A 124,284-nucleotide genomic window follows, 5' to 3' on the forward strand; every position below is an offset into this window, starting at 1 on the left:
ATTTTGTCTTTAAAAAATTAATATTCTGAAATAAAACTATTAGCATAATCATGATCTAGCATCCCATAATGATGTAGCAATATTGTTGCGAATCTCCTTCATCTCAGTAGAGGTCTGGCTTAAATTTTCGTTGATGGAGATATTACTACTTGAATCTTGAAGTTCATCGGGCGGTATGTAATCTGGATGCTGCTCAAACACATTAAACATCATGTCATCTTGTGAATTCTTCCGAATATAATTATGGAGTGCAAAGGTGGCCATAATAACATCAATTTGGGTCTCCACACTAAATTGTGGCATATTAGCAAGTATCTTCCATCTCTTCTTTAATACTCCAAACGACCTCTCAATACAACTTCGAAGAGAAGAATGTGCACGATTGAATGCTTCTTGAGCATTTGTTGGCGGCTCATGTTCAAATTGAGATTGATGATATCTTATTCTTGGATACGGTACCAAATATCCTTGTTTATCTGGATATCCTTTATCCACCAAATAATATCTTCCTAAAAAAAATATAACACTAAACTTTTATAATGGATAAAATTATATGATTTTAGAGTTAAAAAATACGAATATGATACCTTGTGGCGGCTTGGGAAAGTTCATTGATGGTGTATTAATTGCATGAAGAAATACACGTGTATCATGTGCTGATCCTTCCCATCCAACAGATATAAAAGTGAAACACATATCAAAGTTACACGCTGCCATAACATTGAAAGTAGGAATTCCTTTTCTCCCTCTATATCGCAATTGATCAACCTCAGGGATGCACGCTGCTATATGAGTACCATCAATACATCCAATACAATCCTATTCATCATATATATTAGATAATCAATCTTAAAATAATAATAATAATAATAATAATAATAATAATAATAATAATAATAATAAAAGTGAAATCATTAAATGGTCACATTTTACCTTGAAATATGGCATGTATCGTGCATCATTAGTAATGTAAGACGGTATAGATTGAAATGTAGGATCATCTGGTCTTATGATATCATGTGCAAGGCCTTTGTATCCGCTATTCCGACCACTAATTGCTTCCAAAACCTCATGAAATGCTCTACTTATTGTTTCACCGGAACGTTGAAATCGTTCACCAACATCTCTATTTGAAGCACCCATAGCAAGTGTGTATATAAATATACCAACTTTCTCCACATATGACATATTCCTAGTAGATTGTAATCCATATTTTGAATATAAGTCTTCACATAATTGCTTAAACAAATCGGAGTCCATTCTAAATGCATTTACACATCGAATAGGATGTCCATTCAACACTTCTTTCATCCATTCTTGTCCTCTAAAAAGTGAAGTCATACAAGGTTCTTTATAAATATATTTATAGTAATATGTTTTGGTTAAAGCAATTGTGGCATACGATGTTATAATTGCACAAAGTGCTTGCTTCCTTTTTTTTCTTTTCCGCTCCAACTCCATGATGTACCTAATAAATATAAAATAATGAAACCAATATATTTTAATAAAATATAAAGTAAGAACATATATTTCAATATATATAAAGTAAAACAAAATGAGCATTGAAATTATATATATAAAGTAGTACAAGTTTTAATGTTCAAACACATAAATGTCAAATTGAAATTACAACCAAACATATTGAATAAAATGAGTATTCACTTGTTTGTATCATGCATATACTTCAACCAAGCTTTCCTAGAGGAGTCATCCTTAATATTGAAAAAAATTTCCCGATTCAAATCATCCTTAAGCAAGGTAAGAGAAAAACACCACAAATCTCCACCCTTTTCCATAATACCATCACTAACCATGCGGTTAACAACACTTATTGCTGCAGCAAGACTAAAACTTGTACTACTTTGAGTATTCATAGTACTATCAGATTGTAAAATGTCCAATGCTCGATTTGAATTTGAAATCAAACTCTCTAATTGATTAGAAAGTTTAGCTGCTCCTCCTTATTGTCTCCTCTTACGTTTCATTTGAGTGGGTTTAACACCAAATATTTTGAGTGGGGTTATTACCTTGAGATTGTCTAGGTACTTGACTGCCACTAACATCATGCTGACTACCACTAGAACGGTTCACCTCACTCATAAAATTATTCCAAAATGAAGACTCATCAACCTCCAAATCCCGCAATTGAGAAGAATGTTGGTTATCCTGAGAATATAACACATCTTCAAATCCTTGCCTAGTCCTATTCTCTTCTTCACTTTCTATATTTTCTTCCTCAATATCCACTGGTTGCACTAATTGAGGATCCATAGTGGGTGCAACACAACCTTCACCATTTGCATAGCTATCTTCAAATAACTTAGACCACAAATCTTCCATTGCAGTATCAATGGATTTATTACGAAATTTTTTATAGTCTGAGTTCTCCTACAAAAGAAATCAAAAAAGAATAAGTTTACAATCAACACCAAAATATTAGTATGTTTTAATCTTAAAAATCTATAATACAAACCTTGATTTTTTTCTCCCACCACTCATCGGAGCCACTAATCTTATTTGTACTAGGATCCCACCCTAAACCGGTTTCACCACGTTTCAGATGCTTCCAAGTTCTCCATTCTTTTTTCATAGCATCCAACTTATTCTTTAAACTTCGATGTGCAATTTTCCGTTTGGCGGTAGCTTCAAATTCTTCTTTAATCTCCTTCCATTTCATTAACCCACGTCCATGCTTTCGAATATATTTGATACAAATCTCACAAAAAAGCATCACGTTCTCGTTGGTCCACTTAAAATTCTCTCCATCCAAGTTGTCATTGGTTGAAGCCATATTGCTAATTTAGAAAGAACAACAACAACAACAATAATAATAATAATAATAATAATAATAATAATAATAATAATAATAATAATAATAAGCTAAAGTAGTAATTTAATGATCCTAAACAAATCAAAATGAATGTGCAAAATGAACACTGTAATTGGCAATTAAAATCAAATAATACTACTTAATATGTTTTTACTCCCAATACTACTTGAGCTTGGGTTTAAAATGAACACTGTAATTGGCAGTAATGCTAATAGGATACCATGATCAGTGTAATCAAACATTGAGCTTCTTTAATGATCATGTTTTTACATGGTATGCTAATAGGATACCATGCTAATAATAAAATCAAATAATAGGGAGTTGCAGAGAACATAATTTTTGAGAAATCAACCCTCCATATAGGCATCCACAAAGAATTAGTTTTTGACACTTTATTCCGACTAGGCACATTGGCCGAAACATGATCATTAGACCCCTTTGAGATACCAACATTAGAAGCAGCCAAATGAACTGATGCACTATTCACATGGACAGTAACACTTAGGCATCTAAGGTTTAAATTAATCCCAGAATTATGCAAACTTAAAAGAAGTAGCACCACAACTAGCATTATTAAAAGCATTGTGCACATTCAAAGAAGTAGAAATATTATTTACTCTCTATGCATTAGAACCATGAATACCGTTAGTTCAGACAATAACACAAATAGCTAGCAGACCTATGGCTTTGCATCATGCCGTTAGTTCAGACAATAACACTAAACAGTTTTATGGTCAAACAGTCCATCCACTTAAGAAGAACAAGACACACAAAATCATTATTTAGGATGTCCAGCCAAACATATACATACCTGCGGATTGATGCTATGGCTAATGGACTATTGCGGACTGCGGAGTGCGATGGATGATGCTCCTGCGGAGTGAAAATGGGGGATGGCGATGGATGATTCTTCTGCGGAGTGCAAATGGGGGATGGCGATGCTTCTGCGGAAGGCAAATGGGGGATGGCGAACCTTATGCGGAATGCAAATGGGGAGATGGACGAGGCTTATGCGAATTGTCGTGAAAGTTGCTAAGAGACGAGAAATGGTTTTAATTCAGAAGAGTAAAACATGTCATTACTTTAAAATAATAAGGGCAAATATGAAAAAAAAAGTTAGGAAGCTCCTAGCTTATTTTGAAACGCTACCTAAAATAGCGTTCCAAAATAAGCTCTTATTTTAAGCTAGGAGCTTATTTTGGAACATTACCAAACAGAGCTTATAGCTTATTAGTAGCTTAAAATAAGCTATAAGCTCCTAGCTTATCTCTGCCAAACAGAGCCAAAGAATTTTTATATTGAAGAAAAATAAAGACAATATAACTAATACAATTATTTCTCTTATTTAATTTATTGATAATGAATAATTTTTTTTTTTTTGAATAAAGGCATTGTGGACACATAATTCTAAATTAAAGAAATGCATATGTATTATTTTTTGTTGTAACTACTAAATTATTATTTATATATAATTTAATAAGAGTAAAATAGAGTACTAATTATGTCAACTTTGATTTGGATGAGGTTCGAACCTAAAACCTTTTTTTATTGAAATCAATGAGTAAGTTAACAGTGAACTAACGGCAATTCTTAAAATTTTAACGGAATTAGTAACGGTGTGTGGGTATTTTAGGAAATTTTAGTGTAAAATTTAAACCTGATCAATCTTTTAATCAATCTGAGCCATTCATTTGATTAAAATCTATGACCGCCATTTTTATTTAAATCTGATCAATCTTTTAATCAATCTGAGTCATTCATTTGATTAAAATCTGTGACCGCCATTTTTTCTACCCATTATAGGCCTAACTCTTTTGGGCTCTTATTAGTATAGTAGAAATTGCACTTTTGGTTCTGTGACTATTAAAGGGCGTTTGGTTGGAGGGATTTTAAATTCTCTTCCCACTTAATTCCCACCTAATTCCAAAGGCCATTAAATTCCGTAGTTTGGTTGGAGGGAATTGCAATTCCATGGAATTGCAATTCCCCCATTTTCATGGAATTAAAATCCCATGTCCCCCCTGGTATTTTAATTCCTGGGAAAAAAAGATAGTGATGAGTCAAAATTACCCCTTCCTTTTTTACCTAAAATTAATGTCTAACAACAATAATGGACATTTTTGACTTTATACTACTTATTCCTTTTTCAATTCCCATGTATACCAAACATTGGAATTGAAATTCCCAGTAATTCTATTCTTGTCAACCAAACACTGGAATTTAAATTCCCACTTTATTCTCAATAATTCAACTCCCATGGAATTACAATTCTTTTCCCACATAATTCCCCCCCTCCAACCAAACGCCCTGTTAGGGTACTGATAATTTGAGTACGTAACTTTTAAAACTCTCAATTTAAACCTTTAACTATGCAATTATTAGCAGATTTGGTCTTGCCGGCCAAATTGCCGGTCAATTTTGGCCGAAAAAACATAAATTGGTTCGAATTTATTTGTAATGAGGGCAAAACCGTCATTGCAAGTGAATTTAATTGGGGGGAAAATCCCATCAGCGGAGCACCACGACGGCAACTGCCGCGACAATAGAAAGAAGAGGGTTTGGATGGACTGCGTTTTACAACTCAACCAGACTCTTGACGGCGTTAAAGATAACACCACTTCCTGCGCCGACGTCGACGCCCAGACGTGGATGAGCACCGCCCTGACCAACATCGAGACATGCCGCTCCAGCGCCGTCGAGCTCAACATTTCGAGCGTCGTTGAACCCATCGTCTCCAGCAACGTCTCCGAGCTCATCAGCAACTGCTTGGCCGTCAATGGAGTTTCGGTGGACGCACACAACTCCACCGCCGTAGAGGATGACCGTCAATGGAATGATTCACTGTGTTGTTTCCTCTTCCTCTTTGACTGGCCTGTCAATGGACCAGTAATATGAATTTCTTATTTTTATTTTTATTTTCTTTAATACCTATTCATTTTAATGTTTTTTTTGGTGACCAAAAAACCAACAACTGCAACAATGAAGAAGAAAAGAACGAAGAAGGGGAGAATGAAGAAGAAGAGAGTGAAATGACAATTTACCCTCGTCAAAAAACAGTTTGAACCAATTTATGTTTTTCCGACTAAAATTGGCAATTTATGTTTTTCCGACTAAAATTGGCCGGCAGAAGGTTTAAATTGAGAGTTTTGAAAGCTACGTACTCAAATTATCAGTACTCTAATAGTCACAGGACCAAAAGTACAATTTGTCCCTTTTATATATATATATATGGTAAAAGCAAATGATAAGGGTTTATGATTTTATTTTTTTTTAACAAAGGGTTTATAACTTTTTGTGTGTATTCATAATTTCGGGCAAGAAAATAAAAATAGACTTTAAAATGACGAGAAAAGTGTGCTAACGTTTTTTTTTTTAATTAAAACCACAACCAATTGAAGTCTCGTAATACATTTCAAATTAAATATTAAAATCGCTAAGTAACATAAACCCAATGTGGAAGCCATTTTCCTCCGACGACCAATGATTAGATGTAATGTAATACACACAACAAATATAAAGTAATTCAGTTTTTATCTCAACTCTGTGCAACACTTGTGTGCCCATATCTTTGCATGACTCTTTTAGTTGCCAATGCCGCAGCCTCACTTGCACGCAATGTCCCGGTTGCCATAATTGCAGCAAACTCTCTAGTGATCTCCCCTTGTATCTTGCTCCGGGCGTCTCCCAAAGGATCCACAGGATTGACTGCACCTGCAACTTCATCGCTCTTTCCATTTTTCACTCCCGATCCCGAATCAACACCCTCTTTTATTGTGTCTTCCGATACACTCTTGTTGCTTCCCGAATGGGAAGCAAGAGGAGCTGTTGTTGAAGGTTTGAAGACAGGAGCTTGAGGAACTGCACCAACCCTTAATGTAGCCTCCATCTGTTGTATCATTGGCACTGCATTTTAAGTCACATAAATTTCACACTCAAATTAAATAACCAAGCCTAGGCCTTCAACCTTATGGTGCAAAGCATAGCATTGAGCTCGAATACATCACATAACATAATATAACAAACCAATTAGAAATGTGTACTTCAAAATGAACAAATGCAAAGTGGAAAATAACTTACACATGAGAGCACCCATTGGGCTGCTCATGACCTCATTAGGAAGGTTCAGAATATATTCTGGAATGGTTGCACCCACCAAAAACTGAGCGACCTCATTGCTGAAATTATTGCAGTTATGGGTCAGTAAACTATAGGTCTCTGCAGTGTAACGGGGGCTAATCTCCTGCAAATATGATTCAAAAACATCCTTTGGAAGATGTGTGACACCGAGTTCCACAACTCGAATAGGAGTCCCATAGGGTGTAGTACCCACAGGAGCATGTTGTATCCCGCCGCCAAAATAATATTCATTACCATAAACAACTACTCCAGTGTGCCTGCAGAATAAGAATTTTCCTAGAGGTCAGTTACACTAGTTACAATAATATGTTTGGCTACTCTACTCCTATTCCTACTTTCTCAGTTACTGTTATCCCTAATTCCTAAATCCTCAGTTTTATACTTTTATTGGTACAAAATTTAATAATTGTTAGATGTCCAAGGTATGCCCCTATATATAACTCACCATATGCCTTCAATGGTTTTGCCCAAGAATGCAGCAGACATCTGGCGAGCTAATCCTTGGCTTAAGTCATACACATTCAACAAGACCGTGTGTCCCTCCTGCCACAATCCAAGATTAGATGATTTCAATAAATAGCAGCTCAAAAGCATGAAGTCCTTCCAAACCAGATGAGCATATACTGTACCTCAGCCATCTCCGACACTCCGATATAAAAGAATTTCTTGAAATCAGGTCAGTTAGCAGGAAAAACACTGTAAAAGGAGCTGATGGATGGGCTGGCAGAATGAACTGCAACAACTTTATGAGTGAACAAAGACAAAATCAGCACCAATGGAGAAGGTAAAAAACTAGAAACAAACAGAAAAAAGTCTTGACCCAAAGCAAAACAATAGAAGCAATCATTCATCAACCAAAGCCAATCAAGCAATTAAACAGTAACATGGAATAGAACAAACATGATCCCCAAAAAACTTGGCATAATGAAAAAATAAAATACAGAAAAATAAACTTACACAATAAGTAGTGACCCATTTGATTTTACCTAAACTACATTCAAAAGCAGTTTACACTTTACAAGCATAAAGGAAGAATCTACTCAGAAGAACCTAGATGGCTAGATCCCCCGTCTTTTTTGAGATTATGCAAACCAACATTGCTATGAACCATGCATAAAAACCATTCATAGATATGCATTTAAAAAATACATCATGAATTGGTTGGATTTTAGCCTATTTTATGGTCAATAGCAGTGTAAAGAAACAGTGTTTTTAACCACATACTAATCAAGGAAAGAAACATCATGCTAATTAATGTTTACAAATCTCCCTTTGGAGTTAGATCAATATTTCATAGTGATTCAACTTTACACCTACCATGTGAAGAAAAAAGCATACCCGCATATCACCATTACATGAATTAATTATATTAGTTGCCAAAAAAAAGGGTGGGAATATTAACAAATTTTACAGAAGTATGTTTTTGCAGCAAGCAGATATATGTTTTTCTTCCAACTGAAATATAGGCTAGAAAACCCCTAATTTTTTCATATATTGGTTAGGATTTATTAGGGTTTATAGGCCACAATAAACAAACTGAAAAGTGAAAACCCAAGTTTATTGTTAGCTAAATTTTTACTAGCTAAACATGGTCACCATATATTAGCAGAACATCATTGATTTGTCAGATTGAAGTTAATTAGCAAGTTATATACGGAGTAATTAACAATCTAAACATTGTCACTGTGAGCATAGCATCATCCTGACACCCAAAAAAAGAAAAAAGAAAATTGATTTGTCAATTAGCAATAGCATTTTGCAGCTTGAACAGCGAGTCGGCAGCAGATAACAGAGCAATAATTCAAAAGAAGGATGAAGATAAGAAGATAATAGAATGTTCCATCGGCAGATATAAATAAATTCACGACCTGTGAAGAAAAATAGGAGAAAGCACGAAGAAATCGAAAGAAGCAGAATAATTCAAACACACAAATCGAAGAACACAACAAATTTAGCTTAGTTCAGTAGGAAAAAAAACACCGCACCTATGAAGACCTTCAAGCGATTGATCGAGCCGAAGAAGGATGAAGAGTTATAGGAGAAGGAAATTCTAAAAGAGTTATAGGTGAAGGAAATCCTGAAATCGAAAGTTCGCGAATGGGTGAAGAAGCTGCGACGAAGTATAAGATCTGCTGATTTGTTTTGAATTCATAATAGGTTTAATATTGAAAATTAATCTCAGAACATTCGAGAAGAGTTTGGTAACACGGAGTAATATTACTTTGAATTTTACGTGGCAGATATATAATATTATTTGTAGTGGCATTTGGTTTACGAAATGTTTGATTACCTTAGAAACAAGGTCGGTCGCATTTTGATAAATAAATGAGGCTTTACCAAAAGGCAAGAACTCAAATTTATGACCTTCAAGATGAAACATTATATATACACGTTTTTACCACGAGTCTTCTAAGATTAATTGTAATTTTATTTTGTTTTAATGTCTTAACTAGCTAGGTAAAAATTAAATATTGAGCCCTCTCAAATCCAAATACATTGTGCTCGGATGGCTTGTAGTGACTTTTTCCATGTAAGAGGTCATAAGATTGAGTCTTTGTGGAGGTGTTACCAACTGGAACTTTACTTATATGACAATATGACATCTTATGTGGAATTCTACTTAAAATAAAATACAATATATTGTTTCCTACTTTCCTATTCTACATTAAAATTCTTATTCTAATATTATAAAATAGTGTTGTACATTAAAATTCTTATCGTAATACAATACAACAATATTAAATTCATATTTCTATTCAACAATATTATATTATTTCTTATCCCGTTAAAAATTATATTCTCCATTATTAGTTTTATAATTCTCTGTTTTCAAAGTTCAAACTCCCATTAAAACTCAAATGTATAGCTGAATTATTAAGATTTAAATAAAAAATACTTTAAAACATGCATGCTTAATTCCTCGCCATGTATCTTCCGGCAATCACATAGAAGAAGCCTAATCTCATACAACACTGATAAACTCAGTTAAAATCAAACTCAATCTCATACTTCACGTTGTACTCAAACACTCCTAAAGCACCTATAAATATGGCACAAAACCTAGCACTCCATCACCAAGACTGAAACAGAAGATTTAGGAAGAGCAATTTGGAGCTTGGCTTTTCAATCAAGTAAAAATTATATTCTCACGTTTTTCTTTATCATACAAGCCTTTATCTGCAGGGGTAAGAAAAAGATTTGCAAAGAACAATACAACTGCAACGAATAAAAAAAAAAGTTGTCTGGTTCGTTAGACTGGTATTTTCATTGTCCATTGGAAATCAATCATTCATAAAGATTAATACTCCATCTAGAAATCATACTAGCGATAGCTTTATATCGTCAATTGTTGCCGGAGATTGACCATCCCTTCACTATTCTCACTGTATTTACGTAAATTAAAATAGAAAAGACAAAAATGAATGTTCACTGTAGATGATTCAATGGATTAAATCCTTGTTGCATGCAGTGTATGGTTGCATGTCCACCACATGGTTAATTGCGCACTACCCACAACAAACATATATAGAAAAAGAAAAATTATGATTTCATAACTCACCAATCCATTGTATTTATAGGTAGAAAATATGAGAATTATAAACTTGTATAATTTTTTAAAAAGGAAAGGTGTAATTATGTAATATTATCAATTAATAAATTTTAATTAATTTTCATTTTACATTTGCTTACCAAATAGGTTTTATTACAAAAGTTTGAGCGGAAAAATGAAATAGGAGGATTTTGTTTATATATATATATATATATATATATATATATATATATATATATATATATATATATATATATATATATATATATATATATATATATGTAAATATAGATATAGATTATAATTAATTCATTCATATATAGATGAGGAGGAAAAAAGTAAAGGCCATATGGTGAAAAGAAATATACTTAATGTATAAAAGTATAATTGCACAGATATTAGTATAATTGACTAATAATTATTATGATAATTAAGCTAAATATGGATCGTTGAATTTATTTTTATAATAATTACAATTAAATTATTTATCCTTTTTTCTCCTATTTATTTTAGTAATAATATAAACATAAATAATATTACATATTGATTTTTTTAAGATAATTGCAGACAAACAAGTAATATATTATTCAATTAATTGAGTGATACTTTTACACTAATCTTATAATGAAATAAATGTACATTTTCAAATATTAGAATTGTTTATAATTTCATCTTTAATTTTTATTATCTAAATATATAACAAAAATTAGGAAAACGTCACTTTTTCCCCTGAGTTATACACACATTCACATTTGCCCCCTCAATTATTATAAAAGTGACGATCCTCCCCCCCCCCCTCCCCCCCCCCCCCGATATATTAAATGGACATTTCTACCATTAAAATCAATATTTTATTTATTTCTTTTATTCAACAAATTATTGCTTATACGTAGGATGACCACGATTTGGTTCGAGCTGAACCGAACACTATAGCAATCAAATCAAATTTTTGTTGTTATGATTCAGAACCAGAACCCAATATTTGGGTTTCCGTTTATTAAAATCGTGAACTGAAAAAGATAGATCCTGAACCGTGAACCATAGGTTCAAATCGAAACAACTATTAGCATTATTAGTTTAAAATTAGAATTATAATATTTGCAAGTAGTGTATATTCTTTTTCGCATTTATTCTAATTCTCACATAAAAGTATATATAAACGCGATTTGGTTTTGATTTTGAACCGTCAATTCACGATTTCAGATCCAATTTGAACTGCTGGTTCAAACTTTCTTTTATTTTTTTAAATATTCTAAATTCAACAACTAATGTACTTTATTTTTTCAATTCAGAACATGAACTGACAGTTTCGGTTCGCGATTTTAATAAACTCTAAATATCGGGTTCCGGTTCTAAATTCTGATCATAACCTTTGTGTTTGGTTGCTATAGTGTATATTCGGTTTGAACCAAATCGTGGTTATAATTTGTTGGAGAAGAAAAATAAATGAAATATTTATTTTAAGGGTAAATATGTCCATTTAACATATTAGGGGAAAAACTGTCACTTAAATAATTCAGGGGAAAAAATGCTATAAGTATATAACACAGGGGGAAAAAGTGTCATTTTCCCATAAAAATTTTATCGTGCATCGCATGGGTAATTGAGAAATTATTTGCTTGGATTAAAGCAAGGATAACATCAAAAAACATAACACAGCGGGCGGCTCGGGTTGGTTGGCCTGGTCTGGTTCGGGCAGAACTGGCTAAGCCGGCGCGAGCTAGTTAGGCCGAATAGAAGTAGGAGCCGTGGGGCGAGGCTGAAGGATGGATTCAGCCCACGGCTGATTTTGTTTAGCTAATGGTGCCTGCAAAATATTTTTAGTAGCGAAGGGAAAAATCCCTTCATCAAACCGAACATGCCGACACACATAAACTTTGTTAGTCTGTAAGTCTATGCACCTATAACCCCGGAAAGACTCTGGATAACCTAAGAAGACAGAAGGAGAAGACATGTAGGACATTTTATGACTATTGTAAGGTCTTAAATGGGGATAACATAGACATCCAAAGTCACGAAGAAAAGAGTAAGACGGGGGGGGGGGGGGGGGGGGGCGGGGGGGGAGGGGGTGATGTATGTAGCATAAGGTGGGGACTGGAGTTATTTAACACAAGTTACACAACATAAGTCATTCTAATTATTAAATAAAAAAGGCAGTCTCAAAAGCAAAATCCCAGAATTTGTTTGGAACAAAGGCATGAGCCAAGAGAGTCAAGCCAGTTTCAACAATATGTCTATGTTTCCTTTCGACACGACCATTATGTTCATGAGTGTAAGCACATGATTGTCTATGATTAAACCATAGCTGAACAAATGAAGAGTGTAATTTTTTGTACTCAGCTCCTAAATTAGATTGAATGAACTTAATGTTGCGATTAAACGACCTTTCAACCAGGACACGAAATTTATCAAAGATAACATAGATGTCATATTTTAGTTTCATAGGATAATACCATGTGAATCGATAGCGATCATCCACAAAGATAACAAAGTAACGATATCCTTCAACAGACAACAAGGGAGATAGACCCCAAATGTCATTTTATATTAAATCAAGAATATTCAAACTAGAAGACTCAACACGAGACAAAGGAAAATGGGCAGATTTTCCTAATTGACATGCACTGCACAAACTAGAATCACAACGAATAGTACTACTAGACCCACTAACCAAACAAGACTGAAGAACACGACTAAGGACACGTTGATGTGGATGACCCAATCGACTATGCCAAATTGAAGCAGAGGCATGAGCGGAAAGAAACAAACTTGTTACTGGCAGGCTATATAGCCCCCAGAGCTACTGCCCCGTAGAATAATTTCCTTTGTATTGATATCCTTCACAACAAAAAAAGAGGGGTGAAACAAAAAAAACACTTTATTATCTGAAGCAAATTTTTGAACAGACAACAAAGAAGTAGACAATGTAGGAACATGAAGAATATTTGACAATTGAAACGACCTAGAAGGAGTATTAAAGGAAGTATGACCAACATGACTAATAGATAAATTCGTACCATCACCGACACGCAAAGTGTTATTACCATTGTACTCCTACGAGGTAGAAAGAGCGGTTATATCTGGAGTAGCATGATTGGTTACACCTGTGTCTGGAAACCAAGTATGAGCACCCTGAGTGGAGTATGAAGGAGAGTCCTAATATAATATATGAGCATGGGGATCTTTAGTATACCGAAGATGACACGTAACCGCAGTATGACTAAGTACCCCACACAATTGGCATTTAGGGGGCCAGTTTCCATTCCTGCCGCCACCACGTCATCCGCCACCACAGTTCCGGCCACCGCCGCGAGACTGTCCGGCCTTATAGCCGGAGTTGCGTCCTCCTCCTCCACACGATTGGCCGCCTCTACCACGTTGTTGTCCGCCCCGCTGCGCTATAAAAGCAGTCGGCGAACCACCGCCTGGACCACCACTCGAGAGAAACTCCTCCGCGCCAAGGAGGTCAGCAAGCTCATGGAGCGTCACCGGCTGTCCGTGTACATTAAGAGAGGATGCTAGAGAGCGAAATTCCGACCGTAAACCCTTGAAAACATAGATGTTCTGCTCTTCAAGAGTAATCGACCGGCTGGCGAGAGTGAGGTCTTCCACCAAGACCCGTGCCTTGCCTACGTAGTCTGCAACTGAACTGTTTCCTTGTCGAAGGGACTAAAGTTGCCCTAGAAGATTCAAGGACCGAGACCTGGACGACGAAGCCAGCGCATTGACGACCGCCTCCCAAACAGTCCGACTAGTGTAGTGTCCGATGGCCAGTGGCATTACCTCGTCGGACAACGAGGACATGATCATGGACAAGAGAGCCTGATCTTGTCGAACCCAAACTCTATGAGCGGGATCTGGCTGCGCTGGCGCACCTTCTACGGCAGGGAGATAAGCCGGCGGACACGGGTTCGTACCATCAATGAACCCCATCAAATCATGACCATGAAGAAAATAAACAACCTGAGCTCTCCAAAATAGGAAGTTCTTGTAGGTCAGTTTGATACTGATAAAGTGATGAGCGGTGGACAAGGAATTCACGATCGATGTGACCAAAGAGATACCAACATTCGAGACGATCCGTTCCGAGGAGTTAGCAGACCCGTCAGCCATAGGAAAGAAACCCTAGTTTAACTGATACCATATAAGGATTGATAGAATTGTATTGAATGAATGTAATTACAAAGGTACAGATCATAGGTATATATACAATGAGAAACATATGGAGACTAGGATATGGAGTCATGGACTAACTCAAATACATAGAGTCCTAATAATAGTTTCCTATTCTTCAAGGCTAACCCTTTTGAAGCGAATAACATTAAGAATCTTCTGCTTGATTATGAGAAGGCTCTGGGGAAGTGCATCAACTTGGTCAAATCATCTTTGGATTTTAGCAGCAATGTTAAGATTGATGTTAGATCTACTGTGGGGAATATTATGGGTATCCAGAGCGGAAGGGGTGCTGGAAACTATCTAGGTTTGCCTATGATAATAGGAAGAATCAGGAGGGAGATTCTTGGGTTTATCAAGCAGAGAATTTTGAACCGTATTTAGTCATAGGTTTCTATCCAGAGCTGGTAGGGAAATTCTTCTAAAGACTATGTTCCAAGCTATTCCTACTTATGCAATGATAGTCTTCCTTTTGCACAAGAGATTAATCAAGGATATTGAGACAACTATGAACTCTTATTGGTGGGGAAGGAGAGATACTACAAACAGAGGCATTAACTGGAAATCCTGGAGTTACCTTTGATTGCCTAAAAAATGGGGTGGTATGGGTTTCAGAAATCTCAGTGACTTCAACTTGGCCCTTATATGTAAACAGGCTTGGAACTTGCTTCGTAGACCAAACTCTCTAGTTTCTAAGATCTATAAAGGTTAGGTACTACCTTAATACTTCCTACCTTGATGCAAAAACTGGGTATTTGGAGTAGCATGATTTCAGCTCAAAATATCATTGGAAGGATAACTAGCTCCCGAATAATTCCAACAATAAAGTATCTTCTTACCCTTATCCTCTTATGGAGAATGCAAGAGTTACTAGTCTTACTAATCCAAATGGTCATATCTGGGATGAGGAAACTATCAAGATCATGTTCAATCAAAGGGATGCAGACTTAATAATGAAAATTCCCCTCCCTAAGCAGCAAGTTCACGACAAGATCATCTGGAGATCGGAGGAAGATGGTGTCTTTACATTCAAGAGTTGTTACAAATCACTACAAAGTGTCTTACGATATGAGGACATCCATGAGTGGAGCAAATTATGGAAATGTAAGGTCGCACCCAAGTTTAAGACCTTCTTGTGGCAATCATGTACCTCGACCTTACCAACCAGAGATCTTTTGAGAAGAAAATATGTAATCTGTGAGGAGAAATGCCTTCTGTGCAATGCTGGGATTGAGTCCATTTTCCACATTTTCGTTGAGTGTGACTATGCTAAATCATGTTGGAACCAGTTGAGGATTGCTTCATCACTTGGGACTTTGTCATGCTTTTAGGATTGGGTTAATCTCATGATATCCTCTCTGTCTAGCAACCAATCAGACTTGGTTTTCATGGGTTGTTGGACCATATGGTCCCTGAGGAACAATGTATTGTGGAACGACCACGCAATCGACTCAGCAGAGTTCACGGTCAGAAGAACACATGAATGCTACAGAAATTGGTCGGAGGCTAATAAGGATCAACAACCGATTTTACATGGAAGTCGGTCTGGGCACATTCACTGGACAAACCCAACCCAGGTTACTTCAAATTAAATGTTGATGCAACCATTGACACACAAAGAGGATGCATGGGTTTTGGATGTATTATCAAAAACGACCAAGGTCAGTTCGTGGCAGCAAAAGGATCTCAATGGCAGGGCACCTTCAGTTCCAGAGAGCCTGAGGCAGTTGCAATTAGAGAATCTCTCAGTTGGCTCAAACATCATAATTTCGACAAGGTGTTGATAGAGACAGATTCGCTCCAAGTCGTTCATGGCATCAATTTTTCTAGCGGTGATTCTTCATTTCATGTAATGCTATGCGATGTTAAAACTTTAATGAGTCATTTTATTCATGTTAGTTTAGCGTTTGTTAGACGATTTGCGAACCAGGACTGCACACTTGTTTGCTAGGCAGTCTATTTCTTTGTCTGATTGTTCGGAGTGGTTCTCAAACCCTCCCCTAATGTGTTAACTTATGATCTTATCTAATATATCTACTTTAAAAAAAAAAAATCGGTAAATAATTTTAAAAATAAAGAGCTTTCTAAATTCAAAGGAAAACATAATGGATTTGGTACCAAGTTGACCAAATGTGAAGAAGAGCATAGGGGCATGAATGCAGTACGGCCACTCATAGGAGTCATAGCCCACTGGGCTCACTTCAACTACTTTTCCCATAATGACCTCAACACCCGAGCCTATAAAAGGTCCAACACGTTGCCTCGCACTCCCATTCCACGTCACCCTCGCACAGCATCACTATCCTGCCGTTACACTCCCGCACCGCTTTGGCTCTCCCCAACGCCGTAACGGAACCTTCCGAACCCAGCTCCAAACCCAACTTTTTGCTCAATAAAGGGTCGTGGTATGGCCTGCCGAACCTGCGGTTCGTGTCCTTTTGGTGACAACCTGTCATCAGTGTTAACTATTTTTCGGCTTTCTTCTCTCTCTTCGATATTTTTCTCCTGTCCGCCTGTCTGTGCGTCTCTCTCTCTCTCTCTCTCTCTCTCTGACTTCAACTTCAGCTTCACTGAGAATCTCCGACTTTCTTTTTCGCGAGAAAAATCTGAAAACCCCTCCCTAAAAACGGTAAGGAATTAAGTTATTGTTGAGCGATTCATTTCTATTTAAGAAAACAAGAACTAAGATAAATTAATCCAATATTGCGATCGCCGTACGGATTCTAATACGAGAATCGATTTGCTTTGAGTTTTAAGGCTGTCCAATTTTGTTAATTGTTCGGTGATTTTGAAGTGAACTGAATTGGAGCGGGTAGAAGTGTAAAATTTCAAGATCTTCCACTCGAGAGAGTTTTAATTGATGAAGATCTTAGTTTCATTGCTTAATTGTGTTAATTTTTCGTATTTTTGGTTGCGGTGTAGCATTAACTAGGACTTGGTTCCGGGAGATCTTACTCTGTTGGGAAATGCACCGTTTGATCTCTGAATTAGGAATGAGTTTGAGGCTTTCATGAATAGAACGGTATGAATTACTTTTCCTTTTTTTTTTTTTTTTTTGGTCTGTTTGTCGCCTGTTTATGCTTTTTAATTAAGCTTTGCTGAGTTTCTCTATGTCTTTATTCTAGGGCTGAGACTGCAGTGAGAAAGTGTTCTTTTACTGCTTGATTGTGGAATTGGAGTGAACTCATGGCTCAGAGTAATTGGGAAGCAGATAAGATGTATGCAGTTCTTTCGGCAGAACTACTTTGATAGTTTTACAATTTTTGGGTTATTTTTAACCTGAATGCTTTCTAATGAAATCTAGGAAAATTGTTAGTTCTCATAGAAATTATAACTAGGAATGTCTGTTGGTTTCAGTCAGAAACAAGTGAAAATGGGAAAATCTTGTAGCTCACTCATCATTAAAGGAAAAGTTGTTATGTTTTCAATTTTTGCTCCTTTCTGATTGTTGAAATTGTGACCTTCATGCTAGGCTTGATGTTTACATTCATGATTACTTGTTGAAAAGAAAACTGCACAATTCAGCAAAAGCTTTCATGACAGAAGGGAAGGTAGCGACGGATCCTGTAGGTAATAGTTTGGATGATTATTCGCTGTGGCTCGATTTTAAGTGATACATATAGCTGATCAGTTTTACTTTCACTGCCCTTCACTTTATTTGATTGGTTTCTACAATCTACATTCCCCCAATTCTAATTTATTTATTAATCTTTTTGGGCATTTATCTTTGTCCTTTTTTTTTTTGCAGCTATTGATGCACCTGGAGGGTTTCTTTTTGAATGGTGGTCTGTGTTTTGGGACATCTTCATAGCAAGGACTAATGAGAAGCATTCAGAGGCAGCTGCTGCTTACATAGAGGTTTAATGAACTTTCGATTATTCCTTTCTACTTTTTTTCTTGCACAAGGGAAAAACAGAAAAAAAGATAGGTGCTTCTTCAGACAGGATACATTTATAGTGAAATGATTTTAATCTGTTCACTTGAATTGGAATTCAGACACAACAAATGAAAGCAAGGGAACATCAACAGCAGCTGCAAATGCAGCAATTGCAACTCATGCAGCAGCGAAATGTCCAGTTACGTAGGGATCCTAATCATCCTCCACTAGGAAGTCCTATTAATGCTATTAATTCTGAAGGCATGGTGGGGCAGCCATCTGCCAGTGTATTAGCTATGAAAATATTCGAGGAACGAGCTAAGCACCCTCATTCCATGGACTCCGAGTCATCCTCAGCACTAATTGATCCCAATAGGATGGCCCTTCTGAAGTCTGCTACCAATCAAGGGTATGAATGATGCAACCTTTTTCTCAATCAAATTCCCTTTGTCCTTCTATTTAAACCAAGTTTGAAATTTCCATGAGATAATTGCTTCATATTTTTCCATTCTTGTGGTTGATTCAGTCAGTTGGTTCAAGGTACTTCGGGGAGTGTGTCAGCAGCTTTGCAGCAGATGCAAGGACGGCCTCAACTGGCAACTGTAAACACTTGGACTTTTAATTCTTTCCTTGCCCTTCAGAATTGGCACTTTGCTTTGGTTGGATCCAGTAAGCTGATATCTTTTGGGATGTGTAGGACATAAAAGCAGAAGTAAACTTGGGTGCAACTCAAAAATCTTTGCCAATGGATCCTTCATCCATATATGGCCAAGCAATTCTTCAGTCGAAATCTGGACTTGGCGGTGCAGGTAACATCATTAATAATGTTTGTAAGAATTGTACATGGATATAATATGTGAAAGATGTGTTATTAGAATAAAGATCGTTTCTTTTTCCTTACCAGAAACAATAATGTGTATGGTAATATAAGTTTATAATTTAGAAATGCTTTAATTACTTTTGAGAATTCTACCAAATCTCTTACAAGTAATTCATGATTATAAGAGCTTCACATTTCAAAAGAAATCTTTGTTACCTGGAGTTAGGTGTACACATCGGTTGCTGTTATGAGCTCAGCGTATGTGTGCCTAGCTTTTAATAAGTTTTTAATGCATTTTGGATAATCCATACGAAGTCCATGCTCAGGGATCAATACATGGGGGGCAAAGGAAAGAAATGATGTACTTCTACTTCCTTGTATCACAGATGTAATAAATACAGTAAAAAAAGTTCCTACTGAAAGAAAGAGTTGAAGTGGTGTATCTTGATATCTTCCCCTTCTTTTCGTCCTTGGCTTCTATAACTTCCTGTTTGCGTATGGATTATTTTCTCTTCTTTGAAGTGGTTTTTATTTATAACTGTTAAATCTCTTTGCTGATTGAATATGATCCTGCGTGGTTTATTTATCATTGTAGCAGCACAAGTGGTTTGGTTTTCAAGTATTGTGTAAGGTACTCATTTTCAGGATTAACAAACGTTAGAAGCGGTTTCTTTAAATTTAAGTAAATGTACTCACAAGAATAATTGAAGTATGAAAGTTTGAAAACTATATATTGTTACCTGATTCATGGATGGTGTTGCTATGAGTTCAGGGTAGTGTGTGTGTGTGCTTGTGTTTTTTTAATGTATTTTTAGAATTGAATTTTTTGTTTGTTTTTTGTTTTGTTTTTGTTTTTGTTTTTGTTTTTTGTTTGTGTGTGTGTGTGTGTGTGATTATGAAAAAACATTCAATATATTTGTTGAGCAAGTTATGAAGTATGGTTTTCTGTTGTTTAGAACTGTTTACTTTTCATTACTTTGCAGGGTTAAATCAAGGTGTCACTGGTCTTCCATTAAAGGGTTGGCCCCTTACTGTAAGTTACTAGTGGCTCATGCTATGCCCCATTCTCTTTTGATGTATTCTTGTCGGAGAAATATGGATGCTTGATTGCTGAAGCTTTCTGTATTGTGCAGGGAATTGATCAATTAAGACCAAGTATGGGTTTACAAGTGCCAAAGTCCAATTTACAGACCCAAAATCAGTTTCTTTTGACATCCCAACAACAGCAGGCCCTAGCACAAGCCCAAACACAAAACAACCTTGGGAACTCGCCTAATTATGGTTTTGGTGGATTACCAAGGGGTAACTTTAATCCAAAAGATGGTCAACCCCCAAGAAATGATGGATCTATATGTTCTCCTGTGCAATCAAATTCCCCGAAGGTTGTGCATATTTACCCTGAATAAAAATTTTAAAAAAATATTGCTACTGCTGGTAACACCAGTGCTTTTCATAGACAATAATTTCCCAAAATGATTAGTATACAGCTGCTGCCCATTGCATTTAAACTTCTGTGGTTTTTTTTTTTTTTTTTTTTTTTTTTTTTTTTTTCTGTCTCTTATGAACATGATGAGCAACATCCTACTTTTGTTTGATTGCCAACATGATATACCTTCTATTTTTAAAGCTGTGTTCCAAGAGATCATCATAGTTCTTGTTGGAGAGTTGGAACAAGAATTTTTCAAGTTAGGCAGTTTGTGGTGTAAACTTTTAAGCATGGAATTCTTGTTGGAAGAGGAGAGATTGATTCTCGAAGTTATGGCCAGATCCCTTCCATGCATATCTGGAGACCCTATCAGAGGGGGTGTGCCTTGCTGTTGATAGAAATCAGAGAACAGAAGTCTCAAAAGACTTTATCCATAGTGTGATTTTTTCTTATAAGAATGCTAACATAGTTTCCTAAGGTCAACTAACTGCACTGGCAAGTTACAGCAACAGGATATTGAGAAAAGTGCTGTCTCATGATGCGTGAGGGAGTGCAAAGTTCCCTCTGTCAAAAGCAAAGTGTTAAACTTCCTAAACTATGACCCTTAGTGAACTATGGAGGTTTGTTTTAATTCACAATTTTGTGGGTTGGTTGGTGATTATTGGCAATAACTATTTGGAAAGAGATGGAAAATTTCTGGTGGATCAATGTGAGTTGTTTTTAAGGGGGGTGGGGGGTGTCATTTTCTCGCATGTCGGTCTGTATACCACAATGTATTTCTTTGGCTGGTTAAAATGGTGTTGGCTTGTTACCGAGAACTCCTGTCTTGCAGATGAAGATGCCCCAAATGCAGCAATCTTCCTCTCAACAACAGGACCAACTGCAACAGCAACAGCAATTGCAGCAGGTTAATTCCTCTTTCCTTATTTTTTGTTGTAATAAACTTGCATGGAATTGAGTCTATAGTCAATAACTAGGAGCATCATCATGTTCTATAGAACTAAATATAGTAGAAACCAGGAAAACTATAATTGCATTAGTGGGTTATGGATATCTTTAAACTGTCACAAATATATGGTTCCTGTAAGTCACTACTCACTAGACTATTCCTTCCATAACATCTTTCTTAACTCAAATATCTTTTCATATTTCTTTTATCCATTCATCCTTTATGCTCCTGATTCCTGTCTTAACTACTTTGTTGGTTGTTCCTCTCGTGGTAAATTAGAAATTATTTATATAGGATTTTTATCTGAGTACAGACTAACAGGAAAAGGAAGCAGCATTCCTCGTCTGGACCTGCCAATAGTACAGGCACTGGGAATACAGTTGGTCCTTCTCCAAATTCACCACCATCGACACACACACCTGGTGATGCAATGGGCACTGCTAGTAGCATGCAACATGTCAACAGTGTTTCAAAGAGCTTGATCATGTATGGTGCTGAGGGAACTGGTGGTATTGCATCATCTACGAATCAGCTGGTATACCTTGCTTTTGTTTGTGCACAGTGGACTAACTTTGCTCACGCCTCACGCTGCTTTGTTATTTTCATGTTTGCATCAGCAAGCATCTTGTTTATTAATTATTGAACAGCGCTTATGTTGATGCCAGTATGGTTTTCTTCTGTCCGTAAAGGATTTAATTGCTATAACTTTTATTACAGGATGACTTGGAGAATTTTGGAGACATTGGTTCTCTGGAAGATAATGTGGAATCTTTTTTGTCACATGATGGGGGAGATGGAAATATATATGGCACACTGAAACAATCTCTCACTGAGCACAAACCAGAGCCTAAAGGTAACTATCAAGCATTCTACTTATTTACATGATTGATTGTTTGTATGGTCACCTACTTACCTTGAGAATTCGTCTCAGGGTTTTCCTTTGGGGAAGTTGGTTGTATTCGAACAAGAAATAAAGTAACTTGCTGTCATTTTTCTTCGGATGGGAAGTTGTTAGCCAGTGCTGGACATGACAAGAAGGTAGGTGTCTGTTTGGCAGAATGCTTCCAGAAAGGGGAATTCATCATTTTTTTTTCCTGTATTTATTGTTTTTAGATCACTATACACCCATTCTGCACTGTTTGAATCTATCTTTTTGGTTCACTATAAATGTTATGTTGCTCAGTGTATGTTAAATGTGGAACATTGCTCTTGTATGCTTCAGGCTGTAATTTGGAACATGGACACTTTGCAAACAGAGATGACCCCAGAAGAGCATCAATACTTAATAACTGATGTCCGGTTCCGGCCGAATTCAACTCAGCTTGCAACAGCTTCATTTGACAAGTCCGTGAGGCTGTGGGATGCTGCTGATGTAAAACTCTGCCTGGGAATTGTTTTTTCTTTTAGTGTTTATAATGTTGAATCCTAAATCTTTAGATTATATGTATAAAGTGTGATATTATTAATGTTACATGTCATACTTATATAATTACTGTTGTTATTCCCTATTTAACCACCAAATCATTATTTCTTTTTGTAGGCAGGCTATTGTTTGAATGCCTATACTGGGCATAGTTCGCATGTTATGTCCCTGGATTTTCATCCAAAAAAGAACGATATCTTCTGTTTCTGTGACAGCAATAATGAAGTTCGTTACTGGAGTATTTCTCCATTCTCATTAACTAGGGTGTCAAAGGTGGGCCTTTTCGTTATTTTCTTGCATCTCAAGAATCATTTCCTCTGCAATTTTTGCTACTTGTTTCTTATCCCTATCGAGCTATCTTAATTTCCAATTATTGGTCTCTCATGATAGCAAGGGGGCAGTGCTCAAGTAAGGTTTCAACCTATAACTGGACATCTTCTGGCAGCTGCATCAGATAAGGTGGTATCCATCTTTGATGTTGAAACTGACCGGCAAGTCCATTCATTCCAGGTTTGTAAATGCATGATGCATATAAGTTAGAGGCATCATGGTGCAACTTAGTAACTGATCAGGTTTCCTAAGATTCTTTTGGATGTTATCACATTTTTACTCCATATTCTCACATTAAACTCGTATATCTGTTGCTTAGGGACATTCTGGAGTTGTAAACTACCTTTGTTGGGATCTAAATGGTGAATTGTTGGCATCAGTGAGTGAGGACTGTGTCAAAGTTTGGTCATTGTCCACTGGTGATGCTATTCACGAGTTTACTGCCAATGGAAACCAATTTCATTCGTGTGTTTTCCATCCAAGTTATTCAGCTCTCTTGGTGATTGGAGGAAAGCGGGTACTTACTAACTTTATATTTCCAGCGTCATACTAAGGGTCCCTACAAATTTTACTTGTTTCTTTTCGTTTTTGGTCATTCAACCAATCATAATTAGGGAGAGTATGAAAATGAGTAGAACTTGTCGGAATCTCTAATATTTTTCATATTTCTATAATAATTTTATCACTGATATTTTCATTCTAAATTGACATTTTTAGTCTTTGGAGTTGTGGAACATGGTTGAGAACAAAAGTATGACGGTTCCAGCCCACGAGAACATAATCGCAGCGCTGGCACAGTCACCTCTTACAGGAATGGTTGCATCTGCTAGTCATGACAGCTCCGTCAAGTTATGGAAATAAGTAGGAATGATCATCAAACGTGCTATTTTTTTTTTTATTATGGGAATCAATCAACCGCATATTGCCCCCTCTTAATTTGTTATGATGGATAAATTTAGAAGTTGTACAAGGAATATGGTTGTTGTAATTGTTAATGTGAGCTTTCGGCTTTTAATTTGGCCCAGAAGCAGTGTTATTATATTTGCCAGTTGTAGCTTAAACTGAGACGACGGTAGTACATTAAGTAAGTTTGGTGGGAAGTGAAACAATTGATATATATATATATATAGCCTGATTTATTAACCAGCAATAATATCTATCATTGCATTGAGACCATAGTGTTTGGTGGTATAATTAATTGAATGTATGTGTATCCAAAAATATATCAGATTGTGTGTGTAGCTATTGAAGAATCCAATAAAGTCATTTAGTTGAGTGTTGATCAACTCGGGCATTTTGCATTAAAAATGTTATTGATTGCTGCCGAGCTATTATTGTTGTGTTTGTGTGTAGAGCGTAGGCTGAAATCTTGAAGTAATTCGTGGGAATGAAATGTAGGTGAACAAATTTAGTGGGAGAACGTCTGTTCAGAATATACGCAGACTGAATTATTTACCGCCCAGTGTCTGCCTTTTCTACCTAATGATAATAATGCAAATATTTATTTCTTGTAGGTAAATTGTACTTTGTATCTTTAAAATGAGTATCTATCTATCTATTGCTTTCAACAAAAAAATGAGTAACTATCATTCTATTGCTTTCAACAAAAAAATGAGTATCTATTTTAGCCTCGCCTCTCTTATCATTTTTCCAAAAGGTTGAACCTCAACTCTAAGGGGCCCCACACCCTGACCTGACATCGCCTCTTATCATAATTGACAGGGCAGTAGTTGTTGGTTTTCACACGAATAAAAAGCTATATTATGGACGTCAAATGAGTTTTATATATATATATATATATATATATATATATATATATATATATATATATTGTTTAATAATTAATTATGAAGAGTCCAGAGGAAGGGTGCAGAATTAGGTGCCCTAACCCTCCGGACGGAAGCTAGGAGTGGTTTAGTATTATCGTCGGCAAAATACCTGCCGGAGTTGAAGGAGCTTATGCTGTGCACACGGTTGCAAAAACGACATCGTTTTGACGTCCGTCTTTAAAAAAAAAAATTTAGTTTCGATTGCCGTTAACGATGTTATGTTGTGCATAATTTGAACTATATAGTTCATTCATTCTTGATATATATTTCATTCATTCTGGATATAGAGTTCATTCATTTTGGGTATATATAGTTCATTCATTCTAGGTATATATAGTTCATTCATTCAGGATATATAATCCAAACTATGCACAACATAACGCCGTTAATGACAATCGAAATTGATTTTATTTATTTTTTATTCGGACGCGCGTTTTTAATCAAAACAACGCCGTTTTTGCAACTGCGTGCACCATGCATGATGCACACAGTTGCACGGCATAATTTGCGGGAGTTGAATGCTTTGGCCATCCAATTTCGGCGGCCCAAGTTTCCTTGTTTTTTTTTCTTCCAAAAACTTATAAAATCAAACAGTTATTGCATGTCACTAACAGGTATTTGAGTTTTGATGCACTAAATCAACATGTTTATGTACTTAATTCATTGATTGTAACTTTACTTTAAAATGAAAGTGTATTTCACCACCTTCCCTTTTAAATATAAAGCTCCTTCCTTTTTTTTTTTTTTTTCCTTAAAAAAAAAAAAAAAAAAAAAAAAAACACACACACGAGAGAGACGGGAGGACGTAAAAATAAAATAAAAAGTATGGTTAAATATGTGGGTGCGTCCGTGAACGTGTACGTGGAGATTTGAGCCGAAAGCGCAGGGCCATTATTGGGTGATGCCGAGTGACCTCGGCATTTGTACGGCTACAAGCAGCTACACTGCACAGTAAAAAAATTTTAACAAGTCAAAATCTGAATAATAAACCCCATACAAATTAACACCGCAGAATTTACAGTAGATTTGGTATTTACGAGGTAAATATTTTGGTTAGTTTAAGTTGGGGTTTGTGTGACAGGAGGCATAAGCATTTACGTCACAGTTAACTGTGTTGAGAAATTTGAGAGTGGTAGTAGTAAAACGAGGGACTCCATAATGACTGACTGGCAAGGCATGGGTGAACTTCAAGGTAAAAATTTTTCAGGAGATTCCACCTTGAAACTTTAACTACCCATTATCTATGTTTATCTTCTTCTTCTTCATCCAATATCTAATTAATTTCCTAAAGGGAAAATCCCACTTTAATTTTGTCATTACATTTTTTATAATATTCATTTAGTTTTTGAATTGTTCTTATAATCACTTTTTACATTTCATAATTGGTGACACTTTTCACCTATAAGTAAATAAAATCGTTAAAAACTCAACAAAAATTTTGAATTCTTTTTTAAAAATAACGTCAGTGGTCAATTATTTCAAGCACCCACGGCAGACTTTCGAAAATGTTGATGCATTGAGAATGCTTGACTTGAATTCGTATGAACCTCAGACACGCGCACGTGCTGTGCATATGCATCCTGTGCACAGACCTAATGCTCAAGCAGTTTATGATTGGATTGCTAGATCTGGACATTCTGACATGTATAACCCTACTTTTGCTAAATGTGTACCCTAAGTTATGCACATTATGGTGTTTCACATTGTTTATGTGTTTTTTATATAGGGATGGTGAGTTGTTTCATTATTGTGGTCGTTTTGCACAGCGGGAAGAATTTATCTCTCTGTTGGAAGGTAATGAAGTGCTAATTGGCATATTGAATGCCTGGACATATGTTTTGACTTTTAGGGAAAGGATGAAGGCTGTTGGTTCACCGTCCAGATTCTTCGTGTCAACAACGACTACGTTTCTTTTCTATTCCTCAATATTATGTTTTATTTCACATGCTTTGGGTCTTATTTGGTGTTTCGTTTGTAATTATGGTATAGTTGTACACCGTGGTTGATGTTTCGGCGCCACGTGCACGTCGGTTACAGTGGTTTACAGATAGTATGGATGAGGAGTTGAACTTCTCTCCCTATAATTCATGGGATGAACTTGACATGGTTAGTGTCATGTGTATGCATTTGATATACTGCGCATCTGCCACCGCCCATTTTTTATATTTTAGTTTGTATTTTTTTTGTTGCAGTTTCTTTTTCCTATACTTCAAGCGGATCACTACTACGTTTCAGACGCATGCGTTTTGATGTGATTGATAATTCCTCTGTGGGTGATCTGTCGCTCGAGAAATGGGCACAACTCTACGGTGTTGGTATGTGTGGTGGCTGCATGTGCTTTTCAATTGTTATCCTGAATCAATTTTGGGTTAATATTTAAGGATCCAGCTCTGTTGTGTATGCTTGTTTAACTTAATGTCATTTTTTGTAACATGATCTGCTCTCCGTTTTCTTTGAGATGTTGGGGTAACTGCATTATTTTTGAAGGTCACAAAATTGATTCCTCGTAGGGTTCGATTTCCATGGCGTGATGCAAAGAACAAACTTGATTGTGGCGTGTTTGCGATGCGTCACATAGAGTGTTATGTTGGCCAGTCCTACGCTTCATGGGACTGTGGCCTTCGTAGGGTGATGCACGTGCCTTGCTTGCTTTACGCATTCGCTTCTTGTATGATATTCTGATGTTCCAAAGCAACCCACATCGCCTCTCGAATGTCAACTGTGTTATGAGGTCAAGTGCTGCGGCTCGTTGACGAACATACTTGTATACACAAATTTTAACATTGTCTTCTCACTTTAAATAATGTGTTTAGTGACAACGTTTTTTTTTGTTTCTGGATGTTTTTTGTTTTATGAACTTTCATATGAACATTGCGTATTACAAATGTATCCCATATTTCACTTACATTTTGTGGTCGTTTTTTTTTTGCTTTATTTTTTTTTAAAGTTCTTGCAAACATGGGTGCCAACAGAAAACTAACCCAAAACAAAAAAATAAAAACCACACAAAACAAGCAGTATGCATTAACTTCTATCCACTTATGCACACACCGATACATACCTTCGTACAACCATAGTGATATGCACAGACTGATGGCCTTCTACGCACATAGCAGTACACGAAGGTGCACACTCGCCAGGGCTGGCCCTGGGGCAAGGGCAGGCTGGGCCCTTGCCCAGGGCCCATGCTTGGGGAGGGTTCCATCCTATCTCTTATATATATATATATATATATATATATATATATATATATATATATATATATATATATATATATATATATATATATATATATATATGGAGTATAAGTAATTTATATACATATGTTTTACAATAAGGTGAATTAGCTTTGTTGGTAAGGTACTTGAATTTCAACCTTTTTACAAATTTTATTTTAGAATTCCTCAACTTTACTTCTTTGCTTATATTCTAATGTATATTTTACAAATTTATTTTTATTGATTTTCTGTATTTAATACGGAGTAGTATTTTTAATGTAGCTTTTAAATATATAAATTTTCATATATTTATACTAAACATATTATGAAAATTTTTTATATTAAATATATAAATTTTTATATTAAATTTTTAATGTAATTTTTAAATTTATAAATTTTTATATACTTATACTAAACATATTATGAAAAATTGAATTAAAAAAATTTCAATCAACTCATGTTAACCAAACAAGACACCTAAAAATAGGACGGAGGGGGTTATATGATATATTTTGAGATTGAATTATAAAAAAAAAAAAAAAAAGATAATTTACTCCGTACCTTTTTTTGAATATCTAATCAATGTAATATAGAAGCTTCGATCATGTGTCATTATATGTATTCAAATTATTCTTAAAAAAGTTTAAAATTTATCTATTTAAAAGAAAAAGTATTTGTAATAAAAAAAAAGTATTTATAAAAATCATATAAATAATATAGAAGATGTGTGATTTATAATATGCTTTATGTTCAAACTATTTTATCTAGATAATTATGTTTCATATCTTTTTACATTTTTTTATTGCATTTTGAAATATTTTAATTTCTTGCTCTTAGTCAAAAAAGATTTTTAGCTTTCCATATGTTTGTAATTATTGTTTTATAAATTTTTAATAATAATTAATTTATTATTTATTATGATAAATGTTATTATTTATAAGTTTACTCAATTATAAATTATTTATTCATTTTTATAAACTATAATATTATTTATTTATGAAGGCACTTATACGACTATTTATTATTTTGCATTAAGGAAAGCACCTAGAAATTTTTTTCATGATTATTGTTGTGTATGAAAAATTGTTAAAAACTTGTTAATCTTATTTAAAGTTATTGATATTAATAATTTTTTTTCTTATTTAATTTAAATTTTAGGCATGAAACATATGTTAACCGGGGCCCATTTTTTTTATCCTGCCCCGGGCCTATAAAATGATAGGACCAGCCCTGACACTCACCATATTGTTATTTAATAATATATCTTGTTTACAGTATACTGCATTCACCTACATATAATTACGCACACAGCATAATTACAAATGCAAAACAACTTAAAAACCGACCAAAAAGGAAACTCGAGGAACACAAACAATGAAACCTCTGCAAACAGAGATAACAAATATTAATGGGGAATGCATTCATTAGGTCTTCTCATTTATTGAATGAAAATGTATCATAAATCATCATTTAGTCATGCCAAGATTTAATAACACCAACGAAACAGTAACGCACACACCTGCACTTAGAATTATAATACCATATCTAGTTTTGCAGGCAGCTTCGACTATTGTGCCCGGTTGCCAAGTCACATGTTTTGCATGTACGCTTTTTATTACTTTGCTCCTTCATTGCGAGCTCTTTAGCAGTCCTCATTCGTTTGCACGAGCTTTTATTGCTTGGAATTTGGGGGTGCCTGCACAGTGACTGACTCAGGTGCCGGAACGCCACAGTACATCTCCATAATCGCTCGTTTTCCTTTATCTGCAGCCCCTTGTTCTTCTCCACTCTCGCACCATGTTGACTCGAACTCCTCGAGCACATGACCGATTTGTTGCAATTTCAAAGCATTCCCTTGAGCCAGGCCTAAACATCTGTAAAACGTGTTTATTACGTTACTTTCTTCGTTATTCCCTTGTGTTGTAGTTTTGTCTTGCTCCAGACTATCATTGCCCACTTCGGTTATTGAATTTGGTATTCCGGTTCGTGCGTAATTTGTTATGAATTGTTGATGACCAATATCTAATTTCCTATTCACTTTCAAGAAAGGTTTGTAGCTCTCCTCGCACAAACAGTGTGTGTGTCCCTCTTCAAATGTCTTCACTTCATACCTCCCCGTCCTGTCTCTTTTGAATACAATCTTGGCCATGCACCCAAATCTGTTGGAGGGGCGTTGACGTTTGGTCGTGGTGGCTGGTTCCGGTCCAGAGGTTTCTGTAGGTTTTGTTTCTTTAAAACCTTCACGAGAACAAACCAGTTTCTTTTTCAAGATAACTCCGTACTTGTTCTTTTTGTCTGAACTTCGACGCACATCAAGGCCGGCGACATAAGCGTACTTTTTGTAGAAGTCAATACCTTCTTGTAATGTTGCAAACAACTGCCCCAACACCGGTTTTATGGATGGGTCGCATGCCGTTAACCAAATCTTGGTACCACTCGGTGATACCATAACACACTGTTGGCCGTCAACATCATCTTCCATAGGTGGTGCACCTGCCACACAAAATCAATTTAACAACATTTTAAATTTTTAACAACCAATAAATTAAAAAAAAAAAAAAACCACAAAATTCTCAACATATGCACACGCTATACATGTACTCATCTTCGTATACGCGCACCCTCAATCAAAACTATCATAATTTGGAGTTATCAACAAAATCATGTCGTTTCACACTTTCATAAAATCCGTACCACACGCACACACATCCCAATACATTTAGGTCGTCCAACAACACAAAGAAAAAAAACAAAAAAAAACACCAATATCCTAAGAATATGCAGACGGTATGCACATACTATTGTTCGTCTACGCACCCTCCACTAAAACGAACATCATTCTAAGTTGTTATCACCATTTATGACGTTCCACACTTTCAACAATCCCTATCTCACGCACACACATCTCATTACAATTATGTCGGCCAACCAAACACCAAAAAAAAAAAAAAAAAAAAAAAAAAAAAAAAAAAAAACAAACAAACAATAATTTCAATATACGCGCACTATGCACATACTCATGGTCGTCTATGCATCCTCCCCCAATCTAACTGTTACACAATCAGCCCTATATGTGCACACCTGAACACGCACAGGCTATGCACATCCCATAACTTTTAGTTCGTCTAACCACCAAAAAAAAAAAAAAAAACAATCATCAACATATGCACACGCAGGCACACACATAAACACACATACCTGTGCTGCTACAAGCCATATCTGAAGTGTGCTCCTTGGTTGTTTCTGCACTCCCACCCATTCGTTTTCACCCCAACTCTTCTTCACGCAAAATATATCTTCAACAAAATTAGTAAATAATTTAAAGTATTAATCTCCATTTATAATCTCACTAATATAATGCTTAAGATTCCAATTCAATTATATCCATAATTAAACATATAACTACAATTACTATTCAATCATTTTGATTGCAATATATTCTTAATTACTTTCACAATCTCTTATAATCTCAACCATTCATGAAAAATGAATCAATGGATATCATGAGACCTCATGATATCATCTAGTATAGGGGTTGCACCGAATTCGATGCCTATATATATATATATATATATATATATATATATATATATATATATATATATATAACCCCGCTTCGACGTGATATATAAAACATTTTTCACGACAAGGAATTGAAGGAAACACACCTGATTTGTTTTCAAAATGTGGCAGCCAAAAATTTCTTTTTGATTTGTAGGATGGAGTAATAAAATTCACATAATCAAACATTACGGTGTGATTGGCGGCACGTTATGCATGCCATTTCACACAAAATACCGACTCTCTAGTCTCCACACCTCTAATACTTCAATTCAAAAATATTCATTTACACCTATGCGCACTCACTCTTTTAAGTAAATTAAATTCTATAGCATACAAAAAACAAAAACCTCCTTAAATAATTTGTTTTATTTACTAAATTCTACCCTAATTATAATACCCATATGTGGTAACATTATAATATTCTGATCCGTATATCTAAGCGTGCGGTAAAGCCCCAAATTAGGGAAAAGACATTTGAGTTTTTTAGTATTCTTCTACATTAAACGACAACTATTTGAGGCTAGCTTTATAATATAATATTTTAAGAAATAATGTAACCCGTCATTTTCATATATCTAAAATTTTCTTCTTCTTCTTTTTTTTTTTTTTTTTCAAAAGAGGTTATTTTACAACCTAACATTTTTTTTTTGAATGCTAATGGCTCTATTACAATGTAGTATCTGTTCACAACCTAACATAATAATATACTTTTTCAAAATATATATGTGGAGATACACTTTCTTTATATGGAGAAATAATATTTATTTATGGAGAAGTAATCATTCTTTTTGAAATTCACTTAGAAACTGGACTAAAATATAGGGGATTCCAAGCCGCTGGGTAGTATATGATACAAGTAGTTAGGTTTTTCAACTGACTACCACTCAAACAATTTGAAAACTAGATCATAACGTATGTGTACACCCTCATGGGATTCCAAGCCCAATGAGTAGGTAATAGTCCAAGTGAACAGTAATTTCTTTTATTGAACACCACACAAAATAATGATTTCTCTAAAATAAATCATTTCTCCTCAAATAGATACTTTTCTCCAAAAATAAATAATTTTTCCAAAATATACAATTTCTCCAAAATACATTTTCTCCAAATATACATTTTCTCTAAAATATTTCTCAAAATATATTTTTCTCCGCATAATTTCTCAAAAATGATTTTAACTTCATGTTAATATAATTTCACCATACATATATATACACAAAAATTTCCAAGCCAAGTATGTACACACACAGGGTTCGACACGTCGAAGCCCATTCTCAATATCTCGAGAATCACCACACACAATATTACAATGCACTTGTGATCACATGAACATTATAACTCATATCATACAACGCATAATTATATTTGTAGAAATAGATTTTTGGAGCAAATAGTTTTAATATATATAATCATATATATCATACTCATATTCACACAACATAGAATATTTATGGGAAAAGTAATTTTGGTGAACATAAAATCTTACCCTCAAAGCCAAATTCCTATCAAACACTTAATTGCATCCTAACCACTTTGATTGATCCCCACATAGGTTTTAGTCCAATTTTTAAGTGGATTTAAAAAAGATTGGTTACTTCTCCATAAATAAATATTAATTCTTCATATAAGGAAAGTGTACCTCCACATATATATTTTGGAAAAGTATATAATTATGTAAGGTTGCGAACTAACCTCTTTTGAGAAAAAAAATGTATGGAAAATTTGGATATGGAAATGAGGGTGTTACAAATAACTTATATAGTACTCCAATATATAATATCTATATGTTATTACTATTGAAGAAGATAAGAACATATATGGTGAATGCATGTGCATGGCAACAATAGTTGGAAAAGATAACGTAAGTTATAACGGTATAGATATTCTTGACCAAAATATTGTATAGTACAACTTTTATAGAATAATGTATATTAAAAAAATGTAACGGAAAAAATGGACATAAATAAAGGGTATAAATTTTATTTACACTTATTAGTTTTTAGATTAGATAAAAAAAGACCAAGATTATGTGGTCTAATGATACTCGGGTTGGACTTCTATTTGAAAGGTTGTGAGTTCGAATCTCAGTAAAGACATTATTGACTAAATAAAAAAGATCAGATAAAAAAAAAATGCCTTCCCACCCATACAAACAATTACCACTCTATATTAATCACTACCACGCTAAAAAAAAAAAAAAAAAAAAAATGGCTGACCACATTTTGAATTAATAAAGAATATACATTCTCAACAAAAAGATAGGCGCATCAAGGAGTGGCTAATAAGGATGGGTAATTTTAGATTTGTTGGGGTCTCTAGCCAAGGTCGTAAAAAAAATATTTTAAAATATTAATTAGAGTTTGTAAAAAGAAGAGTTCACTTATAACGACAATTAAGTTCTCAATCATATACACAAAGAAAGTTTATGAATTCATCATATATTATAATTTCATTGCATAATTCTTTATTTAGTGTTCGACAACATTAGTAAGTCTATTAGAACATGTCACTTTCAATAATAAATAAGTTTTACCAAGTCATCCGTAATCATCAAAATCACACTAAGAATATTTAACTTATTTTAATATGAAAATTGTTAAGACATGATTTGTATTTTTTTGTTTATCATAACTATCTACAACAATACGTATCTTTACTACTATCTTCTTTTTTATATTTTGAAAATGCTCATTTTGATTATATTAAAAATAATTAATTTTATTTTATATTAATTAAATTTCATATTTAAAATTATATTAATTATTTTAATTTTGTATTGAATATTAATTTAATTGCACAATGCATGTATTATAGCTAGTATAGGTACGAGTTAATTCCAGTAATGGTCCTCCGATTATATTGAATTTTCAAAATTAGTCATCGACTTTTAATTTGGACACTTTATGTCCCTTGACTTTCAATTTCTTTCCAATTAGGGTCCTTTCGTCAGGTTACAGTAAATAGGACTTTAAATGAAAATGGTAAAGTAGTTATTTCATATGCCTAATGTATAATTCTATATGCCTAATGTATAATTCTTCGTGTTTCTCCCTTGTATGCGCGACTTCAGGCATCAGATTCACTTAATTGCTTAATCCCTAAATCTACTTGAAGAACATAATTCCATTAGGGATTAAGCAATTAAGTGAATCTGATGTCCGAAGTCACGTATACAATGAAGAAATACGAAGAATTATACATTAGGCAGATCAAATAACTACTTTACCCTTTCATTTAAAGTCCACTTTACCGTAATCTGACGAAAGAACCTCAATTGGAAAGAAATTGAAAGTCAAGATATGTAAAGTGTCCAAATTAAAAGTCAAAAATTAATTTTGAAAAATTAGTATAGTCGGAGGACCATTGCTGGAATTAACTCAATAGGTACTGATAATATATGGAGCCGTCGAATAAAATTGGTGGGTTGGCTACTTGGCTCTATTGATGTGTATCATCGTTCTTCGCATGCATGAGTCATGTTGGACACAGATGCCCCCATGTCAAGACAACTTTTAATTAATCTGAATAATTAAATTTTACTTTTTATCTTAAAATTTTAATAGAATTTTAAAATATTTGTAAAAATATCAATTAATAAAAATAGAAAATAATAATAATGCCGTTCCTATGTGCATTATAATTAATCATCATATTCCTACCTCAGCTACCATATCTCATTTACCATTCCACCATTTATACATGTATACTAAACCCTACTTATTCACATTCCATCATATTCCTACCTCAGCTACCATGTCTCGTTATCATTTATTTTCATATACTACTATTTATTTATTGTCACTCCATCTAGCTATTTACTCATACCACAATTCCAAGTCCACCACAATTTATTTCTCACAATGATCGCTACTCAAAAATGTACACTAAGTAAATCTTATTCTTATGTAAGAGTCTGTAAATTTTATTCTTATGTAATAGTCTGCAGATCATAGATGGAATTACGGAAATGGTTTGAGGTACTTAAACCTATCCGCTACACTTGTGATTTAAACATATAATTACAATGTGAGTATATCTTTAATAATATTTTATATTATTTTTATAATTATAATTCTCTAGGGGCTTTAGATGAGATATTTATTAGAGTTATATATGCAATATATTCTAAAAATCGTGCAACTGGAAAAGATGCAAAGACAATGAATAACATAGTTGAAGAAATACAAGTTGAAGAGCAATATGATATACGGGTTGACATAGATGATAGTGCCTTTGTTGGTTTGGATGATATTTATTAATTTTATGAGTGCACAACTTGAGCCTCAAAATGATGGAAGAAAAAGAAGTAATTCAAGTAAGAGAAAGAGGAGTCAGGGTGAAGGTATAGAGATATGTGTAGAGAATATATATGCTTAATGATGCGAAACTTATAAACAATATAATTTCAAAAGTTGGTAACAACTTGCCTGATGGTCTTCAATATGCTCATGATATGAATATGTTTCAGAAGTTTGATCGTGCATTAAACGAGGTTGATGGTTTGACTTATGACGAAATGGACATTGTTTCGTTAAAGCTTATTGATCATCCTAATACAATAGTTTTTTTTTTTTCTCAACCTTAATCCTGATTAAAGATTATAGTGGGTCAAAAGGTTTCTTGCTGGTAATTAATCATTATTCATCTTTACATTTTATGAGCATTAATACTATCATTTGATTGTTTTAGAATTTATTATACATTATTAACAACATTTAATTTGTATTGCTTTTGAGTATTTTGCTAGAAAAAAAAAAAAAGAAGAAGCTTATCTTATTTTTTCTTTTGAATATTATTAAATATTCTTTAAAAAGATTTTGTTAAGTAGTATTTATATGAATATTTTGTTTGATAACTTACACATTATGATTTTTTATTTTTTATTTTTTGTAATAATGTAGTTGCTATAGAATATTATTATTATTATTATTATTATTATTATTATTATTATTATTATTATTATTATATATTTTGTATAAGAGTATTTATATATCTTTAAACATAAGCTAGAAGGTAGAAACGTAGTTGAAAGCTGAAAAGCTATAAGCTAGAAACTGAAAATTGAAGAGCTGATTATGTTTAAAAGTATTTGGTAAAATTAACTTTATGATAAGCTGATAAATGTAAAAAGACTAAAAAGGACATCTTCATAAAATTTAAATAAGTTTGTCTACATATTAAAATTTAACATTTTAAAATAAAACTATTAGCATAATCATGATCTAACATCCCATTATGAAGTAGCAATATTATTGTGAATCTCCTTCATGTCAATAGAGGTTTCACTTAAATTTTCGTTGATAGAGATATTACTACTTGAATAATAATAATAATAATAATAATAATAATAATAATAATAATAATAATAATAATAATAATAATAATAATAATCCTTTATATAATAAAGCTATATGGTTTGGGAAATATTTAATGTTACAATTAATGCAACAACATCCTTTATTATAAAAAAAAAAGCACAACATTTAAAAAATAAAATAGCTATATATTATATAATCATATAAAAAATATACTTTTGAAAAATAAAATAGCTATATATTATGTAATCATATAAAAAATGTGTTCAATTAGAGTTTAAATTTACACCTACAAAATTTGAAATTTGCTTTCCAAATGTAATTATCTTAGTTATTATTCGTATTGTGAAAATTATAATATAGATGAAATACAATTAAGAATAAATCAATGTAATTATGTAAATTCTCTCTATAAATTTATTTGAATATGCACATAATTAGAGATTATATTAACCATACAAAATTATAATTTTAATTTTAATTGTAATTTTGTATTATATAAAAATAATAAATACTTGACCAATGGAAGCTAAAAAATATTATTATATTAAATAATTTAAAATATTTTAGTTTTTCTATTTTTTATTTATATTTATAATAACATAATTTTTTCCCGTGCATCGCACGGGTGAATTACTAATAATAATAATAATAATAATAATAATAATAATAATAATAATAAAGAAAAAGGAAAAAGGGAAAAAGGTAAAAATAGTTTTAATTGAGAAGGGTAATTGATGTCATTTATTTAAAACAATAAAAATAAAAGATGTATAAAAAAAAAAGGTTAGGAAGCTATTAGCTTATTTTTGAAATGCTATCTAAAGTAGGGTATTAAAATAAACTTTTAATTCAAGCTACTAACTTATTTAGAGAATATTACCAAACAGAGCATTTGAAGTTTATTGCGTGAACCAAACAAGGTACGATAGTAATTCCTCATTTACAATTTAAAATATTAAAAGAATTTGTTTATAAAATTTAATGCGATTTTTTAAATATTAGAAAGTTTTATTTATTTAAACAAAAAAGAAGAAGAAGAAGAAGTAGGAAATTTTATTCATGATTTTGGATGAGCAATAGATTTTGGACGAATTTAGGCGAAAAGGGGGTAAAAGTTGGTATTGAGTCATAAATGTCCCCCAAGATGCCAACCCTAGCCAATAGCCATTGTTTCCCCACGTCTACAAATTAAAGCTCACACCGCCTCTTTCATTTCCCTCCTTATACTCCGCTCATCTTCTCTCTCTCTCTCTCTCTCAGCGCCTGCGGCCATTTTCAAACTCATTCTACTGTTGTACCTGAGTGAGAGAGAAAGATGGGGAAGTACATGAAAAAAGGTAAAATCACGGCGGACGTGGCGGTGATGGACCTTTCAGAGTCCCCTCTCGGAGTCCGGACCCGAGCCAAAACCCTAGCCCTCCAACGCCTTCAATCACAATCCGACTCCGATTCCGATTACCTCCAGCTTCGCTCTAGGCGCCTACAGAAACACACCTCGTCTTTCCGTGAAGACTGCAAGAAATTCGCCCAGAAACGCCACTGCCAGGAGGCCCCGGAGTCCGTAACTTGTCAAAAATGGAAGCTTGAGTCCAGCTCGAGGCTTAGGGTGGGTTCTGCCAACTCCACCTCTGCCTCAATTACCCGTTCCGATACCAAGGAAGGGTGTCTTCAGGTGCTCGGCGAAGGTTATGAAGCAGAGGAGAGCTATGATTTGGGTGTCCAGGCCTCTTTCGGGGAGAACAATCTGGAATTTGAAGCAAGAGATAGGTATATGGAAACACTCATATTGCTTCTCCCTTTTTGCCCTGTTAACTTGCATTTTCCAGCATGTTTATTAGGAGTTGCTTTATTTATAAATTAAATTCCGTTTTTTTTTTCCTTCTTCTGTGCGCTCATTACTTGTTTAGGTATCTTAAAAGGTCAGAAAGGGTAATAATTCTCTAAAAGTTGAAGCAATTGCATTTCTTGTAGTAATACTCTTTTCTGGATTTCTCATGTGTTTCGTTCTATTGAAAAAATGGTTATTTTGGTTTCTTGAAGCTTTTAAAGCTTCTTCTTCTTTTGTTTGAAAGAGCCCTTTGAGGTGACTTTTAACATCCACACTCTGAGAAAACTTGCCTCATTGTCTTTTTTTGGCTACTGCATTTGTGGGTACCATTCTTTTACATGAAAGAATTTCATTAAAGCTTTGGTATTTAATTTTATTTTTTTTCCCCACTCATCCTCCCAAATGAAAATTTGAGGATTTTACTTTTCATGCTTTCCATACTTGAATATTATTTTATTCCTTGCATTTTTTCAGCAAAATCAATCTTTTCATCTGGTCCCCCTACCCCCAAGTGGAAAGCATTAGAAAAAGGAAGCTTTTTCTTTTCAAGTAAACTATTTAATGGCCACATTTTCTTCCTTAATTGCTTCTTCAAAATTTCCAAGTAGTTTCATGCAATTTCAGTAAATAGCAAGTCTATACTACTGCTTATCACTCAAGGATCTGTGACACTTTGGGTCACGTGAGTTGTAGTTAAATGAACAAGCTTGTATTCAAAACAGTATAGTCCCATGCTTGTTTGTACTTTTTTTTTTTTCTTTTTACTGTCTCATTTATGTCTGAGAAAGGACTAAGACTATATATGTTCTGGAGATCAAGAGGTTTTAGTTGATTATTTCTTTTAACAGTAGAAGGATAAACAGAACATTGACTTTTATGCCTCTTGTGTTTCCAGTGATGGGTCCTATCCCTGGGGCCATAGAACAGAAAATGTGCGATAGCCTATTTTCTCACAATCTTGAGAAACAATGATCCCTACTCTTAAACTCTTTTACTTTTACAGAGTTATATGTACGGTCGAGTTGAACATGGGACCCTATTTTGCATTGAACAAAAAGCTTCTGTCATATTTTGTTGTTAGTTTCCTTCATGCATTATTCTTTCTTTGTTTTCCCCTTTCTCTGTTCTTAACATGGAAAAATAAATAAATGAGACAATAGATTGATTAGATAATTGGACTGGGTTAAACTATGGGGGAACTGATGTTTTGATGTTTGCCTGAATTCAAGCTTCTGAAGTTTAGAACTTGAAACTCAGTTGATCATGACTCCATATTTTGGCCCTTGAAATTTGTTTTAATTGTGTAATTCTGTTACTGTGAGATTATGATGGTTTTTTTACTATTTGTCTTTTTCTTTAAAGGAGCACTAGAGAAAGCACACCTTGTAGTTTAATAAGGGAGGAAGACACCATCAAGGCACCCAATTCAGCTACGAAACGGACTAACCAAACTACAAGAACACGAAGTTCTGTGCTCAGAACTATGCCTTCAGCTGAAGAGATTGACGAGTTTTTTGCTTATGCAGAGCAGCAACAGCAACGCCTTTTTATAGAGAAGTACATTGATTATATTTTTAGAAGTTAGACAACTATACTGGTTATCTTTACAAGATGAATACAAATTACTGAAATTTTACGTTGTTTTGTTACCAAATCTGCAGATATAACTTCGACATTGTGAATGATTTGCCTCTGCCAGGACGGTATGAGTGGGTGAGAGTGAGTCAATAAGCAGGGTAGTACTATGTTGGTTGGTGGTTTCGTTCTCCCCGGAACACCTTAGTTGGTGGCATAGTTAGAAGGCCAGGAAGATGGTAACTTTGGCTCCTCCCAGTTCACCCAAATTTACTGTAAAGAGACTAGAGATGTGTAATTTAATCATCTGTAAAGTAACAGGGTTGATAAATTACACACTAACCATTTGGAAGCACAGAGTAGTCCACTAGTCATGACTACCAAGAAGTAGGAATTACTGCTGTAACAGAACTAATAGCATTTTCCTTTAATTCTGCAATGCTAATAATCTTTGTACTTAATAGCAGTTGTGCAAATCAGCAAGTTATCAGAACCATTATCAGAAAGGGCACTTAGTTGTTGGATTATTATTATTATTATTTTTCTTTTTCTGAATACTATATACTCTGTTACAAGGTAGTATCTGTTATATACTTTCTCTAACTATTGCAGCTCAAAGAGTCAATACCCTACCATCGCGGTTTGATCTTGTGACTTTTCATCGAGGGGAGCCACAGAAGGATTATTTGAGCACACGGTGCTTGGCGGATTATTATTATTATTATTATTATTATTATTATTATTATTATTATTATTATTATTATTTATTTTTCATGTTACAAGTTGCTGGTAGGGTTTTTGGGAAGTGGTGGACCAGGTGTTGTCAGAACCATTATTAAATGCTTTACTTGTTTCTGTCCTCTTTATTCTGAAGCCTCTCTCCTGTTAGGTGAGTGAAAGTGTTTGAACATGTGAGAAAACACTGCCATGCCATGTCAGTAAATTTTATTTATCCTCACTCGTGATAGTATGAGCTGCTGTTGTGTTGAGACTGTAACTATGTTTGCTGTTGCTTCAATTCTCAATGATAATGATAATATTAGGTATAGACAATCTAAACGGGTTAATTTTTCTGTGATTCTTTGTTCAAAGTTTTGGTCGGATTAACCAAATATATTTTACTTGATGCAGTTACCTATGGTGTTTGTTTAATGAGTAGTTGTATTATGTATATTTTCAAATTTTACTCTTTCAATGATATGTTATTATGTGGGTCTCTAGAAAACTGGTTCAGATTAAGAATTTGAGAATATAGTAGAAGTTGGGAGTAGAAAATGAGATTATAGACATTATTTTCCTTGTTTAACTAATCCCTTCAACATTGGACTCGGATTAGGAGGTGAAGTTTGGTGGGTGTTATGCTGAATCCAATAAGGAGTGTACTGAAATCCAATGAATCCATCAAACTCACTCTTTATTGGTGAATGACACTCCCTTTCATGCCCCCCTTTTTTCCTTCTTTTTTTTTTTTTTTTCTTTTTTGGTATACCGAGATTTTCATCGTCGGACACATGACTAATCTCCTGAATTATAAGCATTTCTTTTGAATGGAACAGTTGGCCTGAAGATTTAAGACTGCTCCATTTCTAAAGTTAAGGATCGAACCCTTGACCTTTGGTTAAGGATATCCTCTATTGCTTTCAGTGTAACTCAGCCTCAACTGTCAAATAGTTCCACTCCAGTAGGAATTAGGAAATCCTTTACCTCTTGCAATTTCACTTCACAATAAAATATTTCGGAACTCACACAATATTGCAATATCGTATGTTCGGCTAGTTTAGAAGACGTGGCACATACATAATGTGTATAACGTGGTAGATGTTCGTTAAAGACATACATAATGCATAATGGCATAATGCATTAGATGTTTATCACAAGTAAAAAGCTTGGTATAAATGGATAAAATATTTAATCATGCGTGAAGGTCATGGTGATGGATTATGGGAAAGTCTACAATTGTTATTTGAGTGCGTGTTGTGGGTGAAGCCTGCCTTGTAACCCTATCTTAAGCTGTCTGTCCATACCTGATTGGTTCAAACCAATAAAGTCAATAGATAGCTCCTACGAGGAGTTGAACTTGGAATCTTATGGTTACCAAATCAACTGTCCGATCAACTTGAATGAGAATTGCCCTCATAAATTAGATACTAATGATGTCTAAAGAGTGTGAAATGGTAGTTGACAATCACAATGTATAACACATTATTTACAATGAAAAATATTACCCCGTGCCATTTTGATAATTATCTTCAACTTTAAAGTGCACTTTGCAACACTAGTGCACTTAACAACAATATAGAGTGCACTTTGTAAACATTATAGATTGCACTTTGTAACACTATAGAGTGCATCCGTTGATGAACCCTAAAACTTAAACCAAACAATTAAACCTTAAAGTTAAAACGTAAATACTAAACCCAACATGAGCAAATAAAATCCCAAAATGAGCTAACTTTTTGAAAATATTTTTCAACATTTTAGCCACAGTCCGAGGGGTAACCTGTACTGTCCGAACTGTATCCTTTCGTCGCAAGTCGGCTTTTTATTCAGCCGGAAGTAGGAAGGACACCAAGAAGTGAGGAAGGTGAAAGGCTCGCGGGGTTCAGCCGGTCGGACGAAGAAGAAGAAATTCTTCCAATGCTTGTGGGAGTCGGACAGGCCGTCTATGAAACGGCAGCCGCACCGCTAGGAAATATGAAGGAAGCCCGGGACCGGCTTACCCACCTTGCCGACTTGAAAAAGTTGGTTAAAGAGGGTCATAGGCTGGGGACGAGCGAGCGAGTCGCACATGTTCAGAAAAACACGTTAGCAGGCGGTGTGAATTGGGGACTAGTTGACCAGGCAAGACGCCGAAGTAGCGGAAGAAAAGGGTCAGAAAGGAGTGAAGGAGCCCCCAGAACCCATGTCGAACGAACTGGTAGTTGATCCCAACATAACCACCAGTAGGAGGTTCGGTGAGATAATGGTCCCCCGCAACTATGATGGCGGCAAACGGGCCCATCAAAGATCTCATCAGGTCCAGGTTAGAGGATGAGAGGGTAGAATGATAGTCGAAAGGTCGGACTATATCTTCAAAATAGCCCAGACCCCGAGAAATGCTCTCGGGCAATGCAGGGGCGGATTGAAGGGGAGCGAGATTCAAAGGGGCGAGCGAGGTCGCACCCGGGCGATCAGTTGGGCGGGAGGTGGAGATAGAAGGGTTTTCAGTGACCCCGACGCGACTAGAGGAGGAAGCAGCAGATATAATTGGAAAAAAAGAAAGAAAAAGAGAAGGAACTAACCTGAAGACAAAAGGAGGGGAACGACTAGAAGGCAGATGACGAGTGAACGAAAACAGACGAGGAATGAACGTAGGATCGACGGGGAACGACGGTGAAAGGGCTGACGTTGAAAAAGCTAAGAGCAAAGAGAGGAAGAACGAGGTAAATGAGGGTGAAAGGGGGAGATATTTATATGAAGGGGAGGTGGACCGGATGGCGACGCGTGGTGACGATCCAAGGGCTAGGGTCCGGGGTGAAGGTGATGCGATATATGAGGTGACCTAAAGCGTGCCTTAGAAGCTTTAGTGTGGAGTAGTGTCGGGAAATCAAAGTGAAGGTAAAAAACTGAGAGCAAGAAGTCGAGGCGCCCTCGACGAATTTAAAAAAGAAGAGTCGGGGGGTCATGACGGTTGAGAGGATCGGAGAAGGATTCGACTCGCCCAGTCAGGATGGCAGGTAAGTCGGCCAAGGCTGGGACTAGTTTTCCTCCTTGGGAGAAAAGTCGTTACTCGGATTAGCTTCCCTCCTTGAAAAAAAGAGTTCAAATTTAGAATAGCTCCCCTCAACGGGAGAGGAGTCGGCACCCGGCCAACCCACCCCTTCTGAGAATAGGAGTCGGCAGAGGGTCATTCATGCCCTGATGTCAAAGAGCGATACACGATCGAGTACGGTGGAAAATCAGTCGGCCAAGCTGGTAGAGAGTTTACTTTCTCAAGCCGTCGCCTAACCGAGCCTTGCGAAAGTGAGGGACTAGATGATGGGTAAAACTGGCCCAATACGTGTCGGGTCGCGCAATAAATGAGACTAGAGGTAAGCGCAAGAATAGGGGAGGGTTACGGGATGAAGGCAATACGGGCAATCGGCTGGAACCGAGCGCCGGTGTCGCCTAACTTGATCTCAGTCGGGGGTATAAGTGAAGGTTTTCAGTCAACAGGAGGGAGAGCCGAATGGGTTCCCCCTGTAACCTACTCAGCCAAGTAACTGACCGAGAGCTTTGGGGTTTCGGTCCGGGGCGACCGGGAGAAAGGCTTAGCCGTTCAGAACGCCTGGATGAATGCATCTAGCATCATCTCGGCTCGTTCAATAGCTGGTTGGCGGCCGGACGAGAAGGATCATTAGTCGGAGGGGTAGCCGAGCAGTCGACGGCGAAGGCCCGACTGGAGGGGCAAAGGTGTGAAGTTGTTCGAAAGGCGCATCGAGTATCATGAGTAGCCGCAGAAGGGGCACATGCAGCGACTGGTCAGAGCAGTCTGTCGAAAGAGAGAGTGGCGGATTCCCTGAGGGACTCGGACCGGTACCGGGGTACGGCAACGCCCTCGGGCGATCTGGTGGGTGAATTTCACGGGATACGTTGGAGCAATTAGGAAAGGAGATCAAATGTATTTATGGCAATGAGAACTTGCCTATATTAGACCCTAGAATACTAGTATAAATGTCACCCTTGTAAACCTTGAAAAGGTGTTAAGCTTTTCACATATACACAAGAATACAAGGCATTCATTTTTCGGGTCATTGCATTTATTTTTCCGGTTGTGTTGGCCCGCCATTTGACTGCCACAGTGATCAATAAGACCAACACCTAGTGACTACAATGTTTATAACATTTTTCTCTTAATTTATAAAATATATTTCCTAAATTTAAACTTACCAACATAAATATTTTAAACAATCATTACCACTAATGTATAGTATTTTATTAATAATGAAATAAGCTATAAACATATTACAATTAGATTATTTCTTTATTAAAAAATTCTTCGATGTATGATGAAAAAAAAAAAAGATATACATATTTATTTTTAATAATATTTATTTAATTATAATATAATATTTCATTTTTTCAAAAAAAAAATAATATAATATTTCATGTTAAATTAATTTTATCATAATAGGATACCGTCATTAAATAGAGTTATGTTTGACGTGGAATGTAAAATTGGAAGTTTGAGAGATTAGTGAATTTTAGCATGCATATGGTATGAACACAAGATGCACCTACTCCTTGGCGACTAAGTACAAAATGCATAGGATTTAGTGATTTAGCAGTGATGCCATCAATCATAGAGTTCAGAGAGAAGGGAAAGGCTACAAAGCACTGCTACTTCTGTAGATTCTTCACAACTACGATGCACCAACAACAACATGACAACCCTTTTCAAGTTTTTTTTTTTTTTTTTTTTTTTTTTAATAAATAAAATTGAAAACTACTTTTCGATTTGTTTTAAGGGATAAGGGCCAAATAAGCCCTTAAACTATACTTATTTGTGCAATTAGGCCCTTCAACTTCAAAAAGTTCTAATTAGAACATCAAACTTACCAAAAAAGTGCAATTAGCATTATTTACAGGTTACTTTCAAGTTAAAAGGTCAACTCTTGATGATTGGATTTTTCAAGCTGATTTGGCGAGCTGACGTGACTTTCACATTTTAAAAAAAATCATATATTATATTAAATTTAATTTTTAATAAATATTAATAATCATATATTAAAAATTTAAAAAAAAAAAGTTATGCTAGCCCAAACAGTCGGAGGCCACAGCCACCCTACTGACATCATCACGCCACTGCTGCCGTCACGCACCATCGCCAACTTTCAGTCCATACCCTCCATATCTATTACATCCCTTGATGCTGGGTAGTCTCGTCCCTTGGACTTCATCTTTGGGCCTCTTCTGCCATCCAGAACGGAGCTCGAAAAAGTCATGTCCGATCTCCGGTGGTAATATTATTATAGCTTTAAACCAATTGAAATTTTGTCGGATTTCAATTCATCAAAATAAGTTCTTGGTAGTACCACACGGTGTCTGTTTGCTCAATTCAGTTGCTGTAAATGAAGTATAGAAACAAAATTGGATCGAATCCTAAGTTGCAGAAACCTCAAACTAATCTGTTAATTTCAATTCCATGGTTAGGTTCCTTCTGATTTTTCTTTTTAATTTATTATTATTATTATTAATTAAAAATTTAAAATTAAATTTAATATATATATATATATATATATATATATATATATATATATATATATATATATATATATATATATTGGAAATAAAATTAAATATAATATAATATATTATTTTAAAAAAAAGTGAAAGCCATGTCAGCTCGCCAAATTAGCTTGAAAAATCCAATCATCAAGAGTTGACCTTTTAACTTGAAAGTAACCTGCAAATAATGCTAATTGCATTTTTTTGACAAGTTTGAGGTTCTAATTGGAGCTTTTTGGAGTTGAAGAGCCTAATTACACAAATGAGTATAATTTAAAGGCTTATTTGACCCTTATCCCTATTTTAATTATGCATTTCTATCTGCCTCTTTCACACTTCAATTAATTCCAATTCTTTTATTTTTCTTTTTACTGACTTGCTATTTACAGTCATATATAAATATCAAACATATATAAACCGTGAACAATTTATGAAATCCAAATCTAGCTATAATATAATAATATACCTTGACCTTGAACTAAAGTAGCCTCTCTTTACCTTACACATCAAGGAATCACTAGACAATAACAATATTTGTAGTAAACTAGTAATAATGGTGATACCCGCATATCAAATAAAATTCTTAGAATATATAAAAATATATTTCATTCCCTAGTTTTATAACTTATATTTAGTTATATAGTCCGTAGTAGTAGATATATTTGGAGTAATTTACTAAAATCTTATTGCTATTGTGGTGTACGTGGTGGTAATAAGTGGTGATAGATTAGGTAGTCGGACTCGATGCTCAGCCTCGGACCCTCGACCATTCAATTTTGGCGATGGGTGATAGTTAAAGATTAGCATGGAATCATTTAGATTGACGATTACAAAATTAATGGCAATTTTTATTTTGTAATTAACTTTCTAATTTGTGGGGCTTTAATATGGGAGGTTAGTTTCTTGAAATCATGTGGAATGAATTGGATAATTTAATGCCCTAATTATGGTAGGATTAACATGTATAAATACTGCTGAAAAAGGAGTAACAATGAGGGAATTTTGCTCTCCCAAAAAAAAACAATGAGGGAATTTTTCCAGATTTCTTTAGGTAATAAAATACTTTTTTGAGCTTGACTATTCTACTTTTACTATTTTCTTATTTTCTTGCCCTTCACGGGTTTAGTTGTAAAATCAACAAGTGGAATTTTTATTAATGTTTTTGTTGGATTAAATTAATTCGGGAAGTCCGAATCAATTAACCTGATAATAAGACAAGGTATGTGAGTCACGGAGACAAAATCTATACTATATATAAGGAATAAGGGTCAAATAGGCTATCGAACTGCACACGATAATGCAATTAAGCCATTGAACTTAAAAAACCAACAATTAGGTCCCTAAACTAACCAATTTCAAACAATTCTTTCAATTTATAGGTTTCCAACAAGTTAACAGGTCATCCTCCCAAATTAATTATTTTTTAAAAAATAAAATTTTAAAATTAATTATTTAAATAATTCAAAAAAAAAAACAGAATTCAACCGATCTGTTTTTTTTTTTTTTTTTTAATAATTAATTTTTAAATTTTATTTTTAAAAAAAATAATTAATTTGGAGGATGACCTGTTGACTTGTTGGAAACCTTCAAATTGGAAGAATTGTTAGGAATTGATAAGTTTAGGGACTCAATTGTTGATTTTTTGGGTTCAGTGACCTAATTGTATTATCATGTGCAGTTCGATGGCCTATTTGACCCTTATTCCCTATACTAGTTTTTTACGCGCATTGCGCGATTAGGATAATGCCCAATGCTTTTTTGTTAAATAAGTACTTTAAAGTATATTAAGGCAGGATTATATTGAAATTGTTCATGCATAGATATTTGAAGGTTGAATTTGCGTATTTAAATAGGTAATTATTCTCCCAAAGGTTGAGTCCCCAACCCCAAGGGCGCCCCACACTCCGACCCGATAGAGCATTGTGGGAAGTTGTAAATCACGGTGACTCAATGGTTCAGCAGACAGGGCCAAACGCTGATACGCACAAGGAATCTGCCCACTTTGGATATAATTCCCGCACTGCCGCCGCCGAGGTTCAAACCTTGGTCTCTTCTCCCAAATACTACTCACTAAACCATTGAACTAAGCCCGTGCGAGTTAAATAGGTAATTCTAAGTTTACAAATGCAAGATAATATAGTCAAGATTGATTATAATTGTCAATAAAATAATTGTATAGGTATAGTTCAAACCAAATACGGGACATAAGGGAGAACAAATAAAAATTAGGGCATAAAATATTAAATATATACTAATATTGTTTGAGGAGATTCCGACATTAGGATTTGTGGTTAAGTTCTATTAAGACTTTAATATTAGAATTAGATTAATGGTGTAGTTATAATTCTATATTAGACTTTAATATTAGAATTAGACTAACGGTGAATTAACGGAAAAGTTAAATGGATAATCATATAATTAAAGATAAATTAGAAAATCTTAAAAGAAAAAATTAAAACCTGAACAATATGAACCATTCATTTGATTTAATAATTTGGCGGTCATTTTTTCTACCCAATGTTAATAATTAAATAAATTCGCTGATCAAATCCGCTAACGCTAACTGTTAACTGCTGATTGTCAAACAAGGACATTGCGAGGTAGTTCTCACTTCAATTTGTTGTGTGATTTGAATACTCTCTTTGTCACAAAATATAATCTTTCAAGTAGTTAATATGGTTGGCTTTATTAATTATATTTTTTTAATTTTTTCATGGTATTAATAAAATACTTGGTAAATAAATATATAGCATTATTTTGTATTATAACTTTGATATTTAATTAGAAAAATAGTGCACAAAAAAGATAATAGATAATGTAGTGAATATAATCAATTGATGAATTTGAATGTAAAAATTTTTACATTTGAGAAAAATTAAGACAATATAACTAATGAAAATATTTCTTTTAATTAATTTATTGATAATTAATAATTTTTTTCACTGAATAAAGACATTGTAAGGACAATGTAGCAAATATAATCAATTAATAAATTTGAATATAAAGAATTTTTATATTGAAGAAAAATAAAGACAATATAACTAATAAAATTATTTCTCTTATTTAATTTATTGATAATGAATAATTTTTTTTTTTTTTTGAATAAAGGCATTGTGGACACATAATTCTAAATTAAAGAAATGCATATGTATTATTTTTTGTTGTAACTACTAAATTATTATTTATATAATTTAATAAGAGTAAAATAGAGTACTAATTATGCCAACTTTGATTGGGATGTGGTTCGAACCTAAGACTTTTTTTTTTTATTGAAATCAATGAGTAAGTTAGCGGTGAACTAACGGCAATTCTTAAAATTTTAACGGAATTAGTAACAGTGTGTGGGTATTTTAGAAAATTTTAGTGTAAAATTTAAATCTGATCAATCTTTAAATCAATCTGAGCCATTCATTTGATTAAAATCTGTGACCGCCATTTTTTCTACCCATTATAGGCCTAACTCTCTTGGGCTCTTATTAGTATAGTAGATAGTAGATATAAAAACAAAATCCTGAAATTTTAACTTCCCGCCCAATTCCTAAAAAATCTCTCTTCCCAATAAAATATATTGATTTCTACTTTCCCATTCGTACAATAATTTTAGATAAAAATTTTATTCTAAAATTTTAAAATAATGTAATACAATTCTCTTTGCACATCTAATTTATACTATATATAAAAACAAAATCCTGAAATTTTAATTTCCCGCTCAATTCCTAAAAAATCTCTATTCCCAATAAAATATAATGATTTCTACTTTCCCATTCGTACAATAATTCTGGGTAAAAATTCTATTCTAAAATTATAAAATAGTGTAATACAATTCTCTCTGCACATCTAATCTATACTTCTATACTATATATAAAAACAAAATCCTGAAAGTTTAACTTTCCGCCCAATTCCTAAAAAATCTCTCTTCCCAATAAAATATATTGATTTCTACTTTTCCATTCGTACAGGGTAAAAATTCTATTCTAAAATTATAAAATAGTGTAATACAATTCTCTTTGCACATTTAATCTATACTATATATAAAAACAAAATCCTGAAAGTTTAACTTTCCGCCCAATTCCTAAAAAATCTCTCTTTCCAATAAAATATATTGATTTCTACTTTCCCATTCGTACAATAATTCTGGGTAAAAATTCTATGCCTAAATTATAAAATAGTGTAATACAATTCTCTTTGCACATCTAATCTATACTATATATAAAAACAAAATCCTGAAATTTAAACTTTCCGCCCAATTCCTAAAAAATCTCTCTTCTCAATAAAATATATTGATTTCTACTTTCCCATTCGTACAATAATTCTGGGTAAAAAGTCTATTCTTAATTTATAAAATAGTGTAATACAATTCTCTTTGCACGTTTAATCTATACTATATATAAAAATAAAATCCTAAAAATTTAACTTTCCGCCCAATTCCTAAAAAATCTCTCTTCCCAATAAAATATATTGATTTCTACTTTCTCATTCGTACAATAATGCAGGGTAAATATTATATTCTAAAATTATAAAATTGTGTAATACAATTCTCTTTGCACATCTAATCTATACTATATATAAAAACAAAATCCTGAAATTTTAACTTCCCGCCCAATTCCTAAAAAATCTTTCTTCCCAATAAAATATATTGATTTCTACTTTCCCATTCGTACAATAATTCTGGGTAAAAATTCTATTCTAAAATTATAAAATAGTGAAATACAATTCTTTTTGCACATCTAATCTATACTATATTTAAAAACAAAATCCTGAAAGTTTAACTTTCCGCCCAATTCCTAAAAAATCTCTCTTCCCAATAAAATATATTGATTTCTACTTTTCCATTCGTACAATAATTCTGGGTAAAAATTCTATTCTAAAATTTTAAAATAGTGTAATACAATTCTCTTTGCACGTTTAATCTATACTATATATAAAAACAAAATCCTGAAATTTTAACTTTCCGCCCAATTCCTAAAAAATCTCTCTTCCCAATAAAATATATTGATTTCTACTTTCTCATTCATACAATAATTCTGGGTAAAAATTCTATTCTAAAATTCTAAAATAGTGTAATACAATTCTCTTTGCACATCTAATCTATACTATATATACAAGACAAAATCCTGAAATTTTAACTTCCCGCCCAATTCCTAAAAAATCTCTCTTCTCGATAAAATATTTTGATTTCTACTTTCCCATTCGTACAATAATTCTGGGTAAAAATTCTATTCTAAAATTATAAAGGGAAAATGACACTTCTTCCCCCTTAGTTATATACATATAGCACTTTTCCCCCCTGAATTTTTCAAGTGGCTCTTTTTCCCCCTGAAATGTTAGATGGACATATTTACCCTTAAAATAAATATTTCATTTATTTTTCTTCTCCAACAAATTATGACCACGATTCGGTTCAAACTGTACAGACACTATAACAACTAAACTGAAATATTCCAATTACAATTTAGAATCAAAACTTGATATTTAGAGTTTATTAAAATCGCGAACTGGAATGGCCGGTTCATGTTCCGAACTGAAAAAAAATAAATTACATTTATTGTTGAATTTAGAGTATTTTAAAATAAAAATAAAATGTTAAAATAAAGACGATTCAAAATCGCCAACCGGATCCGGAACCGCCGGTTCACGGTTCAGAATCCAATTTTTTTGATTCGTAATTTTAATGAATTGAAATCTAAATATTGGATTCTGGATCTGAATCATAACCGGAAACTTTCAATTCGATTGTTATAGGGTCCGGTTCAGTTCGAATCGAACTGTGGTCATCCCTACGTATAAGCAATAATTTGTTGAAGAATAAAAATAAATAAAATGTTTACTTTAAGGGTAGGAATGTCAATTTAATATATTAGGGGGGGAAATTACCACTTTTAGAATAATTGAGGGGGCTAATGTGCTTACATAAACAACTCAGGGGGAAAAAGTGCTATAAGTATATAACTCAGGGGGAAAAAGTGCCATTTTCCCAATTATAAAATAGTGTAATACAATTCTCTCTGCACATCTAATATATACTATATATAAAAACAAAATCCTGAAAATTTAACTTTCCGCCCAATTCCTAAAAAATCTCTATTCCCAATAAAATATTTTGATTTCTACTTTTCCATTCGTACAATAATTCTGGGTAAAAATTCTATACTAAAATTATAAAATAGTGTAATACAATTCTCTTTGCACATCTAATCTATATTATCTATACTATATATAAAAACAAAATCCTGAAATTTTAACTTCCCGCACAATTTCTAAAAAATCTCTCTTCCCAATAAAATATATTGATTTCTACTTTCCATTCGTACAACAATTCTGGGTAAAAGCTGTGAAGTGTCAAAAGTTCGGCAATGCATAAGTTTTGACTCGGTTGTCCGTTTTGGGCAAATGTTTTTTTGAAATTGTGTAATTTTTCGAGATATATCCACCGCAACCTGCCGTAGGCGGTTTGGCCCACCAATTTCTAAAAAAAAAATGCGTTATTAAATAGTTTCTAAGAAAAAACTATAAGAACCTTATGTTTTATTAATGAATTTTTAAATTTTTTAATTAAAATATTGTCCCGTGCATTTTTTAATAATCTCTCTTTATAATTGGTCAAATTATTTAATTATGGTAAATTAGGGATAATTAATGATGGTAATAGAAATCCTATAAGCGACCTCTTGTGAAATTAACTCTTAAATAATTATATATCGATTTAAATATTCTTAGTATATTACAACAATTCCATTCCGTGCATCGCACGGTTGAAAATACTAGTTATATTAATAATATGTAATGAGATTACACGATGATTGTGTAGATGATGTCCTAATCAGACAAAGAGGAGTGTTTTTTAATAGGTCGCGCCCCAACCACTCCTGCGAGAAAATGGCGGGTAGTTTGGACCTCCTTGACACTATGTGCGCTACAACCATCCATGAAACCGCGGAGGCCGAGCTCAAAGCTCGGCCTCGGACCTCCTCAAGACACCAAGCTCGGAGCTCAACCTTGGACTTCCTCAAGGTGCCGAGCTCGGAGCTTGGCGTGGGACTTCCGAGGTGCATTTGGCGTAGGACCTCCAAGGTGCCAAGCTTAGGACTCGGCCTTGGACCCAAGTTTGGTTGGGTCCACTCCACCGGATTGATTTGCTCTATGCCCATTTGTAATATATTCATTACCAGTCCTCCCACTCTCTGAGCTGCGAGAAGTCGTTAGTGAAAGAGAGTGTTTTTGTTCCACAGTGCTATCGCCTTTTACGTACCTCATGGTTGCTCCTAATTAGCTTTTGCATTATGCAAATAAAGCATACATTGCTCGACACCGACACGACCATGCCATTGACTTTGGCCGCCTTTGGGGTGTTCGATACTTTTCCACGATCGGACTCCAAGAGTTTGAGCTTCCCACTGCTTGGGCCGACCTCAAAGGTTTTGGCTCCTATCCTTGGTCGGGCTCGAGAACTTGAGCTCCCAACTTCACCTTGAGCTCCAACCCCCAAGGGAAAGGGCACTGCTGGAAATTTCGCATTTTCCGTCCAACAAATGTTGGACGGAAAACGCGATATATTGGTCGGAAACAACGTTTCCGTCCAACATACCGACCAAAAGGAACGTTCAGAAAAACCTCCGTGGGAAATTCCGTCCAACTACAATTTTTGGTCAGAAATAGCGTCCAACGAACAAAAATTGGACGGAAATTCCGGAAACTAACCCACCATTTTTAAAACATGGGAACTTCCGATCAACTTTGTGCGTTGGTCGAAAATTCCGACCCAACGTTGGACGGAAAACTCACCTATTATATTTTGTTATTTTCCTTCCAACTGTTGGTAGAAAAATCCTAAATCATATGAAATATTTTTATTATTTTTATATTACCATAATTTTATTTATAACTGTTGTTAATAAATTATGTCATCAACAAATTAATGAACACACTAAATTGAAAATTGAAAATATATTTAAACATCAAAATTATTTACAACAAAAATTATGTTCATGTTCATAAAAAAAAAACATAAAAAATATGTACTACTTGATTGATACTCCGTACAACTTAAGTATGAAAATATACTTATTTGATACTACATAAGTATGCTCGCTGCACCCAAATAAGCCTTCAAATCCGGCACTGCTTCAATGGCTTTGATCAATGCAGCATCCACAACCTCCTTCAATGAAGTTGATCAAGTGTAAACCTTCACCAAAAATGGACCGTGATATAAGTAATCTAACACTGAATGAGTAGATACCTATGCATTTTACAAAATGACTAGAAAATCAAAGGAATGTCTTTTATGTTTAAGTAATCTAACACAGAAAAAATAGAAACTTCTGAATTCTTACATCCTAATTCTAAAGTTTGTTTAGTATAAGAGATGTACTCCACAAGTCTTGCTGAACTGCTGCTTTCACACGTTATACTATAGATTTGAACTTAAAACATAACAAAACAATAATTGTCCAGTATCACTTAAGGAAGATATATAATTGAGTACCAATTAGTGCAACAATTTAACTCACTTAAGGAAGAGATACACACAGTGATGCTAATAGGAAAATGTCAAATGTAAGTTGTCCCTTACTCTCTTTCATCCCAATCTGCAGGCTGGAAAAAGAAAGAAGAATGCTCCGATCCATATTTATAGATGTTAATGCCCACAATTTCAACAAAATAATTCACTAAGAATGATATTATAGTAGATAATAACTAATAATCATCCACAATAATCTTTAATATGAGGAAATGTCACAGATTTTTATTCTCTGTAGATATATAGAACTCCAAGTAAACCCCAAGCGATTCAGTAAGTTGGTGCAATGCAAGGAAGAGAGTAAGAGGGTAAAGAATATAGAGATGCATACATGAGTTCGACCATCTTCATGATAAGAGAACATATATGAAAGCATAATTGGCCATTAAATCTAAAGAGTCACAATAAATGCAAGAATCAGCAATAAACACTGTATTCAAACACATAAAAGTTGAGTCTTTATCCTTCACTACTTCAGAGCCAGCTGTTTGAGTTTCAGATTATCAGATAGAGAAAGCTCCAAAAGAAAATGAAATGTTCTGTATAAAGGGAGAAAAATACAAGTGAACACCGCATTCAACAACGAACCACTCTAGTATCGTTAGATCTGAACACTAAAGCAGAATTATAGAACTCAATATTCTAGAACCAAACAATGAAATGATAGTTGATCGCAATCAGTAAAAACTACTATCATTTGATGAAAAGGAAAAGACGGGAAATAGTTCTAGTTTATAGAAACATACCAAGCAGCACTGAGGAAGAGAGAGACTAAAGAATGTATGGCAATGTACTATTGACTTACTCCTGCTTTCATTTGATTCAATCCTCCATTAGCATGAGCTATTTGTTCCAGTCCTTGTCCCTGAACCAAGAACAATTCTCTATTAAAAGCCAAATTCATGTGGCAAATAAAACTGGAATTCCAAAAATCAGAGTACCATTTACACACTTATTCTATTCTTTGGTCGAGTAATGCATTGGCAAATATCACTAATTGGTTTCTTCCATATTTCTGGAACCTGTTAAAAATCACAGCGTCCAATTCACTGCCACAAATTCACATCAAGTTGTCCGTAAACATTAAAAATGTAAATCTGTAAACAAGTATGAAATCTTATTAAAAAAACAAGTAAAAATCTGAGGAAAAAGAACAACTAGAAATCTATTAAGAAACAAGTAGAAATTTGATAAATAAATAACACATGTAAAAAATCTGGGGAAATTAACCAAAAATAAAACCCTAGGTATGAATGAAAAAAAAAAAAAAGACTAACCTGCTTGCTGCTGAAACAAAAAACACGCCGTCGTTCGCTGCTGAAGGAAGCTCACCGCCGGTCTCACCGATGCTCGCTGCTGTTGAAGGTGTCGAAGTCGAAGTTCGCTGCCGCTGCTGTCGAAGCCTCGCTGCTGTTGGAGGCTTGCTGCGATTGGGATGCAGTGCGGGGCGGTGTGGCGGTGGGCAGTGGCTGAGCGGTGGGCAGTGTGCGAAGTGGTGAGCGGTGTGCGGGGCGGTGGCTGAGCGGCTGTGCGAAAGGAATTGAAGCGGACTTTTTGAGAACAAACAGACGTCGGGGTGCGAAATGAAATATTAAAACCCTATTTTTAAAACCCCTATTTAAATTTCCGTCCAACTAATATTGGACGGATATTAAAATACCTACTATTTTAATTTCTACCTATCAGTCAATTTGACTTTACCAACCAACACTATAGGTTGGTCGGAATTTCCGTCCAACGCGCGAGTGTTGGACGGAATTTCCGTTCAACACTTGCGCGTTGGACGGAAATTCCGACCAACTTTCCGTCCACCCATCTTTAGTAACAGAAAGTTAAAATCTTTAATAAAATACCGACCAATTTACGGTTGGACGGAAATGTTGGACGGAAAACGCGAGATTTCCAGCAGTGGGGGAGGATATGGGAGGAGAATGGGAAGTATTCTGTTAAGAGATGCTATAAGAAGTTGGTGGGTGAATTTTGGGGGAGGGAGAGTTAGTTGGGCTATATGTGGAATTATAAACTCACTCATAAAGTTTTTTTTTTCTTTTCTTTTTTTTAAAGGCATATACCATATATGGAGTTAATATAAATTTTTATAACCAAATTAGTAGTTGACTCCCGGCTACATATTTAGCCTAGCTGAGGATGGATTTGTGAATTGTGATCAATGACAAATAGCAGCAAATGCCACAGGCTTTGAAGAAGCAAAAATATTTATAAGTTGGCTTAGAGAAAATGATGGTTCAATAGCATAACAGTCAGATCAACAGACAGATTGGCTATCACAATGTGAAAGAAATCATAATAGAACATCAAGCATGTCTTCCTTCAATAGCACAAACAAAAAAGTTCATTATATTCTACTTAAATTTCCTTCTTTTGTTATTTTTCAAATGGGGAAGGGAAGGGAAGGAGCCTTATTTTGGATACAGAGGCCCTTGGTGCTTAAGCCGATTGCTTTGTATAGAAGCGAACACCAACAGCCACGCCCAAAATAATCAAAGGAACTAAGAACTGCAGGAGCTTGACGATGAAATCCGATGTTTTGTCCTGGTTGTAGTGTGGCTGCTTGGGAGGAGTGTACTTGTTCTTGGTCGGGATTGTTGAGGAATCAATGTCACCAACATAGTACTCGTCCATCATAGCCCGCGCACTGCTACTGTGCCCAACATCCTCAAAGTCATCAGTAGCATCCTTTCCTGCATACCCACAATTAGTTTGTTCTGTATGTGTTTATCTTCAGCATTACTATCTCAGATTATAATCTGGGGTGTAAAACCGTCAAGACAACTTCCACTTCATCCTGATCAAGAGCTGTGGACTTTCGATTTAGTTTCAACACCCTAAATTTTGTCAACAACTTTTTGATACATAGAGTACTCTTACTGAACCAACATATGGATACTATCATGCTAACAAGTACAGAGTAACAAATTAAAAGTAAGTCATTATTGAGCGGAGGTTGGTGAAAGGCCAAGTCATTGTTGGGCTGAGGTATGAAAGGCCAAAGCCAGTACCACGCCTCCTGAAAATGGGGTGGCATAAGGATTTAGCATTTAGCGTAGTATTAAACGTTTGATCTGATAAGTGGTATCAGAGCCCTGTGGGCGAAGTCCAACACCAAATGGCTAGCCGGCCAGGGAAAATTGTTCGGCGGAGACCTAAAGGGTCAAGTCCAACACCTTGCCTCTTGAAAAAAAAAAAAGATATAGATAAAATGGTCAAATAAGTTCTTAAACTTTACTCCAAAAGTCAATTAGACCCCTAAATTTTAAAAAAAAGTACAATTAAACCCTTAAACATGTCAAATTGAGTCAATGAAACCCAAAAACTGGTAAAAGACCTGTTATTACAGGTCATTTCAATTCCAGCGACCGGCGACGGCGAAGGCGGAATTGAAATGACCTATAATAACAGGTCATTTACCGATTTTTGGGCTTCATTGACTTAATTTGACATGTTTAAGGATTTAATTGTACTTTTTTAAAGTTTAAAGGCATAATTAACTTTTGGAGTAAAGTTTAGGAACGTATTTGACCCTTTTCTCAAAAATATAAAGCTGTGCTTTCGCTACGAGCTATAGCTTTAGCACTCGATCCTGACAGTCATTAATATCTACATTAAGCATTTGTAGCTCTGAGTTTAATATGGGCTGTAAAACTGCCAAGCATTCGAAGCACTAGTTTAGTCTGATCAAAAGCTACCAACAATTAAAGAATTCCGATAAAAATTGCTGTTTATAGGTTTTGTCTGTATGTTAACAAGCAACTATGGAACATATTTAGGCAAAAAGTTATATAAATAAAATGCAAAGGCATCAAGTTAAACAAAGAAGTGGCTAAAATTAGTGTACCAGTAGAAGACAACAACACTTCATCACCACCAGGATGATCTTCCAAAAATTTTGTCACATCATATACCTGCCAGCCAACATGTCGAAAAGGTAAAACCCTTAATAATCGATCTATAGAAACTAAGGTAAAGTTATATCATTAGTTGTATTACACGGGCCAGATTGTGATCCTTTTAGGATACTAAAACCTCTGCAGCACTTTCTTTCTGAGTTAATGCATTAAGTTCCTTAAAAAAAAAAAAAAAAAAAAAAACCTCTTCAGCACTATTGAACTCTGGAAAACCAACAAACTGGAAGGAGGACAAATGTGGATGAATTTTCTATTCACCTGGCTTATAGACATAGAACCACTATAGTACTATACCAATTGCATTTAAGACTTGTTTCCCTTTTTTTTTCACTCTTTTATACTAATAACGTATCTCAAAATAGAGATGGTTTCTTTTTTATCATATATATATATATATATAGAGAGAGAGAGATTCAGATCAAATGAGAACACTTCCTTAGATGAGAATGTGCAAACAAGCATGAGTGCACACAATAGTATGTGCACGGCGGAGACTCTGGAGTAGACTGTGTGCACTCATGTTTCATCTAAGAAAGTAGGGATGGCAATGGGTCGGGTGTGGGTCGGGGAGGGCTACATCCATCACCCGACCCACCTTATATTTTCTCCACCCACCCCACCTCCAACCCGCATCGGGTGGACTTTTTTCAGAACCCACCCCCACCCACACCGAGTGCGGGTGCCCACTACGGGTACCCACCACTTATCATCTTATTATGTTTTTCAAAAAATAATATTTAAATTATTTACACATAATAAAAAAATAAAATCCATTAGTGATACTAAAACATAAATAATGGAAATATTTAAATATAATAACTAAATTGTTAATTTTTAAAAATAAACTTAGTAGTTTTGATATAAAAAATAGTAAAAAGATACACGGAGTTATATAAACTATTATAAATAACTACATACTAGTATTTATTTTACTATTATATATATATACACACACACATGGTGGGTCGGGTGGAGTTCTAGGCGGGTCTTGTACATAGAACCCGAATCCAACCCGACCCACCGCGGGTTTTCTTTTTTAAGACTCACCCCTGACTCACCACCCACCATCACCCAAAAAAACCCGATCCATGCGAGGTGGATTCGGGTGGATATCCACGGGTTGGATTGAAATTGCCATCCCTATAAGAAAGTGTTCTTATTTATGTACTAGTAATATACTCCCTCCGTTCTATTTTGTTTGTTAGGTTCGATTAACGAGGGCTTGATTGAAGCTACTTTTAATTCAATTTTTCTTAATATTTAGTTTAGTATTAGTACATAAAATTTATATATTTAGAAACTATACCAAAAGTACTAATAAATACCAAAAAACAAATTCAAAAGTAATTAAAAATTACTAAAGAAAATAAGTAATGAAGAAAGAGTTTTTGACTAATAAATATTAAACAATACATGCAAAATGGGACAGAGTGAGTAAAATTTTGTAGTTTGTAGTATAAGTTTGTGCACTTGAAACTATATGCTTATACACTTTCAAATACGGAGTATCAGTTTAAAAAAACATGGTGGCATTTTTGTAAATATCTCAAACTAATATTAGTATTTGCACTCGTAGTATCAACTTATGCACTTGCAGTACAAAATTTATGTACTTTGTAGTATAAACCTGTGCACGTCAAAGTTAGAAAAATTATCAAAATGTCACCCATTTTCATTCAGGGGCGTTGATCGGACCAGATCAAGGGTGAGATATCACCTCATTTTTACTTGGACACCTCTTTATATATATATATATGTGTGTGTGTGTGTGTGTGTGTGTGTGTGTGTGTGTACTTTGTAGTATAAATCTGTGCACATCAAAGTTTAAAAAATTATCAAAATGTCACCATTTTCATTCAGGGGCGTTGATCGGACCAGATCAAGGGTGAGATATCACCCCATTTTTACCTGGACACCTCTTTATATATATATATATATATATATATATATATATATATATATATATAACATACACACACATACATGGCTACAAAAGAATTATAGACAAAAATGATATGGTTAGGTGTGAATAAAGTGATGGTCCTCTTTAATGAAGGCTGAAAAATATGGACCACATACACTATCAGAAGTTGGTATGATATTAATGGCAATAGTTTGTAGTATCTGATCAACAATGAGAGTAGCATAGCTCAACTAAATCCCTTTGACAACAAAAAGGTTGGATTTATGTAGTTTCAATCCTCTACTCTGCTAAGGTAACTCGAGCAGTGTGGTTGAGTATAAGAGACTCATTCATTCTTAACCAAACGTCAAGGATCAATCCTTGACCTTCGGTACAGGGTAACCAGTCAATAGTGTTGAATTAATGAAAGTGTAGTTTCATGTTCTTTAGCTACCTAAAATTTAACCAATCTCCTCTGAGTTCTAACACAATTATCTTCAACTAACCTTACAGACAAGATTCCTACCCAAAAAAAAAAAACATAAATGTGCTTTGATATGATCCAACGAATAAAAGTAACAGAGAACACAGACTGGGGGGTGAAAACTAAAGTAAAGTAAGTAAATTAAACCTTGCCATCGATGATGAGCCAACAGTCCTTGGCGTTGTTGTGGTGGGAGACCTGGCTAAAGTGTAGACCTTGCTTCCCTCACCCATTATTGTGTACTCAGATGATCAGAAAACAGCTCTTCAAGAATGAATCAATAGTGAGTGAGAAAGGGGTAAGAAGAGTGTGTAATGCTGTTGGGGCGAGTATAAGTGCGAAGTGGGTAGGACTGCCAGAGGGGGGTAGGTGGGTGTGGGTGGGGGTGGAGTCCTTAATTACACAAGTATGGACACAGGTTGGTGGGGGTGGGAAAGAAGATGAGAAACAGGGTGCTTTATATCCCTGCTTATTTTTACCCATCATTTATTGACATTTCATTAGGCAAACAACACAATTTTTTTCTTTTTAGGATGTGATTGAAAACCAGGAAAATAAATTCTGGAAAATTTTTTCTGGAGGATAAGTCATTCTCTATAAAATATTTTTATTTTTCATGTTTGGTTGTATTTCAGAAAATTGTTTTGGTCTGTTTAGTTTATTTTCAGAAAAAATGAGTTGAATTGTATAATTAAATATTTTAGTTGTTTTATTTAGAATATAAAAATATTTATAATAATATTAAAAATAGTATTATTTATTAAAAATTGAAAAAAAATGCTCTGGTTGCCGCTGTAGAAACCAGATTTATGGTTTCCGCCGGAACAATTGTTGTCAACCTGTGTAAAATGACTTCCGTCAAATTTTGGTAGAAGTCGTTTTCCTCCAAAATAGCCTTATTTTCCCAAGTTAACGAAAAATAATTTCCGTTGACTTAATTTTTCGGGTACATCCAAACACTGGAAACCCAAAAAATGATTTTCATAAATCAATTTTTGAGTTTCCAAACACACCCTTAGTTTGCAATTATATTTTTTAATTTATATATGAGAAAATGTAATTTTAGTGTCTCAACTATCTCTTATTAACGATTTTAATCTCTAACTTTTTACCGTTGTAATATACACACCTCTAACTCTTCCAAAAGATTATAGTTTTAATCACATGAGCAATAAAACTATTAAACTCTATTAAAATTTTACCTAGTACATGTGTATATTATTTTTTAATGTTTCTTCTTTAATTTTAATATGATTTAGTTTTGATATTTCATTTGTAAAATAAATAACGTAATTTTAACATCGTTGTGTAGGGGAAATAGGGACAATTGACCACAATTGAAAATGCCAAATTTAGGGAAGAAAGTTGTCAATTTTCTATTTTGAATATGAAATACCAAATTTGACAATGTTATAAAGAACAAATATAATAAAATTTTAAAATATTCATTTACTAAGTAAAATTTAATAGGTTGTGCTTCAGTAGGTTGAGAAAGTAGTTATGAACAGATACTACATTGTAATAGAGTCAGTAGCATTCAAAAAAAAAAAGAGAGTAAAATTTAATAGAGTTTAATAATCTTTGTTGCTTCAGGGGTTAAAAATGTAACATTTTTGAGGAGTTAATGGTGAATATTGCAACCGTAAAAATTATGTATTAAAACCACAAGCAAGCTAAAACTGTATTTTTTTTTTCCCCTTTAGAAAGATGATTTCACAATTTTTTCGTCGATGCTTAAGGTTGTTAATGAACCGAACATAAGTTGCTCGTGTTCGTTTCTTAAGATTTTTCCAGTGTTCGTGTTCGTTTGTTAAAGTTTTTGAAAATTATGTTCATGTTCGTTTTTTAAGTGTTCATTAATGTTCGCGAACATGTTCATTAATGTTCACGAACATGTTCGTTAACGTTTGCAAACACGTTAGCAAACGTGTTTGTTAATGTTCGCGAACATGTTCATAAAATTCTAAATTAACAAACACATGTACATGTTCATGATCTTACTTTGTTCGTGAATAAGAAATAATCTATGTTTATGAACAATAATCAAATAAACAACATAACGACTATAAAAATAATACAAATAAATCCAAAAATAACATCTGATATCAAAGTGAAAATACCAAGTCTAAAAAAACACAGCATAGTCAATAGTTATGTTGTGCAACCGAATGCACCATGCGCATGGTGCATACAATGCAAAACGACGTCGTTTTGACTAAAAATGCGCGTTCCACTTAAAAAAAAAATCAGGTTCGATTCTCGGCAATAGCATTATTGTGGATATATAGTTATGAATTTCTGGATATATAGTTATGAATTTCTGGATATATAGTTATGAATTTATGGATATTTAGTTCATTCATTGTGGATATTTAGTTCATTCATTGTAGATATTCACTTCATTCATTCAATGTGGATATATAGTTATGAATTTCTGGATATATAGTTATGAATTTATGGATATTTAGTTCATTCATTGTGGATATTTAGTTCAATCATTGTGGATATTTAGTTCATTCATTGTGAATTTTTACTTCATTCATTCACTGTGGATATATAGTTGTGAATTTTTACTTCATTCATTCACTGTTGATATATAGTTATGAATTTATGGATATATAAAAATGCTATTGCCAGGAATCAAACCTGATTTTTCTTTAAGTGGGACGCGCGTTTTTTAACCAAAACAACGTCGTTTTGCATCGAATGCACCATGCGCATGGTGCATTCGGTTGCACAGCATAATTTGCGCAGCATAGTTTGCCCTTTCTCAGTTAAGCTCATGTGCTTTACTTATAGGCCCAAAATTTATGCAATAGACGGCCCAATCCATGAAAAAAAAAACCCTACTGTATACGTATATATGGCTTCACACTCACCCTGAACCCTAGCTGATCACCGGCGAGGAGAGAGAGGAGTGAGTAGAAAGCACAGCAATGGTGTCGGGATCGGGAATCTGCGCAAGAAGGGTTGTAGTGGATGCGAGGCACCACATGTTGGGGCGCCTGGCGTCCATCCTCGCCAAGGAGTTGTTGAACGGCCAGAGAGTTGTGGTGGTGAGATGCGAGGAGATCTGCCTCTCCGGCGGCCTCGTCCGTCAAAAAATGAAGTACCACCGCTTCCTACGCAAGCGCATGAACACCAAACCTTCCCACGGGCCCATCCACTTCCGTGCTCCCTCTAAGATCCTCTGGCGCACCATCAGAGGGTATGTTTCTGCTCCCAATCCTGTATTATTACGATTTCAGCTTGTATACTTGTCGGAAATGGTGAATCTCTGTCAGTTTATGTTTCTGATTCATGATTATGTGTGAGATGATTTGAGCGATTGGAAATATACAGGATGATTCCACATAAAACTAAGCGCGGAGCTGCGGCTCTTGCACGATTGAAGGTGTACGAGGGGGTGCCTCCACCATATGATAAGGTGAAGAGGATGGTTATTCCTGATGCTCTCAAGTGAGTTTACTAATTTATTTATTCAAAATAGCTTTTTTTTTTTGGGTTTAAAATTGTTTAGTTTAGATTGGTTTGGTTTACTTAATGATTGAAATTCTGTGAATATGAGCTTAGGGTTTTGAGGCTCCAGGCTGGTCACAAATACTGTTTGTTGGGTAAACTTTCATCTGAGGTCGGCTGGAACCACTATGATACTATCAAGGTAAAATTACTTTTGTTCAATGCATTCTGCAAATTCTATGTTGGTCATTTTATTGTAATCATTTCATTTTTATGAAAGTATAAAACCTATTTGGAAATATATTATTGTTTACCCTTGAATTCAATAGTTATTGTATTCATTTGATACACTTATGATGGTGGCTTGCTGGTTGGTAATCATCAATTTGATTATTTATTAGGAACTTCAATTTCCATTTTCTCTACGCATCCCTGTTACTTGTGTTGTAATTGTATTTGTATTCTATGATATCAATGCTCTTGTTTATGACTGGTGTAAAATTGTGTTCATGAAATTAGTTTGCTAATTCATGGACTATCTCAAATACTAACTAGTTACTAGTCTATAATTAATGCTCAACTCCATTGTATTTCTGAATTACTTATGAGTGTGTTCTTGGGTTTTACAAGTGAAACTAACATTTCCAACTGCAACTTGTATGGCTAATAGATTCTGGAGAATAAGAGGAAGGAGAGAGCCCAGGCAGCTTACGAGAGGAAGAAGCAGCTAACAAAATTGAGGGTCAAGGCTGAGAAGGCTGCAGAGGTGAAACTTGGATCTCAACTTGACATTCTCTCTTCGGTAAAGTACTGAATCTAGATGGTAAATGTTGCATTGTGGCTACAAGTCTTCGGTGGAAATATTATCATATTTCAAGGGCTGGGCTATATTGCTACCCAATTTTTGTTTTCATGCTATAGAAAGACACTTTATTTGATTTCCTTGGTACTATTTTTGATAATTCTGAATAGACGTCTTGTTTTATAGCAGCCAGTGATTTCTCCTTTATTTCCTTCCTATATTTGCTTGAGTATGAATGATGTGCAAAGTTGTATGCTTTATGATTAAAGTTTATTGGTCATATTCAATTATAATGTCTGACCCAAGAAAAATTCTATTGAATGGTTGAATTTTTCGTTTTCACCAATAAGACTTTTTAATCATCTGGTAAGGGCCGCTTCAGGCAATTAGTTGTGATGGCCTTCCCGTGACCAACATTTAATCCTTAAAATTTACGGAGTATTTATTTATTACATTTGATAAAGTTTGAAGATCAAATTAAAACTCTTCAAAATTGAATGAGCTCAAGTTTTTTTTTTTTAAGAATAGTAAAATATAGTCCATATTAGTGAATAGGTCTTATATATTGTTATTTTTTAGTATTGTAATTTATTGTGGATTTATGCTTTATATTTGTGAGTTAGTTATTATAATCTTAGCAAAGAGTAAATACCTAAAATGGTCCTTCGATTATAGCTAAATTTACAAATTGGTCTTCAATTTTCAATTTCACCCAATTAAGTCCTAAACTTTGTAATTTTAACACAATTTGGTCCTCTGTCTATTTGACTGTTTGTTGACTGTGATTTTTGAGGATATATATGTAATTGAGTTAATACCCAAAATGGTCCCTCGATTATGTCATAATTACTAATTTGGTCCTCAACTACCATTCTTACCCAATTAAGTCCTCAACTATGTAACTTTTACTCAATTAAGTCCTCAACTATACAATTCTTACCCAATTTAGTCATCAACTATACAATTCTTACCCAATTTAGTCCTTTGTATTAATTTGACTGTTTGTTGACTGTCAAAAGTCGGGATAAAATTATAATTTTACAAGATTTTTCCTTTTTCTCCATTTAGCAGCGCCAAACCATGAAGCAATACATCGTTGGAAATCAAATTCTCATGGGCTATCCGATGCATAACCACTACTTCGATACTGACAGGTTTAGAACCCAACCGGAGCTTATTGCTACATGGTTTGGCGCTGCTAAATGAGGAAGGAGAAAAATTGTAAAATTACAACTTTATTTTCACTTTTGACAGTCAACAAACAGTCAAATTGATAAAGGACTAAATTGAGTAAAAATTGTATAGTTGAGGACTTAATTGGGTAAGAATGATAGACGATGACTAAATTGGTAATTACGACATAGTCGAGGGACTATTTTGGGTATTAACTCTATGTAATTTCATGGTCCATCGTCGGTTTTTTAAGGTTCCAATTGCATTTTCAGACCGCACTGTTACATTTGAATCCACTGTCGAAAGCAATCTACCAAACCCGGTCACCTTCTTCATCCTCCCTTTGGATTCAATGTAGTTGAATTCGTACCAGAACGAAGAAGACGACGTGTTTCCGAACCGGTGCAACGTCATCCTGGAGGCCTCCACGTGCTCCGACGAGAGCTGAAGGTTCTTTTGGATATCGTCGATCACGGTCAACAAACGGTCAATTAGATGAAGGACCAAATCGTGTCAAAATTGCAAAGTTAATGACTTAATTAGGTGAAATTGAAAGTTGAGGACCAATTTGTGAATTTAGCTATAGTCGAGGGACCATTTTGAGTATTTACTCCTTAGCAAATTATACCGGGGCTAGGGTTCACTATGCAGGATTTAAAACGACTTCGTTTTATATTATTTGTCAATTGTGAACTAGTGCATTATATTTAACAATATCTTGTACTATGTTCACATTCTATTAGCACCCTTTTGGAGTGCCATCTTTGCTTTGTCATTCTCCACCTGTCTTACAACTTTACTCAGGGTAACATAAAATTCAATCCTCTCGCAATTGCTCCCAATCTGTAAAAACATTCACTTCATTATCAGCGTTATTACTTGGTATTCGTCTACGCTTGAAAGACTTTCTCGTCTCCTTCCTTTGTTTGTCAAATCATTCCACTTTCCTTGGCTAGTCCCATTCTTCTCCTTTGAACGCCTTGTTGCACCTCCATTTGCAAATGGGTTAATAACAAAAATAATCTTCGACTATAATGGTTTTCTCAATTTCATTCTAAACGACTTTGGTGATCTAATGCAATTCCAGGTTTATGTTTTTGCTCAATTCAGTCCTTTGTTTGTTATTTGTCCATTTGGTGTTAAATGGGGGATAATTTAATAATTTAAATATTGACATCTCTTTTCTACCTGCGGATTACAAAATTCTTCTTTCTTTTATGAATTACTCTCAAACTTGCTAATATAAAATTTGATTCACAGGTCCAGAAATAATAATTTGTAAAAAAAAGAAAGAAAAAAAAATTTCGCACTTTGCAGGGCTGAGAGTAAAGAGAGGACAATATTGAAATTATTGATTTATCTCTTTATGTAACGCTAATTTGACGGGATAATAAATAGAAGACTAAATTGAGCAAAAACACAAAAGTTTAGAATTATATTAGATCACCAAAGTCATTTAAGACGATATTGAGAAAAATCGGTATAATCCGGATCATTTTGAATATTAACTCATTTCCAAATCCACCAAATGACTATCGCTAAAGTTTCACTCCAGTCCTTGTGCCCTCAGTATTCTCGCGTACCCATGCTTCAAATTCAATACCATAAAATATGTTCTTTTCTCCATGGGATAGTAGGACATACCAACTCTCTTCCGCTTTTTCGCATTTCCTAAATAAATGGTCTAAATCTTCTCCCATGTCGTTTCCCATACACTGTGCCATCCCCGTAAATCCCTTCTCTTCCTCTCAACATTTGGCATTAGTCTCTCGCGCTCCAGTAACCAGACAAACGAGCAAATTTTGTTTGGCACCTTGAGCTTCCATATCTTGTCCCAGCCCTCCTTCGGGTTGCACCTTGGAGCCTATATCGATATATTGTATGCTGAACTGACTGAGAACCTTCCTTCTCTTAGTAAATTTTGTTCCTCTCCATCGGGTAAGCATCCAGGTCATAATATACCTTAAATCACCCGTTATCTTACCCGGAAGCAGTCTCTCCAAGAGTTGCCAGTTCCAATCACCCCTTGTACCCAGTAGTCAGCTATCGTGTTGTTGTACTTCCCGTTAATCTCTCCGATGTTAACTCTCTTTATTAAACGGTGATTGTGTCAATCAAATAAAAATTAAAGATGTATGAAGATAAAATTAAAATAATAGGACTAAATGTGTTCATGCTACAATAGTCGATGATTAAAAATAATTTTGTAGAGTTAATACCCAAAATCGTCCTCGACTATAGTGGTTTTTCTCAATTTCGTCCTAAACGACTTTGGTGACCTAATATCGTCCCAGACTTTTGTGTTTCGCTCAATTTAGTCCTCCATTTGTTATTCCGTCAAATTGGTGTTAAATAAAGGGACAATTCAGTAACGCCAATATTGATCTCTCTTTACTTTCAACTTGTGAAGTGCAAAATTCCTCTTTCTTGTACGAATTACGCCCAAAATTACTCCCGGACCTGCAAATCAAATTTTATATTCGCAGTTTTAGGAGTAATTCTGGGAGTAATTCGTAAAAAAAAAATGGATTTCGCAGTTCACATGTCTATGAGTAAAGAGATGCCAATATTAAAATTACTGAATTGTCTATTTATTTAACACCAAATGGACAGAATAACAAATGAGGGACTAAATTGAGCAAAAACACAAAAGTCTGGGACTAAATTGAGCGAAACACAAAAGTCTGGGACGGTATTAGGTCACCAAAGTCGATTAGGACGAAATTGAGAAAAACCACTATAGTCGAGGACGATTTTGGGTATTAACTCTAATTTTGTATATAAAACCTATACTCCAAAGAATTGGCATCCCTAACTTATAGTGAGAAAAATAAATTAGTGTGGAATCAACTTAGTTAATAACAGTTTTCAAAAAAAAAAAACTTAGTTAAGAACAAAATTAAACAAGGTGAAGTTTGCCAAGCACCTTGTGCTTAGATGGCATCCGGGTTAAACTCTCATATAGGAGGTTGCGAGTTTGAGTCTTAGTTGAGGAATTATTGGCCTTTTGTAAAATTTTTAAAAAAAAAAAAGGTGAAGTTGCTTATTCTACACAACTTTGTGTCCTGCAAGTATCTATGAGGTCCATATACTATAGTGTTTTTTTAATTTAGTCATTCTACCTTAATTTTGTTCAATTTAGTCTATGTACTTTAAAAAGTGCTAATGTGGCGCTGACATTATCTCTGTCACGTCATCATACTTAAATGCCAACTCATATACTATTTTATAAGTATTTAAAATTAATTACTTTTATAACCAATATATTACATTTATATGTCTAAAATAAATAAATAGATATTTACTCACATAAGCTATTGTCCTTAATTATTTCAATTTTTAAAATATAGAGACTATATTAAACAAAATTAAAATAAAAAGACTAAATTGAACAAAATATTATAGACCAGGAATCTCATAGGTACTTTGACCAGATATATGCTGAACGGGTAATAATCAATGAATAGTCGCAGGAGCACTTTATCGGTCTTTTAGGACGTTTAGGTTGGACAGTTTGCTTTTGTTTCGTTGAAATTGGTTTTCCTTGATTTTGAAGACAACAAATGGAGTATGATTTCAAAGCAAAGTTAAACAAAGATAAAAAGGTGGTTGGGGGCAGGAAGGTTCCATCATTTCTAGCATGCTGGAGTCACAAGCATCCTAGGGAGTGACTTTGCATCATATCATCAATTCCATTCTATTTCATGCTTAACACACATGCTTTAACTACACTAATTGCTAGTAAAGATTATTGTTCATTTTATTTTATAAAATTTTAGATTTAATTTTCTTTATCTTATAAAAAGAAAATGTCTTTGTACTTTCATAGGAAAAATGACGGTTTTAGTCCATTAGTTATACTTAAATTGTAAATTCAGTTCATAAATTATTGCTCTACACACCTTTTTACTTTTAATTATGTTGAAAGTGGTTGTTTCAATCCATTACTTATCAATTTTGTTAACATTAAAATTTTATTTTTTGATTTGCCAAATTATTAGAAGACAAATTGGTCATTTTGTAAAAAAATTTCCAAGTATAAAAACGCACAACTTTTCACATTGATGATTTCAAGTGAATGTTGAGTTTATTGTAATGTTGATTACACGAGAATACCTTAGTCTACAATTTAAGCATATTTAATGGACTAAAATCACCATTTTTCTTTTTTTTTTTTAAAAAAAAAAAAAATAGGAAAGCGAATTCCTTAGTCTCTTTATATATATATATATATATTTTATTTTTCACACTTTGAAAAAATATATAATATGAATTTCTATATATTACACTCACATATTTTTATTATGTAAGAGTAACGAAGTCTTTATACTAATTATTTTTAATAATTTATTTTTTATCGATAAATAATATAAGACACAATTACTAATTTGTTTCAGGTGTAAAATTCTTACTCTTATATAGAATTTCATAACACAATATACAAAAACTCACAATATAGACACATACACATGCATCCACTAAAGTCCACAGTGCACTGTGAACCTTATGCATGGTATAAGGATTGCCCTTCAAAGAAAACGCATATGCCAAGGACAACATCAATGCAAGTACATTAAGAATACCTTACCAGAATTTGTTTCTTTTGACATCCTTTTTTTTTTTTTTTTTCTTTTTCTTTTTTCATAAGACATGGAAATAATTGACGTTAAAGAACCTTGAAAATGGGTGTGATGTTTTGTGCACTATAAGCTGGTTCTCTGGTGCTATCACTTATGGTGGAAGCTTCTTTTACCAATTACCACCACCCCTTTCTTTCTTTCTTTTCCTTTTTTTTTTTTCTTTTAATATAAAGATTTTTTAGCTACTTAAGCCATAGTAATCTTAACATCCATTTTCTACTACATACAAAAGTCAGTAGATGATATAAATCTTAGTCACACAAACAACATTTCAATCAGTCATCTGCCTTACTATGCCCACATTGAGCTTAACCCACACTCTACTCCAATTTGAAAAGTCCAACTCTAAATACTAAGAAACTCAATGCCAAGATGTTTAAGTTGTTATACCATGAATTAGGGTTCACCATGATTTTAAAAGATAAATTGTAAACATTTAGTATAAATTGTGTATCTTTGAACTGAGGTCTACCTTGCAAGGTGAACTTATGTCTACAGAATAATTTGCCAATATGTTTAAGGTGGGGTTCGAACCCTACTGATTCTATTACATTGTAGTATCTGTTCAAACATACTTTCTCAATCCAATGAAACACAAAAAGTCAACAACACCTCCACTGAGACTCGATCTCATAACCTCTCACATGAAAAATATCACTATATGTCATTTGAGCGCAATGTGTTTGGCGGGTTCGAACCCTACTTTGTCACCTCCAATCATAATTTGAGAGCATATGATGATGGATCACTATGCTAGTCCTGGAAGTAGCAACACCCCTTTTCTTTCTCTTTCCCTCTTTGTCAAACTACAATAAAGCCATCCTCTTCAGTCTTCACCTAACGACAACAATGAACGTGATGATACATGATTGCTTTACAGTCCGTAGCCCATAATTGTTGGCCCTGCCTTCTCCTTCATCAGTGGCTTTAATCACCACATCAACACTGTCAAACTCACAACTTCTATTTTACTCCTTCACTTTCATCTTCAATTCCAAAAACAAAACAATCCAATATTTTATTATACATTAATTGAATAAAGGAAAAATATTTCCCCTGCCTCAAATCTCTTTTATTGCCTAGCTAGATTCTCACTTCCTCATCAGTCACCCCATACACTTCACTTGGTTCTTATCCTAGACTGCTACTCCTCACATTCCTCTTAGATTTAGCTTTCCTGCTTTAATGGACTTCCATTCGCGTTTATGTAGCTGCCTCCTGTCTTTTGCAGTGTTTATCCGATTTGCATTGGGTGATCAAGAGGGTATGTATGTTTTTAAAGCTTCTGTCTTTATTTGCCATTTGTAGTGGAAGTATTGATCGAATTTTGTTGGGCGGAGGCTCATAAATAGCCAAGTTTATCAATTGGTGATAAGGGAATTGTTGGGTTGGACAGAGGTCGGTGAAGGGCCAAACCAAGGTGATTAGAAGATTGATGGGCGGAGATCAGGTGACTAAGAGATTGATGGGCGAAGGCTTAAAATGCCAAATTTAGGTGACTAGGAGATTGATTGGCGGAGGCTGGTGAAGGGTCAAACAGGTGACTAGGAGATTGATGGGCGGAGGCCTGAAAGGCTAAACTTAGGTGACTAGCAGATTGATGGGTGACAAATTATACCATGGACGAGGGTCTTCCTTGCATTGTTGACTCTGATCCAAAAATAACTTTCTATATCTATAGTTGACATTCTGTACTTGCAAAGTTGTATTTGATAGTTTCTATACCTATAGCTATCATATTATGTGTCAACAATTATAAGTTATTTGATGTATAGAAACTGGTAATTGTTAACGGAATGTACAAAATTTTTGTATCAGGATTCACAATACAATATGAACTCTGATTCATAGTATAACAATTGTTGATGGGTGGAGACCGATGAAGGGTCAAACCTAAGTGACTAGGAGATTGTTGAGTGGAGGTCACTAAGTTCAGTATTTACCTGTTGAAAATGTGATGGTGTTCTATAAAAAAACAAAAAAAAATTGTCAGGATTCACCACTAGCTATAACTTTTGACATAGTGGTAAGACCTTGATTGTAACAAATTTCTTGTAATTGAGACAGGATTCTTGAGCTTGTCATGCGGTGGGAGCATCAGTTACGTAGATTCCTTAAACATTTCATGGATACCAGACGGAGCTTATGTTTCCGGCGGCAACACAACAACCGTTGATTACATCCCAGACGGTTCCTCGTCGCCATCGAGACTCCCTGTCCGGTTCTTTCCCAATTCCGAGGCCAGAAAGTGCTACAGATTGCCAGTGGCTAACAATGTCTCTTCCTTGGTGCTTCTTAGGACTGGGTTTGTGTACAAGAACTACGACGGGCTTAACACGCCCCCTGCATTCTCTGTTTCTCTTGGGAGAGCAATCACTACCACTGTTAATCTTGCAGATTCTGATCCGTGGATTGAAGAATTCTTGTGGCAAGTTGATAAGGACATCCTCCCTATATGCTTTCACTCTTTTCCTCACAGTGGGTTCCCTGTGGTTTCTTCTCTTGAGCTTCGGCCCCTCCCACAAGGAGCTTATGCTGCTGCTCTCGGAGATTCTCCCAACAAGTTGCTCAGAAAAACTTATCGCATCAATTGTGGGTATAATGCAGCACTAAGGTATGTATGAATTGAATTCTCAATTGATCTTGTGTACTGAATGTACATTATTTGATAATATACAAAATCTTTCAAATAATGTAATTTTAATGTATTAAAAATTGTACTTTTTAAGTCTACATATGACCCTTTTGGTAAATGGTTGTTAGAGGTTAGCTTATTGTGTTAATTAGATGGTATAACTAGTTGATAACATTAGCTATTGTAGAAAAGTGTTTGGTAAATTAGTTGTTAGTTGATAGCTGTTTGGTATAATTTCTTTTCTGAAAAAGCTAATTGAAAAAGTTGTTTGGAGTAGCTTTTTGAATTTTAGCATTTTGGAGTTGCAAAAAGCTAATTAACCAAGCACTTATATTGATATTTTAACTAAATTAAACAATTAATAGTGGTCAAATAAGCCAAAATTGACCTATCAAACAAGGCCATAACTATGTGGACCATGAAATAATGATTGCTCGAGGTGAAGACACAACTTTATTTATTTATATACCACTACATTTTCCAGAGGCAAGGTTTACCCTTCACTGGCTTCTCTGCACCTGCCAGCCTTAACTGCACAATTTTTACTCTGGTTGGCACAATTTTGGCGTAGTAGTATACGTTCGATCCTAGTAAGTGATATGTGAGCCGGATCACGAGTTCGAGTCCTAGCAAATGCAGTTAAGACTGATAGGTGCTAGGAGGGAAATTGTTGAGAGGAGGCGGGTGAAGGGCCAAATTCAAAAATTGATGACTAGGGAAATAAAGTTGCGTCTTTGCTAGGAGCTAGGGCTTTTGGCATAGTGTAAGCACTTGATCCTAACATATCTGTTTTGAACTTCTAAATGTATATGTACTAGGTATCCGGTTGATGAGTTTGATAGAATCTGGGATGCTGATGAGGATTTTAGTCCATTTCATGTGTCATCTGGTGTTGATGTTCAAACCAACTTTAACAATATGTCTGTTGTGATTGAGAGGCCTCCTCCAGCTGTTCTCGAGACGGCGAGGGTGTTGGCAAGGTGGAGAGACATGACTTACACCTTCCCACTTGATCACCACCTGGGGGGGCTGCAGGGAGACTACTATGTTGTCCTATACTTTGCAGGCATTCTCCCGGTGCCCCCCACGTTCGATGTGTTGATCAATGGGGACGTTTTCCAGTCAAATTACACGGTGAGCCGATGGGAAGTCGCCAGTCTCGCCTTCACATTGAGAGGAACTAAGAGCCTGAATGTTACCTTGAAGACTATCAGCTACTACCCTTTGCTCAACGCCCTCGAGGTTTATGAGATCCTAGACATTCCCTGGGAAACTTCTTCAACCACTGGTTGGTTTCATACTTTCTTCATTCTCATTCCCTCCGTCTTAACTATATATTATGCTGATTCGGGGTTTTATTGTCTCTTCGATCGTTCTCCAGTTTCAGCCCTTCAGGTTATTCAGCAGTCGACTGGTTTAGATCTTGGGTGGGAAGATGACCCATGCTCCCCAATAACATGGGATCACTTGGAATGTGAAGGAAATCTAGTTACCTCGTTGTTAGTACAGTGAAAAATTAAAGCTTTTTGCAAAATCCCTCCCTTAATTAGCTTGTGTTGAGCATATAACCATTAATGTGTAATCCAACTATCAGCTTAGGCTTTTAGTTGAGATGGAGCACATGCTTCAATTGTTACTTGCTAATTTTCAATCTTGTTTGTGTAGAGAGCTTTCTGATATTGATTTGAGGTCAATAGGTCCAACATTTAGTGATCTGCTGGATCTCAAATCCCTGTAAGCTAGAGATCTATATACATATTTGAATGAATAGAAGAAATTAGAATGACAATATATATAATGATGCCTTATATTTGTGTAGAGATCTGCATAACACTTCACTCACTGGGGAAATACAAAACCTTGGTGGCCTGCAGTATCTTAAGAGGCTGTAAGTTAACTCTGATCTGATGTTTCTGTCGATAAAATAAGAGAGAACATATGGGTTTATAAGGCTATGAGTTAGACTAATTAATTGGTTGGATACTTGGATTCAATCTTTTAGTGTGGTTTGATCCATGTGCATTATAGCTCAATCTTAAATTATAACACCCTTTTTTGCAGGAACCTAAGCTTCAATGAACTAACGGCTTTTGGTTCCGAGTTGGAAGACTTGGTAAACCTTCAAGTTTTGTAAGCCCATCAAGCCACTAGTGTTGTTTCACTGAAAATTGAATATATAATTATTTCGATCTCGAAAATGCTTGGTGATAACATATATAGGTGTTTGTGAATGAAGGGACTTGCAGAACAATAGTTTGCAGGGAATAGTACCTGATAACTTGGGAGAGTTGAAGGACCTTCATTTACTGTATGTAGTGTGAAATCCCATATTTCCCACTCCATAATTTGAAGTTTAATTAGTTAATTTGTTCTGACTTAATTGTGAAACATTATATATATCCAGGAACCTGGAAAACAATAAGCTTCAAGGCCCTCTACCCAGATCTTTGAACAGACACAGTTTGAAAATCCGGTATATATGCATGGAACTATATATATATATATATATATATATATATATATATATATATATATATATATATATATAATCTTAATCAGGTGAGAACCAACCTTAACTTGCGAACTGCGAACTTCTGAAGGATTGCACCGCAACTATTACATGGTTGCACCACAACTACTACATGGTTGCACCACTACGGTTCCAGACATGCCTAGAGAATCTTGCGGTGCAATTGTATCTAGGTGCAGTGCAACTATATAGTAAGTGCGGTCCAATCTTTCAGAAGTTCGCAGATTAAGGTTGGTTCTCACCTGATTATGGACTTATATTCTTCAATTCCTTAAATTAATTTAATTTGTTGGGTTCATGCAGAGCATCTGGAAATCTTTGCCTTTCCTTCTCAACAACTTTCTGCAATGACTTCTCAATCAATCCTTCAATAGAGACACCAGAAGTGACAGTCTTGGCCCCTAAGAAGCACAAAGCTGCTGGCAAAAAAAAGTTACCACTTATAATTGGTGCAGTTGGAGCAAGTGTTCTTTCTCTTTCCCTTGTTTTACTTGCAGTGTTCTTGTACCTCAGACACAAGGAAAGAGCTCGAGATCCCACATATGCATCCAGTACGTATATAGTTAATATCGATCACTCTTAATGATCTGATTGTTGAGCATATAGCCATTAATGTGCAATCCAACTACCAGCTTAGCCTTTTAGTTGAGATGGAGTACATTAATGGCTATATGCTCAACACGCCCCTCACGTGTGCGGTGGGTTCTAAGCAACACGTGGACCGTAGTTGCTTCTTCATATAGTTAGTTAGTTAGAATAGAGTGGAGGTTTTAATTTGAATGAATGATGGAATTTCAGGTGGAATAATGGATATGAAGAAGTGGAATAATGGTGCAAAAGTGTTTTCGCATAAAGAAATCAAGACGGCAACTAACAACTTCAAACAAGTGATAGGGCGGGGTAGCTTTGGATCAGTTTATGTTGGGAAGCTTCCTGATGGTAAACAAGTTGCTGTTAAAGTGCGGTTTGATAAAACTCAGCTTGGGGCTGATTCTTTCATCAATGAGGTAGGCCGCTCTGTTAGCTTAGCTTAGCTTGTTCAGTTGCAGAAACATATTATCCTTATTCGCCCAACGATTCTTCCTCCTAGCACCTGGAGATCGGACTTAGCCCTAATTGAAGTATGTGTTCATCTCAACTAAAAGTCTAAGTTAATGGTTATATGCTCAACACGTCCCCTCACGTGTGAGGGCCGATTGGCTCAAAATAGTTGGATTGCACATTAATAGTTATATGCTCAACAACCCTATTTTTAACTCTAATACCATTTGTTAGAATCAAATGCTTTCCACTGCGTCAAAAGCTATAGCTAGTAGCAAATTGACGCAATTTTATTTCCTTATAGACTGTCATTACATTTTCGAGAGGCAGAGTGCTGGACTTGGCTCCTTCACTAGCATTCGCCCAACAATCTCCTACCTTCCAATTGATAGACTTGGCCTTTTACTGACCTCCCCCAACACATAAATGAATATTTGGTTCAGTTTCAATTTTATGATGTTGGTCGTAATTATTCAATTATATTCCTGGCTTAATTGGCTTGTCTGGTGTGTAGGTGTGTCTTCTGTCACAAATTCGCCACCAAAATCTTGTATCTCTAGAAGGATTCTGCCAGGAGTCGAAGCAGCAAATTCTAGTATATGAGTATTTGCCAGGAGGATCCCTGGCAGATAACCTTTATGGTGGGTTACTTACATTTTTCCACCACACCCCTACTAATGTTACTTCTTCTTTTTTTTTCATCAAACTTCAATTCCTTCATTTCACGTCACTCTTTTTTAACTTCAGGTGCGAATAGTAAAAAACTGACATTGAGCTGGGTGCGCAGACTGAAAATAGCTATAGATGCCGCAAAGGGTACACAACACCTACTCACTTCATTTTCCAACTTTACAAATTAAATTAAATTAGGTGTGTTTGGTAAATAGTTGTTAGCTGATTGGGTTATTGGATTTGACTAATTGATAACATTAATTGATTGTAGAAAAGTGTTTGGTAAATTAGCTGTTAACTGATAGCTTATTACACGCACAATGACTTACTCAAAAAACTTATCAAAAAAACTGGTTTTGAATTTTAACATTTCGATCCTTTATCAGCCTCCCCCACAATCTCCTAGTTACATCGTACTGGACTTGACTTGGTCCTTACTGGCTTCCACCCAACAATGAAGAGGTTTAGTTTCTAGCTTATAGTTACATATATATCCATCAGGTTTGGATTACTTGCATAACGGGAGTGAGCCACGCATCATACACCGTGATGTGAAGTGCAGCAATATACTTCTGGACATGGATATGAACGCTAAGGTGTCGGACTTTGGACTGTGCAAGCAAATCACTCGGGCTGATGCAACTCATGTCACCACCGTTGTCAAAGGCACTGCAGGCTATCTTGATCCCGAGTAAGTCGTTTCGAGCTAGATGTTACTTTATTTTGTTTCCATCTTATTACTCCAAAAGCTATAGCTAGTAGCTAAGACGTAACTTTGTTTCCTTATGCCGCCACACATTTTCAAGATTCAGGGTGGTGAATTTGACTCTTTAACAGCTTCCGCCCAACAATATTTATGTTATATATGCACTCATCAATTTAATTACATATAACAGGTACTACTCTACGCGCCAACTTACTGAGAAAAGTGACGTCTACAGCTTTGGAGTCGTCCTTCTAGAGCTCATATGCGGGCGCGAACCACTGGATCACTCTGGCACTCCTGATTCTTTTAACTTGGTGTTATGGGTACATGCATAAACATAAATTCTAGCTTGTTTGTTTGTTTGTTTAATTAATCTCAATTAGATAGAGTTGTGTTAGGATCAGGCATTTACCACTACATCAAAAGCTATATAGCTAGTAGCGAAGATGTAACTTTATTTCTTTATAGACCGTCATTACATTTTCAAGAGGCAGGGTGTTGGACTTAGCCCTTCACTGACCTCTGCCTAACAATTCCCTAGCTACCAATTGCTGGATTTAACCCTTTACTCACGGTGATTGATTTTAATTTCGGTTTTCAGGCGAAGCCATACTTGCAAGCAGGTGCTTTTGAGATAGTGGATGAGAGCATAAAGGGAAGTTATGACGAAGAGAGCATGAGAAGGGCAGCTTTGATAGCTTCAACATCTGTTGAGAGAGATGCATTGAGAAGGCCAAATATTGCACAGGTCTTAGCTGAGCTCAAAGAAGCCTATAGCATCCAACTCTCTTATCTTGCTTCTGCTGGGCTTGCCAATTGATATATATGTACTCCTCCTATATATATATGCACTGTACTTGTCATATATAATTTACATATCAAATCTACACCCACTATACATATGCTGAGTAAAAAAACTAGCTTTTTGACGAGTAAATAATTTATTCAATTAATATATTAAAAAAAAAAACTTCTTAATTTACTTTTATTGTTGTCTGTTCATAAACCTAATATCTGTCTATCTATCTATTGTCTTATGTGGCAATGTCAAACAAGAGTGCATTTCTATTGATTATTAACTTAATTTATTTGTGTATACATTTTATTGATTTACAAAAAATTAGACGCTATTTCATTTAGTTAGTGAGCAAATATCAATTTTGGTCCCACGAGTATTAGCAAAATGACAGTTTTGATTCACGTGTTTAATTCATACCAATTTTCATCAACGACTATTGTTTTAGTACCAATTTTCGTCTACGACTATTGTTTGTGTCAAAATTATATTCATCACGTTGGTCACTCCTCCTTTTAAGATATGCCAAAATATGAATTATTAAGGGTATTTTCATCCTTTTTAAATTAAGATCCCAATTTGAGCATAAATAAAGGGATTTAAACTTTAAGATCGATCCCGATTTGCAGTTTTCTAAGCACATAAATCTAGGTTAGGGCTTTTGAACGACGGGAGTCCCACATTTGACAAGCACCCTCACACTTTAAAATATTTGAGGTTAGGGGCATGACCTTTAATTTTCACAATGAGTTAATTCCAGCAATGGTCCTCTGACTATTGCAATTTTTCAAAATTAGTCCTCGTCTTTTAATTTGGACAAAATAAACCCTTGACTATCATATTTGTTCCAGCATTAATCCTTCCGTTAAAGATTGGTTTGTTAGGCGTTAGTATAGAGGTTAAAATGGTCTTTTCCTTAGTTATTGCTTTCTTCTTCCTCTCTTGTCTGACCAGTGGTCATCGTCTGCTCTCTGTTTTATCTGAATCACTTTTAAACTCCCAACGAAGAAAAAAAGTTTGCAAAAACGAACACCATAACATGACCATACATTGATCAAAAGCAGACTAAAGGTTTCATTACACAAATTTTCATTTTGAGTTCAAATTCTTCAAAATTTAGAACCAATTATCCGCAGGAGCCAAGATTCGCGACTCGGATCGGAAAAGCGAGAGCCCAGCCGAGCCTTCACTGGTGTTCGACGGGCTACTATGCTGCGGCGCCGGCTCTACTCCGCCGCCGTTAGGCTTTCTCTCGTTGATAAGCTGAAGCGTATGCGAATCAGGGAACAAGGAATTTAAAGAAGGAAGCTCATCGATGAACGGCGACGTCGCCTTCAACAACCACTCCACCGCCTTGCTCGGCTGTTGTACCCGATGCGGTCCTGCAAATCGTTGAACTGCACCGCCGTGTTGACGGAGAGGCACACGTAGCGGTCCCTCAACCCCTTGGAAATCCACACCTTGCTACACTTGTCTTCCCCCCCCCCCCCCCCCCCCCCCGAAGCTCGAGAAACCCGAACAATCCGCGACGACGACCACCGACAGAGCCGCCCAAGGCCGCCGCCGCCGCCATTACTCCTCTTTGATCTCCCCATCTTCTCTCAAACACACCCCTCTTTCTCCCCCACCACCCACTTAGGCCTCTTCACACACACAAAGCTCGCTTAGAAACAATAAAGTTCGCAAATTTCTTTCTTTCTTCCTATGCAAATTCAGAATTGAAATTAAGGCTATGATTGCGAGAAGAAGCAAAAAAAAAAATATATATATATATATATATATAGAGAAGCAGAAGATGGCCGGTGGTCGAACAAGCTAGGAAGAAAGCAATAGCTAAGGAAAAGACCATTTTAGCCTTTCTATTAACGCTTAACAAATTGATCTCTAACGGAAGGACCAATGTTGAAACAAATTTAATAGTCAAGGGTCTATTTTGTCCAAATTAAAATATGAGGACCAATTTTGGAAAATCGCAATAGTCAGAGGACCATTGCTGGAATTAACTCTTTTCACAATTCATATAGAGTTTTTTCAAACCCTTTATGGGGTACTCTGTTCACTTGTTCAGTATGTGATTTGCTGTTAGGACAGCTTCTCCCCACAATGAGCTGGAACACCTGAACTGATCAACATAGCATTAATCATTTCTTTGAGTGTGCAGTTTTTTCTTTCAGGGTCTGTTTGGAAACCCGGAAAATGATTTCTGGAAATCATTTTCCGAGTTTTTGGTGTTTGGGAAGGCTGAAAATGAAATAGTCAAAGAAAAATGTTAGCTAGTCAATGGAAAATGAGGGCTAAAATCCAGAAAATGACTTCCCTTTTTTTTTTGGCGGAAGTCATTTCCATCTTCCAATCAACACGCTCAAGCCTTCTTCTCTCACTTCACCTTTTCCATCTTCCGCTCAAGCCTTCACTGCTTCTTCTCCCACTTCACCTCCTCCTTCAACATTCAACAGATAACTACCAACACTTCTCCTCCAACAATCTGCAACCACAAAAGCTTCACCAACACCAAAAAAGCTACAAGGTATATCATTTTTCCTTTTTGATTTTTTTTCTCCAAAGGTATGACTTCTTCACTGGTTTCCGATGTGGAAAACCAAACTCACTGGTTTCTGCGGAAATCAGATGCAATATTTTGATTTTTTATGTTAAACCAGTGAATTTGTTGCTGCTATTTTTTTTTTTACTGATTATATAATAAAATGCTTTGCTTAATTTGTGGTTATGTGTTAGTTTTAATTGTTGTTATTTGTTGTTATAATATTTTGATTGTATAGATGAATATAAATCATGTGCGTGCAACTGTTATGGGTGCTGCAAGTTGTTTGCGGATGTGATGAGCATAGGTGATGACTTTCATGAGGTTGACCTATGTAAGGTATTTGAATACTTGATGACAAATGAGGTTCAGACGCGAATTTTCAATGCAAAGAATGCAAGTTTGAAGAGGAAATGGATTGAGAAATTTATTTCTTCTACGGATTAAATTATGTATGTCTTTTTTGTTGGTTAACATGCATGTTAAGACTTGGATTGTAATCTTTAAGACTTATATGTTTTGTAGTTGGTTGGTTATGTTGGATCTTAGTACTTGTTATATTGGATCCTAACAGTTTGTGGACTTTAATTTTCAAGACTTGATTATTTATGCATTTATGTTGTTTCTAACATGTAATTGTGATGTCAAATTGTCATATTGTGACAATAGTTTTATTACTAGAAAGATAGACAGCAATGACATTAGAATTAAATACAACCAAAATTTATGTTGCATATAATTTGTAATAAAAATTGTTATATTCTACAAACAAAAATAAAAATATATTATTCGGTATATAATAATTAAAATGTTTAAGTATGCCATTCTGTTCATTTTCTGAAAAATGAACCAAACACCAAAAGACAGTTTTCCATCATTTTCTGGAAAATGAAGCAAACACCAAAAGACAGTTTTCCATTGTACAGCCAAACACAGGAAAGGAAAATGACTCATTTTCCGGGTTTCCAAACAGACCCTCAGTTATGCCATTTTGTTGGGGAGTATAAGGAACACGCAGTCACCTCATGAATAATGCCAGAAGATTCACACAAACTTTTGAGAAAATTTGTTTTATATTCTCCTCCTCTATCAGAACGAAGCCTTTTAATCTTTTTATCTAGTTGATTTTCTACTTCTGATTTAAAAATCAAACAATTTTGTTTGGCTTCGTCTTTTGTTCTCAAAAGATACATTTGTTGAAAACAAGAGAAATCATCAATAAACGAAATATAATAGTGGTTTCCACCTCTACTTTCAGTGCTTTTGAAATCCACTAAATTAGTATGAATAAGCTCTAGCACAGTTGAGGTATGATGATCTAAATAAGAGAATGATTTTCTAGCAAATTTAGCTCCAACATTGTTTCACATTGAGAATATGAGTCACTTGACAGGTTTGGCAACAAATTCATATTTTCAGTATATTTAAACAGTTTAAGCCAACATGTCATAGTCTACCATGTCAAACATTAACTGAGATAGTGATATAAGCAAAAGAAAAGCATTATTATTATTATTATTATTATTGTTGTTGTTGTTGTTGTTGTTGTTGTTGTTGTTGTTGTTTGGACCATGTCAATTTGGGATAAAATCATAAATGGTCAGAGGAGGACCCTTAGTAGCATGGGGATTTCTAATAACAACAACATCTAACACAAAGAGTCCTCCACGCAGATATCCCTTCCCATGATATTCCCCCTCGCGTAATGCCAATTTCATTTAGAATGATAACATAAGTGGGAGTGTTGAACCACGAAAAGTAGAACTTAAAGAAGTTACGGTGCAAGATTCTCTAATATCTTTTTCTCAATTTGTTGTTCCTATGATTCAAATTACTTTATCTAGAGTTACTCGAATTGTTCATCCTACAACGGTTGAACAAATTAATGACTTACTTGAACAACAAATTAATGACCCATGAGATTAATGATCAACCACTCAATGATGAAGTTAACAGTGAACCCACAAATAATATTTCTACAGAAGTAGCATTAAGAAGATCTCAAAGACAAATGAGATATGTTATATCTGATGATTATATGATTTATCTTCAAGAATCAGATTTTGATATTGGAATCAATGAAGATCCATTTTTATTTCCATAGGCTATCAATAATCCTACTTGTTCTAAATGGGTCGAAGCTATGAAAGTTGAGTTAAAATCAATGGAACATAATGAAGTATGAGATCTTGTTGAATTGCCTGAAGGTTGTAAGCGAGTTGGGTGTAAATAGATTTTTAAGACCAAACACGACTCAAATGGCAATATCGAAGGGTACAAGGCCAGACTTGTTGCCAAATATTTTACTCATAAAGATGGTGTTGCCAAAAAAATGTACTTTATGTACAAAATAATGTACTTTTAGTATATTAAAAATATATTTTTTATTTATGGTCCACACAGCTATGCGGCGCAAATTATGTTGTAGAACCGTATCCATCTTGCAAGGTGGATACAGTTCCAAAACTGTTCATAATTATGAATATATAGTTCTGTAATTATGAATATAGAGATTCAATAATTATTGGTAGGAAATATCCCGACCGACATAGCTCCACCACGACCGAGATGCCTTCGTCCTTTTTCTCTTTTATCTTTTGCAGGTAACAGGTCGGGCTCCTCGTGAAAAACCCGGTCGGGAGTTGCCCGAGCGGTAGTCCTTTGGCGAGAGAGCTGATAAAAGACACGTGGCGGCTCTCTACATCGACAGACAGGGCACCCGCGAGGATGACACGTGGAGGCTACGTGGAGAGCATGCCGAACGACCGGATCTTTGTCTCCGGCACAGCGGCTATAAATACCCACAGTAGCTACAGTGGAGGGGACTTTTGGACGATCGATAGGTTGTTGTTAGAGAATCCCGACCGCAGTCAGTCGGTACTCAGAGCAACCAAGTGGATTGTACTTAGGGCCTCTACCGTGATCAATAAAGACATTTACTTGCTTTAATTGGTCTCGAGTTATTTCATAGTGCTTACGTATAATTAGCAGTATCATTTTGGCACCGTCTGTGGGGACCGGTGCAACAAAGCTACGTCTTGACGAGCACTCGGTCTCTTGGCAACAATGTATCCGTGGGCATACAACAACTTCGCCGACGACCAAGCCGATGCGGCGAGCTCATCTGACCATCACGCTACCCAACAGCAAGATCAGACGGTCGATCTGAACCTCAACCTCTCGCCCCCGCATCCATCAAACACATACCCGGCCACCCAACAGCCGGTGAACTACATACAACCGGGATTTCAGACGCCCGGTCAGCAATACCCGCAACCAATGATGTATCCCGGTCAGTATCCGTACCCGGTCCCACCTCAACCGTATGGGTATTGGCCAGGCCAACCGATGTACTACACTCCTCCGGTTGGTTACCCACCGTTCACGCCTGCGTACACGGCTCCAGCCGCCGCCCCTCCAGTATACCCGGCCGCTCAGGAAGAGCCGCAGCATCAGCCCATTTCCCGGGCTCGACGCTCGGCTCGTTCGCGGTTGGGGTCGGGGGGTGCTGTTGCGATGGAGGCACCACGGCAGGCCCAGCAAGCAGAAGAGGTTCCCGCCCAAGCGGAGGACCCTGAAGAAGTTGCCCGAGCGGTAGCTTTTGACCGTCTTCGACCGGAAATGCGGCAAAGATTGGGACCCCAAGATCCGAATCGCCAACCGGAAGACGTGCACATGCAGGAGGCTAGTCAGGAGGCTTCATCTGGGCATAGCGGGTCGAGATCACACCGACGGCGACGCGCTCGGGAAACAGCCCAAGCCGTCCAAGCCGCCGAGCTCAATGAAACTCGAGGATTGCTCTATAACCTCCAGGCGGAAGTTGCGCAGCTCAGGAATGCGTACCCTGCAACACCCCCGGTCAACTAATCGACCCTGCACCAGACGCCTTTCACAGCAGCGGTAATGGCCCAGCCTTACCCGCTCGACTTGAAGGTCTCTGGAGAGAAGAGTTATGACGGACGGGCAGACCCTGAAGCCCATGTGAATGATTTTTACAGCAACATGATGATGAAGGGCGTTTCAGACGCCGTAATGTGTAGGGCATTCTACTCTACGCTCACCGGTCGAGCAGCAGAATGGTTTCGGACCTTACAACCGGGCTCGATCGACAGATTTGACACCTTGGCGATCAAGTTTGTGAGGAAGTTCATTACTTCCAAGGTGGTGAGAAAGCCCTACATGTATCTTGAGAAGGCCAAGCAGTTAGAAGGGGAAAGCTTGACCGATTTCCTCGCCAAGTGGAAGGCAGCGGTCGGGGAGGTCGAGCCTATGGACGATGCGACCGCCACCCATATGCTTCACATATCTCTCCGGGCGGGACATTTGTATCAAGACTTCATCCTACACCCCCGACCAGTTACGAGGAGGCCCTTCGGAGGGTCACAGACTATGCCAACGCCGGCGAGGCGAACGCCGTAAAGCGCTTGCAGGAGGTCGGCTCCTCGTCCCGTAAACCGGCCGGCCGGGCGGAACATCGGTCGGGAGATGACAACCCCCGATCCCGCACCAGGCCTGGCGAGTTTACGGCCTTGAATCGATCCGCAGCGGAGGCCATGCAGTACGCCCAGTCCTGCAATCTCATCAAACTCCCCCATCCCGATCGAGACGGCCCTGACAAGAGTAAGCACTGTGCTTACCATCGATGCGCCGGGCATGACACCGAGGAGTGTACCCACTTACGCCAATTGTTGGAAGATCTGCTTAACATGGGAAAATTGGACAAGTGCGTGGGGAAGAGAGAAGACAATAAGAGGAATACCGATCAGAGAGATCACAGGCGTTCTCATCACCGCTCCGATCGACCAGGGCAGGACCGAAGAGACGATCGAAGGGACGATCGTCATGATGACCGACGGGACCCTGACCCTCCGTCTGGTAGCCGCCCGTCCGGAAAGCCTACCATCCACGTCATTTTTGGTGGACTGGAAGATGCTTCCCGACCGCGGACTAATTGCCCGGTCGCTATAGTGGATTCCCGGGAGACCGGGAAGAGGCAGAAGATGGAGCCCATAACCTTCACCCTCGAAGACCAACTTAGCAGCAGTGACCACGGCATGGAGGCGCTCGTGGTCACGATTGACGTTAAGGGGACAGACGTCCAGAGGGTTATGGTTGATACGGGCAGCAGTGTGAACGTCCTATACTTGGACGTCTTTGAGAAGCTTGGCCTCGACAGGAAGGAGCTGACTCCGGTCGGTGTACCACTGTCAGGATTTACCGGGGCTCTTATTTACCCCGAGGGAAAAATAGCGCTCCCGGTCGAGATTGGCGCACCTCCAAAATCGATCAAAACGGAGCTGGAATTTGTTGTGGTCAACCTCCATTGCGTCCACAACATAATCTTGGGCCGACCCGCCATTATGAAGATCGGTGGGATAATTTCTATGCCTCACTTGTGCATGAAATTCCCCACCCCCAATGGGGTCGGTGTGGTCCGTGGCGATGTCCAATCCGCCCGGAAATGTTACACCCGAGCGGTTAATAGACGCGACTCCGGTCCGTCTTCCCGGGTGAACACCATAGCCAAGGAGGAGGCTAAGGATCGGAAGGAACAACCTGAGCCTTCCGAAGAAATAGAAGAAGTTCCACTGTCCGAGGACCGCCCGGATAGGAAGATCAAGATTGGCCGAGCCCTCACCCCCGAGCTTCGAGCAGAAGTTTTGGCCATACTCCGGGAGTATGCTGATATCTTTGCGTGGGGGCCTGAAGACATGCCCGGGATCGATCGATCGGTCATCTGTCACAAATTGGCCGTCGATCCCTCAGCCAAGCCGGTCGTGCAGAAAACACGACACCTTTCCTCCGATCGCCGCGAATTTGTCAGAGAAGAAGTCAAAAAGATGGCGGCGATCGAGCACATCCGCCCGGTGGTTTATCCCGAGTGGGTGGCAAATATCGTTCTTGTTCCTAAGCCCCCAGCATGGAGGATGTGCATCGATTTTACGGGCCTCAACAAGGCCTGTCCGCTTGACCCATATCCTCTACTGAGCATACACCAGATGGTCGACGAGACGGCCGGGGCCGAATTAATGAGCTTCATGGATGCCTTCAAGGGATACCATCAGATCATGATGCACCATGAAGATGAGAGCAAGACAGCCTTCGTGACCCCGGACGGGCTGTATTGTTACCGAGTGATGCCGTTCGGTCTCCGGAACGCAGGGGCGACCTACCAGAGGATGGTCAACATGCTCTTTGCCGATCTATTGGGCCGAACGATGGAAGCTTACATCGATGACATGCTGGTCAAGAGTCGGGACCGATCCGACCACACCCGGGATCTCCAGGAGTGCTTCCAGATCATGAGGAAGTACCAGTTGCGGCTGAACCCGACCAAGTGCACATTCGCGGTTCAGACCGGCAAGTTCCTCGGCTATATGATGACCAAGAGAGGAATTGAGCCCAACCCGGCCAAAGTAAAAGCGATTCTGGACATGCAACCACCTTCCACCGTTCGGGAAGTCTAGCAATTGACCGGCCGGTTGGCAGCCCTCAGCCGGTTCCTCTCCAAGCTAGCCGAGCGCGCTTTACCTTTCTTCAAGGTATTGCGGAAGGTTAATGGATTCGTCTGGGACGAAGAGTGCCGAGCGGCTTTTGATGAGCTGAAGGAATATCTCATGTCACCGATCGTGCTCTCAAAGCCTGAGCTCGGAGAAGAGCTAGACGTGTACCTCGCCGTGTCCGATCGCGCAGTAAGCGCAGTGTTGTGCCGAACCGATCCGGAAGGGGTCCAGCGACCGGTGTACTATGTAAGCCACGCGCTACATGGTCCCGAGCTCCGGTACTCCCGGCTAGAGAAGGTCGTCTACGCCTTATACATTGCCGCGAAGAAGTTGGCTCCCTACTTCCAAGGTCGAGCAATTCGCGTGTTGACCGATCAGCCGATCGGGCCAGTCCTCCGAACCGCTTCATCATCCGGCCGCCTAGTCAAGTGGGCGTTAATGCTGACACAATACGCGATCGAATACCGACCAAGACCAGCTATCAAAGGTCAGGCCCTTGCTGATTTCTTGGTCGAGTGCACCGCCCGGGATACCCGACCCCCCGAGGTAGCGGATCCCGAGGCTGAGTGGTGGTCGTTGGCTACTGACGGGTCGAGTAGCAAGAAAGGAGCAGGAGGAGGGGTGGTGGTCACGAGCCCGGAAGGATTCAAGGTTTATTTTGCCCTCATGTATCAGTTCCACCCGACCAATAATGAAGCCGAATACGAAGCCTTTGTTAATGGCTTACAGTGTGCTCGGGATTTGGGGGCTGAATACATCCGGGCTCAAACGGATTCCGCGCTCGTGGTCGGGCAAGTTCTCGGGGATTATGAAGTCAATGGAGAGCGTTTGCAGCTATACCGAGACCTTGCCATGGAGAAGCTTGCTCAGTTCCGGGGGTATACCGTCCGACATATACCCCGATTGGATAATGCCGACGCAGATATCTTATCTAAATTGGCTCAAGACGCCCCGGAACATATGTCGAAGATAGCTCGGATTTTAGTGATCCCGAGACACAGCATCCATCGTCTACCGGTCAATCCAATCCAACCGGTAGAAGACAATTGGATCACTGATCTGAAGGAATTCCTCGAGCACGGTCGACTTCCCGATGACCCTCAGCGTGCTCGAAAAGCCCGACTGAGAGCCCCGAGGTTCCAAGTCTTGAACGGCCGTCTCTACAGGCGATCATATGGAGGCCCTCTCATGCGTTGCTTGACCGCATTTGAGGCCGATTTAGTCATGAAAGAACTCCACTCGGGAATTTGCTCCTCGCATCAAGGAGGCCGATCGCTTGCCCGTCGTATCATGCTGATCGGGTACTATTGGCCGTCCCTCCAGCTAGACTGTGAAAAGTTAGCTCGGGAATGCGAGACGTGCCAACTGTACGCCCGGATGCCTGGACGACCGGCAACCTTCTATCAACCAATCACGACCGCAATTCCTTCCGCTAGGTGGGGGGTGGATATCTTGGGCCCCTTCCCTCAGCTCTCTGGTCAGAGAAGGTTCGTGATTGTCGCCATTGATTATTTCTCCAAGTGGATAGAAGCCGAGCCCCTAGCCACGATCACCTCTCAGCAATGTGCTCGTTTTCTCTGGCGAAATGTGGTTTCCCGCTTTGGCGTGCCCGTACATCTCATCAGTGACAATGGCCACCAGTTCGTAAGCCAGTACTTCCAGAACTTTTTGGCCACGATCGGGACGACTCACATCCGATCGTCGGTGGCTTACCCGCAGGGAAACGGTCAAGTGGAAAATGCAAACCGGACGATTTTGGAAGGTCTAAAAAAGAAGCTGCATTCGGCAGGTCGTAGTTGGGCCGATGAGTTGCCATATGTCTTATGGACTTATCGGACGACCCCGAGGGAAGCTACTTTGGAGACCCCTTTCGCCCTGGTTTATGGAGCTGAAGCCCGACTCCCGATCGAGGCTTGGATCCCGACTGATCGAGAGAGAACCTACAATGCGGAGGAGAATGAGCATGCGATGGCCGTAGACCTCGATGCGGTCGAAGAAAAAAGAGAGCTAGCCGCTCGGCGTATGGCCGAATACCAGAAGCGTGTTAAGAGTTCTAAAGACGTTCGGGTCAACCCTCGTTATTTTCAGGTTGGAGATTATCTTCTGCGACGAAGGGAGGCCAGTCAACCTTTAGAGGGCGGAAAGCTAGCTCAAAACTGGGAAGGGCCGTACATCATCAGCGCGATCATACGGCCGGGTACATACCGACTGGAGACGACAACCGGTCGGGTAATCGAGGGGACTTGGAATTCCGAGCACCTCGTTATGTTTAGGCATTAAGCCTATTTTTTTGTAATCTTTGGACGAAGAGGGGGCTTGACCTGTGTGTAGGTCCCGGTCGTCGTTTGTAGTTAAGTTCCTATGTTTGTAGATATTAACCGCCTGCGAGCGGGAATGTTTTAATGTATATACGATCGGTGATTGCTTGACCGCTTGCATGCGGCGGCCCGGTCGGTCATTTTCTTTACCTTCGGTGCACGTAGATCAATTTATCTTCAAGCTACACCGACCGGGCGAATTTATCGACCGGTCAGACGCGCTCCACATCGGCGGACATTCGAGTCACGCCACCGGTCGGGGAAGCCAGGAGCACACAGCATAATTCCCCGATCTGATCACCTCTTGTCCACTATTGCACCCACTCGTGCCTCGAGCGCACAATAATGTGGGGGCTGGGATGAAGGAAGTATTTACAGGCCCGTCGTTCGGAAATATCCCGACCGTAGAGGCTTACTTATTTTCAAAAATTTTTTTGACAAGGCCTGGAGACCGGGTAAACCCGATCAGGTTGGCCAGTTTGATGTCGAAATCTCGGATGCACGACCGGGCCATAGAGCCATAAGGTCGGGCGTCAAACGGATCGAGTAGTGCAGGACCTGGCCAAAAGGCCATGAGGTCGAGCATTAAGGGTCGGCATGTGCATGACTAAAAGTAAAAAAGCAGAAAGAAAGACGAACAATATAAGTTTAACAAAAAACGAGTTTCATTAATTGAAAAAGAGTGCCCGGTACAAATTCGGGACCGGGCTCCCGATCAGTGTTCCTTTACAAAAAAGAAGAAGCCTATTCTACTTCTTTACTTCCTGAGCTCCAGCAGCCGCTTCCTTCCCGCTCGGAGTGGCCGCAGACGATCCACCAGGCTCGGCCGCCTTTTCTTTCGGAGCGAAGGGAGAGGGACCGGGGTCAGCTAGGTCTGGGGGCAAGGTCGATAGGACCAGTTGGAGGTCGTCTCCTTCAAGAGCTTGCTCCATCCGGGTACGAGCTCGCTCGAGCATTTTGCGTTGCCCGGCTTTGAAGGCCCATCGTCCAAAGGAGAGGATTAGGTCCTCTCCGACCTTTGTTCCCCGGGCCGCTGTGAGAAACGCCGAGCCCGACTCGCTGTCCTTGAAGACAGACTGCACCAGCTCGCTCGGATTGTCGAGTCGGGCCTTCAGCTCCTTGGCTTCCCCGATCGCCCGTTGGGCGACCTTCTCCGCGAGAACCCGGTCTTCCTCGCTCTTCTTTAGGCCCTTCTGGGCCTTCTCCAGCTCGGCCTGGATGTCTTTGATTTCCTTCAAGCGACGAGCGGCCGTCTTCTTGTGATGGTCGGCTTCTTCGGCCAGCATGGCCCGACCTTATAGGAGCTGGGCCGCTCGGGAAATCTGCGGTACAAAAAGATATTTGGGATTAGCCCCGATGAAGATACTTGTACAAAAGAGAAAGGCAATGGGAGAAAGCTTACCTCGGCCAGGTCATGGCCAATCCTCTCGGCCACTTGGGTTGGGGTCATCTTCCCCAGATCCTCCCTAGCTGGCCCGGCGTTGCCAATCCGGGCCAATATAGACGTGTCGTCCTTCCCTCGCCCGACCGAGGGGCTCGGACTGCGTTGTTCTCGACGGCGTTTCATGCCGCCCACCTCGGTCACGCCCCGGTCGGAGACCTTCTCCTTACCACGGGCGACTTCCACCCTGGTGACCAGGACGTCTGAGGGCTCGACGATGAAGCCCTCGGCCGTCGTCACGGTCGAGGCGCTTAGCGGTCGGGCCGAGGGGATCTCCTTTTCCCCGGCTGGCTTCGCCTTCGCCTTCGCCTTCTTCTTGCCGCCAAGGGAGATCTTGGCGGGCGGGGGAAGGGGGGCATCTTCGTCTCCGAACTCTGCCATGGCTGCAAATAAAGAAGCAAAGTTAGATTGATCGGAATATAAAGTTAGATCGGGAAGAGAAGATCGGGTTAAACCTTTCTTCTTCCGCCTCGACGGCTTGGCGACCGTCACGCCCATAGGTACAGGCAGATATTTTTCCCGTAGCTCATACGTAGGGGGCGGGAGTTTAGCCGCCTCGAGACTCTCGGCCGTTCGGAAGATTGTATACTCGTGCAGCTCGCTCGAGATCCGAGCGACCGTCTCCTTGAGCGCTTGTGTCTCGTCTGGCACCACTTGTTTCCGAAAGTGGGTGCTCCAAGCGCGGTCGACCGGGAGGATCCAGGGATCGTATTTGATGGAGAAAATTCTATTCTTCCACCCCTTGTTGTTCCCGGGCAGGCCTTTGATGGCGCACATGTCCGCCCGAGACTGCAGCATTAGAAACCCGCCTCCGTAGCTGCCCGGGAGAACTTTGACCTGGTAGATGTAGTTGAATAACTCCATCGTGCAGGCGGCTTCGTGCCGAGCGCATATCTGGGGAAAGCAGGCGATGATCCGGTGCGAGTTGGGGCAGATCTGAGCCGGGACGACCCGGTAGTATGCCAAGAAGGCCGTCAAGAGGGGGGGGGGGGGGGGGAAGGGAATGGCGATCGGGGCCATCAGGGAGTCGTAATGCATCCCGATCCACTTGCCCCGGTGCCGATCGATCACATTCCCTAACTTTCGGCTCGTGTCAAATTCCACCCGACCTCTGAGCCTTTCAGCAATCCTAGCCGCTTCGCCTTTGGTCAATCGGCTCATTTGTTGTTCGACATTCTCGCTGTTCAAGAATTCGAACTCCGTTGCTGCTGGTGCGCTTGGCCCAGCTGTGTCTTCCTCGGCCGGCTCGGGAGTATTTTCCCGGTCGCCTCGTCGAGGAGCAGTTTCCGGGTGGTCCCCAACCACCCGGGTAGGCGTTTCCCTAACGCCTTCGGGCGGGGAGCCCTGTCTGCCTGATGAGGCTCCTTCTTCTTCCTCTTCGCCGGAACTCCCCGATCCGCTTGAGCTGGAGCTCGATGACCCAGAGGAGCTTGACGCGTTATCTTGTTCAGAAGCCCGCTCGGGGGCTGGCGCCGGTCGGTGGATGACCTCGGGAGAGTAGGACATGATGTCCACCTCCTCGTCGCTGAGGTACTCGACCTCCTCGTCATAGTCCGCGATCGAGGCGTTCTGGCTGTCAGAGTCCGTCATTTCGATCTACCTAAAGGTCGGTCGGGGTTAGTAAGGGACTTGAGACGTCCGGGACAGTTAGTTGGCCTATCAGTTCTACTTATAAATGAAAGCGCAAAGTAAAGGGAGGGGTTGAGAATTTACCGAGTGGAGGAACTTTGCGGTTGAAAGCTTGAAGGTTTCCTTGCTCGACTGCCTTGCTAAGGTGCTCTGCTCGGGGCTCTCTGAGAGTACCGACTGAAGCAAAAGAGTGAGGAAAGTTCAAATGAGGGCCTCAAGGGCCTATTTATAGGAGAGCATTTAGGCGGGAAACGAGCCCACTTGCTTGACACGACCCGCACTGATTCCAAGGCGACGGTTGCAGTCGCAGTGGCCGACACGTGGCGAGGAGAGGAATGTCAGCTGGCAGGTCGGGTTTATGACCGGCGGTTGAGCTTCTTCATCCCGTCCCGTTTTTTCCCGGACGATAAAAAAGGCCCGGGCTGGGGGGCTCTTGGTAGGAAATAGCCCGACCGACATAGCTCCACCACGACCGAGATGCCTTCGTCCTTTTCTCTTTTATCTTTTGCAGGTAACAGGTCGGGCTCCTCGTGAAAAACCCGGTCGGGAGTTGCCCGAGCGGCAGTGTCGACCACCGAGCGGTAGTCCTTTGGCGAGAGAGCTGATAAAAGACACGTGGCGGCTCTCTACATCGACAGACAGGGCACCCGCGAGGATGACACGTGGAGGTACGTGGAGAGCATGCCGAACGACCGGATCTTTGTCTCCGGCACAGCGGCTATAAATACCCACAGTAGCTACAGTGGAGGGGACTTTTGGACGATCGATAGGTTGTTGTTAGAGAATCCCGACCGCAGTCAGTCGGTACTCAGAGCAACCAAGTGGATTGTACTTAGGGCCTCTACCGTGATCAATAAAGACATTTACTTGCTTTAATTGGTCTCGAGTTATTTCATAGTGCTTACGTATAATTAGCAGTATCAATTATGAATATGAAATTCAAAAATTATGAATATATAACTTTCTAATTATGAACATATAGTTCAGTAATTATGAACATAGAGTTCCGTAATTGTGAATATAGAGTTCAATAATTATAAATATAAAGTTCAAAAATTATAAATATATAATTCAGTAATTATGAATATAGAACCGTGTTTATTTTGTAAGGTGGACACGGTGCACAGCATAGCGATTGGTGATAATATGAGTGGGCTAAAGATCCGAGAAGACCCAAATGGGTCCGAATACTCAATCAGCCCCGTTAGACGTTTGTCTGCATGCCCAGCCCACTTACCGGTAGACGACGAATAGTTTACGAGCTTAGAGAGAGAGAGAAGGAAAAAAAAAAAAAAAACTGTGGAGAGAGAAAAACGAACGAGCACGAAGACGAACCAGGAAACCATTTTTACAAACTCCAAAAGCACTACGCACGGATATACATACATATTCATGCGTATACACGCACGCACATCTTAATATACATTTTCGGATTGCATAATATTCCTGCTTCCCATACGAGATTCAAACGCGTCTATGGCTTCTTGTAATTCTAGGGCAAGCGTGTTCCCTGCTCTGAATTGAGGTCCCTTTTGCCATCAAAACCTAACCCTAGGATTCGCTGCGACATTCTTGGAAGATCCATTTCTTGCCCTAGATTGCAATTCGAGCTTTATATTTCACAATTCAGGTATAATTTTGGGAATTCCAGCTAGGGGAAACCTAGAATTTGCACTCTGGTTTATTTTTGATTGCCAACCCTAGAATTTGGAAGGTGGTTCGAATTGGTAGTTAGTGTTTGTGGTTAGGTGCGTAATGTGAAATGAGAATTCTTCATTTACGCTCGTGCATTTTGCTTGAATTGCTGGGAGGTTTCCCACGTTGGGTCTTGTCGTTCCTTAAGCTTCCGTTTTAGAGGTTTATTTAATGCGGTAACTTTAGTGTTGCTTTGCGCGCTAAGGTGGGAGTCGTGATTGCTTTGAGCTTCTTACCTTTTCCCTCTTTTGCTTTGCCGGAGCTGCTTAAAGTAGGATTAGTAAGCTTGCTGCCAATGCGTGTGGCATGTACTTGCTATCTATGTATGCTTTGCATGCACTAGTCTGCAGGGTGGGCATGAACTTTTTAAGGGTTTTGTGAATTTATCAGTTGGAAATTTGCCATTAGTTGAAGATTTACTAGTTGATATACTACCTTTGGTACACATCTACAAGCAATAAATGGCTTACAAACATGCACACATCATGCATGAATGTCCTTTTGTCCGTGGTATAGGCATGATTTCTATTCCAATTTTGATTGACATTTGCTATATGGAAAATAATCAAAAGATGCCCATTTTCTAACTTGTCATTTTATTGGATTACTTTTTCAACCTATACTGCTGTATCTCTCTCTCTTTCATTGCTTTTGTATAATTTTGTCCAGGGGAAATGCATGTGTAAACTTTTGCATGTCTTCCTTTCTCCCAGTAGTGTGGGACCCTCCAAGAATCCATGGGTGATCAAGTGCTCACTTGTTCCAAAATCTTTCATGCAAGAGCCGTGTGCTTTGGGTTTAAACTAAAATATTTGCTTTAATGGTGTCTATGTTTTCAAGGAAATAACCAGATTAAGATAGGTTTTTTTTTTTTTTTTCTTATTTGTTCCTTCTTTTCTAAATGTCTAAATTTGGACTATCACATTCAGAAGTTCCCTATTTTGTGTTTCTTTTTCATTCTTTATTTTATTTTATTTTTTGGAGAAAAGATTCTGTTTGGTATTAATATTCAAGCCTTAGTTTCTCCAATATATTTTGCCTGGATATGGATGTTTGCATGCATGGATGTACCTGGAATTTATAGTTGTTTCTTTGGGAGAAACTGTTGTATCTATTGCATTAAAGTCTGATATCTATTAGGCATGTAACATATACAATTTACATTGCTGGACACTAGTTTGGCTCCTACCAATAATATGATCAACAAAGTTTATTTCATGATTTCATATGCCTTTTGATAGCACTTTTAGAAGTGAACTGAATTCATACATCAGACAGTCTCCTCAGGAATTCATGCCCCCCCACTAGTAGGTGCAAATAGACCACTTATCCAGGATACAAATTGTAAGTGGTGCAGCCATTGCATCTATGCTTTGCAAATAGAAGATCTTGACTTGAATAAATGAAGTTCCAGTTTCTTTTTATTTTTATTTATTTATGTATTTTGTTTCTTTGTTGGAAAGTTGGAGATATCATGTTTTACCTCTTCAATTTATTTGTCTCATGGTTGGGCAAATTTCATGGAGGCATTTGAAAGTGCAATGAGTAATAGACCTTTCTTTTCCTCTGCTATTTTGCTTCTCTTCAATGAAAGTCTGTTTGGAATCATTTGAGTAATTCCTTGTTCATATTCAAAGGAAGAATGTACACATTCTCTATGTGTAAGTTATGTGCTATCATTGCTACCACTTGACAGTTGTTTTGTTATTGTAATTTGATTATTTGAATTTAGGCTTGCATTAATGGGAGGTGAGTAGTTGTTGCTGTTAAGCCGTTAAGGTGGTAATGCATGGATGTGATACAAGATCTGTTCTTGTAGTCAATGCCGAGGTTGATTCGATGGGAGGAGTTGGTAATGATACCAAAACCTCTCCACGGAGAGCAGCTATTGAGGAAGTTCAAGAAGAACTTAGGTAATGCTAGCAAAATTCTTGGTCTTCATGGCCAGTTCACAACAAATTTTATGACATGTTCCAATTTGTTATTTCAAACAAGTTGCTTGTTGATAACAGACAGGAGTATGATGTCCTAGAGGAAAGGAGAAGAGAATTGGAATTTCTTGAGAAAGTATGGAACAGCATTTGGTTCTTGTTCTAACTGTTTCAGATTCCTTTTGTGAAACTTTGAATAATTTATTTCTTCTTTCTCCAGGGTGGCGATCCACTGGAGTTCAAATTTGGAAGTGCTGTTTCAGTTAGTGTCCAGTCCACCTCACTAACTGATCAACAGTTAGATCAGTTTGTGACCAGGTATTTGGAATGCAAATTTGCAATACCAGTTTGTGATCTGCCATATTTATTTTCCCTGATTTAAAAATAATCATCTACCTTTCCTTTTACATTGCAGTGAGGCAAAAGGCAGTTTTGCTTTCACTGCTTCACCTCATGGGGATTCTGTTGAAAGTAGTGGTAGACCTGGGGGTACTCAGCTTTGTGAACCAAATAGTGCTGATAACCTCATGCTATTTGATGGTGAAAGTGAATTCATTGAAGGTGAGCGGACATCTAGATGTCCTAGTAGGATTAATATTGCTCCTTTGGAGCAATCAACCCAGATGGATGGAAATCAAAATGTCAGAGAATTAGGGGGTTCTGCAGCTCTTGGCGCTCCAAGAAAAGCGTATAAGCGACGTAACAGGACCAGGCCTAGTCGTGATGGCGCTAGATCAAATTCAAATGATGCCCTAACTCGTGGTGGGCGTGGCTTTTCTTTGCCCTCACATGGTGGCCCCACTGATTCAAAAGGATTGGTCTCTGATGCAGAAAAACAGTGGGACCAGAACATCACAGGGCAGCCTAACAGTCCAAATGGTGGCGTGACCTCCAAAACGTTACCTTCTAATAATCAGGTTATGGTAGAGTTGGACAGTATGAAGGCTGCCAAGCCAACGACTGACTTGGTGAAAGTTAACCAGCTTAATGATGTGCCGGATGTTATCTTTTCTACCGATATAATAAATAACCAAAAAGATCAACAGTCAGAAGGTGTTGCCCAAGAAATTCCTATTGAGGTGGCTCCTGAAGGACCAGAATTGTTGTCAGAAAAGGAGAAACTGGGTTCTGGAGGTCTTGAAAGTCAGCCGTGTTCAGATAAGGCAAAGGTTGATGATCTAGCTAGGTCCAGAAAGATAAATGGGTTTAGTAGTTCAAAGGGTGATAGGAAAAGCATATCAAATGATGGTCAAAACAGCAGTGCAGCATTGGCCACAAAAGCTTTAGATTCAGAGTCATCTTGCACCCAGACCAGTCTTAGTCTTGATGAAAGGATTGACACTGAAATCTTTACTGACCCAAGAAATTTAGACTCAACTGGGAACATGAAGGATCAATCCTCTGTTCCTCAAAGGACGTCAGTTTTAGAAAGCGATATTGTTAAAGATGTGAAAGAGAGCAAAGCTGATGGAATTTGTGGTTTTGTTAGTGAGGAATGCAATTCATTGCATAAGAATCATCAAGAGAATGGATTTGGACCAAAACCAACAGAAGAATTTGTTAGAAATGAATCTAGTTTGCAAAATGAAATAAAAGATGATGTTGTCATTGAAGGGAAAGAATCAATTGGTCCTGCTGTATCAGAAACTGAGGGGAAGCCTAGTGTTCCTATAAGTGACAATTCCAACATTCAAGATGACAATGTCTGCAATGTTGACCATCAGGGCTCTTTTGATTCCTCTGTTCCACATCCTTCAAAAGCTGCAGCATTGGTTGGAATTTCAACTGTTGCCCATGAAGGACAACAATCTGAGATCAACATAAAACTTGTTACTGGAGCTGATGAAGATTCAATCTTGGAAGAGGCACGGATCATAGAGGTTGCCTTTTTGAACACAAGACAAATTTAACTCTTATTTATGAATTTCAAGGATATGTGTATATATGGTACATAAATGGACTTTTAAGGTCCAAAGTGCTAACATAATTTAACATGCAGGCAAAGCGTAAGAGGATCACAGAGTTATCCGCTGTAACTACCCCAATGGAGAGTCGTAGCAAATCTCACTGGGATTTTGTGCTTGAAGAGATGGCATGGCTGGCAAATGATTTTATGCAGGTTATATTAAATGCCTTGTTTTAACATTTTTCTGATTTTAGAGGGATGTATTAAAGTATGCACGCATCACATATCAAAGGCAATGATTCACACATTATGGGATTAAAATTTTCCAGATTTAGTGCCAGTACTGAACTGCAATTGTCTCACTTCATATAGGAGCGTCTTTGGAAGAGAACAGCTGCTGCTCAAATGTCTTACCGAGCTGCCTTTACCTCTCGGTTAAGATTTCAAGAATTCAATGACAGTTGTAAGCAAAAAATGGTAGCTCACACCTTGGCAAAGGCTGTCATGGATTTTTGGCATTCAGTGAAGGTATATTAAACCAAGTAACCAAGTGATGCATCTTCATAATTTATTTTGTATTTTGTACTTCTATAGACAGAATGGGTTGCATTGTGATACATGCTGAGGAAGTCTTATTTTATTATATTACATAGTTTAAATATTAATAAATTACTAAATAGTTATTTAGAAACTAATAAATAGTTATTTAGAAATTACTAAATAGTTAATTAGCTTATTACTCTTAGTCTTCAAAATTAGTTTAGGTAGATTAATTATTTAGAAGCTACCAAATAATTATTCTTAGTTTAGGAACCTTTGTAATCAACCCTATAAAAGGGAGTGTTATTTGGAATAATAGAACAAGCAGAAGTTTAATCCCAAAAAGGGGTCAAAGGGAGTTTTGGGTCTCAAGCAAACCCAATGTTTTCTTCTTTTCCTTTCTTTTTCTTTACGTTTTCTTGCCCATGACGGGAGCACATAACACATTGATATCATGATGATTATCTTGTTTTGGTTATTTTCTGACCAAGTAATCTATTTAATGGGGAATGTCAATAATTTTGTCCATTGGTTTCAGTGGTGTATTCTTTTTTTTTTTTTTCCTGCTTTTGTTTGGTGCTGATGGTTCTTCTCTTGTACTATTTTGTTTTCTATGCTTACTACTAAAACCTCTATCTATTCTGATTTCACTTTCCCCATATTTTTGCCCTCTCATGTCTCAGCTATGGATGACAAAAAATTGTTCTTGATGAATTAGCTGACAAGGCTAATGATATAGGGGGCATTTCTTTAGGAAGTTTCTCAAGCACTTGTGCTACTTAAGATCTTGTATGCATAATCTTCTATCCAAAAGATAAAAAGCAAGATTGGCTGGTAATTTACTGTGTCTGTTTAGCAAGTTTTAACTTTGAACTGTGAAGCTATAGTTGGAGTTTTTCATGTTCAGAATTGATTTGATCATAATTGAAATGGCTTGCCATTTATATATCATTTTGTGATCCTTATTTATGTTGTAGCTTTGATTTCAAGGTTTTCTGTTTGTTTGAATGAGTTGAGATAAAAGAATGTGTTGTACTGCTGTAGCCTTATAATAAAAGCAGAATCATCAGACTAAGATAATTGTTTAGGAGTATGAGAGTTTTGTGTTTTGTCCACTAGATTATAATACCTCTCCCCTATAGACAAATCTTATTGATTTATGTTAAAGATCTCAAGATGACAAGAATATGCTTAATGAAATTCTTGTATTCACACTGTTGACCGGTATAAGACAGTTCATCTTATATGGAGGACAGTGAGCTGGGTCAAATTTGTGCTTGTTGGAAACAGGTCAGATTTAGAAAAGGTTAAATCCGAGCCAACCCAGAATGACTGTGGGCTGAAATGAGTGGGTAAAACAATGGGGTTGTAAAGCAGGCCCAGGATGGATTGGAGGGCAGGTTGACCTGTTTTGGACCTCTTTTAAAATTTTATTCAGAGTAAAGGTAGAAGATTATTAAGGAAGCAACATATACTTTTTTGTTGATTGGTTTTTTGTGTAACCTTCAATTTGTGTTAAAAAGCTCATACACAACACTTGACCCATATATTTGAAAGTGACCCACTGGAGAACACAGGCATTATGGGGATGTTATAAAAATTGTATAAAATTGTCTCCTTTTACTATCTTTTATTTTTTATATTTTAATTTTAATTTTAATTTTTTTCTTCTAATAATTGTTTTTTATTTCTTTGTTGATGACCATTCTTTGTATTGTTTTATAATGTCCAATGAGAAACTTTGAGATTCTCATTGCACTTTTTTTTTTTTTTTGTTTTTTTTGTTTTTTTTGTGTGTTTGACGTATGATTGCATGGTGGTTGTCGTAGGGAAACAAAAAAGTGGAGCTGCAATGCCCTAGAAAAGCTTTTGGTCTCACAATTCAGGATTATGCTATGAGATTTCTGAAGTGTAATAACTTTGATGTTCCGGACAGCCAGGCTGAAGCTCCTGCAACTCCAGAGAGAGTGTCTGACATGGCAATTGTGAACATGTCCTGGGAAGACAATTTGACCGAAGTATGGATGAGCACCTGTATCTTGTACTATTTTATTAGTGCACCCTACTACTCTTCCTTCTGGATTCCTGTGCTCTAATCTGTATTTGTGTTTTTTTTTTTTTTTTTTTTTGATGATTTATATGATAATTACATTTATTTATTCACTAGTGGATATGTGCATCTTCTACTTTATAATTATGCCTATCCAATCTCTTTTTTAGTTGTGTAATGCTTGAAAGTTATACTCTCTACTTTCTTGCAGGAAAATCTCTTCTATACTATACCATCTGGTGCAACTGAAACCTACCGAAAATCTATTGAATCTCATGTTCTGCAATGTGAGGTAAACATATAGACCTTCTTGTGCCCTGTAGGGATTATTATACCATACACATTGCTCTTAGTGATAATATGTAGCAAATTGTTGGGGCTACTACATGAACACTGTCTTTGCCCTGTGACATTCAATGAGTTTGCAAGGATGATTTGCTGCTGCCTTAAGATTGAATGGTCTGAACTTTATTTTTATGGAGGCTTGTTACACATGGATTGGAAAGGCTCTTGATTTATGAGTTGCTATGCTGGCTCTTCATTTTAATGGAATCAAGGCTGGCATGGTTTGAAAGTCCCGCAATTTGAATGTGATTTTGTTTATTTCATATTCACCTTGCTCTCTTTAAAATTTGTTCAATTAGTCATCTTTTTGAGCTCATCTGATGAAGCCTTGAGAACTAAGACTTACAAGAGTGATAGTATGCTGAGATACATGATCTGGTCTCGTGACCATTTGTGAAATTCTAAGAACACACTTTTTTCTCGGTCAAATGGTCTACAGAAATTTTCAATTTTTTTTTGAAGAAAGCAACTCAAATATTAAACGCTGTGAACAGGAAGATATTCCAACTTAAAGAATATAAAGCCTGAGATCATTTCCTCTCTCTGACCTGATAGTTTATAATTATTGTTGGATAGGAGGCTTTTATGCTATTGTGGTTGGTCTTATCATTGTTACTACCATATGATTTCTTTCAGAAAACTGGTACAATCATGCAAGAGGAAGTTGAGACATCTGCTTGTGATGCTGTTGCAGGTCTGTCTTCAAAAATCATTACTGTGTCTGCATAATTTCTAGACAGTATGTTTCTTGACAAGTCTTTTGCTTTCTAATCAGATCCAGAATTTCAAGATTATGCATATGAAGAAGATGAGGGGGAAACAACAATGTATGATATGCCAGTTGCCTTTGATGGTAACAAGTCTTCAAGATTTTCACAAAAGAAGAGGAAAAAACATTTGCGCACATACAGTGGAAGATCATACGACATAGGTGCTGATTTGTCATTCACTCAGTGCATGGAAAATAAAGTAGGGAGCCAACAATCTGTGCCCCAGGCTAAGCGCCACACCAGCAGTCTTAATGTGTCCTTTCCAACAAAACGTGTTCGGACTTGTTATCGACAAAGAGTTCTTAGTCCTTTTAATGCTGGAACATCAGGTCTTCAGGTGTCTACAAAGACAGATGCCTCTAGTGAAACCAGTTCATTTCAAGATGATCAGAGTACTTTGCATGGTGGATCACATGTGCCAAACAATTTAGAGGTTGAATCTCTAGGGAAATTTGAGAAGCATCTAAAGTTTGATTCTGCTGAAGTATCTATGAAACCTAAAAAGAAGAAAAAAGCAAAGTTTCTGGTATTTGATAACTTATTACTTCTCCATAGACAACTTAAAATATTTAAAATATGCAGTTTGGCTTTGAGTTTTTCTACTGTTGTTTACAGCATTTTTTCTTTCTAGGGTTCATATGAACAGAGGTGGACTGCTGATTCAAATTTCCAAAATGAACAGGTGCTTTTCCTTTCTAAAAATCCTATGGATTTTGTGCAGATCAGTGTTCCAATGTAGTGGTCTGAACTTCTTTTCATTTAATATGACAATGATTATGAAAGTATTTTGTCGAAGTCCCTCTTATTGTCTATCTCTTTGAACCAGTCATATATACTAATATAAGTCAATTTTTCTGTTCTCCCATTATACTATGGACAATTTGATGACAACAGATGTAAGGAATGCAGCATAGTATTAGAGAGGTTTTATATTAATCATTTGGGTTATGTATTCTAGTAACATATTACTGGTTAGGTTCTACTTTACATACATTTCTCATCACTGTTAAGCACTTGAAAATCTTCAAGTATTATTTAGAATTGTCTTCCATCTTCTTTCTGCATGTTCAGCTTATATAAAAATGTTTATCTGAACCATGGCTGGATATTAGGGTATAAGCTTAAAATAGATGTTGCAGACAGTGTAATGTGGTATTTTGTAAAAGAACCCTATTGCAAGTCTAGATATCAATATACTCCGTATTACTTATTGAAAAGAAGTCTAGATATCTATATTTTTGAAGGTTGTATCGAGAAATTGCTCTCTAGTGCGGTATTGCATGCTACTCATATCTGCTGTTTCTTTTCTTGACATTTTTTTGACTAGTCTATTGAGTAGTTCATGAAGAATTTTATATTATTGCAATTAAATTCTCTACGTCTTTTCTGATTTCAGGGAGATTACTCCAGAAAGAGGTTAGAGAGTCATCAATTTGAGTCTAATGGTGGCAGTGGTAATGTCTCTAAACAAGTCATTTAAGTTTCAGGACTTGCTATTTAATGTGTTTTTTTCTAGTCCCTTAGTAACTGTTGCTCTTTTTTGAAGGTCTATTTGGTCAGCACATTCCAAAGAAACCAAAGATAATGAGGCCATCACAGGAAAGTTCTTTTGATAATATTTCTCCAATTTCTGGATCTGTCCCATCTCCAGCTGCATCCCAAATGAGCAATATGCCCAGCTCCAATAAATTTACAAGAATGCTTACTGGCCGTGATTTAAGTAGGAAGGCTAAAAGTTTGAAGGTACTTAGGAAAGCTAGCTCAACTGCACAAGACCTTCTTTCAACATTGCTATTTATACTTTCAAATTTCATCTTCTGTGTCAGCATCAGTGTTTCATTCATTTAAAAATACTTGCATCCTGATGTTTATTGCCCTTCTCAGATGCCTGCTGGACAGCATGGTTCAGGAAGTCAATGGTCACCATTTGAGGACCAGGTACAATATTACGATTGTTGATCAATTTTGCTTTTGGTCTTTCTAAGAATGTCTATAATGAACTCAAATTCAATGCCAGGCACTAGTTGTTTTGGTGCATGACATGGGTCCAAATTGGGAACTTATAAGTGATGCTATAAACAGCACTTTGCAATTTAAGGTGCGCATCTGAATTTGTTTGTCAACATTATTTTTATATGGTGTCAATGTTACCAACAGTCTTGACACGTGTGCAGTGCATATACCGCAAACCTAAAGAATGTAAAGATCGCCATAAAATATTAATGGATAAAACTAATGGCGATGGGGCTGATAGTGCTGAGGATTCAGGATCTTCTCAACCTTATCCTTCAACATTACCTGGCATTCCCAAGGTAGCCCCTTTTCTTTTTTCTAATAGCTCATTGTAAACAAATTGCTAGAAATCATGTGTGGTGATATGGTGTGTGGCATAGAGCCACCAACCACCCATAAGGCAGATGAAGCTTATAGAATAAAGCAAGAACAGTGGAGAGAAATATTATTTTGATATAATTGAATATTACATTAGTGATGGGTATTTATACAGAACTATTGGACACATCATTAGAAAACTAGGAGTCTTATAGATAGTATGATTCCTAAACTACAAGAAAAATATAACAATAAAGCAACCACCAAGATATCTATGATTTCTAAATTTGAATTAAGGCTACCTTCTGAATTAGGAGTATAAATATTATTTTAAACAACAATATTTTATCACTTTCCAAAACTGGCTTGCGTAACACGTGCAATATGGCCACACAGGGGAGTGCTAGACAATTGTTTCAGCGCTTGCAGGGGCCAGTGGAAGAGGATGCTCTCAAATCTCATCTTGAGAAAATCATGTTGATTGAGCGGAAATATCAGCTTCGCAAGACTCAGGTATGCTTGTTGATAGTCAGGAATGTTCCCAATATAATATATGCATTCTATTTAAGAATGTTCAGGCTTAGAAGTTAGAACTGGTGAATATGGTAAATGGCTTATCCTTGGTCATCTTGTTAGGTTCATAATTTATTTTCCATATGTTGTGTCAACAGCTGTCAATTAAAACAGGTTTAATTGACAGCTGTTGACTGATCAAAGATTTTCATTCCATATTGTAACATTTTGCTTGTCAAATTTTGTGTTTAGCCTTTTAAGCAGATCTCTTTATTATTATTTCCCTTTGATTGGTTTCACTAGCATTTCTTTGTGCTGGAAACATGCTAGATTATGTTCCAATATCAACTTGACTAGTAACTGGGGTCATTTTATAACTATAGATACCTTCTCCCCTGAATCGGCCAATCATACCTCGCGTAATTCTGATAACTCACCCTCACCCTATTGCTTTAGTTATTTTGTAGACCTCCATTATTATTAATTTAAGTCCCATCCAAATCATAGTATTGCTAGTCTAACCTTAATTCATCATTATTTCTATTAACCAAACACAGCATTCTTAATCCATTATCCATTGCTATTGCCATCTTTTAATCACCTACAATACTGGGCTTAAAATCCCTTCTTAAGACCTCACTATAAACCAACCACCCATGAGGTCACTTACAGTGAAGTGTTGGGCATAATAGGAATTGTTGCAACACAAGATCAGAAATGCCAATACTCAATTAGGGAAAGGGGAGGTTTGCTATTGGATGAGCCTTGGTGTCCAGACACTGATCTACCTTTTATCTAATCACTGTTTGCTTTATGCTTGTTTGGATTTATATTGACCGTAATATCTTCTCTTAATATCTTTTCATTTTTTATGAAGGGTGATAACCAGGATCAAAAACCAATCCTGCAAGCTCACAGTTCTCATATAAATGCTATTTCACAAGCTCTTCCAAATAGCCCGAATGTTGTTTTGACGTGAGATCCTGCTCATTTGTGCATAATTGAGATTTTGTGTAATTTGATTTGAACACTTTGTTTTCTTTCTGTGGATATTCACCTTTATTTGTTTACTGATTACTGAAGGCCTCTGGATCTGTGTGATGCACCTTCATCTAGTCTGGACAATCCTCCTCTTGGATACCAAGGTCCACATTCAAGTGGATTAACTGTTCCAAGTCAGGGGGCTTTGGGGTCAATGCCTCCTGCTTCTGGTGCAAATTCTGCAACAATGCAAGGGTCTCCAAATGTGATTCATGGAAATAACTTTCCATCATCTTCAATTCCACTAAATGCAGCTGTCAGGTAAAGGATGAATTTATGCTCATACTAAAACAGGTCTTCTACTGTGGCATCGTGCTTCTATTATTATATGAAATCATTTTTTTAATTGTGTTACCTCAAGTCCTAATAGGTATTCTGCTTATAGGGATGGTAAATATGCTATATCTAGATCTGCATCTATACCAGTTGATGAACAACAAAGAATGCACCACTATAATCAACTTCTACCTGGGAGAAACATACCCACTTCACCTGCTCCTGGAGCTTTTCCAGGGCCTGATCGTGGTGGTGTCCGCATGCTACCCAGTGGAAATAGCATGGGGATGATCTGTGGCATTAACAGAGGCATGCCGACACCTAGGCCTGGCTTTCAGGGAATTGCCTCACCATCTATGCTTAATTCTGGGACTATGACTTCTTCTGGTATGGTAGCAATGCCAAACCCTGTAAATATGCACTCTGGAGTAGGCTCTAGTCAGGGCAACTCAATGTTGAGACCTCGCGAAAACATGCATATGATGCGGGTTAGTCATTTCTAATTTTCAGATATTTATCTCCATTCTTTTGTTTGATCTATACTTATATAAACAAATACTTTTTGCAATAAAAAGGAGGTTATCATAACACAAAGGATAGTCAACAGAATGAGCTTTACTTCTCTTAGAGCAACCCCAATAGGGGTTTTCTTAACACTTAACAGTTTTTAAGAAGTTTTTGCTGATTTGGAAGAGAGGAATTGGGTTTTACTGCTAAAACCCAAGTTTTTGTCAAAAATGAAAAGTCACACTTGTTCGTGAAAGGCTTGGGCCCAGCCGCATGCCTGCTGGGCGTGTCAGAACTGATGAGCACCTGATTTTTTTTTTAATTAATTTTTTTTTTCTTTTTGCTCCAACTTGGCAAATGCTTTCACAAAAAATTCCAAAATATCATAAAACCATTGTTGATGCCCTTATATGCTGTAAATTCATATTATGTGTTCATCTGCGTACTTGTTTCTGGAATTCTTGTACCAATAGACTTGTTGGGGTTGTGTATTTACACAGAGACATGCACAAGGATATATTATATTATACATAAAAAATAGTCTGGATATGCAACTCATATTGTGTTAGCATTGGCTTTAAACATTTTCTGTTTACAATTAGTAGGTGTCATTGCACAAAATATTCCTGCCAACTTATTTCTGCTTTTTTGACTCTGCATTTGCACACTTGAGGGATTTTTGTTCCCATATATTGTACCATTGTATTACTTCACCTAAAGTTCTGCACATAACTTGTGCATCCCACTTGTTTGTGTTACAGCCTACCCAAAATCAAGATACTCAGAGGCAGATGATGCTTGCTGAGCTTCAGATTCAGGCCTCACAAGTAAACAGCCAAACAGTACCTCCATTTGGGGGGTTAAGTACCTCATATCCTAACCAGACTGCCTCTCCACATGTTCCAACATACCCACCTCATCATCAGCAGGCTCAATCGCCACATATGCTTAGTCCTCACCATTCTCATGTTCAAGGTGCCAACCATGCCACCAACTCACAGCAACAAACTTACGCATTGCACTTGGCAAAAGAGAGGCAACTGCAACAGCGACTTATGCAGCAAAAGCAGAAGTTTGGTTCGTCAAATTCTTTGATACCGCCTGTACAGCAACACCAACTCCCTGTATCAGCCCCATTGCAAAGTCCCCAACCACCTGTATCACTTTCTCCTCTGTCATCAACTCCCTCAGTGCCACAGAATCAGCTGAAACATCCTATGTTGCCTCATGGCCTTGCCCGAAGTGCTCAAAGTGGGGGCAGTGGTCCAACTAATCAGTTGAACAAGCAACGGCCACATCAGATACAGCAACAGCAGCCACTCCAACAAACTAGCAGGAATCACCCTCAGCAGCGGCAGCCGAATGCTAAACTTTTGAAAGGAGTAGGGAGGGGGAACACACTGAACCAGAACATGCAGCAGATTGATCCCTCTGTGTTGAATGGAGTCTCTTCAAATTCAGGGATCCCAGCCTTAGAAAAAGGTGATCAGATGACTAACTCGATGCAAAATCAAGGATTGTATCCTGCGTCAACAATAAACCCTGTTCAACCTACAAAATCATCCACAGCCCTTAATTCTAAGATGCAACAGCCTCAGCAAAAGATATATTCTGGCCAAACTGCTTCATCAACGAATCCTCACCAACAGACTTCTCATCCTGATAATATGAGTAAAGGTCATGGTCTTCCAACTGCGTCAGGCTCAACATCACCGGCCTGCAATCAATCTATTCCAACGCCAGTCATTAGTTCTTCCAATCATCAACCTGTTCCACATTCACAGCCTCTCATGCAGACACAGAAAAATTTAGTAAATCAAAGTCATCCTACTTCCAAGAGAATGGTGCAACCAAACCGCTTGATGAACTCTGAACCATTGAACAAGCTACATGCTGGTGAATCTCAGTTCAATCAGCATGCTGCAAGCAACTCTTCTCCTATTGGTACAATGACAGCAACAGCTAGGGAGTGCAACAATGCAACAACTAATGCGGCACCTGTTGTTTCTTCTAATGTTTCCCAGTGGAAGGCTGCTGAGCCATTATTTGATTCCATAGGATCTCTGCCAAATACTGCTGCTGGTGGTGAGCATTCTTCTCAAGTTGGCCAGGGGTTAAGACAAAGGCAATCTTCAGGCAACTTGTCCCCTGCGGGGCATGATGCTAGCATGCAATGGAAGCAGCCCTCCCACTTGCAAACCCACTCACCTGTTCACCAACCACAGCAACAATTGTAGCCTTACACCCTGAAACATTTTCCAGCAGCTGCAGGTTCTGCAATCAGGGAATAGCAGTTGTATGCCTGACCCCAGTGATTGTGGACTGGATTGATGTGCACTTGACAAGATTGGAGGTAATTCCAATGGTGGCTGGTCATACCCCTAATTGGGTCGGCATGCCTTCAAAATCGCAGTGTACAGGTAATCCTTTTTTTGAGTTTTGCACCCACCATTTATGATAAATACGGTGTAGCAGTGCTTTACACATTTACCCGTATGGTGGGGTAAATCGGGCAGATTTAGTAACAGAAAAGTTTACATTTTGTTGCAAAGAAGTGTTATTACTTGCTGAATCTTGGTTATTGCTCTGTTGTGCAGGTGAAGTCCAGGTTTTGGTAGACTAGGGATGTTGACAGGCAAACTCTTGGGTTTTGTATATTTTTTGCCCTTGAATCTAAGTAAGGAAGATAGTGCTAGATATAGAGGTATGTGTACAGGGTATCATCTATGTTTTTTTTTTTTTTTTTTTTTTTTTTTTTTTTTTGTTTAAAAAAAAAATCTTTTTTCCCCAAATCCTTGGTTCCCCTATTGTATCTGTGGGGGCTGTTTTTTGCTTTGGCTTATGTTATCTGTGTAGTTGATCCCATGTATTATTGCTACTTTGAATTGAGGGGGTAGCTATAATTTCTATAGCGAAATGGTGTTGGAAATTGTGAATATTAGTGTATACTATGTTAGTAAGTAATATAGTGATTGGGTTGTGGCACTGGGAGGCAGCCAGAGCCAGGCTATGCATTTGTTGTAAATTGTTATGCTGCTTTCCACTTCATCATATTCTTCTTCTTCATATGGGATGATGTGTGCATCAATGTGCATTTGACAATAAATAACCAGCAAGGATAGGATAGGATATGCGAGAGATTGATTACGTTTCTTCTTTTTACTTTCTTTGAGATCAACTTTACAAATCTAAAAATATATATATTTTTTTACTTTTTAAGCTTAATTGTTGTTGTTTTTGTAAAAAAATTAGAGACTTTTAATTCATTCGCTCTCAAGTGTGAAGGTGTTTGAGCATGAGCAGCAGTTGGAACGGTGGTTCTCCCCTCCCAAATGCAGCAGGAGCATTAATATGTATGCATGTGCATATGGATTGTTAAAATTTTTAATTCATGTTTAGTATTAATTAATAATATATAAAATTTATATATTTAAAAATAAATAATTAAATTAAAAAATAAATAAAATTGATTTGACTAGTGAAATAAACTAAAATTGGACAGAAGAACAAGAATAAGAGGATTGCTTAAGTGTCGTCTCAACTCTCAAGCCTTTGAAATTGGGGAGGATTGTTCGTATATTGGGTCTGTTATATTATTCTTTTCAACTAACTTAGCGGCTCATACAGACAGGTTTATTATATTATTGATTATTGATAGCTTGAATGGTTATGTAGTTGTTTATGCTGGTAGAGTGAATAGCCATTAATCCATTATGCTCACTCCTTAGTCAAGGCTGAAGGAGCATCAAGCATGGATGAGTCGAGCCTAGGTGCTTTTTAATATATTCTCTTTTTGCTTAGAAAAATTAAAATGGGAGAAAAGGAATAGTTTTAAAAAGAATAACAGGAAATTTTGTTCAAAATGAGTTTTGAGTTACAACAAGTTAATGGTCGAAAAGACAACAAATGGCCACAGCAGACACAACAAATTAAATTAAATTTTACAAACACCGGCGACTGCCCAATCCGGTACACTATTTATTATTGGTAGTATTGTTCCCTCGAGCCGCCGCTTTCCTAGCTGCCTTTTCTTGAAGTGCCTTTGCGTCCCTGATTCCATTCCATGGCATCACAATTTTGTAATTACTAATCACACAAATCAAAATCTCAAAAAATAAAATAAAATTTCACCTCTCTCGTCTTTGCTCGGGGGTCAATCCATCGCCTTTAGACTGCTTGGGCTTGTGGCCTGCCCTTGCTTGAGCCCTTTCCCTATCCCTTTCTCTCTGGTTTCCCCGTTAGCTTAAGTTAAGTCAAACAACAATCAAACAAACACTAATCTCTCTTAATATTTGGAGTTTTGACCCCAACAAAAGCCTAAAATTTTCAACCAAACATGAAACATGGCTATGCTTCTAAACAAAAGAAGAAAAAAATAGCATGATCTAAAATCAGAGATGAGAAACATATCGTAAGGATATGAGTCATTCTCAATTTCTCCAACAGCCACCAAACCACCAATATCTCCGATTGTTGTCTATGTATAACAGTCAATAGACATTACATTAAAACACAGAAAAATGAAAAGTCAAAAAAAAAAAAAAAGGACCCAAGAATTGCTCATGCTCAATTATCAAACATTAAAACAAAGTTTGAGAAAGACGCGGACTTTACCTGATTGAAGGGTGCGAGGATGTTGTATTGAAGGTTGATGGAAGAGTGGGGAATAGATATATTAGTAGTTGTAAAGTGATGAATTCGTTGTGGCAGTCAGCTCGTGGAAGGATCGAGAAGCCGCGAAAGATTCTTGCTTTTTGTTTACGTGAATTTGCACTTCTACTCCCCAACATTAACTCTTTTTCCAATTCTACCCTTTATGTACTCGCACACCCTACACTTTATTTTGGAGTTAATTGCAGCAAAGGTCTTCTAATTATTGTGATTTTTCATATTTAATCTTCATCTTTTAATTTAGACGAATTAAACCCCTAACTATCAGAATCGTTCCACCATTAGTCTTTCAGTTAACCAAGCAAGATTGCAAGAATCACTTAAAATCCATGTCCAAATCTCGCTCCAAAGCCTCATTCCTCGGCGGAAATTAAAATGGTGATATTATGGCGAGAAACAACTAACCTCTTCAACTATCTGCATGCAGCAATAACGCCTTCTCCACAGGCTCAAATAGCTCCGTGTAGTGAGAATCCAAAAGGGCCAGTAATAATGAGTTCGAATATAATTGATTTGGGCAGCTGAATTCATTCGCCGCTCCAGAGTGTTTCTGGAGCGAGTTTCCTTGCAATATTGTAGCACCTGTCAAAACCAAACATAAGAAAAGTACGAAAAAGCTAAGGTGAAAATTTGCAGGTACCATAGATCTGGAATCCATGGCCCCTCATAGATTTCAGAAAACTTTGGCTCTCTCTGTCTAGAAAATGTGTTTTGCTCTTGCTTCTCTCTCTCTTTACAAAATGTGTCCTTGGATTCCTGAGTATAGAATAGTGGGTTAATGGAGAGAGAGGTGTGTTGTTTGGTGGTGTAATAAAGCAAAGAGAAGACACATAGGTTGTGAATCTATGATAGGACGAATACACCCCTTAACTTAACATCAAACTAACGGTAAGGTGACAGAAGGACCAATGGTGGAAAGATTTTAATAGTCAAGTGTCATATTTGTTCAAATTAAAAGACGAGGACCAAATGTGAAAAATCACTATAGTCAGAGGACCTTTGCTGGAATTAACTCCTTTATTTTGTATTTACTTTTTGCCATTGCTTGGCGTATATATATATATATATATATATATATATATATATATATATATATATATATATATATATATATATATATATATATATATATATATATATATATATATGGGTTCCGTGCAGTTGGCTGTCTCAGCGATTGTGGGGTGAGATGAGAGTCATTGATTTTGTCAAAGATCAACGTTTAGGATTATCAATAATTAAAAAAATATGCGATCGTAATTTGGTCTTTTTTGCATCTAGGTCAAATTTAACGTGCGTGATTTTTCTTTTTAAGGTGCGTAGTTTTTGTGTTGTGTGCTTAAGGTATATGTCGGTCTAAAGCTTTAGATGCGTGATTTGTGTGCTTAAGGTGCGTCAGTTGTTGAAACTTAAGTTGCGTCGACCTAAAACTTTAGATGTGTGGTTTTCCTTCCTGACCATCTCCAACCCAAAATACTAAATTTTGCACCAAATTTTACACCAAAATGAATATTCTCAGCATATTCTTACACCAATTTTTTTTTTTTATCTCCAAGCTATTTACACCAAATTTTATTCCTACACTAAAATAATTTATATTCTCATAAATTAAAAGTTTATATTTATACTTTTATTATTTTAATATTACATATAGTTATTTAATAAATTAAACTTTAATTATGTTTTATGTAATTTAATTTTTTATTAAATTATATTTAATATTAGTCTTGTTTTAATCGTCTTGTTGAGATCTTTCAAATAATGTAATTTTTTTTAAAATAATATACAATTTATATTTAAATATTTAACAAAATATATAAATATGTAAATATATAAAAAAAAAAAAAAAACAAAAAGGATACAAAAGTAATTATAAAAAAGATTAAAAGAAAGCAGGGGCAAATAGGAAAAACAAATCTACATCAAGAATGACGTAGGATGAATAGTGCATCGCCTAATATGGCGCTACAATTATTCATGCTACACCAAAAATTTGGTGCAATAACACCTTGGTTGGAGAACTACTATGCCATTTTTTCCTCCAAATTTGGTGATTTGGCGCCTGGTTGGAGATGACCTTAAAGTGCATGATTTTTGTGCTTAAGGTGTGTGATTTTGTGTTGTGTGCTTAAGGCGTGTCAGTTGTTATAAACTTAAGTATCGATATAAAGCTTTAAGTGCGTGGTTTTCGTTCTTAAGGTGCATGATTTGTGTGCTTAAGGTGCGTCAGTTGTTGAAACTTAAGGTGTGTTACGTTCGCCTAAGGGTTAAGGTATGTTGTTTTCCTTCTTAAGGTGCGTCGGGCTAAAGTTTTAGGTGTGTGAGTTTCCTTCTTAAGGTGCATTGTTTTCTTTCTTAAGGTGCATTATTTTCTTTCTTTAAGGTGTGTTATTTTCCTTCTTAAGGTGCTTTATTTTTCCTACTTAAGAAAAAATAAATAAAATAAATTTTTATTAATTTCATAACAATTTCATGAATTCCTTTAAGTTGTCTGTCATCCCTAGTGCTCGACCAGATGAGAGCATTAATGGAGGACGTGCGTTTTTTTTTTTTAAAATAAAATTTTCATTGATTTGAGCCGTTAATCTAGATTTAATCAATGACTCAGATCTAATGTCATTTTTTACCTGGGAGCAACCCCGCACCAGAACTCATCCCTATATAGACTGGATCAGGTGCGAAGATAACTTCCCGTGTGAAAGTGCAGATGACACAAAAGGACGCACCTTAAGTACACAAATCACGCACCTCAAGCATACAAACAAAGCACCTTAAGAACACAAACCATACACCTAAAGTTTTAAAATGGCGCACCTTAAACACCTTAAGTACACAAACAACGCATCTTAAGCACACAAACAAAGTACTTTAAGAACACAAACCATGCACCTAAAGTTTTAAAATGGCACACCTTTAAGTTTCACACACCACCTTAGCATATACAAATCACACACCTTAATAAGGAAAATCACGCACTCAAAGTTTTAGGCTGACATACAAGTTTCAACAACTAACGCACCTTAAGCACACAACACAGAAATCACACACCTTAAAATTACATATGAATTATGATAATTGATTTTCGATAATATATATTTTTTATTTGGGAAAATTGTAAAAAATGTCCCTCTATAATATGTCAATTATCAATGTCACCCCTGAATTTTATGAGTGGTGTAAATGTTATCCCTCAATTATCAAAATGGTGCACATATAGCCCCTCCCGTAATGGACATGTAGTTCCCCATTAGTGTACGACACCGTTAAGTCAGAGTAAATATGTAATTTAGTTATTTTTTTCCTCCCTCGATTCGAAGTACTAGCGATGGATAGCGGTGGGGAATCACAGGTCCGTTACGGGAGGGGCTAGATGTGCACCATTTTGATAATTGAGGGGCAACATTTACATCACTCATAATTTAGGGGTGACATTGATAATTGACATATTATAGAGGAGCATTTTTTACAATTTTTCCTTTATATTTTTTGTATGATTTATTTATAGTTTGATGGTTAAAGAAAAAAGAAATTCATCGTAATAATGCTATATATGTTACATGCAGTGACAGATGGTGAGCAATTGAAAACTTCCGTCTGACTCGCTCCATTGTAGCACAGCAAATCTCCCTCGTCCCACGCTTGCCTTCTTCTTCTCCTCCATCTCTAACAAATTACCAACCAAACAAACAGACAGCCAAAACAACAAAAAAAAAAAAAAAGAAAACGCAGAGATCAGAAAAAAAAAAAATTAAAATCGCAGTTAATAATTTTACCTAATTCTAGTAAGTGTGAATGAAACACGGAGGCGGAGGAAGGAGAAAGCCGGCCGGGTCAACAGATGAAAAACCGGCCGATCCTCACGGCCGTCGCGACAATCTAGCCGGTCTAACGCTCTTCGCGGTGTTAGGCGGCGAAGATGAGGTGTCGCCTCCTCCTCCGACAGCTCAGCAGAGCAAGACTACGACTACGACTACGACAACGACGACAGCTCAGCAGAGCAAAACTACGACAACGACGACGGCTCAGCAGCAGAGCAGGACGACTCACCTGGATGCCATAAAAGACGACCCCAACGGCGGCAAGGACCACAAGAAAACATGGAAACATTTCAAGGAGAAACTCGGCCTGAAGGACGCCGGCGACGGCTGGACTTCCAGCACTCCCATCCCCGCCTCGGACGTACCGATCCATCCGATGAGCAGCCGGACAATGAGCCGGAGAGCTTCCAATCGCTTTCCTTCGGGAGAGTATCCGGCGGACGAATACAAGCCGGAGCTAGCCGCATCGGGGAGGAGAGAGCTTCGATCCTCTCCGTCGAATAGAATGTCGTTGTCGAGGAACCAAAGCCGGAGCCGGAGCCTGAGGTTCCAGAACTCGGCGTCGATCAAAAGATCGGGGATGGAAGGAGAAGAGAGCGGAAGCGGGGAGGGAGGAGAAGGAGAGGAAGCGGGGATGAGGATGTCGTTAATGGCGTTGTTGGAGGAATCGGAAGGGGGATTGATGATGGATGAAGAGGAGGAAGAAGAAGACGGTTGCGAAGATTACGGCGGAGAATTCCATAACTGCTGTGTCTGTATGGTTAGACACAAAGGAGAGGCGTTCGTGCCATGCGGACACACCTTTTGCAGGCTCTGCTCAAGGGAGCTCTGGGCTGAGAAGGGCAATTGTCCACTCTGCAACAATTTCATCCTCGAAATTCTCGACATTTTCTGACAATCCAATTTTTTTTGAAAGCAAACAAAATCACGGTATAAAGCAGAAATAAAGTCAGGAGTACGGCTTAGTACAATGTGTTTGCTTGAGAGCAAGTTATTGAAGCTAAAGTGTGACCATCCAATTTAATTTAGGGAAAATCACTCAAATGTGTTATAATTTATTATAAAAATAAGACATTTTTTTAAAGTTGTACAAAATAAGAAAAAATTCATTTATCACTTGAGTTTCGTTTCAGGCTCGCAAACGAATTTTTCAAAATGATTGTTTTTGCTAAAATAGAACGAACTCTTATTTATACTAGAAACGCAGGTAGGACATACATTTTGTCATATTTTAACAAATTAAATTTCAAAAAAATTTGTCCTTATTTTATAAACTTTTAGAAAGTGTCATATTCTTATTTCTTCTTCATATCATTACAATTTTTTTTCTTTTTTTTTTTAAAAAAAAAAAAATCTCCAATTTATCATTATACCACCCAAAAACCTCAAGTATAATCCACTTTTATTTTCATTTTCATTAATAACTAACGGTTTCACTTTTTTCTTTTTTTTTTTTGTGTTTTATTTAATTATTCCATTTTGTTGTCGTATAAGATAATGGATCTATCACTTCAGTTTTTGTTTTTGTTATGAAATAATTTGTGCAGGCCCGCTGGGTGTATATATACTAGTTTTTTTATGGGATAATACTTAATGATTATTTTAAATAAGTATTTCAAAGTATATTAATAATATACGAGAGATTGATTATAATTTTTACTAAAATAAATGTTTGTAATATAACTTTGTAATAACTCCAGTCTAAATACTTAGTCTAAAAGCGATAGTCTAAATAAATACTACTTTTGGTTTAAATTTCTTTCTTAATTCCATTTTGGATAGCATTGTCATTATCTTTATCTTCACTACATGTCCTTTTTTTTTTTTTTTTTTTTTTTTTTTGTAGTGTGTTGTCATGCACAATTGGATTACTGGTGGTAGTATAGAGTGATTCATTGTGCAATGAGATTATGGTGTAGGAAGCTTTAGATTTACCTTGTTGTGTATGTGACTGAGATCTTAGTTGTACTATGAACTCCTTATTTTTGGTAATAAAAGTTTTTTCCTTACATGTTTCATGTGTTATGAGATATGTGTCGTAGGTTATCATGTGAAAGTATTGAACAAAATATTAATGTTTATTATATTTGTTCTAAATCAATTAAACCGGTTGAAACCGGAAAAATAACAAAAGAAAAATATAAATGACAAAACTGTACTTACTAAAAATAGGAAAAGTTATGAGAATGACTAAAAATGTCTAAAAAATAATAATATGGATGTTAAATAGCAAAAACGATAGTTAGAACTAAATTTAAAATTGTCACAAAAAATAAGAGACCGCTGGTAGAATTAACTATATATATAATATATACGGAGTAATAGTAAAAGGGTGAAATAAACTCCTTAAGTTGACTACATAGTGTAATTGAGTAAAAATGTCCTTTGTCTTCTTCTTCTTAGAGTAGAAATTTGTCTGGATTTTTCAGCTTAGGATGAGGGTGCCATGGTCGGTAGACGAGTTCAAACGGGAGAAAAAGGAGTGGCGCCGACTCTTCCTCTTCTTAGGGTGAGATTCTACTGATACTGTAGGGAGGCTTATTGTTGCTTACGGCGTTTGGCGGAGGGAACTCACCTGCTCTTCCAACAAGTTTTGCATCTCGTGTACGCAAGCTTGATTTACACAGTCCTCGTAGTTCACCCCAGTACAGCCACCATTACTGCTTGTGTAGGTGTAGCATACATTCCTAATAGTGCATAGCCTCAACTCTGCACGAAAAGATGTAAAAATAAGTTTCTTAAGATCTTATAACTAAATGTATACAACTTTGTCATTTTAGAAGTGCTAGGAAACTATCTAATTCAAACTGGAAATTAAATGTCCTACTGAAATTTCAGGAAATTATTGAACTAAATCGACATAATTAAATATTTGAATAAGCTTCCGTAATCAAAACACTCTCCTATTCTATTCATGTTCATTGATCCACAATTATTCTATTGCATAATTTCATTTCTCAAAACATTTGTATGCATGACATACTTATGCAAACAGCTGCAAGCTCAAGATGGAAAAGAGAAAAAGAACTGAGAAATGAAGGTATCAGACAAGAATGAAAAATATTAGATAAATGAGAAGACATTTAATTCCTTCAAAACTTACTACTCCGAATTCATAAATGAAGAGATATATTACCTCCAAATTTCGGATCATTTCCTGCCCAAATTAAAAAGCATCATTTGGGTGAATCTGTCAAACAGGTGAATGACATACAAACAAGTGACAACAATAAAAGTTGGCAAAGTAAAGAAGCAAGAAAGAAGAAAATTCAAGCAAGAGGGCATAAGAAGCAATGATGCAAAGGAATTAAGGATTCTACTACTTTCCCAACCTGATCATATAAGAAAAATACTGCCGTAGAGAAAATTTTTGATGCCCAACCAACAATAGCAGGGCTAGAATCTGGATCTATATATATCAGAACGCATTCTGCAATTATAAATGCTGACAAACTGATAATAACATCACAATGGTGGAAGTTACCTATTAATCTATTATACAAGGATAATCACAAATAAATATGAATCACCTTTCTCCAAAGAGCATGAATATTGAAAAAGAGTGTCGCTGCTCGGTGTGATTTTTGTTGGGCTGCCCAACCGCGACACCTACTAAGAAATCCACAAGATGAGGGTGGGCAAATTATATTATGCACCGCGGTGCATAATCGATTATGCACCGCGCGTCTTTTTTTTTAAATGAAAATTAACAGTGTTTATTTTCGCCGTTTCGCACCTTTTGCAAAAAGTAACTCTGTTATTCAGTGTCATTTTGTATACACTGCAGTTTCAGTTGAACACAACTACAGTTTCATTTCGATATAACTATAGTTTCATTCGATATTTATAGACTCAAATATGTGAAAATGTTATTTAATTTTATTTTATATACACTATAGTTTCATTAAAACACAACTACATGATCATTTTGATATAATTACAGCTTCATTGTACAATATACACTCAAATATGTGAAATGTTATTCAGTTTCAGTTTATATACATTGCAGTTTCATTTCACTATAACTACAGTATCATTTTGATATAACTGCAGTGTCGGTTTGGATATACTGTAGTGTCAGTTGGTGTTTAATATACCAAACAAACGGACTCCGTTAACTCTAACGGCGGGCCGTTTCTTTACTTAAAGAAACGGCGTCGTTTTTGACCGCGGTGCACATGCACCGCGGTCTATAATATAACGACTGATGAGGGTGGCGGTGGTGTGCCTTTGTTGATGCATATGGTAGTACTATTGCTAATTGTCGGCCATAGCTCGAAACCCTGCAGATCTCCTCATTCTTAGAAGACAAATAACATTTTTACCCTCAAACTTAACGTCTAAATAACCCCGAACTGACGAAAGGACTAATAGTGGAAAGATTTTAATAGTCAAGTGTTACATTGTCCAAATTAAAAGACGATGATCAAATGTGAAAAATCACTATAGTCAAAGGACCTTTGCTAGAATTAACTCCTAGTATAAATAATATATAATTAGGGGTAGAGCCACTATGGGGACAGCTGCTCCCTCCCCCAGCCCATCCCTTTATATATATGTTTGTATATATATACATATATAGCATTAAATGTTATATAAAACATATATTTATGTTAAAATTAAATTTCCTATAGTTTAAGTAGCTTTTTTTTTTTAAAGCAACCAACAATGACATATATTAAAGATAAACTGAAATAGAGTCGGGAGGGATAGAATCCCAATACAAAGTAGTAGACTGAGCAAAAAATGTAGAAGCAAGAGGACGAGTTACTCCCTCCGTCCCTAATTGATTGTCTCATTTGCTTTTTGCACGGTTTTTAATATAATATATAATAAATGTTACTAACTTTTCAATTTTGCCCCTCAAAAATAGGTGTTATTTGCACTACCTCTAGAAATTTGAAAAGTCAAAAGGGTAAATTGGAAAATGTAGAGTGATAGTTATGTTCAATTTTGGAAAGACAACACTATTTTGGGATAAACTAAAAAGGAAAGTAAGACAGGTAAAATTGGACGGAGGGAGTATTAAATTAGCTGATCTAGGAACAAAATTAATAAAGCACTGATTAATATAGGATCTGCAACCGTCAATGGCGTAGTCGACGTATGAACGAAGAGTAACGGCGGCCGCGGACAAGTAGCGCTGACGAATCAAACAGTCTGTGTAGAGCTCTATCATATGCTCTCCTCGATCCCTGAGCCAGGATAATACCTCTTAGCACACTAAAGATTCTGTCATTAGAGGGAAAAAATAGTTCGGGAGATTGCTATTGAAAGCCGCCTTGCAGCTTCCGTCTGTGTCGAATAAAACAGCTCCTACCGTGGCTTTGTTGGTCGAAGGATGAAAGCCGGCGTCGAAGAAGCATTTCCGCATGGGGGTAGTAGCGCGACCTGGGCCAGTCTCCTCCGGAATCATCTTCGGGCTGCTTCGCGAATGGACGGAGCGCCATGCATGCAGCGCGGCAGTGGCAGTAGCAACAAGCTTATTTCGCGACGGGAGGAAAACATCCCAAACTGCGTCGTTTCTCGCCTTCCAAATGTAATATAAAAGGGCAGTTGTCAACATGATATCATCCGTGTCTAAAACATTCATAGCTTCATCAAACCAAATGTGAAAAATATTTGCAACAATATTGGAGATGGAAAGGTGGGATTCACGCCATATGGAATTAGCAAAACCACACAATATTAAAGCATGCATGGTATCTTCATGATAGAGACCACACATGGCACATGTTGGATCATGGTAGTTTAAGTAAATTAATTGGTTGAACTCTAAATTTGATGTTAAAAGGCCTATATCATAGGTTTAAATCTCATTAGCAACACTTTTCCTTATCCCTTCTAATTTATTTTATCTCTTTCATTTTTTCACAAGATAAATTAAATATTTTTAGTCTACTTTTTATGAATCATTTAATTAACAAATTAAATGCTTTTTTAGTCTATTTTTTATGAATCATTTAATTATTGTAGTATATGATGGTTTTATTGAGACCGGGCCCACCATAAACCGGGTATAGAAATATAGAACGGGGTAGACAAAGAATAGTTTTATTACCCGGGACGCTAGGCCCAAAATATTACGTACAAAGCTCGAGGTACATGCCCAGAATGACGGTCCAAATACAAAGATACCCAAGGAATGGAATAGGGCCCAAAATAATAACTAAACAAGCTAAGGGAACTAATAAATGAAATAAAACTAAATATGTTACCGATAGCACTCGAACCCTGGTGTGCCAGCAAGGGGTTGAAGACTCAGACCAATGGACTGGGAGGGGTTTGGTGAGCCAAGGGGTGCTTTTAAAATGGAGGGAAGGGCACCTATTTATACTGTTGAAGGATTCACGAATGGTTGACAAATGGACGACATCTGGCAGCCTTCATTCTGGACCACACATGTGTCCCCCGTGCCACTACCTTGCTTCCAGCACACTCCCATGCATAAGTGGAGCTTCCTGCTCTTAAATATACATGATCTTGATTGGCTTGGTGGTTTGGGACTCGTACTATTATGCTTGAGGTCGTGGGTTCGATATCTCCTAGTAATAATTCTAATAATATTTTGCTCCAAGCCAATCATTATTGTGTGGACCATGGTCCACACAAGTTGTGTGAACCATATTTTGTCTACTGTAAAATAATGTACATTCAGTAAAAAAAAATAATGTACATTTAATACAAAAATAATGTACATTGTATTCAGGAGATGTACATTATTTTTGTTCTGAGTGTACATTATATTGTATAATGTACATTCAGTACAAAAATAATGTACATTTAGTACATTAAAAATGTATTTTTGTTATGGTCCACATAACATTGTGTGGACCACGGTCCACACAATAATTTGACGCTCCAAGCTTCCTTCTTTCCTTAACCCAATAGAATTCCATTATTCTTACTGGGTCAACACCTCACCCATAAAGATGGACACCCCGCTTTAGCGGTTGGACCAAACTTTCCCAATAAAATGGACCCCCAAGATCCCATATCCCCATCACAAGTCCCCCACTTTCTTTAGGCATCTAGATGCCTGAAGGAAGTATAATTCAATACCACCACCTTCTCCC

General features: G+C 36.9%; 9 protein-coding genes, 2 long non-coding RNA genes and 1 pseudogene across 15 annotated transcripts; 6 read left to right on the plus strand and 6 right to left on the minus strand.

Annotated features, from left to right (window-relative positions):
• Positions 1 to 84: 84 nt before the first annotated feature.
• LOC109182630 (putative nuclease HARBI1) lies at positions 85 to 1,341 on the minus strand (the record flags this gene model as incomplete). Its single annotated transcript, XM_019332780.1, has 3 exons — positions 934 to 1,341; positions 588 to 819; positions 85 to 509 (listed from the first exon to the last, which is right to left on the minus strand). Coding segments are annotated over exons 1-3 (1,065 nt in total), but the record flags the coding sequence as incomplete, so codon positions are not given.
• An 891-nt stretch (positions 1,342 to 2,232) lies between these two features.
• LOC109182690 lies at positions 2,233 to 2,558 on the minus strand. Its single transcript, XR_002054397.1, has 2 exons — positions 2,474 to 2,558; positions 2,233 to 2,388 (listed from the first exon to the last, which is right to left on the minus strand). It is a non-coding gene; the product is annotated as an uncharacterized LOC109182690 (long non-coding RNA).
• Positions 2,559 to 6,183: 3,625 nt separating this feature from the next.
• Positions 6,184 to 9,131, minus strand: LOC109182918 (desumoylating isopeptidase 1). Of its 2 annotated transcripts, none has more exons than XM_019333172.1 (5): positions 8,953 to 9,131; positions 7,597 to 7,687; positions 7,413 to 7,510; positions 6,908 to 7,224; positions 6,184 to 6,733 (listed from the first exon to the last, which is right to left on the minus strand). In XM_019333172.1, exons 2-5 carry the CDS (start codon positions 7,603 to 7,605, stop codon positions 6,366 to 6,368), a joined length of 792 nt encoding a protein of 263 aa, XP_019188717.1. In that variant the 5' UTR covers positions 7,606 to 7,687; positions 8,953 to 9,131; the 3' UTR covers positions 6,184 to 6,365. The 2 variants fall into 2 exon arrangements, with proteins under 2 accessions (XP_019188717.1, XP_019188716.1); XM_019333171.1 differs by having other exon boundaries at positions 7,597 to 7,709.
• Positions 9,132 to 17,195: 8,064 nt separating this feature from the next.
• Positions 17,196 to 24,661, plus strand: LOC109182847 (transcriptional corepressor LEUNIG_HOMOLOG). Its single transcript, XM_019333068.1, has 19 exons — positions 17,196 to 17,319; positions 17,613 to 17,712; positions 17,816 to 17,908; positions 18,163 to 18,260; positions 18,439 to 18,548; positions 18,687 to 18,976; positions 19,094 to 19,169; positions 19,265 to 19,376; positions 20,371 to 20,420; positions 20,521 to 20,769; positions 21,646 to 21,720; positions 22,076 to 22,297; positions 22,480 to 22,615; positions 22,694 to 22,800; positions 22,985 to 23,134; positions 23,303 to 23,458; positions 23,576 to 23,695; positions 23,835 to 24,032; positions 24,233 to 24,661. Exons 3-19 carry the CDS (start codon positions 17,877 to 17,879, stop codon positions 24,374 to 24,376), a joined length of 2,325 nt encoding a protein of 774 aa, XP_019188613.1. The 5' UTR covers positions 17,196 to 17,319; positions 17,613 to 17,712; positions 17,816 to 17,876; the 3' UTR covers positions 24,377 to 24,661.
• Positions 24,662 to 38,604: 13,943 nt separating this feature from the next.
• On the plus strand, positions 38,605 to 41,373 carry LOC109182514 (cyclin-dependent kinase inhibitor 3-like). Its single transcript, XM_019332642.1, has 3 exons — positions 38,605 to 39,211; positions 40,635 to 40,829; positions 40,934 to 41,373. The coding sequence occupies exons 1-3, from the start codon at positions 38,760 to 38,762 to the stop codon at positions 41,001 to 41,003; spliced, it is 717 nt and encodes a 238-aa protein (XP_019188187.1). The 5' UTR covers positions 38,605 to 38,759; the 3' UTR covers positions 41,004 to 41,373.
• Positions 41,374 to 55,117: 13,744 nt separating this feature from the next.
• On the minus strand, positions 55,118 to 80,696 carry LOC109182816. Its single transcript, XR_002054440.1, has 3 exons — positions 80,685 to 80,696; positions 76,258 to 76,260; positions 55,118 to 55,278 (listed from the first exon to the last, which is right to left on the minus strand). It is a non-coding gene; the product is annotated as an uncharacterized LOC109182816 (long non-coding RNA).
• LOC109182815 lies at positions 57,813 to 62,175 on the minus strand (annotated as a pseudogene).
• On the plus strand, positions 64,805 to 66,420 carry LOC109182814 (60S ribosomal protein L13a-2-like). The gene is made up of 4 exons (XM_019333019.1): positions 64,805 to 65,135; positions 65,270 to 65,386; positions 65,501 to 65,588; positions 66,057 to 66,420. The coding sequence occupies exons 1-4, from the start codon at positions 64,864 to 64,866 to the stop codon at positions 66,198 to 66,200; spliced, it is 621 nt and encodes a 206-aa protein (XP_019188564.1). The 5' UTR covers positions 64,805 to 64,863; the 3' UTR covers positions 66,201 to 66,420.
• On the plus strand, positions 72,859 to 80,483 carry LOC109182813 (probable LRR receptor-like serine/threonine-protein kinase At5g48740). 2 transcript variants are annotated; one of them, XM_019333017.1, is made up of 16 exons: positions 72,859 to 73,265; positions 74,069 to 74,615; positions 75,455 to 75,924; positions 76,018 to 76,135; positions 76,302 to 76,370; positions 76,456 to 76,524; positions 76,698 to 76,766; positions 76,873 to 76,944; positions 77,041 to 77,109; positions 77,470 to 77,720; positions 77,962 to 78,173; positions 78,722 to 78,848; positions 78,955 to 79,023; positions 79,381 to 79,570; positions 79,776 to 79,908; positions 80,187 to 80,483. In XM_019333017.1, exons 1-16 carry the CDS (start codon positions 73,187 to 73,189, stop codon positions 80,403 to 80,405), a joined length of 2,763 nt encoding a protein of 920 aa, XP_019188562.1. In that variant the 5' UTR covers positions 72,859 to 73,186; the 3' UTR covers positions 80,406 to 80,483. The 2 variants fall into 2 exon arrangements, with proteins under 2 accessions (XP_019188562.1, XP_019188563.1); XM_019333018.1 differs by having other exon boundaries at positions 77,470 to 77,717; positions 77,965 to 78,173.
• Positions 80,697 to 96,037: 15,341 nt separating the features above from the next.
• Positions 96,038 to 111,673, plus strand: LOC109182755 (chromatin modification-related protein EAF1 B-like). 3 transcript variants are annotated; one of them, XM_019332934.1, is made up of 23 exons: positions 96,038 to 96,444; positions 98,242 to 98,422; positions 98,522 to 98,576; positions 98,661 to 98,758; positions 98,856 to 100,320; positions 100,440 to 100,559; positions 100,719 to 100,874; positions 102,716 to 102,904; positions 103,148 to 103,228; positions 103,918 to 103,975; positions 104,057 to 104,577; positions 104,683 to 104,733; positions 105,448 to 105,505; positions 105,598 to 105,794; positions 105,936 to 105,989; positions 106,069 to 106,149; positions 106,226 to 106,363; positions 106,779 to 106,895; positions 107,773 to 107,870; positions 107,979 to 108,197; positions 108,322 to 108,700; positions 109,481 to 111,139; positions 111,317 to 111,673. In XM_019332934.1, the coding sequence occupies exons 2-22, from the start codon at positions 98,295 to 98,297 to the stop codon at positions 110,954 to 110,956; spliced, it is 5,739 nt and encodes a 1,912-aa protein (XP_019188479.1). In that variant the 5' UTR covers positions 96,038 to 96,444; positions 98,242 to 98,294; the 3' UTR covers positions 110,957 to 111,139; positions 111,317 to 111,673. The 3 variants fall into 3 exon arrangements, with proteins under 3 accessions (XP_019188479.1, XP_019188481.1, XP_019188480.1); XM_019332936.1 differs by having other exon boundaries at positions 104,057 to 104,484; XM_019332935.1 differs by lacking the exon at positions 96,038 to 96,444 and adding an exon at positions 97,466 to 97,853.
• An 872-nt stretch (positions 111,674 to 112,545) lies between these two features.
• Positions 112,546 to 113,524, minus strand: LOC109182757. The gene is made up of 4 exons (XM_019332938.1): positions 113,334 to 113,524; positions 113,141 to 113,196; positions 112,851 to 112,956; positions 112,546 to 112,769 (listed from the first exon to the last, which is right to left on the minus strand). The coding sequence occupies exons 1-4, from the start codon at positions 113,507 to 113,509 to the stop codon at positions 112,694 to 112,696; spliced, it is 414 nt and encodes a 137-aa protein (XP_019188483.1). The 5' UTR covers positions 113,510 to 113,524; the 3' UTR covers positions 112,546 to 112,693.
• Positions 113,525 to 116,893: 3,369 nt separating this feature from the next.
• On the plus strand, positions 116,894 to 118,273 carry LOC109182756. The gene is made up of 2 exons (XM_019332937.1): positions 116,894 to 118,112; positions 118,234 to 118,273. Exon 1 carries the CDS (start codon positions 117,183 to 117,185, stop codon positions 118,101 to 118,103), a length of 921 nt encoding a protein of 306 aa, XP_019188482.1. The 5' UTR covers positions 116,894 to 117,182; the 3' UTR covers positions 118,104 to 118,112; positions 118,234 to 118,273.
• The last annotated feature ends 6,011 nt before the right edge of the window (positions 118,274 to 124,284 follow it).

This window comes from Ipomoea nil, unplaced genomic scaffold (assembly GCF_001879475.1).
Source record: "Ipomoea nil cultivar Tokyo-kokei standard unplaced genomic scaffold, Asagao_1.1 scaffold1074, whole genome shotgun sequence".
Classification (NCBI taxonomy): domain Eukaryota; kingdom Viridiplantae; phylum Streptophyta; class Magnoliopsida; order Solanales; family Convolvulaceae; genus Ipomoea; species Ipomoea nil.

What these genes read in the sequence shown, in the direction of transcription:
- LOC109182918 (XM_019333172.1), bottom strand. An exon ending in AAAACCATTGAAGGCATATG is followed by an intron (nt 7,225 to 7,412) that starts GTGAGTTATATA and finishes CTTATTCTGCAG; the next exon opens with GCACACTGGAGTAGTTGTTT. An exon ending in CCCAATGGGTGCTCTCATGT is followed by an intron (nt 6,734 to 6,907) that starts GTAAGTTATTTT and finishes CTTAAAATGCAG; the next exon opens with TGCCAATGATACAACAGATG.
- LOC109182847 (XM_019333068.1), top strand. Translation starts at nt 17,877, where the DNA reads ATGGCTCAGAGTAATTGGGAAGCAGATAAGAT. An exon ending in TAAAGGGTTGGCCCCTTACT is followed by an intron (nt 20,421 to 20,520) that starts GTAAGTTACTAG and finishes TGTATTGTGCAG; the next exon opens with GGAATTGATCAATTAAGACC. An exon ending in TGGTGATTGGAGGAAAGCGG is followed by an intron (nt 24,033 to 24,232) that starts GTACTTACTAAC and finishes TGACATTTTTAG; the next exon opens with TCTTTGGAGTTGTGGAACAT.
- LOC109182514 (XM_019332642.1), top strand. Translation starts at nt 38,760, where the DNA reads ATGGGGAAGTACATGAAAAAAGGTAAAATCACGGCGGACGTGGCGGTG. An exon ending in GAATTTGAAGCAAGAGATAG is followed by an intron (nt 39,212 to 40,634) that starts GTATATGGAAAC and finishes TTTTCTTTAAAG; the next exon opens with GAGCACTAGAGAAAGCACAC. An exon ending in CAACGCCTTTTTATAGAGAA is followed by an intron (nt 40,830 to 40,933) that starts GTACATTGATTA and finishes CCAAATCTGCAG; the next exon opens with ATATAACTTCGACATTGTGA.
- LOC109182814 (XM_019333019.1), top strand. Translation starts at nt 64,864, where the DNA reads ATGGTGTCGGGATCGGGAATCTGCGCAAGAAGGGTTGTAGTGGATGCG. An exon ending in CTCTGGCGCACCATCAGAGG is followed by an intron (nt 65,136 to 65,269) that starts GTATGTTTCTGC and finishes GGAAATATACAG; the next exon opens with GATGATTCCACATAAAACTA. An exon ending in GTTATTCCTGATGCTCTCAA is followed by an intron (nt 65,387 to 65,500) that starts GTGAGTTTACTA and finishes ATATGAGCTTAG; the next exon opens with GGTTTTGAGGCTCCAGGCTG.
- LOC109182813 (XM_019333017.1), top strand. Translation starts at nt 73,187, where the DNA reads ATGGACTTCCATTCGCGTTTATGTAGCTGCCTCCTGTCTTTTGCAGTG. An exon ending in GGAAATCTAGTTACCTCGTT is followed by an intron (nt 76,136 to 76,301) that starts GTTAGTACAGTG and finishes TTGTTTGTGTAG; the next exon opens with AGAGCTTTCTGATATTGATT. An exon ending in TTGAAGGACCTTCATTTACT is followed by an intron (nt 76,945 to 77,040) that starts GTATGTAGTGTG and finishes ATATATATCCAG; the next exon opens with GAACCTGGAAAACAATAAGC.
- LOC109182755 (XM_019332934.1), top strand. Translation starts at nt 98,295, where the DNA reads ATGCATGGATGTGATACAAGATCTGTTCTTGTAGTCAATGCCGAGGTT. An exon ending in AATTGGAATTTCTTGAGAAA is followed by an intron (nt 98,577 to 98,660) that starts GTATGGAACAGC and finishes TTCTTTCTCCAG; the next exon opens with GGTGGCGATCCACTGGAGTT. An exon ending in CAAATTTCCAAAATGAACAG is followed by an intron (nt 104,734 to 105,447) that starts GTGCTTTTCCTT and finishes TTCTGATTTCAG; the next exon opens with GGAGATTACTCCAGAAAGAG.
- LOC109182757 (XM_019332938.1), bottom strand. Translation starts at nt 113,509, where the DNA reads ATGTTGGGGAGTAGAAGTGCAAATTCACGTAAACAAAAAGCAAGAATC. An exon ending in GGAGAAATTGAGAATGACTC is followed by an intron (nt 112,957 to 113,140) that starts ATATCCTTACGA and finishes ACTTAAGCTAAC; the next exon opens with GGGGAAACCAGAGAGAAAGG. An exon ending in CCCGAGCAAAGACGAGAGAG is followed by an intron (nt 112,770 to 112,850) that starts GTGAAATTTTAT and finishes GAATGGAATCAG; the next exon opens with GGACGCAAAGGCACTTCAAG.
- LOC109182756 (XM_019332937.1), top strand. Translation starts at nt 117,183, where the DNA reads ATGAAACACGGAGGCGGAGGAAGGAGAAAGCCGGCCGGGTCAACAGAT.